The sequence below is a fragment of the Barbus barbus genome (assembly GCF_936440315.1).
Source record: "Barbus barbus genome assembly, chromosome: 48".
Lineage (NCBI taxonomy): Eukaryota > Metazoa > Chordata > Actinopteri > Cypriniformes > Cyprinidae > Barbus > Barbus barbus.
Window position 1 is genome coordinate 10828252 of NC_136726.1, and position 144179 is coordinate 10972430.

Consider the following 144179-nt stretch of genomic DNA (forward strand, 5'->3'; position numbering starts at 1 on the left):
CATTCTATTTATTTTTGCAGTATTTTCTATTTCATATTTTATTCTATTGAGTTATTTTATGCTGTTCTGTTCTATCCTATTTTATTCTGTTGTGGTGAGTTGAATTCCATTATGGGTTCTCATCTATTTTGTTTAGTTTTTTTCTGTTTAATGTTGAGTTCTACTGTTTTATTCAATTTCTGTTCTTTTATGGTGTGTTAAGTTCTATTTTATTGTGTTGAGTTGTTTTATTTTGTTCTGATCTTTTGTAGTAAGTTGAATTCCATTCTGTGCTCTGTTTGAATTTCAATTCTATCTTGTCCTATTCTGCTGAGTTGTGTGGTGTTGTATTCTGCTCTTCGGTGATGTGTTAAGTTCTATTCTATTTTGAGTTGTGTTCTATTGTATTTTGTTCTTCTGTGGAGAGCTGAATTTTATTCTGCGTTCTATTCTGTTTAGTTCTTCTGTGGTGTGTTGAGCTCTATTTTATTCTGTTGTGTTCTGTTATTTTATGTTCTATTCTATACTGTTGTATTATATCATATCTGAATCTGCTGAGTTGTGTTATGTTAAATTTTTCTATTATGTTGTGCTTTGTTTTTTGTTCTATCGTATTCTGTTCAATCCTATTTTGTTCTGTTCCTTATAGCAAATCACTGGGCATTGGTGCTCCACTTAATGTGTGGTAGATTATAAAGATTATAAATATTCATATGAATTGTCCTGACGGGCCTGTTTCAAGTATTTTAAGCTTTCAACAAAGTCATTTTCATAATTTATCATTTTAACAAGAACTTTGAGTGGATAAAAATAGGTTGCTTTGTGACAGTACCTCATCATTTAGTCATTCTAGTGGGTGGGGAACAACACAGGAGATCTGAAAGAGATGGATGGTGGTGGAGACTGTGTGAGTGCAGCCCATTTAACTGTCAGAAAGGTACAAAGCAGAGGAGATCATGAACACACAAGAATTTAACCTCCCAATGCCCCAAACCGTCCCATTTGTATCATGTTCACATTACACCAAGGGTGTTTTTTTTAGACATACATCTTTCCAGTACAAAAATCAGTACTAAAATCCTTGCTATTACAATATGCAAGTTAAGTAATTTGTGTAATCTCAGACACAACATCCTTGCCTTAATCTGTAATTATCCAGGTCTCAGGCACCTGGTAATATTGGTCCCACACTAATGCAGGTACTGCAGATGTAGCACTAGCACCCACCTAAAACTGCAGAAAGTCACTGTGTACATTACAGATGGTTCAAACTGTCACAATTAAAATGTTAAATGTTTAATTAAAACTCTCTCTGGTTAGAAAATGTGCTGTCTGTCATTCTATTACATAACTGACAATGGGATTAAGAAGCAGTAATACTAGTTACAATTCTAAAAAGAAAATCATTTATTACGTTTTACTAAATTATTATGTAATAAACTCTATGCATAAATAATTAAATACTTTATAAAATATTTAAATAAAATTAATTATCTTAAACGCCTCGACAATACTCATGAGCCCTTTGTCTCATATCAGTTCTTTGTGGAATGTATGAAACAGCACATTTGTGCCTGCATATGCACCAGAGACAGCTGAACCTCAAGTAAAAGCAAATGGATCTAAATTTAGCACAACAAAGAACCTTATCTCCCAATGTCTGAAGATACGAATGTATAGGGGATGTGTTAAACAGAGTATAGGGAAAATATCTACTGTTTGACAAGAATTCTGGCTGCTGCAGATGTAGATTAAAAGTAGGGTCAGCCTTGAGCTCAGGGTGTTTAAATATAACCTCTGCATATAGAGACAGGAGGATACACTTACAGACACAAGCTGTCCAAGGATGTTTTCAGTATTGTCTATTGTCCACTAGATGGAGATAGTGGTTGTCTTACTCATAGAAACATCAACAGAAGAGGGAAAAGAGTGTTATATCAAATACTATAGAAATAAATGTTGGGGCTCATTTTGTGTCTTTAAAAATTAATAAAATAAAAGAAAAGAAAATTTTACCACAGAATGCAAATCTTGCAGACAATTATTATATATTATTATTTAAATAATAATAATAATATTATATTTAATTTCCGTATCAACCCATTAACATCCCTCTGTTTCCTTTTTTTTTTAAAGAATTTACTTTTACATTTTTTTTATATTAATTTACCTATACATTTTTTCAGGTCCAACAACAATATTATTATGTTATTAATAGTCATTTAATAATTGAATTTAGTAATAGAATTTAATTTAAATTATTAATCATTTAAATATTTAACATTTTTAAGTGAAAAGGGTGACAGCAAATCTTTAGGTAGTTATCTCTCAAAATTAAATCAGGTAAAACATGGTGTGCTAGATGACTATATTATTACATGAATGCATCAAAGAGATTGAAATTAAAAATACATTATGTAATATTCATGTTAACAGCAGATGCTTTAAAGCTGTAATTCAGATCAATGTGTGATATGATATGATAAAGCAAACCCATACCTATAAGGTGTCCATTCCAGCCAGATGTATTTTAAGAGCTTAGCTTTTTGTATGTCACTTGTCAAGGGTTTCCTTGAGATGTGCCCTTTGACATGGAGAACATACTGTACCAGAGGATGGAAATGGAGGTATGACCTTCAAAAAGTTTTACACTAGTTTGCACACTGAAGAGTAAATATGTGTAGTGAATTTAATGACTGATTAATTATGACAAACATTATTTGGATATATATGCAAAGCGTCAGATGATCTGACCTTTCCTACTCTGTGGAAATGGCATACAGAATAGGCAACAAATCAAACAAGCAGCTCCTCTATCATGGGCATCAAAGTTTCAGCTGTAGGCCTTGAGCTATTATTAGTACTCCAGATGACTGTAATGGCTGGTATTTATGAAATGACATGAAGGAGTGGTGAGGGTGTTGGGTAAAGTCATGTAGGCCTACTGTAAACAGTGAAGGGTGAAATAGTATAGTAAAATACTTAAATTAGCAATGAAAATCAAATAGAATGACAAATTGAAATATTACATGGAAATCAAGAAAATGTTTGTAACGCGTTTTTTGTTTATTAAATCCCAAAGTGAAACGATGACAGTATCAAGTTCCTATTACTATAAACTAAGGTTAAAAAAAACGTTCGCGCCAAGTGAAATAGTCCCCACAATATGTCATAAATATATCAATATTATCAATATATCATAGTATTAATATTATTAATGTAATACTTTGCACTCAATTCAAAATACTGAACTATACAGACCTGTCGGAGGAACACGCTGAGCTGTGGGAAGTAGTGCCGGTCAGTTCAGACTGGATAAGTTCAGACGGTGGCGGAGGAAGAGATCAGAGGTTCCTGCAGGCGTTCATCTTCTGAGGTAGGAGGCACTGAATTCAACAGATCATTTAAACAGGGCAGATCAAAATAGATACCTATTACGAACTGAAAGCACGCTTTAGATGTTTGGAGACCTTTTTGCTAATAAAATAAACGTATATTTGGACCTTAAAAATGATAAGGAATACATATTTTTTTGTCCACGTAATTAAAAAAAGTCAACCTGCCATTTTCTGGTGAAAACTGGAGCTGAAAGTAATTAATAATTTACATATTAATTCATTGACTTAAATCAGTTTGGTTAAAACTTTAACATATTTTGGTGTTTATTGACATGATATTTATAATTATTATTATATTTATACACTATGTTTTATTACTTTGACAAGTAGTTTTTTTACCCTGAGATCACAGTTTGCTGGAATGTGTGTGTGCAGTCATGCATTTAAACACACTCTTCCTTTCTGGCTCAGACATTGCTGCCACTGGCTCTCATTTACTCTTTTGAACCACCTTAAACCATATGATAGCTTTGTGCAAGCATCTGAATGAAATTTAAGTCATTATTCTGTGAATATCTTGCTTTGTTCAACCTTGTGAAAAGGAACTGTGCTTAATTGCATATGTATAGCACTTGTAGTGTACTAAAAGTAAAATTATATTAAAATGTACTTGCAGATAATATAAAATGAATGAAAAGGCCACTTAAGTGTACTAAATGATATAGCACTTTCATGACTGTTTCTAAACACAAGTAGACTTAGAAAAAATACTTTGCAATAATGTCATTAATTTTAGCTTTGCGTTAAAGTACTTTTTAATCATTTTATTGTGCTTTAAAGAGGTAAACTAATTTTAATTCATTGACTAACATACTAAACACCTGTAATACTTGATTTGAACTTTAGTGTGTTATTTGATTTTATATTTAAAGTTAAGTTATATTAAATATACTTAAGTGCAACTTTATCTTTACAAATGTGTAATTACAAAATGTGTTCGAATTTATTACATACAAGATTTAATAGAAATGAAATTATATGTAAGTTTACAATAATTGCTTGTCAGTATATTCAGCAGTTCACTTTAACCATATTTCAAATGCAAAATAAATTGCTTAAGCGGGTCTAAAAAGCACTAAGTTAAATCACTTGCATTTAATATACATTTAAACTATAATACATTTTCATTTAATTGTAATTAACATGCATTTAAGTGTCGAAAACATTACATTAATTTTGCACTTAAGTAGATTCTTTTAAAGTATTTTGTTTCCATAATAAATGCTCTTTAAAAGTATGGCAAAGTGTATTTCTTTTTCACAAGGGCAGTCTTGTATGAAATTATGGAGTAAAATCTTTGATATCCTGTCCTTTTGCGTACAGAAAAGAAAGTCAAAGGTGCTTTGTCCATATTTCTTCCAGGACTTTTCTAGCAGTCGCAGACACAGCTCCAGCCATGTCTCAGACGAAGACTACGGGCTCTGCCTTCATTCAGACACAGCAGATGCATGCTGCTATGGCAGAAACCTTCCTGGAGCACCTGTGTCTGCTGGACATCGACTCTGAGCCTACAGTGTCTCGCAACACAGGCATCGTCTGCACGCTCGGTCAGTGAACTACGTAAGGAACTTAAAGGAATAGTTCACCCAAAAATGAAAATTTGCTGAACATTTACTCATCGTTAGACCAAGATGTAAATGAGTTTGTTTCTTCATTGTAAAAGATTTATAGAAATTAGCATAACATCACTTGCTCACCAATGGATCCTCTGCAGTGAATGGGTGCCGTCAGAATGAGAGTCCAAACAGCTGATAAATACATACACAGCAATCTACAAGTAATCCACACGACTCCAGTCCATCAGTTAATGTCTTGTAAAGTGACAAACTGTGTTTATAAATAACAAATGAACTTTAAACCTTCGCTTTTGTTAAAAAAAATGAGTCCATAATCCATAATAATACTTCCTCCAGTAAAAAAGGCTCCTATTACATCAAAATCCAACGACATATTGCTTGATCTGTGCATATTTCTCTGCTGATTTCAGGCTTTTTCACTGAAGAAAGCATTATTATAAATAGAGGGCTCATATTTCAACTGGAAGCAACAGTTTGAAGTTAAAAACGTCTTGATGGATTCGTTTATTAAAAACAATTTATCAGTTCACAAGACATTTACTGATGGACTGGAGTTGTGTGAATTACTTGTGAATTGTTGTGATGTTTTATCAGCTTTATGGACTCTCATTCTGACGGCACCCATTCACTGCAGAGGATCCACTGGTGAGCAAGGCATTTCTCCATATCTGTTCCAATGAAGAAACAAACTCAAATACATCTTGGATGGCCTGAGGGTGAGTACATTTTCAGCAAATTTTCATTTTTGGGTGAATTATTCCTTTAATGCAAATTGTGCCTCAAAATGTTTTCAATATTGTGTTTTATCTTAATCCAGGACCTGCCTCCCGATCTGTGGAGACCCTGAAGGAGATGATCAAGTCCGGCATGAACGTTGCACGTATGAACTTCTCCCATGGAACTCACGAGGTACATGATCGCCTCCCTTATTATGGAATATTTTCCGTTAGCCTCCACTGAAATGATCCAGACATGTATTGTTATATCATCAAGCAGTCTAAAAATCTTGTAATAAAAGTTGTTCAAAAAGCCTTCATCCTCTTAGCCAGCCTTGACTTTCGTACAATCGCAGATCCTCCATTATTGTGGCATTTCTCTCGTGCCTCTTCAAATGTCAGAAGTTGTAAGCTGATCTTGTTAGCCGCTCTGATCTGTCTGGTCGATATGTTGAGTAGAGTCATCTTGGGCTGAGGCAGAGGGTGAGTTTAGACTGCGCTGACCTCTCCCCTTTAAAAGTCATGGCTTTTTACCTTTTTTTGCATGGCACCATTGCCACAGATTACTGCAGCATACGATCATGAAGTGAGGCAGTAGATATTTGTGGCTGGGGGATTGAGAAGGTCAATAGCTAATGTTCGTCTTTAATAAAGTTGCTTCTAGTATATGACGAGTAAATATTAGCACAGAGTTCATTGAGAGTTCTAGTGAGCATTACTAAGCATCTTCATGTGGTAACTTCTTTTAAAAACCATTTTAAAAATAGAAAATTTAAATATTAAATATTCGTAAAAAAAAGTAAAATCAATACTATACAATTTATTAAATTAAAAACATGAAAAACTCATTTTGGTTCCGGTATTTTTTGGATTTTATGGATTTATTTATTTATCTGTTTAGTTTAGTGAAACGTAATTTAAAAACTTACAAATAATTTACTATATGTCTGTGTGTGTTTAAATCTTTTATTTTATTTTCTCCTTATTTACATAAAAAATATGCCATTTACAGTTTGCACATTGCGAGGTATTTATTAAAAGTTCATGGAATTCTTAATCTTGTTAGTTTAACAAAACTTAATTTATCTATTCTACTATCTATTTCTACTTCAATATAAAATAAATTAATATTTTAATATTTTAATTTTAATTAATAATATATACTATACATGCTATAACTTGCATATATTTTAACGTTTATTTACATTAAAATATTTCTTTATTTTATCATTATATTTATCATCTTAATAATTATTAAATGTTAATACTTACATTAATATAAGTTTTTATTTTAACATTTGTTGATACTAATATCATACTTGGACCTGGAATCACTGTAAATTTACCATATTTAACCTGAGATTTCATTTTTTTATTTAATATTTATCCATTTGTATCTGAAATTCATAATCATTCACAATACAACACTATCCTTTTGTATCATTTCACTCTAAATTGTATTTGTTACTTATGAATTTTAAATAATTTTTTATTTTTAATATAGCATTGTTATATTATTGACACTTATACATGTTGTGATATGGTTGTGAAGTGACTGTCTTGTTATTTGCTTACACACAGTCTGTAATCAGAGAGACGACAACCAAAATCATATTAATTCACTGAAACTAACAGTTTGAGATCAGAAGCAGTCAAATGTTTCTGTGGGTCACTGGAAACATAACCTGTCTCTCCCTGATTCTATATATACACCTCTGTCTCTGCCTCGAGCCTGCAATTGAGCTCACAGGACAGAGACACTGAGCTGTAGACTTTACAGCAAAAAAGACATGTTCGCTTTGCTCTTTTTATTTTGTAACATCATGTTCAGTAGAGTTTTACAGGTCTCAGAGCTCATGCTGCCAATCGATAAAACTTCCTTCTGAGAACAAGAATCAGCGTACAAGCAGAACAAAGAAGAACAAATTGTCTAAAAAGAGTTTTTAATGTTTCTAAAGGACAAAAATGGTGCCATATATAAATGACATGATGAAGTTGGGTTGCTTGGAGATATCAGAGCCAATATAATATATTATGTGACCCTGGACCACAAAACCAGTCTTAAGTAGCACAGATATATTTGTAGCAATAGACAACAATACATTGAATGGGTCAAAATTATCGATTTTTTGTTTATGCCAAAAATCATTAGGATATTAAGTCAAGATCAAGTTCCATGAAGATGTTTTGTAAATTTCCTACCATAAATACATAAAAACTTCATTTTTGATTAGTAATATGCATTGCTAAGAACTTCATTTGGACAACTTTAAAGGCGATTTTCTCAATATTTTGATTTTTTTTACACCCTCAGATTCCAGATTTTCAAATAGTTGTATCTAGACAAATATTGTCCTATTCAAACAAACCATACATCAATGGAAAGCTTATTTATTCGGCTATAAGGTGATGTATAAATCACAATTTAAGGAAAAATCGACCCTTATGGCTAGTTTTGTTATAAGACATAATATAATATAATATAATATAATATAATGGAAGCTTGGTTGTCTGCTTGTATATATTACAATTCTGAAATTATATTTCACATCTCATAATTAAGACTTTATATCTTGCATTTCTTAGCAATATATAGAAAAATATTATTTGATCCCCTGCTGATTTTGATCAATCAGCAAGATTTCTGGCTCCCTGGTGTCTTTTATACATTTAAGGAGCTGATATTAGGAGCACTCTCTTAAAGGGATAACTCCTAATCTCAGCTTGTTACCTGTATAAAATACACCTGTCAATCAAATTCCAAACTCTCCACCATGGCCAAGACCAAAGAGCTGTCCAAGGATGTCAGGGACAAGATTGTAGACCCACACAAGGCTGGAATGGGCTACAAGACCATCGCCAAGCAGCTTGGTGGGAAGGTGACAACAGTTGGTGCGATTATTCGCAAATGGAAGAAGCACAAAATTACTATCAATCTCCCTCGGACTGGGGCTCCATGCAGGATCTCACCTCGTGGAGTTTCAATGATCATGAGAACGGTGAGGAATCAGCCCAGAACTACACGGGAGGATCTTGTCAATGATCTCAAGGCAGCTGGGACCATAGTCATCAAGAAAACAATTGGTAACACACTACGCCGTGAAGGACTGAAATCCTGCAGTGCCCGCAAGGTCCCCCTACTCAAGAAAGCACATGTACAGGTCCATCTGAAGTTTGCCAAAGATTCAGAGGAAAACTGGGTGAAAGTGTTGTGGTCAGATGAGACCAAAATCCAGCTCTTTGGCATCAACTCAACTCGCTGTGTTTGGAGGAGGAGGAATGCTGCCTATGACCCCAAGAACACCATCCCCACGTCAAGCATGGAGGTGAAAACAATATGCTTTGGGGGTGTATTTCTGCTAAAGGGACAGGACAACTGCATCGCATCAAAGGGACGATGGACGGGGCCATGTACCGTCAGGGCCAGGGCATTTAAAATGGGTCGTGGATGGGTATTCCAGCATGACAATGACCCAAAACACACAGCCAAGGCAACAAAGGAGTGGCTCAAGAAGAAGCACATTAAGGTCCTGGAGTGGCCTAGCCAGTCTCCAGACCTTAATCCCATAGAAAATCCATGGAGGGAGCTGAAGGTTCGAGTTGCCAAACGTCAGCCTCCAATCCTTAATGACTTGGAGAGGATCTGCAAAGAGGAGTGGGACAAAATCCCTCCTGAGATGTGTGCAAACCTGGTGGCCAACTACAAGAAACGTTTTTGTTATTCTGTCTCTCACTGTTCAAATAAACCTACCATTAAAATTATAGACTGATCATTTCTTTATCACTTGGCAGTATGTCACTTCACAAAAGACAAAAAATAGCAGAATAATATTTTCTATATTTGATATATCATCAGTTGCTAAATTAAAATCTGCGTTCGCTGCCTGGCGCTGAGCCAGATACAGACGCGTTTTTCCAGCACTGCGCATTATAACCAATCAGACACGATGCTGTTGAGCTTATGAACGCAATGACCAATCAGAGGCGTTCAGATGAGTCATCGCTAAAATGCCGGTGTTGTCTTCACTTGCTCGCTGACAGGCGAATTCTTTCGTTAGAAATAACAAAGTGCAGATGTGTGTATGAATCTGTAAGTAAGATATTCATTTCATAATGCAAACAGCTTCAGTGATTTTAATGGGAGTTTTTGAGAGTGCTTGAAATCTAGACTGCCAGTGAAAATGTTATTTGATAAAGTAAATGTTCTTTGCTCTCTTTCTGTACAATGAAAGTGTTATGATAAGCAGCCTAACTTACAATGTTTTTAATATTCACATTAAATATAAAGTCAGTCGTATTAAAAGTATGTTATAGCATGACACCCATATCTGTTACTTAAGTAAACAGACAGGTTTTTATGCATAGTTAATAGACTACATAATTAGGCTACTTTGACCATAATAATCTATAAAGGTGAGAATCGAGATATTTCATTATATAGTTAATGTGTTTGGGAATGTTTTGAATGAAAAGGAGAAAAATAAATAAAACATAAGTGCTATTGTGGTTGCAGTGTGTCACATGACAACCCCCCACCCCACTTGTGCCCCCTCAAAAATAATGAGTGCATGATGCCCCTGGTCATCATGCAAAGAATCAGCGCAAAGGATCATGGGGGCCCGAAGTGTCCATCAGTTGTACCCTTCGAAATCCTTCATTCTGAAGGGCCCTTTGTAGTGGCTAATTCTGAGCACTTCGGTTTGGAACGACCCTTCAATATGGCGGCCCTTCGGTGCCCTTTGGAGGCCGATATATCCCGTTTGGAATGCACCGACAATGTCTTCGTAACACTGACCTTTTTTTCTAAATCTGAGAGGAGTTGAAATAAAAAGTTGGAATTACCTTTTTAACTTTTTATTCCATACCAGAGACAGAATTGCAAGATTAAATCTCAGAATTGCAAGATATAATACATAATATAATTAGTCATAAGTCGACTGTAGTATCTGTCAATCGATTTAAAAAAATAACTAATTACATATTTTTTATGGCTGACTGATACCAGTACTACTACTGATGTCTATAGGAAATTATTATTTTTTTCCCAATATTTAAAAATTAACTATAGCCAATCAACATTACAGTGTAATTGAGAGCTATCGATTTTAACATTTATTAGACTTTAAAAAATAACTTTAATTTTAGTGAACTAATACAATCTTCACATAAACCCATTATAATAAATGTCATATTTATTGTGTCCTTCAGCAAGTAGGAAATATACAGAAATTGAATCAAATTAAATATAGATGAATCCTTAAAGCTACAAAAGTGATTGATTTCCTCTTTTTTTTGTTCTTTGATTAACAGACATCACAGCAGCTGGTTATTAGGTTATTTGGCTGCTATTACTTTAAGAGCTGCCGCTGCTGATCGTGATGCTCATCTGACTCGCATGCTCATAGGCTGCATCCGAAAACTTAGGCAGCTGACTTGCTGCCTCGATGCCTTATGAGGCAATGACTTTGCAGGCAGCGTTTCTGCACGAAGGCACCTCACGAAACGGACGGGCTTCTGAGGCAGCATAGCGGTTTAATGATCTACAACAAAATAGAATGAGTTTTGCTGATAACTAAACAAATATTGAATTACTATAATACTAATTTCTCACTAGAAATAACATCAAAAGTGCAAAAAGTTAATCAGAAATATACATTTACACACAAACTGACAACCAAACACAACTTTCAGATGCCATCTTTATTTTTAGGTCAACCTTCACAGAATGGAACGCACAGGATTGTGGGATATCAAAGGCAGCGAAGGATACATCTATGCTGCCTTCAAAAATCAATCAGATGAAGGTATCTCATAAGCTAACTTTGGATTCGGACGTGATTTTTCAGTTTTCGGATGCAGCCATAGTTTCATTTGCGTTTTATTATGACATGATACAGGCGACAGACAGAGCACACCGCCGTATTTGTACGTGCAATTAAAGAGCATGCGCTACGAGCACAGTATAACGACTGACAGGACAGGAAGATTAGTTTTTACTGACATATGGCCTGACAACATCTCTTTTGACCGCAGTTCACTGATGCTCTACTGAAGCGCCTCGTCATCTATACCGTTTTCCACACTCGTTTGACTCGCGCCTGGCGCTGAGGCAAAGTGTAGCATGTCTGAAAAGTCTCCTGTTTGATGTGGTTGTAAAGATGCTCTGCATTTAAATAAATGCAATTCTTGTCAAGAAAAAAGAGACAGAAGCAGCAGTTGTGATTGGGGTGGCCAACCCTAGCCCCACCCCTGCGTTAACTGCATTAGATATTTTTAACGCCGTTAAACTGGAAAAATTCATCGCCTGTGTTAACGCGCTAATTTCACTTATCAGTATTGGCCACTGTTTATTTACTTCTTTTTCATACTTCTTTTCCTTATTTGTACTTTTAGATGACATTTTCTGTCATCTTATGCTCACTTATAGTAAATATTTAAAATATTTGACACTCATTTTTACTGTAAATAACCTTTTTAATGCAGTACCATGCTGACACCATCAAGAATGTTCGTGAAGCCATTGAGAGTTTTGGAGCTGGTAGCATTGAGTACCGCCCAGTGGCCATTGCTCTGGATACCAAAGGCCCTGAGATCAGGACTGGACTTATTAAAGGCGTAAGTATAGCGGCTCATTTTTTGATGTTCTTCTCAATATTTGAAACTCTTGTTTCAGACCTCATCTATGTATGTGGTTTCTTCAGAGTGGCACTGAGGAGGTCAAGCTTGTCAAGGGTAACATGATCAAGCTTACTCTAGATGACAGCTTAATGGACAATTGCGATGACAAGGTTCTGTGGCTGGACTACAAGAACATCACAAAGGTGGTGCAGCAGGGCAGCCATGTTTACGTAGACGACGGTCTTATTTCACTCAAAGTTAAGGAAATTGGTGAGTTCCAAGTTCAAGTTCAGTGAATCTCTCCTATCATAACCACATAGTATTTTCAAGCCTTTGAAACATCACATCAGGACTGTGTTGTTTTAACGTTGTTGAATGTTCCAGGTTCTGATTTCCTAAACTGCGAGATTGAGAATGGAGGCATGTTGGGCAGCAAGAAAGGCGTGAACCTGCCCGGGGCCAAAGTTGACTTGCCCGCAGTGTCTGAGAAGGACATTCAGGACCTTCAGTTTGGTGTGGAGCAGGGCGTTGACATGGTTTTTGCCTCCTTTATCCGCAAAGCTGATGACGTGCATGCTGTCAGGAAGGTGCTCGGAGAGAAAGGCAAAGACATCAAGATCATCAGCAAGCTGGAGAACCACGAGGGTGTGCGCAAGTGAGTGATAATATAATACTTGTTAATATAAATAAAGTGATTATATAATAATAATCATTATTACATTTCATACGATTTTTTATTATATATATAAAAAAACTATATTGAAATATATAAATTAAAAATTAATAAAAAAATATTTTCAATGTAGAAATATCCTTTCAAAAGTTTAGGGTCAGTAAGATTTTTTTCAGCAAGAATGCATTCAATTGTCATTCAAAAGTGACAAAGACATTTATAATGTTACAAAAGATTTATATGTAAAATAAATTCTGTTCTTCTGAACTTTCTATTCAAAGAATCCTAAAAGAAAATATATCACAGAGTTTCCACAAAAATATTAAGTTGAAACAACTGTTTTCGGAAGATAATAAGAAATGTTTCTTGTGTACCAAATTTCAAAAGGATCATGTGACACTGAAGAATGGAGTAATGACTGTTGAAATTTCAATGTAAACATTTAAAAATTGAACAGTTATTTTAAATAGTAATAATGTCACAATATTACAGTTTTTACTGTATTTTTGATCAAATAAATGCAGCATTGGATAGCATAAGAGACTTCTTTAAAAAACATGAAAAATGTGTGCCTGTGTATGTATAAGTATAATGCAACATAATATATTGTATGTGCACAGTATATTAATTGGAATTTATTTCAAAGTGGGCATTCCTTACTGTGTGTTTGTAGATTGAGTTTGTTGCTCTGATTACTTCTTTATTTGCATTTCTTTATTTCTTTATTTGTGTAGGTTTGATGAGATCCTGGAGGCTAGCGATGGTATCATGGTTGCCCGTGGAGATCTGGGTATTGAGATCCCAACTGAGAAGGTGTTCCTGGCTCAGAAGATGATGATTGGTCGCTGTAACAGAATTGGCAAACCAATCATCTGCGCTACACAGGTTAGGACAGACACCATGCAGAAGCGAGTGAGCCGGCTCAGTTCAGCCAGCAAAATCTGACTGTCTCTTTGACTGACAGATGCTGGAGAGCATGATCAAGAAGCCCCGCCCCACCCGTGCCGAGAGCAGCGACGTGGCCAATGCCGTGCTCGATGGCGCCGACTGTATTATGCTGAGCGGGGAGACCGCAAAGGGTGAATACCCTCTAGAGTCTGTGCGCACGCAGCACCAGGTACTGTACCATCAAGAGCGCCACCTTCTGGCTTTACCTGACCAGAGCCTGATAAGTGTACTAATGCTAATATGTTAATAATACACTGTAAATGTATCTTGCTAAACTGAACATTCATGTAATCTCACCCTAAACCTCTTAACTCCAAAAGCAAATCTAGCAAAACTAAACACTATCTAAATGCTAATGCTGTAGCTGTAACTGTACTGTCTACATGTGCAATTAACTGTAACCCTTGTGAAAAAGTATACTTTAGCATACATTTATTATGAAAATAATACACTTTATATATACTCAATAATTAATAATATACAGATTTGAAGAAGTTTAGCATTACATCTCTTGCTCACCAATGGATCCTCTGCACCAATGGGTGCCGTCAGAATGAGAGTCCAAACAGCTGATAAAAACGTCACAAAAATCCACAAGTAATCCACATGACTCCAGTGAATTAAAGTCTTGAAAACTGAAAAGTTGTCCAAATCCATCAAATGCATTTTTTTATTTCAAACCGTTGCTTTTGGTTAAAAGAGTCCTCTATTCATAACATTACTTTCTCCAGTGAAAAGTCATCTCGTCTGAATCAGGAGAGAAATATGCACAGATCAAGCGTTGTTTGCAAGTGAAAATATTCCAAAACAGTCTTAAGCAAATATCTGTTAATTTTGATGCGAGAGGATGACAGGGGATGGACATTTTCACTGGAGGAAGCGCGATTATGAAATATGGACTAGTATTTTGGCCAGAAACAATGGTTTAAATTAAAATGCCTTTTCTTTTCTTTTTTTTTTCTTTTTTTTTTTTTTTACTAACATGCAGCTTTTAACTTTACGAAACATTAATTGATGGACTGGAGTCATGTGAATTACTTGTGGATTATTGTGATGTTTATATCAGCTGTTTGGACTCTCATTCTAACGGCACCCATTCACTGCAGAGGTGAGCAAGTGATGCTAAATTTCTCAAACGGTTCCAATGAAGAACTAAAACTCATCTACATCTTGGATGGCCTGAGGGTGAGTAAATTTTCATTCATTTTAAACGATTCCTTTAAGTTCAATTATTTTTTTACAAGGGTATGTTAGCCTTGCAAGTTCTGTGCTTTAACGTGCTTGTTTCTGTGCCATTTAGTTAAGATTGCCTGTTGGGCTGGTGTTGTGATGATTTCTCACATGCTTTTGAGGAAATGCAGCACTACTTCTCTCACTACCAAAGGTTTCTTATCTAATTTATCAGCAAAGGTTTTTTATCATTGTCAAACTGAATAGAACTCCATCAAAATAAGTGCTCTGGTGGTACCAGGATACCAGTGATGGTTTCACATGGTAATAATGTGATTTATACAATGGCAATAAAATAATAAGGTTTTTGTCTCCTCATTTGTGTCATTTCTTCACGTTGTATTAGATCGCCCGTGAAGCCGAGGCCGCTATGTTCCACAGGCAGTTATTTGAAGAGCTTCGCCGTACCACCCATCTGACCCGTGACCCCACTGAGTCCGTGGCCATTGGTGCAGTGGAAGCTTCCTTCAAGTGCTGTGCCAGTGCCATCATTGTGCTCACCAAGACTGGCAGGTCAGAGATGCTCTCAATAACCCTAAAGGCTTACAGTGGCATTTACACAAACATACACACACACACGGTTCTAATATTAGGTACAGTGACCTCTACTCCGTGTCGTGCACATGACATTGTAAAACATATGCATGCATTGTAAGATGCACAAATTCTTATGCCAGTTTAGAATATATTTAACTCTTAATTTTATAATTTGTGTTGAGTTCTTTTACTCGCTGTCTCTCGTTTACTCACATATATTATCCGTTTTGCCATTTGGCTGATCGAAATGCATCTCATTGCGCCCGAGCGAGACAGTCTGACCTTTGCAGGCCTGAACCTTGACATTTCATAGGCTAATTTAAACTCCTTATTCACTTGTCCAACAGTAGGTTGCAGAGGCAAAAGTGCACCCTCACTGGGGCTTGTATTCAGGAGTGTGTTTTTCCGGCTGACTCCAACCAGAGCAGATACAATTTCATACCCATCATTTGCATTTTATCTGTTCAAAAATGAAAATTGTTTTGCAAATCCTTTTTTTTTTATTGATCTTAGGAAATATTCTAATATTTTGAGATACTGGATTTTTTACTCATGAGCTGTAAGCTCTAATAATCAAAATTAGAGAAACTTTTGAAATGTTTTACTTTACATGTAATGAATCTAGAATATATGAATGTTTCACTTTTTGAAATAAGTTACAAAAAAAGAACTTTCATGATATTCAGTTTTTTTTAGATGCACCTGTGTGTGTGTGTGTGTATGTATGTGTATGTGTATGTATATATAAATATAAATGTATATATATTTGTTTATACATTCTTTATGAAAACAAAAGTCATGTTTTACTAGCAATCAAAATATTAATATAAGGATATTAATAATAATAATAATAATAATAATTATTATTATAATCAACAGTTATTATTGTGGTTGTTTTTAAATATATAGTTTATAATGTGTTACATATTAAACTATTAAAATACATGCTTCATGAAATCAATAAAACATGTTTTAGCTAGCTAAAATGTTTTTTACATGCTTTGTGAAAATAAAACTGTCATGTTTTACTAGCAGTGGAGATATTAATATAACATTAATTATAATATTTTTATGAATAACAACAACAACAATTATAATAATTATTATTACCTAATAATATTTTCTAACAATAATAATAATAATTATGAATGTGGTTGCTTTTAAATATATATTTTTTATATGTATATATATATTTATAAATATATTGTCACGCACCAGCTGCTACAGTGTGTGAACGAGGAGACGAAGGAGCGCTGAGACGTGGGAGATTCACATTCACAGTCTTTATTTGACAAGATAGCCAGGAACACACATGTAGAGCGGGGTGAAGACAATTCAATACTGGACAGGAAACACAGGGCAGAACACACTATAAATGCTGAACATAACATAAATTAACTGATAATCAAACTAAACGAGGACAGGAAACAGGAAGGACTAAATATGGGCATGTGGGGAACAAAACACAAGACACAGCAAACACAAGCCTGACATGTATATTGTTACATATTAAACTATTAAAATACATGCTGCATGAAAACAAAACAGTCATGTTCTATTAGCAATGAAAATTCTAGGTAACATTAGTGCCATCTTATCCATTACTAATTATAATGATTAATATTAATATTAATAATCAATTAACTATTATCATTAATATTATTTCTATAATAATGAATTACTAATATTTTGTCGACCTATAATAATTCTGTCTTAATTTTTTGTGTCACCCTGTCTTTGTCTCCTCAGGTCTGCCCAGCTGCTGTCCAGATACAGGCCACGTGCTCCTATCATGGCCGTGACCCGTAACGGCCAGGCAGCCCGGCAGCTGCACCTGTATCGCGGCGTCATCCCCATCCTCTACACCAAACCTGCTAATGATGTATGGGCTGAGGATGTGGATCTACGTGTCAGCTTCACCCTGGAGATTGGTAATGAAACATCCAGAGAAATGTAGCACTTCATTTGGTGTGACACTAACAGATGCACATTGATTTAGTTAAAGTCATTTACAGAGCAGCTTACCTTTTAAAAGGATGCTGGTGGCTGCTACAGGAAGCCACTTGATCACTTTACTTGGTCAATTTAAAAAAAAAAAAGTCAGTAGCCAATAATCAGTAGTTTACATATCAGTAGTCGCGCACACTTATAATAAACATAAAGTTGGTTTGGACGCTAATACAGTTGTCTTTATAGTTATAATTTTTGGTGTAAACAGGCCTTAAAGGATTATTCACTCCAAGAACAATAATTACAACTATAACTATAAAGTTTTAAGAATAATTCTAATTCTAAATAAATAGTGAAGTCCACATCACGACTATAACGATAACGACAGAGGGATGATATCATTGGAATCACTTCGAGAATGATTTTATCCAGGTGATAAAACTTTGACAGCCAATCAGAATCCACTAACTTTACAACATAACTGCAGCATGCGATAATATAGTTATCGTTATTGTTATCTGTTTAGTTATCATTCTTGATGTGAAGAGCCTTAATGCCATTGCACACTGAGTGCGAAATTTTCATCCGACCTCACGTTGTGTCAATCATGTTTACACACTGCCTCCAAAACTTTCATCCGTCATAAAAAAATTCTGATTGGGTTCTCAGGATTGGATGGACCCAGTGTTTCCTTTTTTTTTTTTTTTTTTACTCTTTTTAAGAAGCGAGAGGACAACAAAATCATCCTCACTGCTTGAAGACACCATTTAGTACTGTTTTACGAGTTTTTCTGCAACGTATTAATTAATGCATTGGACTCGGTGTGGAAAGTTTCTGTGCGTGACAAATTTTTAGGATTACGAATATGAAAAAAACCGCATACAAAAATTTCAGTCTTTTGAAAGCTTTTGAAGCTTTAGCTTTAAAGGTGCTAGGACTAAAAGCTAACGTGTGTTTTAAAAGTCACAAACTGTAATTTAACATCAAGTTAAAGGTAGGGTAGGTGATTTCGGAGAGGCTAGCAATAGTAAGCTATAGGGATGTAACGATTAACCGTGAGCCGGTTGAAAATCGATTCAAATATGTGACGATTCAAATCGGTTGAGATTCTAAACAAATCGCGATTCAATTAGGGGTAGGAGTTTATATGAATGTATGTCTGATGGGAACATACTGTCTTTAGAAAAGTTTAGATGGTATTTTTTCTTTTCATCTTGCCTCTGTATAATGCATGTTGAAGTTATTGCAGTGCAGTGCAGTGCAGCACTGCTTTGTCTACAGCGGAAACCAAGGAAACGCTTTAAGTGCCACCTGCTGGCAGAGAGTGAATCTGCGTCTCATTCAACTCGTCTGCTGTTTCTGTTTTATACAGATATTTTTTATGTATAGTTTCACAAAACTGAAGTCAAACCATTCTGTTTTTGCTTCAAATTTCGAAATTATACAGTCTAATTTAGATATAAATAGTAATAGTTACATCCCTAGTAAGCTAGCTTTGAAAGCATAAGATCTCACCCTGCTTGCAAATCACTCTCCAAAGCCTCTCCTCATACCGAGGGCTATGATTGGACAAATATTTTATGGTCCTATGCCTTCCACAGACAATTTAAATACATATAAATACATTTAGACCACTTAACGTAGTGATTGCTATCGGGATGTGAAGAGACCTTCAACCAGCATAACAAAAAATGTTTTTGAACCAAATCACCTACCCTGCTTTTAATGTAAACGTGGGTTTAGATGTGATCAAGACTGTTTGATAATCATATATCAGGCACTAAAACCATTCAGCTTTGTACTTGAGTTCTTCTTTAAATCCTCCATTTTAATTTTCAGGCAAAACCCGGAAGTACTTCAAGTCTGGTGACGTTATCATCGTTGTCACAGGCTGGCGTCCAGGATCTGGCTACACCAACACCATGCGCATTGTTGTGGTGCCTTGAGCTCAACCTCATGAACTGTACCCCACACCCCTAACCCCCAGTATGTTTTCACATGCAAACATTTTGTCAGCTGTTCAGCCTCCAATGAAGATATTCAAGTCCCAAAAATAGACCTGCAGTGTCGGTCACTTGCTTAAACTCCCATCAATCCCTTTTCATCCCACAGGAAAATTATTTTCATCAGCACTGTACTGTATGTGACCTTTTTGTATCCTGAGATATTATGGAATTCCATTATTTTTCCCTGTACGTTTTAATCTTTGTTGTTTTTCTTGTTGAAAACGATTAAACAGCATATCGTTTTGTTCACCGTTTGTTTTCATATATTGTCAAATGCAAATATAACTATATTAAAAATACAGAATCTCTATAATTAGGTCTGTCCAATGTCATTGCTCCGTTTAAACTTATAAATAACTCCTGATGCTAAATAATTTTAGAAAAAAATATACTGAATGTATTCTACGTGCTTAGCATTACACACATTTAATGGCTTGAATTAGAAAGCTATGATTTGCCTTCGAGGTCTGTAGTCCATTAGCGGTTATATTAAAACCCTTGAGAGCTAAAGATAATTTAATAAGTTGAGGTTTTAAACAGACCGCTAGGGGTCAGTGTGTAATTGGACATCCAAGCACTGCATTGCACGTTATTAAAAACCAAAAGTCAAACGTTCATAATTTATTCATTTTATTTATTTAATTCATTTGGATAGCGAAAAGACGCATTGAAAATACCCTGAATATTCCTCCGGGAGAAGGGTAGCTACTAAGAGAAAATGGGAAAAAAACTAAACAAAAAACAGCACGGACCTAAATAAAAACTTATCATCTTATGTGCAGGAGCCGGTCGGATGTAGCAAGTCCTGATGCGCAATTAAAATTCATAACATACTGGGTAACTTTCCAAAGTTTCACAAGGGCCAACAATAAGGGGGAAATCAGGTTTCATTCCAGTCTAGGGATCCATTTGGCATTAATATAACGGGATCACGCTGTAATTAGCAGGGCTTGCAGTCTGGGTGTACCTTGGCTGCATTGTCAGAGTGGCAGGGATCAGCTGGTCAATTTGTATGCAAATAGGGTGAGGCTTAGCCAGGCTTTGATTCGCCAGCAGGGCTCGCTGACATCAAGCCGCTATGAGTGGAATTCTTACGAAGCACCAGCTTCAGTGCGGAGACAAAGTATAATAAACATCATTTCAGCCTTTGGTGTTCATAAGACATCTCTGCTTGGTTCCACCACACGGAGGAGAATACCTCTCTGGTGAGCGAAACATACAGATTAGATGCTCTCTGTTTCGCGATGATACTGATAGGGGTTAAACAGTGCAGTTTAGTGGGGGATGGAGAGCAGGACAGTGATCCACTACTGTCTCAGGGAAGTGAACGATGCTATCACAGTTCCCCACTGGAGCTACGCTGGAATCAAGGCTCAATAAATGGGAGAACTGAGTGCATTGGATTTTCAAGGACGCGACCTTGTGATTCTCTCCTGTGACAGTGTTACTGAAGCCATGTGCTCGAGATGATGTACGAATTCTAGAAATGCAAATTAGGGCTGACAAACGATTTTAACATTTTGATACAGTCACAATAATTACGTTTAATTTATTCATATGAATTGTAATGACATAATTAAAATATATCAATATTCACCTTACTTTTAAATGCAGAAGTAAGCAATTTCCTGAGGGGTAAATAAGTGGGAGAATACCTAACATAAAATTATTTGTGCTGCAAATCAATATGTTTATTACAGCCTAATGGTAGTAAATTATATAATACAATAACAATTATATGATTTTACATTAAAGCAACAGTTCATCCAAAATGAAAATTTGCTGAAAATTTACTCAGGCCATCCTTGATATAGATTAGTTAGTCTTCGTAGGAACAGATTTTGAGAAATTTAGCATTACATCACTTGCTCACCAATGGAGTGAATGGGTGCCGTCCAAGCATCTGATAAAAACATCACAATAATCCACACGACTTCAGTTCATCAGTTAATGTCTTGTGAAGTGAAATGCTTCATCTCTAAAAAGGCGTTTTCAAATTCAAATATATCCTCTATCCGTAATATTCTCCAGCTCTAAAGAGTTAAGATGCCTTGATGGATTTTTTTTTTTTTTTTACAAACACAAGATGGTTGGACTGGAATCATCATTTGTGAAATACTGAATTGGTTTTATCAGCTGTTTGGACATAATTTTGACGGCACCCATTAACTGCAGAGGATCCATTGGTGAGAAAGTGATGTAATGCTAAATTTCTCCAAATCTCCATCTTGGATGGCTTATGGGTGAGTTCATTTTTAGCCCATTTTCATTTTTGGATAGTGTTTGTTGTATTTAATATCAGTAAAAATAAAATAAAATAATGTGGTAACAACACTAATAGAAATCTAATAAAATATGCCTCCTGGTCAGAGAGAAATAAATGACATAACACAAACTTAACAAAGAAAAACAACAAAATTTAATCTTTTACATTTATCGATTAACATAGTTCAAATGAAATATAATATAGCTATACTCATGAATATTCATACATACATGATTATTCAGTATTCATGATGAACATTATATTCTGTAATATTTTGAATCTGTAGCATGTTAGTCATATTACAATTGCTACCATAATTATCATCATTATAATCATGATACAGTAAAACACTGACCAAATATGGCAAGTCTGGTCATCTTCCAACTCAAAATAAGCAAATAATAATTGATGGCAGTTGTTCATATTCCATGTGAAAATATTGCACTAATATGTCTATGAGTTCTGAAGAGGACATATTCCAGGACTTTGGTTAGGATGGAAGAACAATTTTCCCTTTTTTTCTTTTTGATGAACTGAAAGTGCACAGTAGACTGATGCATAATGACATAACTTGTCCATCGTGAATATGCCATATATGGCTTAACTATTTTGCCATACAGTGACCATAAATTCTGTTTTGGATTATTACAGTTCTCAAACACCAAAAAGGAATGTGCATCCTTTATGAACACATAGGCCACCAATACTTTTCTGTAATTATATTGATGGGGTTAAAAATGCTACTGTATAACAATCATTAAGGATACCCCACTTTGGTTATGATAAATAATAAATGCACAGTAAAACACACATACAAACACACTCAGACCTGAAAAAGAGAAATGTTACAGTGTAATGTATTGTGTGCTCTGTAATACTAACAAAAAGCTCTTTGATGCTTTGATATTTAACTCATTAATATTCAACATCACGTATAACACTCTCATTTGCATTTTGCCTTGCAATTTATCTGACTTCAACGCAGGGAATGATGTTAACTTGGAAAAAATCAGGGTCTGAAAATGAAAATAATGATATGATAATCAAATGCATATTGCAAGAATGGAAGAGAATTGAGAGTGGAATGACCGAGTGATGCATAATGACAGTATCTGCAGACTGATGATGACAGTATATAGTTTAAATTATGAATATATATTAACAAAACAAACACATACACAATAAATAGATATATACATAGACATGTAATATAAAATAATCTAAATTATACAATATATAATAACCTGGGATAAAGCAGGCAATTTTCATGATCCACCTGTGTAAGCTTTGCTCAAAAGGAAGGACACTTAGAAAAATAATATTCCTCCTTTTCCCACCAGCCACATATGGCATATCATAGCATGTGCTAGGCTAACTATTGTGTTAGCAGAGTTGTTTTTATTATTTGAGTCTGCTGTACCTCCTCTGAAATACATTTTAAATTGTTAAAAATGTTTAATTTCACAGATATGAAATATAATACATACTGACCAAAACATGTATTGCACAACCAGAAAGCATATATAACCTCATGCAAATTGTGGGGTATAGGCTTACTGCATTATACAAAATGTGCATTTGAACAGATGCAAAACAGAAATGAAACATACAAACCCAAATTCAAATGTGATTTTGTAATTACAGGTTTTAACTCATAAGCTTTGGTAACTGCAGTGGGCTTTTTTATAACTGCGTCATATTAGTAGTGTCGTTGCCATTGTCACAATCACCCAGTATTTTTTGTCAATTTACAGTTCAACCTCTGTGCACGTACAAAAACCAAGCGTACAGTTTTATTGCTTAAGTACTGCACAAGTTAACATACAAATCACATACAAAATGATTGCAAAACATTCTTAATATTCTCGGTTCTGTTGTGGAAGTGAGGGTGTCATTCCCTGGTGTCCAGACACTAAGGCAGTATAGTTACAAAAAGGAAAGGCCATAGATACTGAGCAGTACCTCTTTTTCAGCAAGGAGGTATTGTATGGGGTCAAGGTCTAACGGAAAGATCATACTAGGTCTAGATAATTGGGATGTTCAGGGCTAGGTTTGATTGTGCATGTGTGAATGTGTCTGTGCACTTGTGTGTATATAGTATCTGTGCCACCTGCCCAGAGAGACCGGTTCGGCGTGTTCTTTCACAGTGACAGATGATGTCCGACTGATGAAGTGCGACGAATGTAGCTTTGCTTCCCTGACACAGCATAATTCCTTCCTTTAAAAAGAGCACACTATTATAACATGACAATAGCAATCGCTCGCGCACACACACACACACACACACACACACACACACACACAATCACAAACATACGTATGTCCTTTAGAATTATTACTTTGAAGTAACTTTTTTGTTTTTTTGTTTGTTTTTTGGAAGTCATAATTTGCATATCCCTATACAGTCTTATCATCAGACAATAATATTGCAAAAATTACTGACAGAACTTGGAAGACAAATTAAAGTCACACCTTCATTCTTCTGTCAGTTTTGTTAGTCCATTCCTTCTTTTGGCATTACAAATACGGAAGTCATTGGAACGATAGAAATCCAAGTCGGTGAACATACACCCTCCTTCTCTGGTGAGAAATGTCAGTGTCTTTGACGTATTAAAAAACGTTGCTCACTCATCGTAGGAGGGTGCAATCCATTCTCACAAGTTCGATGGGAATTTGGGGTGCAAGCTTGGAGTCCCAGGGGTGGACCTGTCACTAGATCCATGGGCTGGTGACCCACCTGAGGACCCAGTCTGAGTTATGGACAACTTGGAAGTTTGTCTTGATAGGACAAAGTGACCGGGTATTGAGCTAAATGGTTTCATAAGGGGAGGGGGTGATGGGAGCGGTGAGTAACCTGAAGCAGATCCTCTGTGATGGGATAAGTCCGGTGGTTGTGGGCCTCTTCCAACCGGCCTGGATTTTTCAGGTTGTCCTGGGGTGGGGAGAGACATGGAAATGGTGCTTAAGTCTTGGAAAGGTAGGTCAACTAGAGATCCGCCCCTTTCTCTTGGTTGAGGTGGCGGTGGGAAGAGTGTCTGAGTGGTTAGGAGTGAGCTTTGGGATCCAGAGATGCTAGCAGGCTGGCTGTACACGGACATTCTCATCTTCTCCACTGTAGGACTCTGGCATGTTGGGCTCCAGGCTGAAGGTGTGCCACATGGAGATGCATTTCCAGACCCATACTGTGCAAGGGAAGCAAGAGCAGATGGTTCTTGGGAAAGCTGGGAAAGAACATCGGACTGTAAACCAATCTGAGCGTGTTGGGACAGGACACTTGTTGGACTCGGGACTTGTTCAATTATGCTCCTGGGGCGGACAGGGGACTCTGTTATAGGAGACTGAGAGGCTGTCCTTGCAACTTTATTCAAATCTTGAATTGGTTTTATTTGTTGAGGATTTGGCTGAGCTGAATGCAGTTGGGTCAGGATTGGACTTACTGAATGCGCAATCAAAGGAGTAAGGGTGGATGCAGGGGGAACTGCAAGCTGGACAGCCTCTCCTCCAATTGCTCCTTGTTGGAAGAACCCAGGAAGAGATGCAGCAATGCCGGGGAAAGAGGCCTGAGGAAGTTGTGGTTGAGAATGAAGCTGGGCAATACTGAAGTCTTTGGACCCATGGGAAGCAAGGGGTCTATGAGGGTAGAAGGAAGACTCTGTGATGTTGGAGGTGGTGGTGGTGACTGTTGTTGTGATGGTGGATGGTAGAGAGCTGGAGGACGGTGGCGGTGGTGTGGAGGTAGATGATCTCTCGGTCCTGAGTGTGTCCAGAATTGGGGTCTCCATACAAGAGCCGAACTGCAAGCTGGTTGAGGAGGAGCCACCAAATGCAGCAGCACTCGAAAGTGCAGTTGGGAACCTTTTTACATATCCTGGTTGGTCTTTTAGAGAGCCAAGCAGCGGGACAGGGGGTCGGAAGAGGGTATGAGGCAAATGGGGGTGGCGAGTTAGGGCAATGGCGACTGAAGTGGTGGCTGCCGCAGCTTGTAGAGGAGCCTGAATAAGAGGTGCCCAGATGACGGGGGTGTAGGAAGATGGAGTTGGTGCTGGGTGAGGAGCTGGAGGAGGTGTCTGCATGAGGTGGGCACAATGAGCCATATCCCTGTCATGCTGTACAATCTGCTGGATGATCTCATTTTCTTGGTAGTTCAGAACTCCGGAATTGAGATCCCGTTGGACCTTGTGCTGGAGTACAGAGTTCTGTTTTCCTGTGAGGACATAAAAGGGAGACAGAAATGCATGGATAATAAATTCAATGTATTTTTATTTAAGCTTTAAACATGTCAATATGTAAGGCAGGGAAAATTTATGTTTATTTGATTTTAAATGATGCTAGTACACAAATATTATTTAAATTATTAAAATATTAACATTACATGCCTTATCAACATTAAAATCAAAGCTGACAAAATTTACTGTCTTATTGTGAACTCTATATGTTATTGAGAACTACATACAGTGGGGAAAAAATTATTTGATCCCCTGCTGATTTTGTACGTTTACCCCAAATTATCAGTCTATAATTCTAATGGTAGATTTATTTGAACAGTGAGAGACAGAATAACAACCACAAAAAAATCCAGAAAAATACATTTTAAAAAGTTATAAATTGATTTGCATTTTAATGAGTGAAATAAGTATTTGATCCCCTATCAATCAGCAAGATATCTGGCTCCCAGGTGTCTTTTATACAGGTAATGAGCTGAGATTAGGAGCACTCTCTTAAAGGGAGTGCTCCTAATCTCAATTTTTTACCTGTATATAATACACCTGTCCACAGAAGCAATCAATCAGATTCCAAACTCTCCATCATGGCCAAGACCAAAGAGCTGTCCAAGGATGTCAGGGACAAGATTGTAGACCTACACAAGGCTGGAATGGTCAGTTGGTGCGTTTATTTGCAAAGGGAAGAAACACAAAATAACTGTCAATCTCCCTCGGACTGGGGCTCCATGCAAGATCTCACCTCGTGGAGTTTCAGTGATCATGAGAACGGTGAGGAATCAGCCCAGAACTACACGGGAGGATCTTGTCAATGATCTCAAGGCAGCTGGGACCATAGTCACCAAGAAAACAATTGGTAACACACTACGCTGTGAAGGACTAAAATCCGCAATGTCCCCCTGCTCAAGAAAGCACATGTACAGGCCCGTCTGAAGTTTGCCAAAGATTCAGAGGAGAACTGGGTGAAAGTGTTGTGGTCAGATGAGACCAAAATCCAGCTCTTTGACATCAACTCAACTCGCCGTGTTTGGAGGAGGAATGCTGCCTATGACCCCAAGAACATCATCCCCACCATCAAACATGGAGGTGGAAACATTGTGCTTTGGGAGTGTTTTTCTGCTAAGGGGACAGGACAACTGCATCGCATCAAAGGGACGATGGACGGGGCCATGTATCGTCAGGGCCAGGGCACTGAAGCTAGCCAGGGCATTGAAAATGGGTCGTGGATGGGTATTTCAGCATGACAATGACCCAAAACACACGGCCAAGGCAACAAAGGAGTGGCTCAAGAAGAAGCACATTAAGGTCCTGGAGTGGCCTAGCCAGTCTCCAGACCTTAATCCCATAGAAAATCCGTGGAGGGAGCTGAAGGTTCGAGTTGCCAAACATTAGCCTCAAAACCTTAATGACTTGGAGAGGATCTGCAAAGAGGAGTGGGACAAAATCCCTCCTGAGATGTGTGCAAACCTGGTGGCCAACTACAAGAAATGTCTGACCTCTGTGATTGCCAAAAAGGGTTTTGCCACCAAGTGCTAAGTCAAGTTTTGCGAAAAGGTCAAATACTTATTTCATACTTATTAAATACTTAATAATACTTATTAAATACTCATTAAAATGCAAATCAATTTATAACTTTTTGACCTGAAATGCATTTTTCTGGATTTTTTGTTGTTATTCTGTCTCTCACTGTTAAAATAAACCTACCATTAAAATTATAGACTGATCATTTCTTTGTCAGTGGGCAAAATCATCAGGGGATCAAATTTTTTTTTTTTTCGCCTTTTGACTTTCCTTTTCCATGGACATTTACTCACCCTGGCAGTGAATGGTGGTCAAGATTTTGAAGTAAAATAATGTGCGGCCATCCATCAGAAAAAGTGCTCCACATGGCTACTTCTAATTCATGACTGCTGTTTTGTTTTGCTCTCTCCTCTTCGTGTTCGTCTCACCGGAGCTACGCTACGCTTATGTCATCTGGTGAGATCACTCTATGACAGTTAGCGGAAGGTAGATATTATGGTTTATAAAGTGTTAAATATGGATATTTTTCTTACAAAAATGCATCGATTTGCTTCAGAAGGCCTTTATTAACCCCTCGGAGCTGTGTGGATCACTTCTTATGATGGATTGATGCACTTTTTTGAGCTTCAAAATCTCGACCTCCATTCACTGCCATTATAAAGCTTGGAAGAGCCAGGATATTTTTTAATATAACTCTGATTGTATTGTCTGAAAGAAGAAAGTCATATACACCTAGGATGGCTTGAGGGCGAGTAAATCATGGGGTAATTTACATTTTTTCACAAGGGTTGTTTGATTAAAGTTAACCAACAGAAAATGTTCTCATTAAATATACTGTTTCAATTATAATACATCACATTATGAGAGTAAAAAGAGTTGCAAACTGCAATTCATGTTGATTTCAAAATGAAAAAATTACAATAAAAGCAAGGGACAAGATGCGACCACTTAAACTTAAACTCTCCACTCTTCAAGGACATCTCAGAGCAGCTGTGAAAAACATGAGCCTATTGAACTGACAGCTCTCACCTATGCGGTCAAGCCGATCGAGGGCTACGGTCTCAAAGGCACGCCGCATCATGGGGTACTCCTCCAACACCTCGTTGAAATGGTCCACAGAGAGCGAGTACAGGCGACAGTATGTGTCTGCTCTCACGCTGGCTGTTCTTCTGCCTCGAGTCAGCAAACAGATCTCTGTGGACGTTTTACAACATGAACAAATTGAAAGCCACATGGGAAGAACATGTATCCTACTCTTCTTGTAAGAGCAACCATGCGGAAAGAACATGTACAATTTTACAAGTTTATATATGTACGTTTATGTATATAAATAATAGAATGAAGCGTAAATAAATGAATGTATGAATGGGTATACCCTAGTATCCAGCCCCTCACTGAGCATTAAAAACATAAATGTTTAAATTTAGAGCACTCCAGCACTATTAATATGTGCATAAATTCACAATAGTGGGAACCATGAATTAAATATACTTGCTGTAAATGCAGTGACTCAGACTTTATATACTTTGAGGTTGCTTTTTTTGAATGGTCTTTTTTAATCTGTGCCCAGAGCATTAAAATACCATTTTGACAGATTAGAGTTGTACTCAGCCATCATCTGTCCAGTCAGATCACAGAGTAAAAGCTCTATCTCAAATGCAGAGGACATTTCTAAGCGACAGACAAGCAGGAGGTCTGAGGAGAGGACACAGGGAATTGTCAACACTAATGTGGTAATTGGGTGTTCCCAGACAGTATCGCAACTTCGCACCTAAGAAATACAGTTTTACTGTTTTCCCAAAAGTTCACTGACTAGTTCATACCATTTTTAAAAGCTAAAGAAGTGAATTTGCATGATTCTATGTTCAACTTTATGGAAATTGTACAGTTAAAGCTGCTAAGCATTCTTTGACAACTCCCACAAAGCTTCACCACTGAATTGCATAAAACTAGATCACAGTTTTTTCTTGTTTTAAGCATAAATCTAATAATGTCTTATAACAGGCAATGACACATTAATAAACCTAATTCAAAATATATTCTGATCGATTTGAACTGATTTGAATTCTGATTGGATAACACATGTAGCATGTGTTTAGGTTCATTTTGGCAGTCAGACTGTCACAGAAACAAAGTTTTACTGCTCAAGACAGCTATTTCATTGATCGGTTAAGTAGTAAGAACATTTATTTAAAGGGATAGTTCACCCAAAAATGAAAATTCTGCCATTAATTATTCACCCTCATGTTGTTCCAAACCCGTAAGACCTTCGTTCATCTTCAGAACACAAATTAAGATATTTTTCATGAAATTTGAGGGCTTTCTGACCTTCCATAGACAGCAACGCAACTGATATGTTCAAGGCTCAGAAAGGTTGTAAGGACATTGTTAAAATCCTTCTTACTACCTAACTGATCAATGAAATAGCCATCTTAAACAGTAGAACTTTGGTTGTGTGACAGTCTTTAAGTCTTTCCAATTAGAAGATATTTTTCATGCTTGCATGTGTGCAGATGATATTAATGATGGGTACTGAAAAATAAGAATACTATAGAGATTAATAAGTTGCTTTTGGACCTTCAAGAACCTCAAAGATAAAGTGGTGTTGTTTGGGAAAGACAGAGGGGTAGAGGAGGCTGTAGAGATTATTCTCATTCTCTTTTTCTCTCTGTCTAGTCGTCATGGCCAGAGTCATAAAGAACATGCTGCCAAGAACCACTCCATCAGAGCACATACACTCACTAGCACACATCCTGAGGTGGAAAGGGGGAGAAGGGTGGTGTGAGGGTCAGGGAAGGTGGAGAAATACAAATAAAGAATCAATGACGTGGTGCATAAAAATGCACCATGTCAACATGGTTTTGAACACATTACCACAGTAATACCAATGTTTTTTTACTTTATTATGAGGCTTTCCATTGCTATTCTTTCATATACCATTAAATATAAATCTCATTCATATTTCATGGTGTTTAAAAGCATAGCAATCATATAGTGCCATGAGATATCTGCTGTGATTTCCTTCTTAACTGATTATTTGATTATTTGACTGCCAACATTTTTACACATACAAAATTCTTTAAGATTAATTGAATACATAGTAATTGGAATAACTGAATTAAAAATGCAAATAAATAAATTGTATACACTACCGTTCAAAAGTTTTGGTTCGGTAAGATTTTTGAAATGTTTTTGAAAGTAGTCTCTTATGCTCACCAAGCCTGCATTTACTTGATAACAATACAGCAAAAACTGTAATATTGTGAAATATTATTAAAATTAAACATTTTAACTATAATTTAAAATGTATTTTATTCCTGTAATGGCAAAGCTGAAATTTCAGCATCATTACTCCAGTTTTCACATGATCCTTCAGAAATCGGTCTGATGTATTGATTAGTAGCTCAAGATTTTTTTTGTTGTTGTTTATCAATGCTGAAGACAGTTTTGCTGCTCAATATTTTTGTGGAAACTGTGAAATGTTTTTTCAAGATTCTCTGAGAAGAGCAAGAATAGCATTTATTTGAAATATAAATGACTGTCTTTGCTGTACATTTTGATCAATGTAATGCATTCTTGCTTCTTTAAAAATAAATCAAATTTTGAATGGCATTATATTAAATTTTGTGCACTGTTTCACATTCTATTTTTTTAAATAGGAAAATAGTGGACAGTACACAGCATATACTTTGCAGTGTGTACTAGTATTGTATTCTCAACTTAACCAGATAGACAAGAGAAAGAACAGATGACATATGGGGACTGGGTGGGCTCAGTCCTAGGCCAGAATCCAGCCTGCTCCTCCTTTCTGCACTTTCACACAGGGTTTATAGGAAAAGAGATTATGAGCGGCTTGTTGAACATGTAATGACCTCAAATGAGCCTGGGCAGAAGGAAAGTTTTTTTTTTTTGGAAAATATGATGACATTTTTTTTCTTGACTAAATCTGCAGCTCACTGATAGCACAAACTACTTAGTTGTGATCCCAGAACCGCACAGGAGACAGTAATAGTGTTTATAATGGCACAGAACGCCAGGAAAGAGGCTAGCTTGCATTCGGAGACCAGGTGGTGTATCATTTATTTCAAAATATTTGCATTACCCTCATTTTCTTCAGAAAATAGAGCGTGTTGATTTGTTTGGTAGACTCACTATTTGCATGCAAGGTAAACTATAATGTGAATAAATTTTATTTTTTGTCATTTAAAAGGCATTTAATAATGGACAACATATAAATGATGCCTTCATAAATGCCAAAATTAAAAACAGAAAATGTACAAGACAAAAAAAAAAGTAAATCTATGTGGATTCGTACAATGGTAATGAGAAAACTGCAGTGAACAGCCTCTGATGACAAGGCTCAACTCAAACTGTTATCTTCCCCTCCTTCCTCAATCTTGTGAAGGAAATTAATTTCATGAATGGTTAACTTATGCTGGGTGAGGAATTTCCCCAGGCTCCGAAAGCGTGGCCATTCACTGATTTGGTTCCCTGGGAGAACCAGCCGATAACACTGAAGAACATGGTGGTACCAGCCTGAACATTAAGCACATGAAACCTCTCTAATAAAAACACAAACTTATTTGCTGCAACTTAAATGCCAATTCATCTGCATTAGCTTCTAAAAGATCTGCCTTAAAGAATAAAAAAAAGAATGAAATGAAAGTTGCATCAAACCATCCAATCCGTCAATATCAGTGTTTTCGTACCTCCAAAGTAAGACCCATCCGAGATCTTTGTCTCTTTGCTACCCTTCGTCAGAACAGTTAGTACACCGTGTTGTATGAAATACATCTTCTTGCCGACGGTCCCCTCTCTGATAATGTAATCTCCTGGTTGGAACACCTCGAAACGTAACTTGGTGAGCATGGAGGTCACAAAGTTGGGATCCGCGTTGGCGAACAATGGCATGGTAGCCACAAGCTTTCGACAGTTAAAACTGATGATTTCCTGTAAATGAAGAATATCAACATACTGTAAGTGGATAGAACTGTTCAGTACTAGAATACAAGCTACGCATTGAAAGTATACACTAACTGGCTTATATGTTACTACTAACCTCTCTGAGTGGTTCGTTCAGTTCTCCCAGAATGCTCTCCTCGTCGAACATCTTCCCCTGATAGCGATGCTCATAGTAATCATGAATCCTCTGCCGCATGTCTGCGGGAAGTTTATGGAACGACATGTACTGCTCCACCTGCTTGTACTGTACAAATGACATATACACTAAATTATCAACCTGAATATTACATATTTATCTACATGTTAAGCAACAATAGTCAAAAAAAATTGAGAGGAATGTGGACAGAAATGCTAATGAGATTTCTATAACCATTTGAAACCATTTTTTAAAAACCCTAGTGGGATCAAATATGAAACCGAATAACATCAAGAAGATAGATAGATGGATGGATGGATAGATGGATAGATGGATAGATGGATAGATAAATCAAACAAACAAAAAGAGAAATTCCAGTTTATCCTGTTCTTAGATTATCCAGTAGAGTTTTAGGATTATTGCCAAATCAAAGATTGGTTCCAAACAAGTTTACCAAATAAGACAGGTTTATTTCATTTAGTCTGACTTATTGTCATTTGATTTGGTTCAAAATAAGTCAGACTAGCTTAAATAAGCCAGGCTTATTTGGTAAACTTTTTACCAAACAAAACACAACAAAATCAAACAAAACATACACACACATAAAAACAAAAAATAAAGCAAAGCAAAGAAAGAAAAAAAAGTGTTCATCACAAAATGAACAATGAAATTAAATGAACCTTTCTAACATCATAATTTGCATGTGCACAATGGTACGAGTATGGTAATTATTCATTATCATAGTTTATTTCAAAGTACTGTGAAACAAAACAAAACAAATCAGCATAGAAAGCACAACAAAAATCAAAAGAAAAAACAAACAAAAAACCCCCAACAAAATCAAACAAAACATACACAAATACCAAAACACAAAGCAAAGCAAAAATAAAAAATTAGCTAGTTTCCAACTAAAGAATTTTGATCATTATCACATTATTTTTTACGGCACCTTTCTAACATATTAATCATTTGCATATGCACAATGGTACGAGTATGGTAATTATTAATTATCGTAGTATATGTCAAAGTACTGTGATATTATATGATATATGATACCATCACCTTACAATGGAACTACACTTTCCAATATTTTTGTACTTGGAACAAAGAAGCTCTTAGTAATCAATTGACTTTTTTAAAGTCTTGTAATGTATGATTTTATGATTAGGTGGGAATAGGCTTTAAACCGTCTGTAGACAATGAGGTGGTCACAGCTACCAATAAATAAATACTGACTAAATCTCCAGCAAAACAATAGCTCGGTCAGTGTAACTGTCCGGCTTCATATTTACAGCAGCCAGGCTCCATTTGCAAAGCTCGGCAGTATTTTCACATCAGCGGCCATCTCCCCATTTATCATTGTCTTTCTGTTTGTCCCGCTCTCCAAGCCTGTCTCTTTCACTTCAAGGAAGGACGTACAGTATTGATAGGGTTTATTTTACCCACGATCCCCTTGTAGTGTCTCTTTGTTATTTCATTTGTGTCTCCGAAACCGGCAGAGAGCATCTGCGGCACTGCGGCTCGGCGATGTTACGCCTCTGCTGTCCTTTCTAATAAACTTTGTTCTGTCACTAGCCATTTTGCTGTCTCTCTCCATGAATTCCTGTCTCGGCTGTCGACAGTAGCCGGTTCCAATGTGCCCTTCACCACATGCTAATGTTCCTGCCATGTCAGCTGTGAACATCTCCTCGGTCTCTCCGAGTGGCTCTTCTATTATCATATTCAAGGTCAGGGGACAAAGCCAGCAAGAAGAGTTCAAACAACAGGAAAAAATGTCACGCTATACAGTTAGGTTTCAACTGCGAATCCCGGCGAGGGTGTGAAGTCGCTCGCCGAAATGCCAGCATAAGGCGAGCATGCTTCATGGTGTCGGGGAAAAAAGTGTGTCATTGGAATTCGTCCTTTTTCTGGAAATGGATGCTGGTAATCGCATTGACACTGAGGAGAGTGGTGTGGAAGCCCAAATACAGCAGGTAATGAAATCGGCAGCTAACTTAACAGGACAAATTGACAACTTCAGACATTTTTATCCCTGCTGAACTCTCCCTAAACGAATCTTCCTCTCTCTCTCCTTGTGTTTGTGTCTTCAAAACCCTCTCGAACAGATGTGGAGAGGAACTGTAAATCATGTACTGTGAAACCATAATCAAAAGCGTTGGCCTTCATGCATTCAGCTTTCGAGAAAACAAAACACTCGCTCCAAACACCGCAGAGGAAAGAGGAGGAAACCTCACATCAATACGCGCTTCTGTATGAACAATGCAAGTTGCCTCGACAACCGCAGTCGGGCTGAATTGACTTGAATCTTTGAATACAGCAGAGGTCAAAGCACTTGTATTTTCTTCTCATAGAAAATGACAACAGTTCAATTACCACTCCAGCACACTTACAGACACGATAAAACCGCGTATCGTTCACCGCAGAGGTCAGAGACCTCCAGGACTCACGAACCGCTCAAAACTCACAAACCCTCGTCGTTTTCCATTTTTCTCTCCGCTCGTCTGTTTGCGACCCTGGTTTTTCTATTTTTAAACAGGACTTCAAAGGCGTTCTCGGATCTCGGAGTGAAGAAATTTCGTCTGCTGGGAAATCTTTACAATGCTCAATAAAGTGGGAAACGGCAGCTGCCCACCCTCATTAAAATGATCTTTGCCTTAATTGCTGGCTTGCCAATAAAGATAGTATTTTTGTTTTTTTTTACATTTACGCATTTAGCAGATACTTTTATCCAAAGCGACTTACATTGCATTCAAGCTACAGTTTTTACATTTTATCAGCTCTTGCTTTCCCTGGGAATCGAACCCATGACCTCTTGGCGTTGCTAGCGCCATGCTCTACTATTTGTGCTACAGGAAAGGTTTTTCCTTTTGCATATATTTTCTACAACTATAAAAGGAATATAGAAGACAGTTGTAACATTTTAACTACTACTATCCTACCTCATCATTTAGTTTAATAAACAGTTATATGTTTGAAACTTAAATGCACCATCAATACAATATAATATAATATAATATAATATACACTACCTTTTAAACGTTTGGGGTTAGTAAGATATTTTTTAAAATTAATTTATAATTTTATTAAGCAAGGTTCATTATATTATAATATTTAAATATTTATATTTCAGATAAATGCTGTTCTTCTGAACTTTCTATTCATCAAGAAGTCCTGAAAAAAAAAAAGATTATGGTTTCCACAAAAAAATTAGGCAAAACAAAAAGTTTTAACATTGATAATAATAAGAAATGATTAAAATGATGATTTCTGAAGGATCATGAGACACTGAAGACTGGATTAATGGGTTCTGTAAATTTCAAATGTCAATCACAGGAGTAAATTATATTTTAAAACATAGAAATCAGTTACTTTAAATTGCTATAATTTCACAATATTACTGTTTTAACTATTTTTGATCAGAAATACTTAAATACATAAAAATATTAGCAGCCCCAATTATACTTTATATATGACATTATACTACTTTTATATGTAAATATGTGCACATATACAAATGAAAAAATATATAATTAATATTCATGTAGCCTATTACAATTTATTTAATTGGATATTATTTAGCAATAAATTATTTAACAACATTAACAACATATAATATTACATAGGCTATATTATGTTCTTTTTCTTTTTTTAATAATTATATATATATATTTTTCATTTTTATATTTTTACTTCATAACTATGAACTAGTAATTATAAATACTGTTACAATGGTCCCTGACTTCAGAGCCATGATAAAATGGTAGCTTCCAGTAAAAGCATTAGCAACTTTTAACCATCAAATAAGATAGATATGAAATGGGTTCCAAATGCATTAACATCCCAAAATAAATCCTCAAATAATATTCCTCAATTTTTGATGATAAAAACACAAATTTAACTGAGCAGAGTATGTATCATCATTAGCTTAATTATGAGTGAAGAAATTGCCCCAAGCTCCCTTTCATTAGATTATTCTGTAATAAAACAATTATTTTTACATCACAATGCATGCGAATATCCACACTTTAGCCTCTCAGACCCAGCTGATTTCATCATCTCCTCTTTTTTTCACTAACCTTCTCTTGGTACTGTCTGCGTGAGGAGTCCAGTGACTGAATGAGGGCGGTGGCATGGCCCACAAACATGGCATAGCAGGTTGCACCCACGATCATGCTGAGGATGGTTAGCCACACATCCGTCATGCCCACAGGAGGGTACATGCCATACCCGATACACAGCATGTGGCTCATGGCCTTAAACAGGGCGTAAGAGTACTGCTGACCCCATGTGTCATTCTGTGAGGACAGAGAGAAAGGGAGGGATGCACAGAATGAGAAAGCGGGGAAGAGATAAAGAGAAAAAAAAGAACCCAAATTAAAGCATGAATATAATTACAAAGCATGAAAGACGGCAATTGTGATAGAGAGCAAAAGAAATAGGAGAGACGATGAAAGAGGGACAAAACGTGTTGTGAAGGAACAAAGGTACGGACCAATGAGAACGAGAGGAGAGAAAATAGCATTGCGAATGACAGAATGTGAGAGAAAGAGCACGAGAGAGTGTTAGACTGGAAAAAAAGTGACAGTGTTTCTATATATTTCTGACAGGACTCAGAAGGAGCCGGAGTAAAGGCCAGAGAGAGAGAGAGAGAAAGGGAAATATCAAGTCCTTTAGCAGGAGGGTCATTACGAACGCTGCATGTGCTTTCTTGATATGAAAAGATGGAGGACAGCAGAAGGTACTGTTTTACAAATGCTAATGAAGCATAGTCATGGACAGTGTTCGTTTTTTAGCAAAATGAGTCACTCAGCCTGCCACTTTTGGGCCAAATACTTATCATGCAGGTCCAGAATATGATGCAGCTGGCCTAATTTCAATCAAAAATATTACTTTTACCAATATCAGTTCAATATGGTTGCCAGTTTTCAGCCTCAGAGTAAAGAACCTAAAAGTAATTACGACTTGATATCTCACTATTTCGACGTTGTTTATAGTAATTGACATTTTTTTTGTAATTATAACCTTGTTTGTCATAATTCTGACTTTATATATTACAATGTGGCTTTCTGTCTCACAATTTGACTATTTTTCATAATTACAACACAATTTCTTGTAATCACAAATTTGTTTCTCGTAATTTCGAATTTGTTTCTTGTAATTTCAACTTTATATTTCACAATGCAGCTTTATACTGTGACAAGTCACTTTATATCTCAAAGCTGCAACTTTACTTTTAATTTACGACTTTGTATTGCCCAGTTGTGACTTTATATTTCATAATATGACTTTTTATCTTGCAGTTGTAACTCATGTTTCTCATAACTATAACTTTTGTTTCTGTAAATGCAACTTTGTTTCTCATAATTGTGCCTTAATATTTCGCAATGTAACCCTATATTGCATAATCTGACTTTTTATCTGATAACTGCCACTTAATTTCTCATATCTCTGACTTCATATGTCTTTTTATCTTGCAATTTGACTTTATATTTCGCAACTGTATCGTCTGACTTTGTAACTTATAATACTTTATGTATCAAAATTTGACTTTATATCTCAAAATTACATATATTTCTTTTAACTCTGACTTTATATCTCCCAATTGTGATTCTATACTTTACAATGTGGCTTGCTATTGTAACTTTGTTAATTGTAATTGTAACTTTTGTTTCTTGTATTTGCAACTCTATATTTCACGGTGTGGTTTCATATGGCATAATCTGATTTTATATGTCATAAACTGGCTTTTTATCTTGCAGTGTGACTTTATATATTGCAATTTGACTTAACATTTCAAAACTGCAACTATTTCCTTTAACTCTGACTTTATTTCTCTTAATTGTAATTCTCATAACTGCAACTTTATATTTTTTCAACGTGGTTTATATCACAAAATCTGACATCACATAATTGCCACTTCATGGTGTCATTATTGTGATTCATATCTTGCAATTGGACTTTTATATTTTACAGTTGTGACTATTTCTTTTCATTGCAACTTTATATCTAAATGTAACTTTTTATCTTGCCATTGTGCCTTTGTTTCTTGCAATTGTGACTCAAAATGTGACTTTAATTCTTACTGTAAACTTAATCTCATAACTTTTTTTTAACTCCGAGGTGGAAACAGCCTTCTATAATTCAAAATGTTCCATCTGGGTCATTTATTCTGTTTTATATTTGCAGGTTTTTTTTTTTTTTTTTAGAATAACCTGAAAATATGGATGTTGGGATTAATAAATCATTGGGAGCTGAGCCAATGGAAAATAAAGAGAAAACAGACATAGATCGGCCCCTCAAACTTACCACCATTTTGTTTTTGGCCACCCAGCAGTCTGAAGGGAAATCCTGAAGCATGGGCACCAGAAACTGCAAGCATCCGTCCCAGTGGCACAACAACAGCATCATTCCAATGAGATTCACAATGCGCACCATGGCACTAGCCAGGTCATAGGTCATGTGAAAAATCTAAAAGGAAAAGAGGTCAGAGATGTGAACTAGAATATGCCGCATTGGGTCACAATTAAGATTTAATCCTCACTCGGTTCTAGGCCACATTGTCCTTAAGATGTTTTTTAGTAGCACAACGCTGGGCTTGTGGAGTATTACATAAGGTACTGTATCTCTTCTGCTAATGTCACTAATAGTTCCTAGGAGATCAGTGGGAGGCCAAACGAGAGGCTGATGTTACCCACAATCCATAACGGCACCGATGCACCACCCCTAATGTACAAAAAGGCGGCGTTCCCAAATAGCAGTAATTAAAGTGCGGAATCCAATAGATTTCCGTTAACTCGCAAGGTTGAGGGATCGAAGCAATTAAAGGGTCATGGTGCACGCTTTTAACTTTGCCATGGACAAACAATGGTTAGGTTGAGTAACACATTGCTGCCTGTAATCATGGCTAATTGCTGCTTGATTTAGAAGCTGCTATTCTTTGGCAGAGCTAAAATTAAATCCACGTGATGGCAAAGCAGTCGTTGAGTTTCAGATACGACTGTGAAGTTAATGTGACCTTCTGTCTATAATTGCTGACCGTGATTTTAACAAGTAGGATGTGTTCTTGGATCAGCTCCATTGTTGGTCCTAGAACAGCCTCACTGTTATCTGTTACCAATAATTTCCCTATGATTTTAGAGGTAATTAAAAGAACAGTCCATCCAAAATAAATTTCTGCCAACGTGTGCATTTATTTTAGGTTGTTTCAAACCTAAAGGTGCCACATTGTCTTTTATGTTCACCGGTAAAAACTGCAATATTGTGAAATATTATTCAAATTTAAAATAACTCTTTCTATTTTAATACATTTTAAAAAGTAATTTATTCCTGTGATTGCAAAGCATCATTACTCCAGTCTTCAGTGTCGCATGATCCTTCAGAAATCATTCTATTAAGTAGATTTGCTGCTTAAGAAACATTAATATTATCAATTTTGAAAATGTTTTTTGCTGTTTAACCGTGATTCATTTTTTCAGGATTCTTTGATTAACAGAAAGTTCAAAAGAACAGCATTTCTTTGAAATAGAAATCTTCTGTAACATTCTAAATGTCTTTGCATAATTTACATAATACATACTTGCTGAATAAAAACATTAATTCCTTTCAAGAAAAAAAAAACTTTTGAACATTAGTGTATATAATTAAATAAGCAGTTTTTTCTTACTTCTATGGTACTTTTATATTTTTTGTCATTTTTGACTACAACAGCCCAAATCCCCATTCCTCAGCAATCTCTGAAACAACACAAGGGTGAGTAAACGATGGCAGAATTTTTATTTTAAATCTGGTTTATATTACGGTTTGTGGTTATGAGGAATGAGTATATTTGTTTGACAGAAATATTGCTTCAGGACCACCAAAAGAAACCATGGGCTGCTCCCTTATTGGTACGGGAATATCAAACAAGGTTCATATCACAGTTCATTTCCTTTTCAACATTCACAAGCCAACAAAAAACTGTTTTATATATTTGTGATAGATTTATACCAATCTAAGAGTCTATAGAGGTGCATCTTACCTCCTCCCATTGGTGGATGTATCTAATGAGTCTGGACAATCTCAGCAGCCGAAGGAGACTGAGTATTTTAGTGAAACGCACAATCCTCAACGCTCGTGCTGTCTTGTAGAAGTCCGAGTCGATGCGTGTCTCTACAATGAGGAAGATGTAATCCACAGGGATGGAGGAGATGAAATCCACGGCGAACCAGCTCCGAAGATACTTCACCTTGATCTGCTGAGGGTCCAGGATGATTTCTGTGCTGTCTTCTTTGACGATCCCTGTGCGGAAGTTCAGCACCAGGTCAACCAGGAAGAATGTGTCAGAGACCACGTTAAAGACTATCCAGGCGGGGGTGTGTTCATCTTTAAAGAAGGTGATGCCTACGGGGATGATAATCAGGTTGCCCACCATCAACAGGAGCATGATCAAGTCCCAGTAGAACCTGGACGACATAAAATGGACAAAGTGTTTATTTAATGCCTTTGGACCAGAGGAGTCTGCACGACCTTTGAAACCATTAACCAATAAAGGCATTTAAAGATTATAAATTACAATTAAGTGCTTTTTCTTAAAATTCTGTATTGCAGAGACCCATGTACAGAAACATTTTTAGCTGAAAAATGGACCCTACAAGTTAGAAAACTGGATAATACATTTATTTATAGATATAATAGTAGTAAATAATGAATATCAATAATAACTGATAATAGTAATAAATGCTATAAATATAAAAAATGTAATATAATATAATTATTATCATTATTAATTAACATTATTAAATACATAATTAACATTACACATTTTTATTTTATAAAAACCATAGTAAATAATAAAAAAAATTTTAAATTAATTATTTACCATATTATGTCTTGTTTTTAACTAAAACAAAGACTATTTCAAATCACTTTCAGTAATTGAGATAAAGCTGAAATAAAATAAAATATAAAAATTAGAAACTTAAAATATAACAATTAAAAACAAATGAAATGTTGGTTTTGACTGACTAAAAAAAGTTCAAGTACTAAAATTACTCAAATTTAAACTTAAAAATAAATGAAAACTAAATATATATATATATGTGTGTGTGTGTGTGTGTGTGTGAGAGAATGAAACAATGACAAATGTACGTAAAAAAATGACTAAAACTTAAACTGAAGATTTAAAATTTCAAAATATTACAAAATGGTATTATAGAACATAAATAATACTTAATAAATAAAACATACTTTGTATACTTGACAGAAATATAAAATTAACATTATTATACTTCCTGAAACACCTTTTAAATCTATTTGTGTATAGGTTAAAAAAGAAACAATAGCATATTTAAGACCAACCAGTTCTGTAGCTAACCTAATGCGCTAGCAACACCAAGGTCACGGGTTCAATCCCCAGGAATATAATTGATAACATACATGCCTTGCAAGCAGTTAGTAGCTTTGGATAAATGCATCTGCCAAATGCATGTAATCTTCTGCCATCATTTCCTCAAAATAAGTATTATGATGTCCGTAATCAGAAACACTAATCTAAAAAGCGCACTCAGGATTTCTTGAGAACGCTTCATGAGCTCAGTCCCTGACTGACGCTGGAAATGGCTGGCTGTCTGGTTGGGCTATTACTTCTCGTTTATGGATGAGTTCCCTGTTTGGTAATTGGATGTGTCGTACGTATGTAAATGAAAGGGGCTGGAAGACATCCAGGAGACCTCTGGCAAGACCGCCATTTCATCAATAAAAGATCTGCTGTGTGAAACGTTTACACAAAAACAAGCTGCCATAATTGCTGAACGCAGCATTACTTATCCCATTGGCCCTGACATACCAAAATGAGCCTTTTTTTGGTTGTGCGAACCATTCAATAATGCTACTAATATTTCATGCTGCTTTACAGTATTTGCCTGGCTCTTTTCCCCACATGCTAATTCTTTTTGTACACCAAAAACTGAAGTTGTAGATTAGCCTTCTTCATTTATACTGTGGTAGAGAGCTGGTTGGTTACTAGATTCCAGTCCTTTGCTGCGGAGTTGTAATCGATCACACAGAGGGTTGATAAACCGTTCAGCTCGGTATGGATTGAAAAGAGAGAACGAGGCTCTCAGCATTTCAGAGTTGTCCGGTGGGATTAAATGTTGTTTGATACCACGGACTAGAAAAAAAACACTCAGTTCGATTTTAGGCCCTTTTTTTTGTATAAATAGGTCACTGTGTTTTCTTCACTAACAAATTGCTTCTGAAATGACTGCAGAAATAATAAAAAGCAGATTAACCATGATCTCGCACAGTATTGGATCATGACTGAAGGTTACTGTTATCTGCAGTCATATTAGCATAAACAACCATAAACATATGAAAAGAACTGGGCCATTCCATGTCAAATCAACCAGAGGTCCTCAGAGGCTAAAAAGTTTAATTTTGATATTTTGTTTCTGGTCAAAGAAATACATAAATGAAAAATAAAGCCATAATATTAAATGGCTTTGCACTAGAATCCAAGAATCTAATTTAAGAAGTAAAATCTCATAGGATATTGAGATACAGTATCTTTAATGCTTCTTAAGTTACAGGCATGCAAACTTTGGTAAAAGACTATTTATGGCACTCAAACATCTGTTCCTTGCAATTGTTTTAATAGAGAGAAACATTCCTAGTTTAAACAATATTTGTTCATCAGACATTCCTCTTTAAAATTAAAAAGACATCACTGTAAGCAAAGTGACCCACATTTGTGACCCTGGACCACAAAACCAGTCTAAAGTCACTGGGGTATATTTGTAACAATAGCCAAAAATACATGGTAAGGGTCAAAGTTATTGATTTTTTTTATGCCAAAAATCATTAGGACATTAAGTAAAGATCATGTTCCATGAAGATATTTAGTAAATTTCATACTGTAAATATATCAAAACTTAATTTAAATTTTTGATTAGTAATATGCATTGCTAAGAACTTCATTTGGACATCTTTAAAGGCGATTTTTGACCAATGAATTTGTGAAAAATGTAATTTACTCAACCAGCCAGATTGAAATCCCCACATCTCTGTTAAACCATATGGAAGTCGTGGCCTAATGGTTAGAGAGTCGGACTCGTAATCCAAAGGTTGCGGGTTTGAGTCTCGGGCCGGCAGGGATTGTAGGTGGGGGGGAGTGAATGTCCAGCGCTCTCTCCACCCTCAATACCACGACTGAGGTGCCCTTGAGCAAGGCACCGAACCCCCAACTGCTCCCCGGGCGCCGCAGCATAAATGGCTGCCCACTGCTCCGGGTGTGTGTTCACGGTGTGTGTGTGTTCACTGCTGTGTGTGTGTGCACGTTGGATGGGTTAAATGCAGAGCACAAATTCTGAGTATGGGTCACCATACTTGGCAGTATGTAAAAAAATTAATTAAAAAATAAAATATAGGGCTTTAAAAATGAAGAGACCAAATGATAAATTTGTTAAGAACCAGTTTCTAAAAGAATATTGACATACCTTAAATACTTTTATTTAGTTAAAACACACAAACTCTGGGAAAAAACTGCCACCACTGGCATATAAAGCAACCAGTATTGTGTCAACTGATTTTACTAACAGACCTGCCAATCTCTGTGTAAAAATACAATAATGATGCTGCCATGGTCTTTCTAAAGTAATTTTTACCCCTCTGCAATTTGGCTTCAAACCTCAGGTGAAAATGGCTATTTGACCATTTCTACAAAATTGCCACAATTACTGTATTATTATTAATTAATACAAAATAGTAAATATTCCTCAATGGCATTTTAAAATGTTGGTTTTCATCACTATTTATGTCTGTCTAGCTTCTGAATACGAACAAATTTAAAAATCTGAGCCAGGGAAGTTTCTGAAATTCGGTTAATTTGACAGAATGACCCAGTAACGTGTTTACAGTCAACTATGTGTCTGTTAAAACCAAAAAAGTGGGCAAAATATTACTGACTGAATATTAACTTTGACTAATTAAATTCTCAAAATGATAATGTCCCTCTCCAAAACCACCTTCAACTGACCAGAAACTAGCATCATATTATCTTAACATACCAGCTAATTTAAAATAAATGAAAGATGAGCCTTATGATATGTCCCACTCAAATTTACTGTAATACATCAGGAATAGAATCCAAATAATGCTAATATTATATTATATCTGCTTCTTTTCTGGCAAGTTAATGCTGTAATCACATATATGTTAAATACCTACTTTTAAATGTAATATAAAATCTGGGTTTAACCAAATGGAAAAATACTAATTCTGCATTGCAGGGCTCTATTTTACATTGCTTGAAATGAGCTTTGGAGGAGATTAAACAAGAACAAACCATCTATAGGAAGTGTCACTAAATCTGCCAGATTATTTCCAGACAGTTTTCAGATTATAAAGGATTTTCCATTGACATTTACCCTTGGACAGATGCTCCAGTGGTCAAAGCAGGCAAAAGAATAAGTTTTACAGCAACATGTGCTGAACTGTTTGTACCATACTCTTATGCAAGGACTAAAAGCGGCACACTGATACCAAGAGAGGTAAATAAATGTAGTGAACAATGAATTCTTTCAATAAATAATTTTATATATATAAAATAAATAAAGCAATAAATATAATAATCAGTGCAGAAAATGAATGAAAAAAACAACAAAACCAATTATTTAGTAATCTAATCATATCACATCACATCACAGCATTTTCTTGGTCCACTTAATCTCCGGATTATATTATAGCCTGTAAGATTCCATCATATCTATATTACTGTCTATACTGTAAATGCAATATGGATATGCAACTGTCAACTCACGCTGTTACTAGATCAGAAATTGTATTGCGAATATCCAATGTCTATCACATCAACCATAGTATCACTGTAACCACATCATAGACCTTATTCTCTTCTCAATTCACATGTGTAAACAAATGATATATCATAAGAACATACACTAGAAACCACAAGAGGCATTATTCAATATCATTTGCAATATAAAATGGACACCAGTGGGTAAGAACTTGAGAAAGCTTGGAAAAGTGAAGATAGTTCTGCTAAAAAGGTATTTGGTTTGTGTGTTAGTTGTGATTCCCCTTCATTTTGAAGTTGTGTGGATCTTTAACGGCTCTATTTAGGCTAAAAATCAACTAACAGACGAGAGCCACTGTTAAATGACAGCAGTGGGAACACATTTCATCCAAACAAAAGCCTTTGCAATAATCAGCTTTCTGTTACAATCTGCCAAAAATACACTCTCTATTCTCCTTCTCTATCTGTTGCTGCTTAGCATATTATGAGTCCTAATTGTCTTTCCCAAGCCACATCCCTCCAATTGTGATGATCTCTCAGTGGAATCTGTGTCAACTCTACTCACCAGATCTAGCCATCATCCGAACGCTCTGCACCACAGCTCAACCAGTCACTCTGGCCGCTGGAGTCCCCTGCAGAAAGCTAATGTGTTGGGTACATAATAATAGGTTTATGCAAGAGTATTGCCATGATTCACTTGGGTGACTGTCATGCCGCCGTCATGCAAAAAAAAACAAACAAAAAAACTGAATTCATATAGCCTTAAGGCTCTTTCTTTAACTATTGTCACTTTTGGCCTTTTTGAGTTTCCCTTGAGAAAGGGAACTCAACCAAGATCTACAACTATAGAGATGAAAGAAACAGGGCCCTCTGCTGCATTTCAAAAATATCACCGTATGACCACAAACTCTCAAACATCCGCATTATCATGCACACAACGCTATTATGAACCAATCAAATGGGTTTTCATAAAAAAATTTTAACATTACAGCCTGATTGTAAAACTGAGGAAGAACATTTAAAACATCTTCATCACTTTTACTAGAACTACTCAGAAAAAAAAAAACTAGCACACAGTTGAAAGAAGGGATCTCCAACCCTTCTCCTGGAGAGCTACTGTCCTGCAGACTTCAGTTCCAACCCTGCTGCAACACACCTGCCTGTAATTATCAAGTAGCCCTGAACACCTTGATTAGCTGGTTCAGGTATGTTTGATTGGGGTTGGAGCTGAAATCTTCAGGATGGTAGCTCTCCAGGAGCAGGGTTGGAGACCGCTGTGTGTGTGGACTGTGGATGTGTGTGTACTGGAGAAAAGACAGAATAGTGTTGCCTGTGTGAAAACAGCGCATTTTTGTATTTACCGGTCAAATCGTTCCAGTGATTTACAGCAATTTACTGGTATTACTGTGTGAAAGGGGGTCGTAATATACGCGTAAATACACAAGTAGGTGAAATATGTTCAGAAAAAACAAACAATGTGAAGTGTTGCACACAAAAATCGTAATCCTGAACGCTGTGCGTTTTTGTATTTTTTGCTGTTTTGTACTTGTGTATTGCGTTCCTAGTGTGGAGAATCTAATGATGTAATACATTTCTCCGCGACTCGACCAGTCACAATTCAGATTTTTATGAAGGGCAAAAGCAATTTATTTATAATATTATGAAGAAATATTTAAAACAAATCCCAGTAAATAGGTGACTTTCTGGTGTATTTGTGTCTGTATGTTATTGTATGAATGCATATTTGCGTGTGTTGGCTGACATTTTAGTAATATGTTAGAGTTATATTTATTTTAGTATAACTATCAGATTTCTTTGTTTTTTCTCTCTTCTAAATGATAGGTTCACATATCTTTTATGTAACTCTTATGAAAACTGTTGTAAGATACTGTTTTTTATTAATAAAAAAGTCAGATTTTACATTGATACGCTTTTAAACTGTAACAACAAAATGGATCAAAAAAATCATAAACCATAAACACCATTCTCCTGATATTCAGAATAATATGTGATATCATTATTTTTAATAATTTGCAACTTGTATCTGAGAACATCTGCTATTAAGTTTCATGATCCTTCAAAAGTTGTTATAAAATGTCTATAAAAAGCCTTAAAAAATAAATTAAAACACAACATATGTTAGTTTGACTAAAACCTAACCAGTGCATAACGTTGAAGAAACACAAAGTATTGTTTGAGCAAATCACAGAAATTCACATCCATTGAAGTATTACGTTTAGTCTATAATTTAATAAACAGGCTGAAATGTTTGCTTGCGTGACTCCACTGCTCTAAATGACGGAAATGTTTAGCTCTGTGAGAGAGCACTGCTTTCATTTTCAGCTGAAGCTAATGAAGAGATGATGAGATGCACCATATTGTTTAGCAGAAAATTGTTTCCTACTCTTTCCAAATGCGCTGCAGAACAGAGCTGCTCTGTGGTGATTCATTAAAAAAGCACGTCTCTTTGCTTCCCTTATTCCAGAACCCCTTGAACACTGATGCTAACCTTCCACCCCCCTCTCAACAGCCTCCATCCACATTCTGACACTCTCTTCTCGTTTTCTGCATCAACCAGGTGATGCTATCAGCAAATGGACGTCCCTACATCACCCATCCCCTTCCCTAACAATGCTGAGGGGAGGAAGGTCAGAGAGCACGGGGAGAGAGGGATGAAGCAAGTGCAAGAGGAAGGAGACAAGGGCAAATGTGAAAATGACACCTGAAAATGCCAGACGACTAAGGACGGTAACTCTTGTGACAGGTGAAACTTTACAAATCACCTGCTGCTGTGGTCATTTGGTACTCAACAGGTCTAGATGCTTCCTGAAATAACATCTTATATATATAGTCACAAAACTGAAGTTTGAGTTAACAGATGCTTTTTGGATGGTTTTGCCAGTACATATTAAAGGGAAATATTCTAAGAAAATCTGTAAAAAAAAAGAAAAAAAAAAGCGTCCAATGTACTGTGTTAGTATGAATATAAGTTCCCGTATTAATCTTTTTCTATAGGTGTTTTACTCATATTTTGAATCACATATTGATTTGTCCTGTATATTAGGGGTAAATGAAATACAACAGATAATGTGCTGGCAGATTTACCAGTACCTTTTCCATTTTTCTACACTGTAAAAATGATTTTCAAATCAAAAATATTATTGGAGTATAAAAAACACTATTTTACTCTTTCTACTTGAACATTTTCATGTTTTATTCACTGCCTTTTCTTTGTAATTAATTGTGATTTACTAGAAATTTCTGAGTGAAAATTGTTTCTACACCATTTTTTTCAAGTCACTGTAAAAAAAAACAAAAAACTATTTTCACTAAGAAATAGCTAGTAAATTTAACAAATAATTCAACAGAATTGACAAGTGACACTGTTATAATGTTAAAATTACTAGAAGAAAGACTGAAATTGTATTTTTTTTGTGTAAAACAATCTGCGGTAAAAAAAAAACTAAAGAGTAGTTCAAACAAGCAAACAAACAAAACAAAAAAGAACATTGTCATCATTTACTCATCTTTATGTCATTTCAAACCTGTATGACTTCATTTTATATGTGGAACAACAACAACAAAAAAGATCTTTTGAAAATATATTTGGTTGTTTTTTGGCCAAATATAATGGAAGTCAATGGGGCCCAAACAAAACACAAAAATGGTTTCGTTTGGACACCATTGATTTTCACTGAATGGACTAAAGCAGTTATTTAAAATATCTTCTTCTGTGAAGAAAGAAAGTCATGCAGGTGACCTGAGTAAATGTTGACAGAATTTTCATTTCTGGTGTTGATTCAACATTGTCCTCCTTTGCACTATATGACCCTGATCGTACATCTTATTTCGACTGATATCCAAAACAATGTGCCAATCACTCATTAGAAGCACCAAGTCCTGACTGTGCGAAGGCCATGTGGTCCATTTGGTCCCCCTCCAACTCGGACCAGAGTGCCATTAAATAAATTGTGTTGTCGTAATCCTCTCTGATGTTTGCTCCCAATAATGCCCGTCGTCATTTTAACCCATTTTGATCACCCTACTTCCCAGCCTATGCAGCAACGGACAGCTCTGTTTGAGTGAAAACATGAGAACAATGGCTAAATATGATTGTGTGACTTATTGTGTGACTATGCAGTAAAGCGAGAGATTACGCTTGACTTTAGTGGCTGGTGCAGTGAAAGTTTCACGCAATGAATGCAAAACAATCACAGAAACTCCTAGACTGCTGACGTTGGTGACACTGTTTGCCCTTGCAATATGTGGATGGTATCAATGTCATTCAAACAGGAAAGAGGTGATATGACCAGGTGAGGTTAGGGAATGCAACAGCACAGGCCTGATTTTAATATCCTCAGCAAGCTCAAGGACACAGAAAAAAAAAACGTTTTTAAAAACAAAAGCATGAAAAGACTGGGCTGTATTTAATCTGCTCAGGCATGTGAGCAAAGCACAGAATCATTTATTTTTGGAGAGCTCCTTACTGGAGGCCTGATGGCAGTGGGAACATTTGCATAGCCGATAATTAGACATGAGATTACCTGAAGTCACTGTATGGGTGAATGATCCAAAAGCCTGCAGATTTGACCCGTTCCTGCTCGCGCTCCACCGCCTTCTCGCTCCCGAACATTCGAAGCGAGAACTTGTTGACCCCCGGTTGAAGCATCGCGCCAAACTGCCTGTGCATAAAGCCCGCCTGGTACAGCCGCTCATCGTCAGGCATGATTTGATCGATACCTTCCAACTTTACGAAACTCGACTGTTCTTCAGAGGGCGCCTGTTGTGCCCCGTCGCCGCAGTCGCCCTGCGCGCCCTGGCTCTCTTCAGGTGCGGGTTGCTCCAAGGGACCGTCGTCCTCGGGGCTCGCATCCCCGATGAGGCACCTCTGCTCCGCCAGATCCGCGTCTGGAGCATGCCGACTGGTGATGGAAGAGAGGCTGCCTCTGAATCTCCGGCAGTCGCCGTTAACGTTGGTTCTGAAGGGTCTCCCCAAATCGGTCTCCGCGTCTCCGCTCTTGGCCTCGCTGACACCTTTAGAGCTCCCCGTGGAGGAGGGTGAGGGAAGATGCTTCATCTTGACACTTTTCCTCCGAGTGTCCTTGTCGCTGTCTTCGCAGTCTCGAGTCATAGCACCCTTGTGTCCAAACTGATGTGGCAAGCTATAGAGCCGTTTGCGCATGGAAGAATGCACCCTATCCATTGTGATCGACCACCTTAACGGAACAAATGACAGTCAGTATCATCTGAGAGGAGACGCGGGCAGGAAAATAGGTCGTCAAAAATATGAATGCACAAATATGCATCCCGCTGCATCTGTAATACTAGACACCGAGCGCGCGCACTGGATGCGTGAAGACGGAGGGACGTGTCTGAATGAGAAACAATTTGACGCGCATCTCAATGACAAATCATTGCACCCTCCTTTCTAAACTACTCTTCAAACAAAACCTACGAAGCCCCCGGCCATTGACACATCAGTAATCCAATGTGCAAAAGATGTCCAGAACAGTTGTGGTAACATGCGTGGGGATGGATAATCTATTACGTTGCCATAGAAGCGCAGACAGCAAATAAGCACGCACCACCTAACCCGTCTGTTAGGGGTGTAGCAAAAAACATGACATGACATTACCTGTCTTCAACAAATGATTTGTCCAATAATAACATAAACATCCCTGAATGGTAAAGGTAGCGTTTTTATGTCATTCGTTCTATTACGTCATGATGCCTTATGGAAAAGAATTGGTATTATTCCATAACAGCTGGGTAATGTTTATCAGTTGGCTTGATGTGGATCAGACTACAACAGTTCGCCGCTGGAACGCTGTTTAGAATCAGTAAAGCGACTTTATTGTGGATTATTCACAAAACACAATAAACTAATACAATAAACTTTTAATGATAGGCTAATTAAAATTATTTCTTTTAGTTGAAGGTTATCTGGGACGCCAGAAATTGGGGGCGCGCGAGATTTGAAACGAAATACCCGGTTCAGAAATGTTAGCCTTTCTGAAGGTCAATGATTAATTCGCACACTGCTTCTTAGTACACTAATTTATTATTCGGTTACATTTTAATGTATAATGTAATTATACATTTAATACTGAGTAATTTTAATTGACTACATGCACTTACTATATGGTTAGGGTTTGTCTTAGGGGTTACTTGCATGTAATTATGTGTTATTAATTATTATTAAATATGGGATATTAATAATTAAGTGTTATTATAACAGTAAGTATATGTAAGATGCATAACACCTTAAAAGAACGTGTTACCCATTATTCATATCCAGGTAATTAGTTTGGTGGAGTTTTACATGAGATAATATTAGGCCAGATGTTGTATGGCTGACAGACAACCATGCCCACCATGGTTTGGTGCTGGTCTAGCTGGTGAACCGGTAGTTAGTGAAGCTGGTTGGACCAAGATAGTGTTTCTAGCTATTCTAATGAAGAGGTCTAGTGGGGACAACTGCTATGATGGTCTTTTCAGTAGAGATGGGTCTTGTTTTTTGTTTTGTTTTTTATATTTATGCCATGTTTTTATGTTGTGTAATCAGGTTCACCACAAAATGTGACAATTTTTCAGAGTAATAAAATGATGTGAAATATTCAAGCCATTCAGTTCGAATATACCCATGTTATGGCATGTTTGATTTTCAAAAACCACACAGCCTTATTTTAATACAACTGTGCTTCATCTAATGTCATGGTTTTTACTGTGTGGTCTGGATACAACATAACATGTCAGATGGTGAAGTCAGGGCACCAAGTGATCTGATGAAACTAGATACTGAGAGAATAATGGCACTATAATCTGTAAGCGCCTGGACAAAGACAGCTTTCTGCCTTTTGAGCAGAAAATGCATTGTGACAAACACTGCCTTTCCAGGAATCATCCATCCCTATGGCTATGGAGGAGAAACGACTGTGAGATTATTCTGTGTGGATGTGATTTTTGTGAGTGTGTGCATGAAAACATCATCTTTCCTTCTGTTGTATGGTTACGACCTTAAAAATTCTTTTTTATAGTAATGTGCTATATAAACCACATTAATGCAATAAAATGCATATTTACACCATGCTTTAAATGAAACAGCTTATAATGAGTGTAGATGAGAATACTTATGTAAATGTCTCATCCAAATAGTGTTGCACAGATCTTTTTTGGTGCAATGTCTATAAATGAAAACTGAGAGGGTGGGGGAGTAGAAACAAACGTCCAGAGACATTAAACGTTAGGAGGGTCTGAAGTTTCAGCCTTGGTCAGCAATGCCCCCCTCTGGTGCACAGACATATTTCTTTTAGGACTGCAGCATTACAGTGCCAACCCTATGATAGGAGGATTTTTAACCTTTAAAACACCCCCACAAAGATGTTAATACTGAAGCAGATGGTATGTACTTTTTTTAAAAACAATGCAATATTGTGTAAGTTGCACAAGGCGTGGATATGTTTAGCTTTTAATGTTTTGTAAGTGTCCTTGTTTGCTATTATATGATTGTTTCCAAATGCACATTGATTAATTACCGATAAGACAATTTATGTAAATTCATATTAAAGGAATTGTTTGCCAAAAAATAAAAATTTGCGTGATTTTTAATCACCCTCAGGCCATCCAAGATAGTTGAGTTTTTTTTTTTTTATCAGAACAGATTTGGATAAATTTAGCATTACATCACTTGCTCACCAATGGATCCTCTGCAGTGAATGGGTGCCGTCAGAATGAGAGTCCAAACAGCTGATAAATACATCACAATAATCCACAAGTAATCCATAAGACTCCAGTCTTGTGAACTGAAAAGCTGCATGTTTGTATGAAATAAATCCATCTATAAGGCATTTTAACATTAAACCAACACTTGGTCCATAACCCATAATAACACTTCAGAAGTGAAAAAATTCATCCCCTGTTGTCCACTGACATTATTTGTATAGAACTGTTTTGGACTGTCGTCGCTTGCAAACGGTGCTTGATTTGTGCATATTTCTCTCCTGATTCATACAAAACATCTTTTTGACTGGAAAAAGCAATATTATGGATAGAAGACTCTTTTTTTAAGTTTGAAGTTAAAAACATCTTAACGATGAATTTGTTTCAAACATGCAGCTTTTCACTTCACAAGATATGAATTGATCGATTGGAGTATTGTGGATTATTGTGATGTTTTTATCAGCTGTCTGGACTCTCATTCTGACGGCACCCATTCACTGCAGAGGATCCATTGGTGAGCAATGCTAAATTTCTGCAGATCTTTTCTGATGAAGAATAAAACTCATCTACATCTTCGGCGCCCTGAAGGTGAGTAAATATTTAGCAATTTTTAAAAAAATAAACAATGCCTCATGTTATAAAAAAGGACAACACATTTGACTTTGGATATTTTAATTGTTAAAAATGACGTATATGCCTTAGTCAATTGAGATAATATTAATTTCTCTTCACATTCTGAATTGATAGACCCTTTATATGTGTAAGGAACTCATGCAGTGATGTTTTAAACCATGTGGATTGTTTTTCATGGCTTGAACAGTGCACTTTGCTAACATATAATATTAAAGCTTAATTATACACAACCAAAAGCTTACATTAAAAAAAGGTTTGTTCTACTGTATGTATAGATATTGCATAGAATAAAAGCCATGCTGTATACTATGCATACATAAAAAGCATCAGCCATGTAGACTTCGAGACAGATAAGATACATAAGTATAAAATGAAGTCACTCGTTTGCAAGAATATTTGAAGAGATAAGTGCATCAGTATGAAGAACATTCAGGTAACTATAGATAAGATTCAAGTGATTTCATACATCAATGTACAATACATGTACAAATTAAACATGGTAGGACATTTCGCAAAGCCCTTAATTGATTGATAGAATCATATGCCACCTTACCATACAGTAATATGATAATCTGTACAAAAACTGTCATACCAGAATCATCGTAGCATATTTGCGATAAGTTAGAGGCTTGCTTGAACAGAATTCATTCATAAATACACAAACAAAACAAAAAAAAAGCCTGTATCAAACAGTAATTATCTTGCATGCAATTATTATTTTTGTACTTTTGCCTGACATGGAAAAAGTTGACTTGAATAAAAGAGATTCTAAAGAAAAAGCAACACAATCATGCAAGAAAATGTTCAGAATCAGGTTCTGTTCTGTTCACTCGTCCTCTTCACACCAGATTTATAAGGCATGCCTCGGGTGCTCATTTCTTCCCGTCTTCCATTTAACTCCTCCAACTTTGATTTGATTACCAATGCGCTCAACCGTTCATGTGGTCATGATGTGAATGTCTTAATCTGTAAACAGCAAACAGCAGTGACAAAAGTGGGTTAATAATTTGGCTTTTGCAGTTTCAGAAGAGTAACTGATATGTGCTAGTTTATACAAATTAGCATCGCTTCCTGTCTCTAGCTCCTTGAAATTCATTATACGGCTTTCTGGAATACTTGATTCTGAATTGCGGCATTCTGCATACAGATATTTCCTAATATTCATCATTGTCCATGGCAACTTTGTGTCTCAGTCAGTCAAGGTACTTCAAATGCATAAGTCAAAAAAAAAATTATATTCTGTTCCAAAACATTTACACACTTTCTGTAAGCACTGTTTCTTGTTGTATGTTCAACTGATATGAATATTCACAGTCTAACCGGATACTCACCTTGTGATGATGAAATCAATTTGTATTTCTCTGACGTAGGTTTTTATCTTTGTGGTTGTTGGTGGAATTCGATTTCCTTGAAGGTGAGATCAATGAGTCAGTGTGAGTGTCAATCCACAAATCCAGCATTTTACACTTGCCCATATATAATTACATTTCCTTCATTCATTGTTTCTTTATACTCTATGCATTCTGTGTAAATTACACATCCACTGGCTTCAGTTATTTAGGACAACTGCATCATATTAAGACATATTTAAATGTAAATCTGATACTTACATTGGCCCAGCTGGTTCGTCATCTTAGGCAGAATGGGAAGCAAAACAACAACAATTTTAGTCGGAGGCTGTAATGGTTCCAACTGGCACAATATTTACATTATTGAATAAATGCCGTAAACTGATTGCATTAAGTAGCTAAAAACAACTCAATGCCATATTGTCTTTCAATATTTAAGATATTGTTGTGCAGTAGAATAACACAGAACAAAGACTTCGAGCCATCAGCTTTGGCGTGAGTAATTAAAAGGCTTGCAGTTTATAACAGAACAAGAACAGAGAAGAACTACAAACATGCAGCCCACGGAGCGAAAAACTACATATATATATGCGTCCTATGTTAAATATCACATGACTTATATATAGCTATACAAGTACATGTACACACATTTTCAGCCTTTAAAAAAAAAAAAATACAAACTGAAAGGAGAAAAAATAAATAAAAGGTAAAATCTCATCATGCTCATGCCAACATGATTGCATCTGAACAGACTCCAGTGAAGAAATTCAGAAATGAAGGTCATTTAAAGGTTAAACAGCAACAAAACAGACAGCATCCCAGTAATTAAGGCAAAATAAAATCCCATTTCAGCCTAAATCACACAAGTCTTATATACACACTAAAGTACAGGAGAACAGTGAATATGGGCAATGCTGTTAGGTTCAATCAAGCTGCATGCAGGTCTTTCACTTACCACAGTGTTTTAGGTTGTGCCATTCAGAGAGAAAAAAACGTGTTAACGTTGTTAATTCTTAATAGCTTATTGATATTAACCACTAAGAGTGTAATTTAATGGTAAAATAATGGTGCAGTGATTCAAGTAGGCCAACTATAAACGCCTGTACTAAATGTATGGATGAACCAAACGAAGCTGAACCTGAATTTATACACCCGACATTGTATTTTTACATATACTTCTGCACACACGAACAATGTACAATACTGAACATATTTTAATCAGACAAAACGCATTTAAACTCGTCGTTTCTATTTATGACGATGAAATCAATACCGAGGAAAACCACTAGCTGGCGATGCTGGACAGACAACATCCTTTTTAACGTTTAGCTCAAGACGTTAACCGTTTGTTAAACCAGTTCTTGTGGAAATATTGATTGGTGACGATTAAATGTAAGAAATAGCACACATAATTGAATCCCAAAGCGAACATTATTGCTTTAAATAGTCTTTAAACATAAAGTGCTGGTTTTATATATAGTGAGGGCTAAAGTGAATTTACTGGCATGCAGGAATACATTGTCCAGGACTGACAGGGTCTCGTTTTCCCTCGCAATGCATTGTAAGTGGCGTGGGACTACACCTCCACACACATCAATAATTCACTGCCCACTACCTACCCATACACCACAGAGTCACATTTCTCTGGAATATCAGATTAGAGTCCAGATGACCTAACGCAGGTGCCCTACAGGAAAAGAGCAACGAGTGTGTGTGTGTGTGTGTGTGTTTGGACTAGATGGCCTCAGACTGAATTATTAAATAAGAGACCAGGTCAGGATCAGATAACAGAGTGTATGGTTTTCCAATAAATGAGTCGAAGGACTTGTGACGCAGTGGGAGAAAACTAAGTGCTGTATAAGATGTATAGGACAATTATTTTAGGTCTAATATAATATTACATGCACTACTGTTCAAAAGTTGGGGATTGTTAGGATGTTTTTTATACAGTCACTTATGCTCACCAAGACAGTGTTTAATATATAAAAAAATACAATAAAAACTGCAATATTGTGAAATTTTTATTGCAAATATATTTAAAAATGTAATTTATTCCCATTACAACAAAGTTACATTTTCAGCAGCCATTACTCTATGATTTGGTGCTTAAGAAACATTTATTATTATTATTATCAATGTGGAAAACAATTGTGCTGCTTTATATTTTTTCAATATTTTGTTCAGGATTATTTGATGAATAGAAAGTTCAATGGTAAACTATTCATTTCAAAGAGAATTCTTTTGTAACATTATGTCTGTCAATTTTCATCAAGTTAATGCATCTTTGCTGAATAAAAGTATTTCTTACGAGAAAAACAATCTTACTGACTTTTGAACAGTAGTCTATGTATATCTTCAGTGGCATCCTTTTTTTGAATACAAATAATACAGAAATGCACTGTTTCTTAGTCAATATCAATTTAAAGTGAAATTCCTATAGTAAGAAAATCAGTTGTAGATACTTTTGATGGCCCTCTAAATAAATAACACTCATTTTAATTTTTTAGAATATTACGTACACAAACTGTGCTTAGGACAGTCATGTTTCTTGGACTGGCAAGGAGTACCTACCCATAATGCTATTTACATAAAAAAACTAAACAAACAATTCTCCTAAATCTCTTCCAATACCAATCTCTTCTCTATGTTTGTAAAATAAATATCAGCCTAACATCAATAGTCTATATTGAAACTGTAACCCACCCTTTTAAACTCACCGTCAGGAACATCATCAGGCTTCTTGCGCTTCTCGTAGATGACGATGATCAGCACCAGGATGATGATCTCGGCGAGGACCCCCAGCAGGGGCCACAGGGGGGCCAGGCGGCTCCTGACACGCAGAACTGATGGCATGGAGTTGGAGCCGATGATGTTGGTGGCGTTGCACTCGTACTCTCCGGGGTCGGAGGTTATGTCTAGGTTGATGATGGACAGCTCGGTGTAGCCATCCTTGCTGCTGATGAAGAAGCGGCCAGAGGAGTTGTCAATTTCCTGGGTGATTGATGAAGTGGAAGGAAAACCGGTGACAGACAAGGACGAGAGGTGAAAGACGGGAAGAAAAGCCACTGATTATACGCTTAAATAGTATTTCTCATTAAAAAATATTCACTTTTTATTAAATGATAAATGCTTGAAGGTAGCTCAAGTAACAGAAACTAAAAGGGACAGTTAAAGACCTTTTTGCGTACCTGTATATATATATATTTTTTTGTTTTATAATGTAAATGTAAGAATAAATTTGATATTGTTATTAGTGCTTGTAAATGATTAATCGCGATTAATCGCACCCAAAATAAAAGTTTTTGTTTACATAATATATGTATGTGTGCTGTGTATTTTTATTATGTATATATATATATATATATATATATATATAAATACACACACATGCATGTATATATTTCAGAAAAATATGCTGATTATATATTAAATATATTTATTTATAATATAAATTATATGAATATAAATATAGACATGTAAATATTTTCTAAATATATACTGTATATGTGTGTATTTATATATAAATAATAAATATACACAGAACACACACATATATTATGCAAACAAAAACCTTTAATTTGTATGTGATTAATCGCGATTAATCGTTTGACAGCACTAATTATTATTAATATTTCAAGATGAACACTTACTGGACTTAAGCAACTTAGGTTTACTTGATTATCCATACATATATTTTTAGAAAAATCATGTTAAGTTGTGAGGTATTATTGGGAGATACAAATTAACAACTGATATTTATAGGATATTTTAGTCTGTTAAAATCTCATTGATTACATTACAAGCCATCAAAATTTCATCTTACCTTTTGCCCATATAAATATCAGCAACAAAATTGCATATTTTTTGCTTCGTTTTTTTTTTTTTTCATTTTGAAGTTTGAGCACTCATTATATCATTCTATATGAGCCATAAAAGCTTGATGTATGAAGCAAACTTTTTAAAAACATTTTATCTAAAGGTTCAAAAACATGGGGATTTTAGAACTTTTACTTCATATGCTTTGTAGGGTTAAAACAACTTGAGGCTAAGGAGATGAATTTTCATTTTTGAGTCGAACTGTCCCTTTAAAATGACCAAACAGAAGATTCAAGATTCACTCATGTGTCAAAATGACCATACCATACTGCCGCCTTTATCAAGTTTGTGCCAGCTCCACATGGGATAAGGATAACCCATGGATTTGCAGTAGAGGACAGCTTTTTCACCCTCATTCTTATTCTCGCTGCGCTTGTGCCCCGTGATGTCTGGTGTTGCTATGAGCGGAGAGCAGAAGGAGAGAGAGACCTTCACTATAAGAACAGATTTCATTGCGTAAACCTTATTAAGCACCCTGATCTTCAATCACTACATGGACGTTTTTTCTTGTGTCATTTGCAAAGTCATGTTTGTGTGGTAAATACAGCTTAAAACTAGTGGCGGATCAGGAAATATTAAGAAAATATACCATGATTGCCCCAGCGCATGGGAATAAACCAAGAACTTAAGTCCACAGCGATTTGATGTGCTGCCACACAAGCCGATTTGGATGAAAATGCTAAGAGCAGTGAAAACAATGACATTTTCTCCTTCACATTTATTTATTTGGTTGACCTTTTTTCCCAAAGAGATTTACAGTGCATTCAAGTTCAAATTTATCCCTGAAATAGGTGAAATGAGTGTGAAGTGTTGGTTCAAGATCTCATTTAATTTAATGTTATTTAAACAGATCAAAAAGCATTCTAATAAGCATATAATAAATGGTAGACAAAAAAAATCTATACTATATTTTTGTAGATAAAGTGCACAAATAAAAATCAGTCTGTGCATCCCTAAATAAGACTCTTTTATAGTTAAATAAAATATTATTTGATATTGAGACAATATTTTAAAAGCATGGGGTCATTAAGATTTTTGTTTAATACTTATTCAGCAAGGACACACTAATTGGATAAAAAGTGACAGTAAAGACATTTATAATGTTAAAAAAAGGTTTATATTTTAAATAAATGCTGTTCGTTTTGAACTGTCAACTTTTTACAGAAATATTAACATTTATAATAATATGATGATGATAATACCAAATCATATTATTAAAATAATTTCTTTATTTATCTAAATTAAAACAGAAATGGTTATTTGAAATTGTAATAATATTCACAATAATACTTTTTTAAACAAATAAATGTAGCCTTGGTGAGTCAAAAACATTAACAAATTTTACTGACCCTAAACCTTGATAAGATAAGAATATACTTGCTGTTGTCACTAACATATTAAATCTATATGGTAATATCTTAAAGGAACATGTGTCCCTGGACCACAAAACCAGTCTTAAGTCGCTGGGGTATATTTGTAGCAATAGCCAAAAATACATTGCATGGGTCAAAATTTTCTTTTACGCCAAAAATCATTTGGATATTAAGCAAAGATCATGTTCTATGAAGATATTTTGTAAGTTTCTTACCGTAAATATATCAAAACTTCATTTTTGATTAGTAATATGCATTGATAAGAACTTCATTTGGACAACTTTAAAGGTGATCTTTTTTGCCCACTCAGATTCCAGATATTCAAATAGTTGTATCTCAGCCAAATATTGTCAGATCCTAACAATATATCATCAATGGAAAGCTTATCTATTCAGCTTTCAGATTATGTATAAATCTCAATTTTGAAAAACTTGACACTTAAGACTGGTTTTGTGGTCCAGGGTCACATATATGTCTATGCTATGTAAAATATATATACATTGAATATATGGGGCCATAATGAGATTCACAGTAAAATCTCTAAGGCTTAGTCAGTGAAACCACCAGAGTATACTGAGGCATTAGCATCAAAAGAAGGCATATTATTCATGATATGCCAAATACCCCCACAAATATGTAAAACATCCACATGTAAATCATCTTCACATTTTGTGATTCAAGAGTCAAATAATGAATCACGACAGGAGATTTTTAAAGGTTAATTCAGTCTAAATGACACCAAATACTTCAGTTAAGAGATAGGAAAAGCAAGAGAAAAAGAGACAGATTTACATTCCCACCCCCTCAGACATGCAGGCCACCATCTGGTGCTTGTGAGCTGACCGCAGGATAACCAGAAAGAGGTGACCAGGACACGCTTAAACCGCATGGCACTTTACCAGCTGATGATCTCTAACACACAAACCAAACAGCCTGGGAGCTTTAAATGCCATTATTAAACACATGATCACAAGGATATCTGGGCTTCCTGACATTTTAATATACACCCATTGATTGTCAGTACAAACAAAACAAAAATGTATATACATAATATATTGAGACCTATAATTCAGGATTCAGAAATAAGTCAAAAGTTTGATGAAAACGTTTTATTTAAAAATGTAAAATAAAAATAAAAAATTCTTTAAAAAAGGTACTACTGCTGTATTGTTGTTTCATGATCACAGATACATACATTTTAAATGGAATATATTACACACACACACACACACACACACACACACGTGACCCTGGACGCTAAATAAATAAGCTTTCCATTGATGTATGGTTTGTTAGGACAATATTTGGCTGAGATACAACTATTTGAATATCAAGAATCTGAGGGTGCAAAAAATTCAAAATATTAAGAAAATTGCCTTTAAAGTTGTCCAAATTAATTTCTTAGCAATGCATATTACTAATCAAAAATTAAGTTTTGATATATTTACAGTAGGAATATATATATATATATATATATGTATGTATTAGTGCTGTCAAACGATTAATCGCATCCAAAATAACAAAATAAGTTTTTGTTTACATAATATATGTGTGTACCGTGTATATTTATTATGTATATATAAATACACACACATGCATGGACAAATTTGAATATTCATGATTTACATTTATATTTTCAGCGAAAATATTTAGATTTGCAAATGTATTCAGACCTATAATTGTATAATCAGATTTACATATTATTCAGGATTCAGAAATATATATTTAAGTCAAAAGTTTGATAAAAACTTTTTATTGAAAATACTACTACTACTGTATTGTTGTTGTTTTTATTGTTATCCAATTATTGCGATTTAATTACTAATTATTGATTGATTATTGATATGATGATGATTATTCAAATATTGCTAATCAATCATGACAACTCTCGGAAGATTTTAGCATGGTTATCACAATGTTAATGTATTTGGTCTTGGCGGAATAGATCTGCTATGCTGCTGCTGAATTGCTGCTGCTGTTGGTTATTGGCATGAACCAATCAGCTTGTGCCAAGTCGTTTAATGCTGTGAATATCATCAGTTACGTTAATACCCATCAGCCTGCTCCATCTAGAGTTTTATGACTGAACTATACTTTTATATAATTATATACTAATTATTAATATTGCAAACAATTTATTCACATTCATCTTGTACTGCCTGGTGAACAAAACCTGGATGTCTTTCACACTCAACTAACCAAGCTCACATTCATGCTGTCATGGCCTTTGTGAGCGTCCAAGCGCCGCTCTGACTCAGCATGTGTTATGTGGAAGAGATGGAAAGACAAGCTGACCCCATTGACAGGTTCAAAATATCAACACTTATCCAAACCAACTGAAAATCAGACTCCAGTGAACATTCAATTCCTATACTTTTTTAGATTACCTTTTGAGAAACGTGGGTATTTTGAGGGCATCTTACCTTTTACCTCAATAGTGGCATTTGCTGCGGGGGCCGAATCGAACGTGTACACACACATATACTCGCCCGAATCCTCTGGCCTTGGTTTATTAAGTCTGTATAATAGATAAAACACATTACACGTATTAAGTGAAGGTAACAGCTATTCTTTGAAGTACCTTGGCATAATATAAACCGATTCAGAATAACACACCCACAGGTAAAGAGAAATCTAATGCAGGTTAAATGTTAGCAGTACTAGTGTGCCTAGTCTGATTAGATTAGGAGTCAGGCAGAGAGATTAGCAACACGTGTTGGTAAAGACAGAGCCCTCGCTCAGGATTTAGAGCAATGCGAAGCAGAGCGGCATCAACAAACACTCAGCCAGAGCCTGAGAGTCACTGAGACAATACATTTACAAAACAAAGGCCTCAGGTGATGCAAATGATAAGAAGCCTATATTGGCATATTCTGATCTGATAGTATCATAGAATGATATTAAGGGCAATGTTTTTGCAATACAATTTACAATAGTCATTAGTAATTAATTAATCTATTATTAAATATATGTATGCTGTCTGTTGAGTTACAAACTGTCAGTATATATGCACATTTACATATGTAAATATGTATATTATAAATATATAACCATACATTTATAAGTATATTTATAGCCAATATACAAAATTATTACTAGTAGGGCTAAAACTAACACATTTTGCTAATTGATTAATATGTCAATTAATTTCCATATACTATACACTATGAACAAAAATGGTTTAAAATATCAAGTGCATGATATGGAAGTCTGGTCATATGAAAAAAGATGTTTACAATATTACAAAACAATTTATGTACTAAAATATAATGTGGCACCATTTAGTTGAACTTAAATCTCATTTGAATAATAAGTAAAATAAATATGACTATGAATGAACAAGTAAAATAAATTATGACATTGAAATGAATGAGTGAAAATGATAATGTGCACACACACACACACACACACACACACACACACATAACAGCACCTACTTGTATTCTGTGTTTTTGTCATTGCCCCTTGTGTCAAGGATCTCCTCCCCGTTCTTCATCCAGAAGCTCTCATGGTGTTTACTTTGGGAAGCTGTAAGGTTGCACTGAAGCGTGATTGGTGGGCTGTGGTAACCCATGGGTAGAATCATGTGATCCGTTGACTCAATTGATGGTTCTGGAAATACAGATGCGTCGGTCAAGGCCAGATAAATATTACATCACACTGACTGAAGGTGACAGGGAACACAAACACACGCACACACAAAAATATGTGTGTGTGTGTGTGTGTAAAAATTTCATTTGCTATATCCAGTGGGGTCCAAAAGCTTGAGACCACAAAAGGTCTTTAGAGTCTTTTAGGATTTAGAATTCTTCACATTTTAAAATAAAGAAACATTATAATATAAAATGTATAATAAACATCTAAGATTCTGCACACAAACACAAACCAAATACTAAATACCGAAACGTAAAGTCCATTATTATTATAGTCTCTCAGATACACTATTATAGTTTTTGTTAATGTTTTGAATGTTTTATTTTCATATTTTGGTTTCTCTTTCATTTTAGTTGATGTTTTAGTCATTTTGTTGTTTATTTGTAATTTACATTAGTTTTATTAGCTTTTATTCTATTTTTATCCATTAGTTTTAGTTAATTTAGCTTATTTATTTAAGTATTTAAAGTTAAACTAAAGGAAAATGAAAAAATGTTGCTTCGGAAACTACAGTAGCTAAAATAATATTTTTGTTGTATTTTATTTTATTTCAATTAACGTTTATTTTATTTCAGGTAACTAACATGTTTTTTTTTTATGATTTTAGTGATAGTATCCCTGCTTCAGTTCATCATTTCACATAAAACATTGTTATATTATGATTATATAATTTATACTGAATTCTATAAGGCAGCATCGTGATCTCACACTTCTGGACTCCACAGTATATCATATATGATACAGTCCTATTAGATAGGAATTGCCTACGGACACTGAAAAACATATATCGGCTGACCACTAACTACTGTACCTTACCAGATCCATGGATTCCTCGGAACAGAAACTGTAATACTGTCATGGTAAAACCCTGAAATATCTCAATAAGGAGGACAAGGACATTTTCCACTCAATAAGGGCTTTTTGACTACAAAAATAGGTCACTGCCTGTATATGTAGCTGCTACAAGGGCAAGAGTAATCTAATAGGATGGTGCTCTGACCATTTTATACTCCGGTTATAGACTAAAACAAAAGGAGGAGGAAAAGGGAAGATCCACTACAGCAAACGCTGGCCACAGCACAACACTAAATGGAGGTAAAATCAAGGGGGCGGATGGTTTATTTTGGCTACACCACTAGGCGGGGACAATTTAACTCACTCTGCAACACGGTAACTGTTGCCTGGGCTCGTATCCAGGTAGTGGATGGATTCTGGCGCAAATCGTTACGCCGTGGGTCGTTACTAGCCCTGCACTCATAAATCCCAGAATCCTCGATGGTCACGCGAGTGATGGCTAACACGCTTACACCATTGATGCCGTACGCCGTGTTGATGGACACGCGTTGCCTGCGTGCTCCATCCCACAACTGGAAGAAGCTGTCGGCTCTGTTCACCTCCGCATACCACCACTGGATCTCAGGTGTGGGCTTCCCCACAACGTCACAGTACAGCTCAAACGTGTCGCCCGTCAGCTTAGTCTCAGAGAGGGGCGACTTCACAAACCCCGCTGAGGGGCGGCACAGAAGCGGGAAGACAGGGAAACATGACAAATAAAGACATGGGAGGAAAAAAAAAGGACAGTGGGAGGGCAGTGGGTGGAAAAAAGAAAACATAAAAGATTAGGCTCAAATCACAAACCAAAAATGAAACAAGAAATGAATAATTGCACAGCTGATGAATGAGAAAATGAAAAAGTGCATTTACATTAAGTACACTGATCAATTTTATTTCTGATTTTGTTTTTAGTATGTTTGATTCCATACTGATTTTGTTAGTGATATTATGTGCATATGCATCACTCATAATTTAGTTAAAAGAAAATCTTGCACAAACGTGTTATTTATTCACTTGTGTATATTTAGAGGAAATTAAATGAGGTCAGGGGCCTCATCATAACTGCAGTAATGTAAAAACTCTGATATGACCTATATTTTATCATGTTTTTTTCCAACTTGAAGCACTGATTTTAAAATTCTGTCCAACACTGAAAAGCCAATAAGTAATTTTAATTTATGGCTAACAATTAAAACATGGTTTAATGTTGTGTATTATTTTGTCTAAAATAAAATATATATTGCACAGTATTGTTCAAAAGTTTGAACTCACCAAAGCTGTATTTATTTATTCAAAAATACAGTAAAACAGTAATAATGTGAAATAGTATTACAATTGTAAATCATTTTTTTTATATTTTAATATTTTATAAATTGCAATTTATTCCTGTAAAGAAAAGCTAAATTTTCAGCATCATTAATCATTACTCCAGTCTTCAGTGTCACGTGATCCTTCAGAAATCATTCTAATATGGAACATTATTATTATTATTTATGTTGAAAACAGTTGTGTTGGGTAATATTTTTTATAGAAACTAATGGCTTTTTTTCAGGATTCTTTGACGACTAGAAAGTTCAAGTGAACAACATTTATTTGAAAAGTTACTTTTGAATAATTAAAACACATTATTGCAGAATATATATAATAAAAATAACTAAAATAATTCATGAATCATAAATTGAGCATATACTGTGTACAATTAAATGTACAATAAAAACTATTTAATTTGTCACACTGGAAATGGAAGATCAGGTAAAACACATTGCATTGTGGGAAATAATTTTGTACTTCACATTTTAGCAAGTTTAATACTTCATCTGGATATTCAATGCACACACAAAATTTGTATACTGTGCACAGTATACATACTACATATATATGCAGTATGCAGACTAGTATGTCAGTCTGCTATTCCGAGCATTACTGGTTTGAAGATAATGCAATTGATTCTACAGAAAGACACAAAGTGCACAGCCTTGAACGGTGCAGTCAATATAGCACTCTGAGCACCTCTCTCTCTATTCATGTGTGGGTGTGCTTATAAACAGGTGGTTTCCATAGAAGCATACAACAGCAGTTGAGCAGGTAGGCCTTTAAGAAGAGGGAGGGCTGCCCACCACACTGCATGCATGTCTGCCGCCCCCTCATTAACCGCTGTGCTGATTGCATTCACAGATATGAAGCTAAGTGTCAACAGTCATATAGTGTTGTGTGCATTTCACCATATAGCAACATAGGAAGAAAACTTGAGCAGAGACTGAATGAAGGGAGCGATCAATCAACAGTGCTTTCTAATAAAAAAAGAAAAGAAAAAAAAGTGTTTTGAAATGAAGAACAAAAGATACACAATGCATTATGGCACATATAAAATATGTCAAAAGCAAAACTAATAAAAATGGAAGCATAAAGATATAAGCATAAATAAATTCTGAAAGGAAAGCCATGATATTTGAACAACAGCCACTGACAGGTGTTTTGTTAAATGAAATTGTATGCACTCAGAGCATTATGATATATATTTTAATGTTCTATTTGCATTTCTATTTTTATCTATCCTTGTTTTAATGTTGACACTTGCACCATATATTTTGTATATCACTAATAACCTTTAAAAGTAACAAATCTAACAATACAAAACAAATGTGAATACTATGCTAATCGTTTATTTAGTTTAATGTATTATGGGATCAGTCAGTCAGATTTGAAATGGGGGTTTGTGCTAGTAGGAAGAACAGACAAAAGATCAATAGCACAAATAAAAAAATTCATACAAAATGTTTCCTTTGAGGTTATGTTACATAAATATGCAAAGACGATTTTTAATGGTGGCACTGTATTCTCATGTTATTCAGAGCATACACACATATCGCCTTCTGCTGGTTATTCTGACAATGAATGTGATGATAAAACAATCATATAAGGGCATAATGATACATGATTTAAATCTAAACCGACTTTCTACTCAATGGGTGATACAACTTATCAAATGCTGCATTCATAAAAACAATAATAGAAGCATGTTTTCTTTTGACCCGTTGATTGCAAAAAAGGCTTGCAGTAATTAGGAGGTGTAACTAAATGAGGAGCTCCTGTTCCACATCCCTGTGTGCATGAATGGAAACTAACATGGGGGCAGTCGTGGCCTAATGGATAGAGAGTTGGACTTGTAACCCGAAGGTCGTGGGTTCGAGTCTCAGGTCCGGCAACCGCGACTGAGGTGAGACTTGAGCAAGGCACCGAACCCCTCAACTGCTCCCCGGGCGCCGCATTGATGGCTGCCCGCTGCATTGATGGGTTAAATGCAGAGAACGTCCCTTTCCCCCTTCCCCTGGGGAAGTCGTGGCCTAATGGTTAGAGAGTCGGACTCGTAATCGAAAGGTTGCGAGTTCGAGCCCCCGGCCGGCAGGAATTGTAGGTGGGGGGAGGGAATGTCCAGCGCTCTCTCCACCCTCAATACCATGACTGAGGTGCCCTTGAGCAAGGCACCGAACCCCCAATTGCTCCCCGGGCGCTGCAGCATGGCTGCCCACTGCTCCGGGTGTGTGTTCACGGTGTGTGTGTGTGTGTGTGGATTTGTTCACTACTCACTGCTGTGTGTGTGCACTTGGATGGGTTAAACGCAGAGCACCAATTTCGAGTATGGGTCACCATACAATACGTCACGACTTTACTTTACTTTACTTTATGTGTGACCTTCAAAACCAAGCTTCCGGCAGATTCTTTAAAGTCAATGCATATCGCATTTCATTTACGTAATCTGATGCATTCAGGTGAAAAGGGAACGATACAATTTTTTTTTTAAAAGGGTAAACATTGACATTAAAGTATAAATAAATGATTACTTAAAAGTAGGGATGTACAGATATTTATATTCTATAAGTTCTATAATATTTTGTAAAAATAAAGATAAAATAAAAGTCTAAAAACTCAAATCAAGCGTTTGAAAATGCTGCAAGTGAAATTAGGCATAACAACTTTATACAATATGAAAATGTCTTCATTTTTTTAAGATTTGCTAAAAAATTGCATTTAACAGAGTTCTTATTTTTCAATATTATTTTATAATATTATTTTAAATTATGCATTACAATTTGTTATATATTTTACTTAAGTACTATTTTAATTATTAGTATCAAATGTTTTTACCTTTACTTTAAGTGAGCATCAGATGACAGAAAAGATATTGACTTATACTGATACTGATAAATTAAAAAAAACTCAAATATTGATCAACTTTATGATAGCAATATACAGTGTGTCCCTTCTTGAAAGGTGTCTCTTTCAATCTAAGTGCATTCTAAGCTTGAATTAATGGACCTAATGGAACTAATGGACATGTAGTTACTGTTATATGTGGACAGGGCTTGTATGCTATTGCATATAGTCGCTTGCTAAAGATAGAAGCAAAAACCTTGTTAGCCAAAAGGCAGCAAGCGCTGTTGTGCTCTTATGCTTGTAACCAAACACAGCTATGCCAAAATGATCAAATGTGTCTGCCTGTGAGCTCATGCATTTGTACGCAAGAGATAAAAAGCATGCGAGTGAGATGAAAGGAAAAGTGTTAGGTTTGATCTTTATATGAGCGTATGGCCCCTCACAAACAGACGATGGTCAAAACAGTGGGTTATGACCCAAAAATGGACCCCAGATCTATTCTGAGAAGGTCGCTGACAGCAACAATGATAAATGCAAATTATAAATAACAACTAACAATATACTCATGTATAGGATAGTAAAACAAATAGGCTAATCTTCTTCAATTTAAAGTTATAAAGACACTTCCCATATCTTTAGTTGTTGACATCCAAGGCCATGCATCCAAACAATACAGGCACAAATATTCCCCAGTCCCTTGTTAGAAGCTAGTCAAATCAGGCAAAAATTATGCAAGGTGAAAGAAAATATGATCCAGACTACGTTAAAGGAATAGTTCACGCAAAAATGAAAATTTGCTGAAAACTAACTCTTTGGCCATCCAAGAAGTAGATGAATTAGTTTTTTCATCTGAAAAGATTCAAAGAAATTTAGCACTATATCACATGCTCACTAATTGATCCTCTGCAGTGAATGGATGCCGTCAGAATGAGAGTCCAAACAGCTGATAAAAACATCACAATAGTGCTGCAGACATGATGTCAAAACGGGTTTTTCAATTTACGAGATGCAAAACATTCACACATCAATAAGTCATGTTTACCACAGACCTAATTTCACTCAAACCCCATTATAAAAACCCATAGGAAAATCTCAAGGGAACCATGGCGAAGTAGTCTTCCGGGGTTTGCTGTCACGGCTGCAGCCCTCTAAGTAATCCTCAAGACTCTAGTAGTCCATCAATTTATGTCTTGTGAAGCAAAAAGCTGGGTGTTTGTAATAAACAAATCCATCATTAAAATGTTTTTAACAAACACTTTGCTTTTGTTGCTTTTAAAGGGATAGTTCACCCAAAAATGAAAATTGTGTCATTAATTACTCAGCCTCATGTCATTTCAAACCCCTAAGACCTTCATTTATCTTCAGAACACAAATTCAGACATTATTGATGAAATCCGGGAGCTTTCTGCTCCTGCATAGACAGCAAGGGTACCACAATAAAGGCACAGAAACGTAGTAAGTAAAATATCTTAATTTGTGTTCTGAAGATGAACAAAGGATTTACAGGTTTGGACCGACATGAGGCTGAGTAATTAATGACAGATTTTTCATTTTTGGGTGAATCCCTTAAAAATCTCATTCTGATGGCACCCATTCACTGCAAAGGATCCATAGGTGAGAAAGTGATGTAATGCTACATTTCTCCAAATCTATTCCGATAAAAAAAACAAAACTGATCTAGACCTTGAACAGCCTTTTTGGTTAACTTTTTCTTTAAATACAGATGTACTTGCATATTTTTGGGCCTATTTTATTACAGAAATACTTTTTATGATGTGATGGATCACAAAAACGTGAGTCCTGGAGCAAAACCAGTTGAGAACCACCAAATCCAATCAATGGGTCACCTTGAATCAGGTGTTTAATACAAACTACAATTTATATCAACTACTTTTTCAGTTTAATTAACTCATTTTTCCTACAGGTCCTGTGATAATCCATCAGATTTAGCCTAATAATAAGGAACTCATTAGTCAAAAGGCAGTAATTCATAACCGGTTACGGCCAGGCTCGTGTGTTACCGCTCATTAACTGAGCGCGTTCAGGACGTCATAATGCGCCGCGGTGCTCTTCTGTTAAGACTTTAACGGGTCCGCGCGCACGGGGAGGACATTAACGCCATGCATACCGCTGCTGCATCGGCTCTATAAATAGAAACATGCAGCAGAACGGACTGCTGCTATTTACGGCGCTGCAGAGGACCGGTGCTCAAAGCGGGTACCTGCCTCTATCTGAAGATGTGCGCAAACGGATCGCTCTGCGTCGGAGGAACAAACGGGAGAATTCCTTACTCACTATCCGCATGCAAATCAAGCACAAGTGCCAAAACACACAATTAATTCTGCATTCAGAACGGATCAAGCAGCCGATGACCCACCGAAACACATCCAAATGATTCTCCAAAAAGGGAATCTTCTATAAAAGAGCCACAAATAGACGCTCCCAGTGGAACAAGTCACTAAATATTAAAATGTAACCTAATTGTGAGCATAAACGGCGAGCCGCTTTTAAGAAATAAACTGCTCTTTTAAAGCGGAATTGCAATGCGTTTAGACTTTTAAACCAAGAAGGACACATTTATCTAAATATTTAATAGGCTATAGGCTACTTAAATGTCACCCTTCACAGTATTTCCGAAAGCAATGCTGAGGATTGGTAAGAGTTTATCCCGTGAAGTCGAGGCAAATCACCTGCACACGCCGCAACCATTCCCTCACATTCTGCGATGAAGCCGTTCTTTAAACGCAACACATTTTTAAAGTCCTTACCGTTCTGAGCGAAGCCCGAATGCAGCATCAGGACTCCGAATAATATCACCAGCGCACTCCCCGCGTAAGACATTTTCTAGGTCGTCCGGCTACCTGGATATGTGTGGAGGGATGCGGAGGAGCGGGAGGAGAAGAGGGCTGTCGAGGAGGATGTGAGTGAGAGGGAGCTGCTACAATGACGAGGCGACCCCGCTGGAGATAGAAGAGGGTCAAGCAAAAAGCCCGTGGCCTAGCAATAGCGAGCCGCTAGTATCCGGTTTAAAACGAGGCTTGTGAAGACGGTGGCGCTGTCCTCTTAAATTCCCGCGATAGCAGACCTGTCCTGCCTATATCCCAGAAAGACGGACACAGTCCTCAGGTGATTATCATATTCCTTTATATGGAGGTCTTTAGGGGCTTCGTGGACTTTAGTTTATTGGTCATATTGTTCATTGTCATTAATTTTAATTTTAATGCTGAATTTGCTCAATTGGTAAGAAATTTGTTGAAAATGTAATAAAAAAATAAAAAAATTAAAAATGTATCAGAAAACAAGAGACTGGGAATGGCATCTTGTCCATATTACGAATTAAACATGTAATTTCAACCATATTTTGCAGAAAATGTACATTTTATGTAATATATAATATATGTTTGGTTGCATTTAAACAGTTCACAAGTTTTAACTGTAGTTGTATTTTGAATGCAGTAAAATTGAATTCACTATATGAAGTAGTTCGATGAATAGCCTAATGACATGTATTGACATGAACTGTATTTTACAGACAACAATGTTGACACCATGAAATAGTGTGGCGCATCTGATGCATGAGATGAAGAAGTTTTAAAATGTTCAAAAACCACATACTGATGGGATATTGCTCTAAACTGAGTTTCATAACAGCCTTGGTGCACTAAACCTTCTTTTAGGAAAACATGAATTTAATTATTTCTGTATAGGCTACTTGCTCTATAGGGAACCTGGCACAAACAGTTTCTTATAACAGTAAGTTCATTCATTCATTCATTCATTTAAGCAACACATTAAACGCTAGCCATATGTGCCAACAATGCCATTCCCTGCCAAAACAAACACTTTAATCTGAAGTTCTCAGGATGACAGTCTACTGCCATCTACAGCATTGTTATAGAAAAAAGTGTGTTTGGTAAATGTAAGACCTTGTAAAGGTGATTTTTTTTATTTAATTATACATTTGAATGTTTATAATGTGTTTTTGGAGCAATTATTACCGATTTTGGAGAAAGTATTTTGTTAATAAAACTTATAAAAAATATAAATAAATCTCTCTCATTGGACTCTACTTTGCAATGCTTTGCACTTGTACCCTACTGAGTGGGCAAACATGGCACTTCATGTCATGCGCAAGCTGTTCACACTGACTCCGACCAGAATAGATGCTAACTGTGATATCTCAGTATACATAAACATCACGTTTTGCCAGTTTATATATGGATGCATGAAAACTGTTTCCAAAAAATGACACAGTCCATTCAGGCGATGGTAAACAAGTGTTGGAAACATCTTCTGTTAGAAATGCCCATATATACCAAGAAAGTTTCAACTCCTGCATTCTGTAGCCTATAGGACTGAATCTGTCTGGTACATTCTTCTCTTTTTCATTTCTCGTCTGTCTCGTCTGTCAGAGGAAATTTGCATGTAAGTAGAAAGGCAAGTTGTGTTCCAGAGGAAACTGCACTATTGCAAATAAAGTTTTGAGTATATCCTTTAATGCAGTCTATATAGAATTGTGCATTTTAGGGATTGTCAAAATGAATTTATTTAAACTCTTTAACTTCAGTAGTACTGTACTGTGTGTGATAAAAATATAATATCTAGAGGATATATGAACAATAAAACAAAAAAGAAGTTCAGTGAGACTGATGGAGCTTGCGATGTCTGATAATGCCTCTGGTTTATTTCGTTGCTAATTAAAACAGCAGTGTGTCATTTCCATCATTTGCACTCTCAAAATATGAGCACATGTCCTCCAGAAAGGTTGAGCAATGGAAGCATGCTCGTTTCATTTTTTTCAATGACTCATAACCACCCAAAACATAGTTTGACAAAATAATAGTTTATATAGTAATAGTTTAATAATGTTTTATTTATTTATTTAAATACAGTGCTTACAAGGTCTTAATTTTCTGTATGCTTAATGGGCAGGCTGTACAAACATAAAGATTAAAACTTTGTTTTTAGATAAAATTCAGCCTTAGGCATGTAGATAAGCTTTAAAAATAGCCTTTAACATATTTTTGTCCTTATAAAAATGATGCTCAGAAGATTTAAGTATGAGCATCTGCTGTGCTTTACACCAGAAGATATAAATCAAGTGCAACAGTAACAACTACAAAAATGTAAACCAACTACAGTTTATTTCACTGTTTTTCCACTCATATTGTTGTGCACATTTTCTTTTAAATTTGTGATGAAGTAAATTCTCTACGAAAACAAGAGAGAGCACAAATAAAAGGATTCATTTTAAGAAGAGCTTTATATATGTTTCACGTGTTATTTTAAAACTTTCCAGGGAAACATTATATTCTCAGTCAAAAATGAAAATAGAAACATTGGTAATGGAATTAATTCCTGGGATTCTGGCCAAATATTCAATCACTCAGCTTTAATTTTCTTCTTAAATACTACTTTAAAACACAGAAATTTTATGATAGAATAAATCATGAAACAAAACAAAACAAATATCATCAGCAGAGTCAAAATAACATCTATAGAGTGGTACTCAATCCAGGACATTCTGAAAGACTGTGTTCGTAAATGAGGAGCTCCTCTATTTCTCATGACAAACTCAATCCAGAACACGGCACGATCAAGAGGTTTTATTGGCTGGTCGTGGTGCAGCTTGGACAGTCTCTTCATGTTCTCCTTGTAAGATGAGTTATACAGCACTTCCTCCAGTACTTGTAGAAACATTGTCCTGTTCAATTCTGCAATATCCACAAGTTTAGCTGTGCCTCTAACTTTCATTCTAGACAGATTGTCAGGTTGATCAAATATTATAGGTAGACCCAAAATGGGCACCCCATGATAGATGGCCTCTTGGATGCTATTAGTGCCTCCATGTGTTAAAAACACTTTAGTGTGAGGATGTCCAAGCAGGTCATTCTGAGGTAACCAGTCAACAAGTAATGTATTATCACCCATATTGACAGGTCGAGGTCCGGTGTGTCTCCAAATGATTTTTTGGGGCAATCTGGCAAAAGCGGCAGCAATTTCCTCTGTGATATCTTGTGGAAGATGGCTAAAAAGAGTCCCTAGGGACATGACAATGAGTCCATGATCTCCTGAGCTCTGCACAAACTCCTCAAGATCAACCGGAAGCGGCTTGGCGGGTTTACACTGGAAGCCCCCCATATAGACGATATTGGGCATTGTGGGTCGTGGAAACTCAAAGGTAAAGTCATTTCTCATGAGCCAGATGTCTGCATCCCGAAGGATGGATTCGTAATTAATTTCAGATCCAAAGTATTTATTGCAGAAGGACTGGTAGTGTGAGGTGATAAATCTGGTTTTGTGATAAACTGAAAATATGTATCCCATTACGTTCTGTACACGTTGAGCAAACGTCATCTTATCTGTCAGCTCTAGTCCTGGCACAGGAACAAACGATAGTGGTGAAGGAGCTATTTCGTAATGTGCCTCTCCATGCATCGTCCAACGGACATTTAGCACAAGAGGGAGACCAAGACGGCGTGCTAGGAAAACTCCACCTCCAAAAGCCGGATCTGTCAGAACCAGATCATATGTTGCTGTCTGGAGTGAAGCCATTAAGTCTTTATTTTCAAAGATTTTCCCCATTAAGACAAGTTGATTGCGATGCATCTCTTCAAATACCGTTCCAACCTCTGAGGCCAGTGAGAGGTGGGTCCAAAAGGACAGTTTCTCTCTTCTGATGACCAGGATATGTTTTGTAAATGCATCAAACAGCTCCTTTTCAATGCCACCGCTATTATAAACAGTGATCGAGGTATAGAAAGGAGACTCCTCCTTGACATACCAGCTGTTAGAGGCTCGAAGCACGGTCACGTTGTGACCCCTTGTATGTAATTCCTCAATCAGGACCTTCATGTTCACCCAGTGACTTCCATCCAATGGATACACCAACACTTTACCTCCAAACACTTGAGATAATATGCTCAAGAATGCTAACAAAGCAGCAGGAAAGTAATGCATCTTTTTTAACCTTTGATGAAAGAAAGTTGATTACAATACATTATTATTCAGTTTCACAAAACACACCAACACTTAATAACTGTTTACACAAAACGAAGGCAATCTGCTTCACTCACCACACAAAGTTTATTAGCTGGCGATGAAAATCCAAGTATGCGGCCGACCAGGGAAAATACTGACTGCATTAAAATGGTGTGAAACAAGCCCAGCCCTGCTAATATGTGCGAAACACTGGGAGTGTACAAGGCAAAGCTGAGACCAATGACACTTCCTCTGTGCACACAAAACTTGTCTAAGCTTGTACATGCTGTTGTTTATGAGAAGTGCATAGATTTAGAAGCCATGACTATCATTTCTTCTTTGAGACGTGATGGACATCTTAAAAAGGACAATTTACTGTAAAGCATACACTGTTGGACATTATTAACACACAAATGAAACTAGTGAGAATATGAAAAATGTGATTTAAACATCTTAATAATCCCAATAATGTGCCCATAGTTGTAGAGACATTCATATGTTTAGTCTGATTGCGTCACGAATCACAAAATGTGACTTAAAACTGATTTATCCTCTTTGAAATTAAATTTATTTTCGTGCTGTATTTCATTCCAATGCTAGATAGCGATTAGGAGTAGCATAGGCCTCTAATTTGAGTCCAGTCTGTTATGACAGGCTGTTCCTCATGTATTCATTTCAACTTTGCAAATTCATTATAAAAAGTAGAAGAAAAAAACGACAATTAATTAATTTTTTAATTAATTTAATTTAGGGCGATTCAGGGCCTGCCCTTGCAGGACCGATTATGTGCTTCACTGCAGCGCAGCACAAGGCTGACAATGCACAACACAATTAGTTTTTAAAGTTATGTTGTGAATAACATTAAGAGTATTGACAAATATATATATGTATATATATATATATATATATATATACATAATTTTGACAGCTTTCAAAACTCTTTAGGGAGTTTTTGTCTACTTTTTCTTTTTTTTTCAGAAAAATATGCTTCCTCAGCTGAACAATCTGTATGTTACAACAGTAGCCTACATGGAACACACTGTACTTCACATTCTCACAGACTTTTTTCATTCCCATCTAAATGTAAATATGTATTAAAGAATACAAAACTAAACAAATTACAATGAACGACTACACCCACCGCCCCCCCCCCCCACACACACACCCTAATCTCTATAGTCTAATTCACCCTGTTTGATTAGATGTTTTTTTGTTGCATTTTTAAAAACTGTAATTCTTTTTTCAGTTTATTACATTTCTTAGTGCATTCATTTACATTATATCCCACAGACACAATTGTTTGTTTCTTTATTTTCCTCCACCACACACATAAAACACTTTACAAATTAAACATTGTAACCAAAGATTAGTACATATTTAGCTAGATGTAGTCCATTTTCATAAAACAATAACAATTACAAATGAAAAGCAAAATATTAAAAAAACTATTATATTTATGCTTCATAATAGATTATACAGTCAAGGAAATGTTTATAAAACAAAAATCAACAATATCTGATAACTCATTTTTAGCTTTGTTTTTATAAAATCCCATGTACCAAATCAGCTTTATGATAAAGGTAATGCTAACTGACATTAACAACACAATTGCTAACAGGGACGAAATATAATTCCTGGGATTCTGGTCAAATATTCAATCACTCAGCTTTAATTTTCTTCTTAAATACTACTTTAAAACACAGAAATTTTATGATAGAGTAAATCATGAAACAAAACAAAACAAATATCATCAGCAGAGTCAAAATAACATCTATAGAGTGGTACTCAATCCAGGACATTCTGAAAGACTGTGTTCGTAAATGAGGAGCTCCTCTATTTCTCATGACAAACTCAATCCAGAAGACGGCACGATCAAGAGGTTTGATTGGCTGGTCGTGGTGCAGCTTGGACAGTCTCTGCATGTTCTCCTTGTAAGATGGGTTATTCAAAACCTCCTTTAATGCCTCAAGAAACATTATCCTGTCCAAAGTTGCAATATCTACAATTTTTGCTGTTCCTTTTGCTTGCATCCTGGAGAGATTGTCAGGTTGGTCAAAAGCTAAAGGAAGGCCCACAATAGGAACTCCATGGTAGATGGCTTCCTGAACTCCATTGGTGCCTCCATGTGCTACAAACAGTTTAGTTTGAGGATGTCCAAGCAAGTCATTCTGTGGGAGCCAGTTCACAATCAGAGTATTGTTGCCAAGATTGGCAGGTCGTGGCCCTGTGTGTCTCCAAATAACCTTTTGAGGCAGTTGGGCAAAAGCTGCAGCAATCTCATCATTGATTTCACTCAGAAGCTGACCAAAAATTGTTCCTAAAGACATGATGACAACTCCATGATCTCCTGAGCTCTGCACAAACTTCTCAAGTTCATCTGGAAGTGGCTTAGCTGGTTTGCACTGAAACCCGCCCATGTAGACAACATTTGGCATTGTGGGTCGTGGAAACTCAAAAGTGAAATCATTTCTCATGAGCCAGATATCTGCATTCTGGAGGAGGGAGAAGAAATCAACATTGGGCCCAAAATACTTCTGGGAAAACTCTTGGTAAGGAGAACCAAAGTACTTGGAATGCTTATAAAAAAACACCATACATGTCAACACATTTCTTACTCTCTGACTGAATGTCATCTTGTCAGTTAGCTGTAACCCTGTAACAGGTATATATGAGAGAGGAGATGGAGCTACAACAAAGTGACCTTCACCGTACATGGTCCAGCGAACATTAAACACAAGAGGGAGGCCAAGACGGTGCGCCAGTAACACTCCAGCTCCAAAAGCAGGATCCGTAAGAACAATATCATGTGTTGCATCTTTTAATGAATTCATTAAGATCTCATTTTCAAACATTGTAGCTGTCATATTGCATATTTGCTGTTGAATTTCTCTAAATCTGCTATAAAACTCTTCAGCAAGTGTCATTTCATTCCAAAACGATCTTCCTTGTCTCTGGATCTGGAGTAAACGGGGGAGAAAGTTCACTATAAAGTCATCGTCATGCTTTCCAGTGTCTACAGTAATAGAAGTGTAGAGAGGAGACTGTTCCTCAATGTACCAGCTTCTAGAACCTCGAACCACTGTGATATTGTGACCTTTTGAATGTAACTCCACAATAAGGACCTTCATATTGATCCAGTGGCTTCCATCCGCAGGGACAACCAGAACTTTCCCAGCGTTACATCCTGACAGAGCAGATAACAGGATGAACAAACCAAGAAGGGTAGAGTAATGCATTTTCATTCACAACCTTCAATAAGAAAGAATATAACCTGAATTAATATGGCATAGAGTTAATAATATTTCACAAAATACAATGATAAAGAGAAATTTCCATTCGTTTCTAAAAACATGATGGAATTACACATTCAGACTGTAATATTTCAGTTACAGTTCTTAGACCGTTGTATAATTGGATCGCCTCGGTCTTTTGTATGCGCACAACAACAATGCCATTTGTATCATGATTAATGTTGGATGAAGCCAATTTAAGATTACAGTACAATCAACAATGATATTATTTAGGTTTCTTATTGCAACTTTGCAGAAATCAGACTGGTACAATTTCTGTTTAAAGACTATTTAAATAGACTGAGGACAGACTTAATCGGCATGTAAACAGTTTGTGACTCGATCATGAAGTCAATATTGAAGTTCATCAAGCAAGGGCAAACTTTCTTAGCCTTTGCATTATCACTTCAGTTATAAATAATTACCTCTACAGAGGCTACCAACCATAAATGCAGTTCCAAACAGTCATTACAAAATTCAGTCAATTCATGAAAATTTGCTGTGAATCATAATTTTAATTTCACTGAAAAGATGTTTTACAAATCCAGCAAGAATATTTTTATCAATTAACTCCCACAATAGTAATTTCTATCATGCACGTTTAACTTTCTTTTTGAATAAAACTCTAAAAAGATATCGAATCACATGTACAAACAAAAATACAAATATAAAAAGTGCTGCCGTTAAAGTCAAAATAACATCTATAGAGTGGTACTCAATCCAAGACATTCTGAAAGACTGTGTTCGTAAATGAGGAGCTCCTCTATTCCTCATGACATACTCGATCCAGAAGATGGCACGATCAAGAGGTTTCATTGGCTGGTCATGGTGCAGCTTGGACAGTCTCTGCATGTTCTCCTTGTAAGATGGGTTATTCAAAACCTCCTTTAATGCCTCAAGAAACACAGTCCTGTCCAAAGTTGCAATATCTACAATTTTTGCTGTTCCCTTCGCTTCCATTCTGAAGAGATTGTCAGGCTGATCAAAAACTAAAGGTACACCCAATATCTGCACTCCATGGTAGATGGCTTCCTGAACTCCATTGGTTCCTCCATGTGCTACAAATGCTTTAATCTGAGGATGTCCAAGCAGGTCATTCTGGGGGAGCCAGTCTACAAGTAAAGTGTTGTTACCAAGGGTCGTAGGTCGAGGACCTGTATATCTCCAAATTACTTTTTGAGGAAGCTGAGCAAAAGCTGCTGCTATGTCGTCAGTGACATCTTGTGGAAGCTGAGCAATAAGGGTGCCTAAAGACATGAGGATGACTCCATGCTTCCCTGAGCTTTGCACAAATGTTTCAAGATCAGCTGGAAGTGGCTTGGCGGGTTTACACTGGAAGCCGCCCATATATATGATATTGGGCATTGTGGGTCGTGGAAACTCAAAGGTAAAGTCATTTCTCATGAGCCAGATGTCTGCATCCTGGAAAAGGGAGAAATAATTAACACTGGGGCCAAAATGCTTGAGACAGAAAGGAGTATAGATGGCGTCAGCGATGACTACAATCTGGAGCCGGTTGAATAAGTAAGCCAAAATATTTTTGACACGTTGGAGAAATGACATTTTGTCTTTTAACTCTGCTCCTGGGACAGGGACATAAGATAGAGGGGAAGGAGCAATTGCGAAATGTCCCTCCCCGTTTATGGTCCACCGAACGTTGAAAACCAGAGGAATATTAAACTTGTAAACTAGAATTGCACCACCTCCAGCAGCTGGGTCTGCTAGCACCACATCATACTTAGAATCTTGGATTGATTTCATAATTTCTTTGTCCTCTAGCATTTTGTCCATCATGTGCATCATATCTTCATGCATGCTTCTAAACTTCACCATGATTTCGTACTCCAGCTGAAGGCGGTTCCAAATGGAAGACCGCTTTCTTTTAATCTTCAAGAGATGGCCAATCATTGAGGCAAAAAACTCCTCATCAAATCCTCCTGCGTTTGGTATAGTGATAGAATTGTAGAAGGGAGATTCCTCCTTGATATACCAACTGTTGGAGGCTCTAATCACTGTCACTTTGTGACCTCTGCTATGCAGTTCCTCGATCAGGACCTTCATGTTGACCCAGTGACTTCCATCTAGTGGAAACACCAGCACTTTACCGCCGTCTGTTCCAGATAATATGCATAACATCGACAACAAACCAAGAGGAGCTGAACGGAGCATCTTCGTACACAACCTTTAAAAACAAAAAAAAAAGCTGTCAGTGGATGGTTAGTGAAGAATTAAAGGGGTCATGAACTGGGATATCAACATTCCCTTGATCCTTTGACATATAAGTAGTGCATTTAGTACATTTTACTAAAATAACATCTGGTAAGTTTCAGAACGCAAAGCTTTCTTGTTAATCTAAAAACAGTTTATATTGAAGCTAATCTGCCAAAATGACAGGTTGTGGAATGTGCCACTAAACTCCAACTCTGCAGAAGAAGATCAACGCCTGCTTCTACATTGCTGCCTGTTTAGCTCCGACTCACGCACGTTGTGTAAATAACGAGAGGCAAATGTGCAGGTCTAAGAAGAAACCAAACGATAAAGATGCTTCGAAAACAAAAAGATGTGCCATTCCAAGTTGTGGAAAAACAGTCTTTGCATTGTAATTGATTTTAATTTCTTCTGAACGCTGCATTAAGAAAGAGTGGATGCAGGATTTTCAGAAAGACTGAAACTAAAAGACGATGCTGTGCCGACTATATGGGATCCGACAGTTATGTCGCAACACAAGTGTGAGTAACTGTTTTTATTTTGTGGTCACTATTGCTTTGTCTGTTATTATAGATAATTTGGTATGTATTGAGTATTTATGCGTTTTTAACCTAAATCACAGCAGCGTCCATCCAATCATAGATTGGATGATTGGATGTTAACCAATCATAGCAGTGGGCGTTTACTTCCAAGTCTACAATCCTTAACGCTTATTCAAACAGAGCAATCTGATGATGGGGTGTCAAAAAAGAACAGAAAATAGCCTATTACTTCTAAATTATGCTTTTTGATGTAAAAATCTTAATAGCATTATAAGTGGACCTCAGAGAATGAAAAATATAATAACTAGAGTCCCATATATCCAAATATATTATTTCATATATGTGACCCTGGACCACAAAACCAGTCTTAATTCGCACGGGTATATTTGTAGCAAAATCCAAAAATACATTGTATGGGTCAAAATAATAAATTTTTCTTTTATGCCAAAAATCATTAGGATATTAAGTAAACATCATGTTCCATTAATATATTTAGTAAATTTCTCACTGTAAATATATCAAAACTTAATTTTTGATTAGTAATATGCATTGCTAAGAACTTCATTTGGACAACTTTAAAGGCGATTTTCTCAATATTTAGATTTTTTTTGCACCCTCAGATTCCAGATTTTCAAATGCATCTTGGCCAAATATTGTCCTATCCTAACAAACCATACATCAATGGAAAGCTTATTTATTCAGCTTTCAGATGATGTATAAATCTCAATTTCGAAAAATTTACACTTAAGACTGGTTTTGTGGTCCAGGGTCACATATCACATTATATCTTCCAATATATTCTCATATGTTTTTGTTTCATAAGGGTATTTAAGTAAGAAGGCAGCAAATGTTGTATGTTGCATTTCTCTCTGAAAATCTGAGTAAAATGGGTCATTCCAGACATTGTCCAAAAGAATAGCGTACTTTGATTGAAAAGATGGGGGAAAAGATATAAAGAAGTGCAGAAAATGATAGGCTGCTCAGCTAAAATAATATCAAATGCTTTAAAATGGCAACCAAAACCAGAAAGATGTGGAAGAAAATGGAAAACTACCATTCGAATGGATCGAGGAATAGCCAAAATGGCAAAGACTCAGCCAACGATGAGCTCCAGGGTGATCAAAGAAAGTCTAAAGTTACCTGTGAGTACTGTAAGACGCCTACTGTTAGCAGACGCCTGTGTGAAGCCAAGGTATCGACAAGAAGCCCCTGCAAAGTCCATTGTTGAAAAAATTAAGAGGTTACAATTTGACAAAGAACACATTGACTGGACTAAAGAGAAATGGTGCAATATTTTGTGGACTGATGAAGCAAGATTGCTCTTTTTGGGTCTAGGGGCCGCAGACAGTTTGTCAGACGACCCCCAAACACTGAATTCAAGCCACAGTACACTGTGAACACAGTGAAGCATGGTGACGCAAGCATCATGATATGGGGATGTATGTTTCTCATACTACGTGTTGGGCCAATTTATTGCATACCAGGGATCATGGATCAGTTTGAGTACTTTACAATACTTAAAGAGGTTATGTTGTCTTATGCCAAAGAGGAAATGCCCTTGAAATGGGTGTTTCAACAAGACAACAACCCCAAACACACCAGTAAGCAAGCAGCAGCAATTTTTTTGAACAGCCCAATATTCCGTTTTCTTCACTTTCTGCTCATTTTTTCTTCATGTTTGGATTTAGAATAGAATGTGCAAATGTTCCCAATGCATTTGTGTGTATTGAAGAAAAAGATATTATAAGGACTTTGAGTTTTACTCGCTTTTTTAAACACACTGCTATTATTTTGAACACAACTGTATATTTGTCTAGTAGGTACTGAATATTTCACTTAGAAAACAAAGTGAAATATACAGTTCTGCTTGTATCTGGTTTATTTGCTGTACCAAGTGCCTTAAACTAAATGTTGCTTATTTTACAATGACTTGATTTAATTGTTCCTTGTTAAGCACTCATGGCATCAACCCTGTACCTTGTAAAAACAACTTAATTTACAGCAACACTTCATTTGCAAAGCAGGTTAATGTACATATGTGTGGCCCAGGCCAAAATGTTTTCAGGAAAAAGTAAAATGTTCTCACCTTGCACGTGAATTGGCTTTCTATTTGTTTAGTAGTGTTACATAGCTTCCTAAATATGTCAAAGTTAAGCAACACCTCACTACACATGCTGCAACATCTGTAAAAAAAAAAGCTCACAGTACATGCTAAAACAATACCTTGCAATGTGTACATTCACCTCTCAAAGTAAAAACACATTCGTTTGACATTTTCTGAAATGAACAACACATGTAATTTGGTTTTGAACACCGTTTTAATGAGCTAAAAGAAAAATGACAAAAAAATGTAACCCTAATAGCTGGATACATAGGTTAATACACATTGTACAATCTGGAGAAGTTCTGGAAAGTTGAATTATATATTGATAATATTTCAAACCTTACCTCAGAATTCACCTCGGCACAGTGTGGCATCCAAAACCTTTACCGCATTTATCATGCAATGTTTACGAGCTTTTCAAGTGCATTTAGGTGAAAGGCTCCTTTAAATGAATGAGCACAGCAAAAGCCTATCAGGTTTCTTTAGGCAGGGTAGTTCAATAATGCCAGGGTAATAGTGCTCAAAGATCTTTGGACCCTGTTTTGAAACTATGATTTTCTATATCCATTATGAGGGAATTATAGAAATGTCTTATATTTTACTTTTAAATAAATTAAAAAAGGAGATTTTTTTGATTTTGTATTACACATGCTAGATGTCAACCTGATAACTAAGATTAAATGTCCAGCTTTGTAAAGACTGAAGACTCCCACCATTAAGAGCATTCCAGGGGAGAAGTGAACTAAACAGGTTATTGAGTCAGTTATGCAACAGTCAGAAAGAATGAAAGGAAACCTGAGCTAAGACACAATGTACAAAGTACTATGCTTATATAGACCTAGCAGTGTTAGTAGATCACCATGTGGACAAACTGATACTATACTAAACAGTCACTCAATGCCTGTCCAAACATGGTCAAAAAGTTCATTAGTGCCTATAAAACACTCAATTTTAAGACGCAGTGTTCTATTTGGCTTGTAAAAGAATATTGTGTAACATCAATGTCATGTGCTGTAAATGCACATGGTCTTATTTTAGTTAAAACAAAACCTCCACACAAGGACTTGAACTCTGTTAAGGTTTCCATGACATTGTTGACCCAGTTTTGCAATAAACAAATAAATAAAATACTACCAATCCTCATCTACATATATTAAATTAATTTTGTACAGCTACCCATTCTCATTTATCTTTGTACTACTACATTTTAATACTGAGCTGTACAGTAAATGGATGCATTCATTTGCCAGTCATGGATTTGAGCACTAGTGTCTACAGTTCAATGCCAATGACTTTAGTTTAAGCATCAGTTACACTTACAATGACCATAAGCAAATATTAATTATTATTTTTATTAAAAATAGTTTGTATTGTACTGCAACTTATAATAGGCCTAGAGCATGCAAACGTTTGGTCTCATTGTTAATTGGAGAAAGAACTGCAAGCAGACAAAAATGGCAAACAGCTACCCCAAGTGGTAAAGAAGAATTATAATTCATGTAATCTTCCATTTTGACAAACTTTAAACTATGATTAACATTAAGGAAGTTGCAACTTGCATTTTCATCTATAGCTCAAAATTTTTCATTTTCTTTTTCATTTATAGCTCAAAATACTACAAACATACCTGGCATCCTATGATGTAAAAAACGTGCCAACAGCAGTATAGTGCCATAAACAGATATACACTGAAGGCTGGATCATTTTTAAAGTCATCAAGAGTGTTAAAATGATCAGTTACTAGTTGCGGGCATTTGTAACTCTTATATTCTCAAATATGTGCACACATCAAATATCACAGCTGAATAACTTAGTATCACAATTCTCATTAACAGTAGTAATTCTTGTAGCTGTCAGGGATGTGTTTTAAAGCAAAAGTATGACTTTTACTTACTCTAAATTACACCCTTATTACTAAAATAAACATCAGCTGACAAGTCAAGAAAAGCCTTAAGCCAGACACTTTGGTGACGATGTTAATTACATATTTTAAAAGAGTGATCTGTGATCATTTCATAATGTGTTGTAACAAGTCCCAATCCCACAGTCATGATGAAATCTTGTGTGGTAAACTACCAGCCACAGCCATTCATGTTAACGTTTACCCAGAAAACTAGAGACAGAATGGATACATTTTACATTAAACAGCATAACTTTAGACACAGAAAATACATTTTAAACGTCAAAATTCTATTCAAAAATAAGCAACTTCAGCACTTTTTCAAGTTTGTATTTACAGGGTTCCTACACATTTTCCATTTCAAAATTCGATACTTTTCTAGACTCAAATTTCCAAAACTCTTTAGATTTTCAGACCATTTTTAACATAAATGGTTCATAGAACACTATTTTCATACTTGGTGCATAATACAGTCACCTGTACACAAGAAACGTTTTTGTGCCTTCGAGAAACTATGCACATGGGAATTTTGTGCGTGTTTGCGTATTACAATTTCTATTTTTTTGGCTTTTCTTATGGTAGTACCACTAAAATCAAGGCCTAATGTCCAATTTAACACATCCTCTGTGGCGGCACAGAAATCATGACACAAAATGGGCTGATGGCATAAAATTTGCCAAGTTCAATGGTTTATAAAAAAGATGGGTTTTGTAAAAAAGCGTTTCAGATTTGGCTTTTGTTAGGGCAGTATGCCATATTTCAAGGCCTTAGGATACTCTGTGGTGCCCAAGAAACCACAACACGAAATGGGCTGATGGCACAATAGCTGTGTGCATTGTCCTATATGCTAAGTTTAATGGATTCTCATGTGCACATAACTGTATATTTTTATTTTTTTTGCAAAGGTATTTGAGGCTATGTAATACGGTGCTAAGAATATTGTGAAAAAGTGCATTGTCGTATTTTGACTGACTTCTTGCACAATAAATTTATTCTCATTAGATTCTTAATTTTCTATTATTATATATATATATATATATATATATATATATATATATATATATATATATATATATATATATATATATATATAAAAACTAAATGGGGGCAAAAGTCTGAAAACACATACTTTTCCATACTCTGCTTTCTTTTTTTCATACATTTCCAGACCTGGAAAATACTTCAATCAAATTCCATACTTTTCCAAACCCCATAGGAACTCTGTATTTACATCCATTTATTCCTAATCTTGGATTTCCTAATGTTTTCTTAAAGGGATAGTTCACCCAAAAATACAAATTCTGTCATTAATCATCCTCGTGTTGTTCCAAACCCATAAGACCTTAGTTCATCTTTGGAACACAAATGAAGGTATTTTTGATGAAATCCAAGAGCTTTCTGGCCCTGCATAGACAGCAACGCAACTGTTCAAGACCCAGAAAGGTAGTAAAGACATCATTAAAATAGTCCATGTGACATCAGTGGTTTAACCGTAATGTTATGAAGCTATGAGAATACTTGAGTGCAAAGAAAACAAAAACAATTTCAACTTTATTCATCAATTTCTTCTCTTCCCTGTTAGACTTTAACAGTACCACGGCGCATGCTTTGTTTGCAAGCGGAAGAATGCACATGCATACGTAGTGGTACTGTCGTGAACGTGCATTGAAAACTGACACGGAAGAGAAGAAATTGTTAAAGTCATTATTTCTCACCAAAAATGTCTTCATTTGTGTTCCGAAGATGAACAAAGGTCGTACAGGTTTGGAACGACATAAGGACAGAATTTTTATTTCTGGGTGAACTACTAACCCTTTAATGAAAATTTTAATTATTGAATGCAGATACCCCAACAAGCTCCTCGTAAAATTCTTTATTCATAAACTTGATGCAAGTTTACAAATATACTGTACATGGTCAAAATTTTCTTGTAATGGAAAAACCTAAAAAAAAAAAAAAAAAAAAACCCAGAAAGCATTCCAAAAGTGAGAGCTTCAAGAACCATTCCAAGAGATGGCACCAGAGACGAGTTCTGCTATTGGTTATGGTGAGGTTCACGTTCAGTGTGGAAAAAAAAAATCATTACTGTTCGGACAAACAGAAGAAAGACACATCAGTTACAGAAACCTTGGTCAGTGCGGACAAGCCCAGGTGTACTTCTTGAGATGAATAAACCTTTGAGGAAACACCATTTAGAGGTCTGCTTTTTCAAATCTCACCAATGAAAACCCAAGACCAAGCACATCTCTGAAACAAGACAGCAGCAATATCTTGCTAAGCAGATACTTAAAGTTATTCAAGACATTCCTGCTGCAGTGGCTCTCTTGAATTACATTTGCATGTGACTGGAGTAAAAGATTACATTTGAATCCATGTTAAAAAATATACATATCCAAGAGCCTGCCTGTTACGGGATGAAGTTCAAACTCAGGACTGATCCAAGAGGCACAATCACAACATTCTGTGCAAATACTAAACCCAAATGTCCCAAAATATTTACAACTGACAGCTGAAGTCAGAGGGGTGAGAAACAACAATAAAAACATAAGTTACGTTTGACTAAGCACTTAATTTTAGTAAACAAGTAAAATCTGATACATTTTTATAGCCAGGATTATCTAAATCACCATTGGCCTTTAACACTTCTTATGATGAAACCAAGCTCCATCATAAAATACTAAATAACGACCACGGGAAGCCGTTAAAATCCTTTTCTTTGCTTTCAGGAACTGCAGAAGGTTCTTAAAGTGGATAGGTAGAGCAAACGGACCAAAAAAGGTTTTCAAACAGAATGGATTTTCCTGAGTTTTCAATGAAAAATGTGAGACGCCTTCACATGCATGAGTCTTTCGACAGTCACTTTTTATAATACACTGCAAAACAAAGACCAAAAAAAAGCAGGGAGGTATGGTGTATTTTGACAAGCTCTCTTTCGCCATGAACATTGAGGCATCGACCATTCTTAAGACTTTATACTGGACGTTCAGATCCAAGAGGTAAAATAAACAACGCCTTGAGTATTGTCCATCAGGCATGGAAAGAAACAGTGCTCTTTTAGTGTTGTGCTATGACAAAAGTATTATTTGCACTCTTTTAATCCATCAATGCTCACAAAATGAAACTGACAGCAAACTGCTGATCATGAGAGGTCCATTAGTAATGTAAACCTCAAATGTCTCAATCTGTAACAGCTGTTTTTTTTAATGGAGCAGAAATTATGAAAATTACAATTAAGGGTGGAAACAAAAATGGAAAAAAAAAAAAGTTATGTTCATATCACTTATATAAATACAATTTTTAAGATATTACCCCCATTATTTTGAGAAACATCAACCTTTTCCCCATTTCGAGTCCCTAAGTCCTCATGTGAGAACAGCTCGGATAATTCCCCCACTTCACATTAACACCACATTTAAGACACCTCAAATCCATTTACAAGTATACAAGTGGAGCTCTGTTCAACTATGGAGCGACGGCAAGTTCCGCTTCGCTTTTTCAAAGCCAAAGCTCGCATTTGTCCATTATTGGTCAGATCTGCCACATGCTAAAAGCGAGCGTAAGGAAACTGAGTGGGATTCATCCTTAGTTGGAAAAACGAGATCTGGGGCTAGTCGTATAAGTGCCCCTTCATCTCGTCTTCGCCGTTATCATTAACATAAGGGTTGCTTAGGAAGCTTACACGTATAATTGTGGCAAGTAACGATTCTTTGACGACATCGGCATTAAATGTACCAGTACATGTTAACTGTACATGAATGCATGAAGGGGAAAAAAAATCTCTATAGACACAAGAGCAGTGGCACATTGTCTTCACATTGTCTCTAGTTGCATCCATATCCTGTTTTAAGTTCAGTAAACCACCATTTAAAGTCCATGGCCATTAGAACATCCTTTAAAAGCAGACAGAGAGGATCAGATCCAGCATCTTCATTGAGCATCTCCATCTATGTAATAATCCTGAACAGAGCCATGCTCCAATAAAAGTGAGGAAGCAACAAAAAGAAAAAATCTTTCTCTGATCACACCATTTCGAAACGCCATGTTAGATGCCTTATTAGTACCAAGGCTCTGAATGTCCCATCAGTATAGAAGACAATAGATGAGAGAGAGAGAAAGAGAGCATGAGAAACAGACAGCAATCCAGACATCACGGGATCTGGTCAAAGAGTCCAGCCTTGCAGAAGATAAAGGACGATGCAAATTTCTGAGCATTCCAGACAGCGAGAGGGCAAACGTTTCCCGATGGCTTCCACTTACACGAGGGGGCATCATACTCAAGATGAAGAGGTGAAAACATTAGTAAAATAAAGCAAAGATTTGACCAGATATCCCATGTTTGCAGTGTGCAAGCAGATCAATGCTTTTCCTAGCCATCTTCTTTAGGAGGTGTGTACCAGCCTAGAGGAAAAACATGAGAAAAAAACTTCTGAGAAGAGTTCAAAGAGCATCAATTCTGCATCTCGTTTTACGGTTTCTCCACCTACCGTTCTTTTCATGAATCTGAACCAATGATTTATATGACTGTTGTGCTCTGGCAAGATTGTATTGATTCTGCACAAAACAAAAGGGGAAGGGTCAACATTTCTGCAGGCAAATCATTTTTGTTTTTGATCACGAGGTCGAACAAACCTTATTTGCTCCGAACTGCACTCTGGCTTTCCCTTTGACTAAGGTGGCGTTGATTTGCATGATGACTGACTCTATTGAGTAGGCACTGCTCCAGCCCTATGAGATAAAATTTATTTCATTGTTTCGGATTTCTTTATTTTAATGTGCAAACTTGAGAAAATTCAAAGAGAATTCAAACCTGTTTTGTAAGTAGCTCCATACACAAGGCTCCTCCTCCAAGAACATAGCTAGATAAGAAAAGAAAAAAAAACATTTAGTAGGATAAAGCAAATTAACATCTAATGGTCTTTCAAAAATATATGGGGTATTAAACAGAATGCTAAATAATAAATGAAATGTAGGCAAATTAAGTTAGCATTACACAATCTCTGAAAAAAAAAAAAAATTAAGACCGCATTATTCACAATACATCCATTTATGTTATTCTCTGGGGAAAAAAATATAATCATCCTTCAAATATAGTAAAATCTTTACTTTTACCTTTTACAAACATAGAAAAGTTAGTCTGACTTATTTACTAGGAAAAAATTCTCATGCTCACCCTCCAGACAGGACAGGAGACACAACCCGTACAAAGGGAGGATCAAAAGGAAAGTTATCCTGCCATCAGCAAGCAAGAAAACAGAAATTCAGTTGCATAAACTTTTTTCAATCAGTATTATTGTACAACAAAGAAAAAAAAAAACTAACTTTATAAGAGAAATTGAGAAGAATATAGTCCATGCCCTCTTTTTCCTTCAAAACCTGCAAGTCGCTGTGTAACGGACTGTCTGGGTCAACCCTTAAAAAATAGGAGAATGATTTTAAAGATCGGAACACTAAACTATCATCAGCCCACATGGTTTTTCATGTTATGCAACCATACTTACGTCCTTAACTTGACATGCCACTCATACAGGCTATCATTGACTAATTCCACTGAATAGATACCTAGAACAAAGAGAATGGTAAACAAACAGATCAGACAGATCTGGAACAAGATAAAACTAATGGAAACTAAGAAATGTGTTCCAAAACAGTTTTAGGCATCACATGCACACTCCTGTCACAAAAGGTAGGCAAATTAAGGCCCTGATATACTTCAAGTGAAACCAATGAACCAACTGGTGTGATGTCATTTCCAACAAAATCAGGCCAACCAAAGTTTGTATGGAGTTCAAAACCGAAGCTGGTAAATGCCTTCAAACTACCACTGGTTCATGACAACAACCTAAAGCCTTGTTTATACGTTCACCTGGCTCCGTATCGCGAGCCTTCGCTGACTGCGCACACACCTCCCCAAACAGACGAGGCGTTTATACTTGTCTCGTTCGCTGTTATACTATTCTTTGAAATGACAGAGGACAAAACCATCGGTAATCAGCGTGAGAAGCAGCAATTTGCCGGTACAAGACTCAAAATTTGACGTCTCGCATGAACGATGCATGAGATGAAGCAATATCTTTATGAACAAAATCTTAAGCTTTTGGGTTTATTTTGCATCAAACACAAGACAACTTTAAGCAAATGGTGTTAAAGTCGCACATCTTCGGAAGCAGAGCCGTGCGCAAAGTGCACACTCAACGCACATGATCACCCACTCCACGATGACATCATTTTCGCCCCAACGTTAGGGCTGGGCGATTTGGCAAAAAAATTATCTAGATTTTTTTTTCACAACATTTGACCGATTTTCGATTTTTTATGATTTTAAAAAGTAACTTTCAAGTAACTTTTTCTTTAGTACCCTCTAGTTAAAGGAGATTCTATTCCAAGCGCACCACACATGAAGTTGTCAACATTCAAATGTTAAACAAATCACTTGTTAAATACCTTTGCAGAAAAGATGCATGAACTACATATTGTACAAACGTGTCTTATACATACTGTCATGGCCAAAAATAGCGGCACCCTTGGTAAATATGATCAAAGGCGGCTGTGAAAATTTATCTGCATTGTTAATCCTTTTGATATTTAAAAAAAAAATAATTCACAATCTAACCTTTCATTGGATAAGAATTTAAAATGGGGGGAAATATCATTATGAAATAAATGTTTTTTCTCAAATACACGTTGGACACAATTATTGGCACCCCTAGAAATTCTTATGAGTAAAATATCTCTGAAGTAGAGTCCCATTCATATTCACAATTTTGAGCACTCCAGGGTGATTATGAACATGAAATTATCCAGTCATAGCTTCCTGTTATATACAGGAATAGCTATACAGAAATATAAATAGGAGGGAAAACAAAGCCCAAATTCCCTTAATCATCCATCACAATGAGAAAAACCAAAAAATATATTTCTGATGTGCAGCAAAAGATAAGACATGTGTCTATATTGTCCTAATGCACGGTGAGGAGGAGAGTTTGAGTGGCTAAAGACTCTTCAAGGACCACAGCTGGAGAATTGCAGTAAATAGTTGAGTCTCGGGGTCAGAAATCCTTTAAAAAAAAAATTGTCAAAATGATTTCTAAAATAAAATCGTGGCAAAACCTTAACTTCAAATTAATTGATAAAACTGGAAAAATCGCCCATGCCTACCACACGCACCTTTACGGACGCGGCGAGTATAAAAAAGGCTTCATAGGTAGGTGTGCTCTGGGGTTGAGTCAGTTGAGGTCAAATGAGAGTAAAAACGTGAACACTCTAGACTAGGGGTGTTCATTTTAACCGGTTAACCGACTGTACAGAATTTTGACCGATTATTGCAACCAGTTAAACAGTTTAAAATGTCATTTATTATTTTAATTTTTTTTCCAGTAGGCCTAATTTATCAAAATATTTTAAAAGGTTTGCTGCATGGTTAAAATACACTACGCGTATTAAAAAAAATAGCATTTTTAGAGAAAAATAAATAAGTCGCATTTTATTATTCCATTTAGAAATATTCCTAATGCCGACGCGAAATGTTACAAACATTATAATAAACACTGTAAACAAAGCTAGGCTATTTTAGTTCCCCTCATTCCACAACAAATCCTTTCAATTTAACAGTATTTAGAACAAGAATTAAAAATATAAGAAGCTATAGCCTATAAACGACAAGGCAAAACAAATTAATTTAGGCTAAAACGAAACTAAAACCAAAACCAAAGTTGGGTCTATCATTCGAAAAAATCTAATATTTCCATAGTTGCTTAACGGCACAGATTGTCCTACATATTTAAACTGAGCAGTGTGTTTTCTTCCATATGTTTGACTGACTGTATTTTATTATGATAATGAACAGGCTTCATTATTGTCAAGGTAGCAAAGCTAAACTGTGCGCGCGCATGTGGCGCCAGCGCAATCATTTGAATTTTTTCCTTCCAACAGTGGAAGCAACTACTCCATTTAGTCAAAGATAATCGGAATTGTAAAAGATTTGCTTTTATTTGTGTACATTCACAATACAAACAAATCTTTGTGCATTTGTAAAATAGGCCTAAAGTAAAATAGGATGCTACTGTCTGACGTTTCCTTTCGCGCAGCACAAAAATGAATCGAAACTCACCATTCTAGGCTACATGTTGCACAGTTTTTTTCTTTCGTTTTCTTAATTTCTTATTTAAGTAAAGATATATTTCTCGTATAGGCTTATTTATGTTTTATATATTTAGCCTATATATTCTCCGCTCGCAGAAGCGCTGCAGGTGTGTAATGTGATATGATATGACAATGTGAATCCTCGTGTTCTGTTGTTTGCTGCTTTTTGCGCATGTATAATTAATCCCCGGAAAACAAATGTTATAGTAGCCTATTTTTAACGGGTCACAGACACTTATCCTTTCTAATTTAAAATAATCTTGTCGGTTAACAGTTAATAATCGGTTAACGAGCGTCGGCTGTTGGTTAGGAGAAATAATCGAAATGAACACTACTCTAAACGTCAGCATTATAGTACAGTTGTAATTGAAAGTGACACTGTTTTTTCCATGTTTAATACTGAGCTGTATTGGACAAAAACTAGCCAAAGGAACTGCCATAACAGTGAAGATGCTCCTTAAAAGGCAGCAGCCTATGTAGGCAGCTCATTAGGCTTGGAACAAACATATGGAAAAGTCAATGCTGGAATTTAACTAAAATTACCTGTCTTATAACTCTGTGATCTATAGATCTCCCTGAGTTCCTTCATGAGGCGGTCAGAGGCCTGAACTGAACCGGACACCGCACCCTATGAGACCAACAATGAAGCATTAAGGGAACATATACAGCAATGCAAGGAACAATTTTTTAAATTATTCTTCAGTGGATAAATTACAGACTTCACAAATAGAGAAGAGCTGACCCTATTTGCAAATAAAAATGTGCTTTATTGCATTGTATTACACATCATAAAGTGATGACATCACTATACTGCATCAATAAAACAAATATTGCTCCACCCAACCCCAAAGTTGTATAAAAAGTTACCTTACCGAATGGACACTTACGTTCAAGTGGTCCTGCCTCTGGTTCTTGCGGATTTTCTCCAGAATGGCCAGATTCTCTTTCTCGATGCCATCATCCTCTGACTTTTTCCCATCGACCGGTTCCTCCTCTTTCATATCATAGTGGTCTAGATCTTCAATATCCTGCTGCCACAGCAACAAACAAAAGAAAGTGTTAGGTATCAACTAGTCTTTTCTTCATAACTTGAGTCATGAGGAACCCATCGCATCCCCTAAAGCTTAATACCTCTGCCATTTCCTCTTCCTCCTCTTCTTCTGATGTCACTTCATCTGTTGTTCCATGCTGGGAAGTAGAGGAACAAAAAGCTTGCATCAGCTCACACCAGGAACAGGAAAAGAAAGGAGTGTAATAAGACTATGTAGGTCTGTGCTGATTTGGGTACCTTCTTGTCTTGACTGATGGGTCCAGCAGGAAGTGGCTGATCCAGCATCTCCACATCAGGATGCTGGGGCAGGTTATAGAGTCGGCATAAATCACAGATCAGCTTTTTCAGCTGCTGTAGGAGCTGCATAAGAAGGAAAAGAGGTGACAAATGGCAAGCCATTAAAACCATTAAGCTACTATCATACATCGGGTTGCATATAAAATAATGTGAGAATGTGTGTTCAGAAAAAAAAGGTCACACTTCCAAAAAAATCCGAATTGGCCAAGAAAACTGCAATCGGTGCATCTCTATATCTTATACCATTTATAATAAAAGTTTTTTTAAATAAAAATGTCACATGTACAAATGTATACACATTTTGATCATTATTAATAATCCAAATTATTTTTTTTTATATGTTTTGCATTTTAATGCTATCATTTAAATTTATCTTCCCAAATCAAAATGGTGTAGTAAATAAAAAGTTGCAAGTTTAATGTATTTTTTAATTAAATTAATGGATATTGACAAAGATGTTAATAATTTCTGATTATTTCCCTTGGCATTGTAATCAAAATGATCAATTCTGACTACAGGATATACAATACCATTCAAAAGTTTGGGCTCAGTAAGATTTTTTGTTTGTTTGTTTTTAAAGAAGATTCATTCTCACCAAGTCTGACAAACAGTAAAAACAATAATATTGTTAAATATTATTTTTAATATATTTTAAAATGTAATAACTTATTCCTGTGATGGTAAAGCTGAATTTTCAGCATCGTTACTTTAGTCATAAATGTCACAAGATCCTTCAGAAATCATTCTCATATGCTGATTTGCTGCTCAAGAAACATATTCTATTACTATTATCAATGACAAAAACAACTGTGCTGCTTCAGATGAAAATATAGATTCAGATTAAAATAGATTCTTTGAAACAATGTAAAAGTATTTACTGTGACTTGATCGATTTAATTCATCTTTACTGAACATAAGTGCTAAGTTTTTCAATAAAATATATCTTACTGACCCCAAACTTTTAAACTTGTGTACAGTAAAATATTTATTTTGTGTTTTATTTTGACAATCACATGTCATTACAATTTCAGAGAGAGTTAACACCTCCTTACCAAAGTATTGCCTTTTCTGACATCCTCTAGTCGTTCAAGGACTTCAGTCAGACTTGGGTCATCGGAATCAACGAACCATATTGGTGGGGTTAAGGGGTAAGACTCCTATGAAAGTATCAAGAGTTACAATGTCAGCATCTTCAGAACTGTGTCGAAACCCTTTGTCCTTCCACAAGGTTACTAAAGTCTGAGCGGATCCGTTGAGCTACTTGATTGAGAAGCAGCCACATTATAAGTTGCCAAATCAATTAATCAAACTCTGCAGGTTCTCTCTTCTAATGAAAACCCAGAAGAGACCATGGTAGATCTGTGCAGTGCTGTTTATTTCAGAGAAGTGCATGACAGAGCTGAGGAGGTTCCATGTAATATCATGTGAACATTATGTTCCCATCCACTAGTTAGAAATCTCCTCCCATCACTGAGTCTCCCGTTGAGGGAGAACCAAAATGATGGCGATGTGATTTGCTTCTGCTTGTCAGGACCACATACTGACCTTACAGCACCTCAAACATCAAGACAGAAGCTCAGCAAACTAACTGGCCTAAACAACAACAAAACTGCAGCGGCGTCGTTTTGCAGTGTGCTTTTATAGACACTGTACTCCTTCATAATGTAGTACAGTTAATATACACTTTATATACATGCACAATTTGTCCATTAAAAGCTGTGAAAATGCAGGAATTGCTCAAATATGAAGTTTGAAAATGTGCTAATATCACCTATATAACACGTTACGATAGCAGCTATAAATTAAGCTAATAGTTACTTAGCAACAAATCACGATAGATTGTTTTAGATCTACGCATTTCTTAAGAGGCCTCGCGAAATGAAGAACTTCGGCAAAACAGCTAATCGTTGCCAAATTAGCTAGCCAACACAATAACTAGCTGTTTACACCAATACAATGTTTTGTTATGCTATAAATATTCCAAAATAGCATCTCAAACTCGGCTTGGCAAGACCAAAAAACATTTTACATTTGGTCCGAAACGTCGTTTAGCTAGCTTGAAGTATCCGTTTAGCTAAATTAGCACACAAGCTAATTACCTGCCAACTAATTTAACAGCAAAATCCCACCGACACGGAATAAAACAACCCCTTTATGCTTTATTTAAACTTATATTTGATATGACCGAGCAAACCTGAATATTATCAAGCGAGTTTGTTTAGCTAATAAAGTTAAAGCGACAGCAAACGCAGTTAACTTTGTTAGCTAATCCACTAACGTTAACGTTAGCAGGCTAAATGTAGCTCGTACTAGCATTGCATACTAGTTTAGCTGTGATTTTGACATCTATCCGAGGATATAAGCGATCCTGATCATACATGGTTTATTCGCATTATGATGGCTTTATTCGAGTCAAAGGGGTTGTGGCTGGTGTTGTTTCACTCGGCCTTGTCTTGTTCGCCTGTAAGCTACACACGGATGATGAATCTTACCGTGATGTTGCAGTGAATAATCAGCAGCTTTTCTCCCGTCACATTAAACTGGCAGCTCAGTTCATCGGGCTTCCAGTCGATTATTCTGAATCGCTCATGGTTTGGATCAAAAATTGACTCAAGGAACTTTAATTCGGCTTTCAGCCCCGACACCGACATCTTCCACTCATCTCATCAGCAGCCAGGCCGCGGGGGGAAGGGATGAACACACTACTGCGAGCGCGCAGCTGATCCAGAGAGAGAGAGAGTGCGTGCGCAGCGAAGGCTGGAGGAGAAAAACAACAACGAGGGGGTGTATAGAGAGAGAGAGAGAGAGAGAGAGAGAGAGAGAGAGAGAGAGAGAGAGAGAGAGAGAGCACTGAAAGCAGACGAGAAAACAACGCCCGCCAAAGAATAATGTGTGAGGGGCCAAGAGTGATCGGTATCTACATGGGAAGCTGTTGGTTTTGTTTCATATGCGTCATCTTTTTCTGGCCGACCATCATGAATAATAATAATAATAGTAATAATAATAAATTAAAAACTATTATAATTATCCTTATTATTTATTATTTTTCAGGTTAGTCGACTAGAAATAATTTATATATTACCCCTAAAAAAATAAGATCTTAATGAGTGTTAATAATAACCATTAGTAATAATAGTAATATCTAAAAAATATCTTAATATCATTAATATTTTTTTTCATGGAAGTCGACCAGAAGTAATGTTAACCAACAGTATCACATATGATCACCCCTTGCAGTATCTAGCATATAACATAATAATACAATTAATAAGTGTTCTCTAATAAGTGTTAATAATTACGGTTTTAATAACTGATGAAGATATAAATAATAATAATAATATATCTAAGTGTGTGTGTGTGTGTGTGCATACAGTGCCCTCCAAAAGTACTGGAACAGTAAAGACAAAATTAAAGGCAAAATTGAGTCAAGACATTTACAAATATGATTAAAAGATGAATATGAGACAAAACTACAGAAGTCGCATTTTATTATTGGGTGATTCAACACAGATGTTTTACCAGCTAAGAAGTTCAGCACTTTTAGAGTTTCATCCCTCTATCTGATGTTACTATTTGTCTCCATCTAGCGGCAAATATTTCTACAGAACTGTACAATTATGCAGTTTCATTAAACTTTATTACAAGCGCCTGTATAAAACTTGAATCGAGCGTTATGAACTAGTAAATGCCACAGAGAGCGCTGTTAGGGACATTTAGGGGGTTTGGGGAGTTAAGTGCTCTTATAGATGATTCTCCTGATTTGCCATTTTAGTATAGGTGTGTGTGTGTGTGTGTGTGTGTGTGTGAGAGAGAGAGAGAGAGAGAGAGAGAGATGTGATATGGATTGATACATGGATGAGCTTTGGAAGCCGCACTTCCACTTTTTTTCTCTCTTTATGTGACTTTTAGTGGGCGGGAGTAATTTATATGTCTCTATATGTCAATGCCCGTTTTATATTCAAAGGGCTGCATACTCTGACAGCAAGTCATTCACAGCAACAAAGCAAGTTTGTACAGGAACGTCAGCGCGTGTCAAAACTGTCCGAACATGAAATATCTTCCGCTTCTTCTTCTGCTCCTCATCCTCCAGAACCACAAGATCAATATGGGCAGGATTGAGAGGAACCAGGATTGTGCTTGGAGTTGTTCTGAGGTTTGTCAGTTTTTTAAATTAATCTTTTTATTTTTTTGTAGTCTAAATATAATTTGGAATTTGGAATGTTTTGTTTGTTTTGTAACAGATTAATTTCGTAAGGTCTTTTCTCTTTCTCTTTTTTAAACTTGCTATTACCTTGACATTACTTGAGTAAAACGTTGTTGCAGTCATAATTTAATTATTAAAAGTTTAACAATAATATGCTGGTTATATGTAGATTGCCAGAAGTGAAACATTTAACTTGTAAAAGATAAATGAAATTAAATGAAGTTTGCCTGCTGACAATTGCATTTATCAATATTTAACCTAATTAAGCCAGTGCTTATTTATATGAGAGCTATTTCTGTGTTATGTTGGAAAAGTGGCTACTGGCATGGTTTAATGTATGAGTCATAAAAATATGATATCATCTGTAACAATGAAACCCAGCCAGTTATGTGATGTATTAAAAATACCTTGTCTCAGTCTTACAGAAGCAGACATACAAATAACCTGCTCTAACTGATCTAGGTCATCGATATTGACAAAATTTGACCAATCTTTTTTGCATGCTGTTGATTATTGTAATTAGATATGATACTCTAAACTTACATCATATGCCTGCCCTAGCCTTGTTATGTATTGCTCCAACCAGGAACTTCCTAAAGAGTGAGTGGGAAACCCCTTGTTCTACTGTCCTTACAGTACAGTCACATTTCCTGTTAAATGATAAAGCAGTTCTGGACCGTGCCTAAATAGGAAAGTAATTTAAACTATCTTGACTCAGCTTAGTGCTTTAAATAATATTCCTTTTGATCTCTACAAACAGGGTCTACAGTGTAAACCCAGAGCTTACTGTGAGTATCTACTCATCTGACTGTCTGTGTTTATGTTTATCTATGCAGTAATTTATGGTCCTCATATATATATTTTTTATATGTTATAGCTCCACTGTCAGCATTTCACTGCAGGAATCAGCCTGTTAGCAGCACCGTGTTCAATAATGTGATGTTGTCTACTGTGTTGGCATGTGAAGGGAGGAAATGTTCACTCCAGCTTAAAATCGCAACATCAGTAAATGCTACTGGTGTGTATTATTCTGGTCACATTGCATGAATGAAACGTTTTTGATGTGGTATATGTTTTAAATGTTATACATTTACACAATTTATTAATAAATATAATAAATGGTTTCATATTTCTGTTAGATACCTCTCATTTTTGGATAATATTTGTATTTGTATTGAGTGTTTGCACTGTGACAACTTACCCCACTATGTTCAAAGTGTTTTCAGTGAACTGAATCTTTTTGCCTGGTGCAGTACTCCTGAAAAACATCAACAACCACTGTTAGATTGCTTTATAACTTTCGTAGATCTACTGAGTCATTCCTACGTCACTGCATTTAAACAAATACTCCGGTAACTCATTGACAAAACATTGCCTTCTTAGTACAACTACATCTTTCTAAAACCAAACCTTTCACAACAATAAGATATTAATTAAATACTGTATAATCTGAAAGGTCTAACATTAACTAAACACAATGTGCCTTAGTAATTACTATCTTATTGATTTAACCTGAAATGCTAACTGAAGGAGAAACTCCAAAATGACGTCACCACTTTGCACCACCCACAAAATAAACGTGTTTCGGTTCTCCTAAAGTTTGGACCTGTTTTCCAGGTGATATTCGTGGAGTTTCAGTATGTGCCGATTCTGCAGGGATGATAGGACATTGCCAGATTTACACCTTTGGCCATGTTGGCAAAGGAAAAGCCACAGGAAAACAGGTACAGTATAAACATATGATGCTTACCTGATGGTTACCACTGAGAATTTTAGCAATGACGCAAATCTGTCACAGTACCACAGAAACTATAATCTCCTACCTTGTATGACATTGTCAGATATTAAATACTCTGTTTCGGCTTCTAGGTTGATGTAAAGTTTAAATGTGTTCCTGTTAGACCTGGGCAGTTTGTGTTCGTGACTCTCAAAACCATTCCCAACTACTGTAAGGCCACGTGGACACAAAGACACCTTGTTCCTGGTATCAGCGTTGTGTTTATCAGCAGTCTATATATAACGCTTATACACAGTGTAGTCACACATGATACGAATAACATTAACAGCTATTGCCCTTTTATTTTTTAATGCCAGAATGCAGTCATGAAGGTATCAGAGATGAAATTGCAGAGTGCATCAGTAAGTTTCATTATCATGTCACAACATTGATAGTTAGATAGACAGTATGTGAAGCTGTAACTGTACTGTAACTTTGTTGTAGCTGGGAAGTTGGCATACACTGTAGATAAAGCCTGGAATGCGTTAACAGTGAAAGTGACTGATGCTCCAGAGGACACAGACTACAACCTCAGGCTCTGTCATAAACATAATATCATCTGTGCCGGGGAAGGGGCTCATAGAAAGGTAAACACAGTGAGCTCACTTTCCCTTGCAATTCCTAGAAGACTTTGCATCGTTTCATTTTACCCTTGTGTTTTACACGTGTTTCAGATAAAACCACAAAATCTACAGAGTAGTGTAACGCTTCATTATTCCAAACCATTACCCTGTTTGTGCATTGAGGTATGAAAACTTTATTTGACAGAAAATTAAGGTTTGAACATGCAGTCTGACAGGTAGAGAAGGAAGTGTTGATTTCCACCGTCTTTTATTTCAGGGTTGGCCTGCTAGAGTAGATGCAAGGAGAATTCAAGTGTGTCCATTCAAAAACAGTAAGTAAAATTGACTTTGTTCAAAACAGAGGTCCTAGATGTTATCAGTTTCTCAGTTTACACTGCAAAAATGCTTTGTGAGGCAAACTAGCATTTTAAAACAAGTGGCAACATCTGAGGTAATATTCAGACTCGCCTCAAAACCTTTCACCAACCGCTACATTGATGGGAATTTTTTTTTCTTGCATTGGCTTGCTTATTTGCATTTGGTTGTATTGTAGCTGTATCAGATTTATTTTTGTACTAGTTAGCACTTGTTTGAATTAGTAAAAGGAGTATCTGTTTCCTGTTAGATAGCATTCCAAATCATTAGCTTGCCGGTGGTCTCAAACAGGAAGCTATGCAAAGCATTTAAATCAGTAATTCGCCATCAGTTACCCTAATGTTGTTTCCAGACCTACAGCAATTTCTTTATTTTATGGAACACAAAAGAAGATTTTTTGAAGAATGTTTCACCTGTTCATTTTTGGTCAAACCATCCCTTTAAATCACTAGTGATAAATTAGTAATATTATAAATTGGCATTTTAAAGCTCAGAATTTACTTTAAAATACTTGCATTGTTCTCTGTAACAGATTTAGAAGAACTGTGGTCTGGGATAACTTATGACTTCAATAAGGAAGAGTTGATATGGGAGCCAAAGTGTCCAGTCAAAGTGTCAGTTTCTCTGTGCCATGCTGATGGAGGGAAAAGCTGTCAAGACATTGGAAATGTTTTCCATTCAGAGGGACAAAAAGTATGTTCTGTTCACTCTAATCCTTTGTTCCTTTTTATTACATGTGGAGTAATAGCTGCTGATTGTTAGGAACCGTCATATAATTTTTTGCTGTTTTTACCTCAGGTGATATTCTCTTCCGTGGATCCACACCCAACGCTTTGCACGAAGGTTGAATGTTGTTTTTTTTGCATATTTGCTTTCACCCAAAAATTAACATTTTGTCATTTTTTACTCACCCTCATGAGCTTCCAAGCCATTTGACTTTTATTCTTCTATGGAACACAAAAGGAGAAATGTAGTAGAATGTCCATAGCTGCTCTATTCTATGCAATGAAAGTGAATAACGACTGGAACTGTCACATTACAAAAATGTCACATTAAAAAAAAAAAACACTAAAAGCACCACAGAAGTAGTCCATATGACTCATGCACTATATTTACATTGTTTTGAACTATATTTAGAGGACTATACGTCCTTTTTTTCTGTCAGGGATTTCTAAATTGCTTAAAATGTCCGGATTTTGGCTTTTTTTACTGTTGACATGATCTCTACAGTCCTCATACATTATATGTACGTGTTTTGCATTGTTTTGACCAGAACGGATGTAGCCTTTTTGCGTGCCATGATTGTGTCCAATGCCTGTGTGCTATTGGTTAAACTATACTTTTCAGTCATTCCCTTCAGCAAATAGGAAAACCAAGGCAAAACCCAAACATTTTAGGGAATTTAGAAATCCTGGCCAGGACATGTTTGGGAAAAAGACGATTTATAGTCACCCTACTATATTACAAGTCATAAACTATTAAAATGATTAAATAATAACCTTATCGATAGTTACAAGCTACAAGAATTATTTACCATTTAAAATTATGGTATGTTCTTTAAAAACTATCAAATGACTTCTGGTGACTTGAAGTTTACCACATGAGTTGTTTAAATATGAAGTCGGAATTTTGGGTGAACTGCTCCTTTAAACGAATGATGTCATTGACAGAAAATAGCTTTTTGGGTTGGGTTGGAACTCATTGTAATTTCTTTTTTTGTAGTTTACCACTGAAGTGGGGACATGGATAAAGTGTCCTTTTGCCAACGGAAATTTCTCAGGTATATAAGCACAATACCTTTCACAGATGTTTATGTTACACACTGTATGATGCTAAATGTCCTTTTATCTGACAAGTCTGGACAGCAAAGATTATATCAAAAGATGGTCAGCAATGGGCAGAGATTTCAACATGGGTCAAAGCCAGCTTCTCCGTTTCTGTCTGTGAGATGAATCCCTCCTCTCACTGTAAACGAATTGAGGGAAACGAGTTCCAAAACCTTTCTGTGGTAAGGAACCTTGAGCAGGATAATCTGCCTGTAGGATCAGTTATAATAACTTCAGAGCAAATGTACATGATGTCATATGGATGTTTTTTTCACAGTTTTCTCGGTTCACTCCTATTTATCTTAGTAAATTATGCCTTGACGCCTCCACTGAAGGCAATTCCCTTGTCAAAGTAAAACTTTTCACCTGGTTTGTACCCGATGACATGAGAAGGAAAAGGGTCTGTTCTAAGGAAAACTCAAAGCAAAGAAGCGGTCTTTGTTTAAGCTTGTTTGATGTCATGCCAGGTCTTATTTGTTTTCTAGGACAAAATGAAGCACACATTTTTCAACTTGTCTAAAAGTGCGTGCGAAGTGTGCATCTGCATCCAGGTATGGCAACAAAGGAAAGCGACGGTAACAGTGCTGTCAAATCTTGTCAGATTTTTGTCAGTGGTAATTATTGATGTGGATGGTCTTGTATTTTCATGTTTGTAGGTCCAAAGGGTAGATGTGCGCTTTTCGGTCCCTGTACTTCAATGCGACTTGCAGTGTTGTAAGTACATATGTAAAGGTGATAAGATCAAGTGTTGCAGAAGCTACTTTTGAAACTGTAGCTTGCTAAGTGACAAGCTACATCTACTCATAATTTCAAGTAATTCAGCTAATCTACAGCTAAACTTGTTTTAGAAATAAGTTGTTAATGTATCTACAGTACAGTACGCTAAGCCAGTAGCTACATTGTGGGCACAATAAACTAGTGTCACATTAATGAAAAGTTAGTAAGTTAGTGCCGTAGTATGTTAGTGATACAGCTACAGCTACTCTAACTTTCAAGCATTTCAACTACAGTCATGCTAATATGTAGCTAGTATAAGCTACTAAAAAGTATAAAAATTGTGGCTACAAAACAATGAAAATAGAACAATATCTGTAGTATAGCAACTACAAAACCAACACTATTTTGATAAATGTAAATGTAAAAGTTTGCTTCCATGATACAGCCACAGCAAAAAAAAAAAAAAAATTAAACTTAATCTTTTAAAAAACTTAGTTGTGACACTACAGCTACTCTTTTCAAGTAGTTCTACAGACAAGCTAATATTTTAAAAATAGTTTCATGCTGCTAAACTAGCTACAAATATATATATATATATATATATATATATATATATATATATATATATATGTAGAGTTATGTCAATAATACAATGCAATGAAAATTTAGCAATGTAGCATTAGTAGCGCTGCTACAGCTACAGCTACTCATACATTGAAGTAGTTCAACTCCAGTCTAATCTTTTAAATCTTTTACAGATAAAACAATTTACATGTAGCTACAATACAAAGCTACTAAAAAAGTATTTAACTACATTATAAATCTGTAACCACAGTACAATGTGATGAAAAGGTTTGCAATGTACCATTCTGTAGTGTAGCTTATTACAGTAAAAGCAACACTATTTTGAAAACAACTAAACTAGCATCATGCTAATGAAAATGTAGCTGGTTTAGTAGGATCGCTTATACAACATCTACTCATACTTTCATTGTGGAAACGATACAATGCCATGAAAAACATAACAATGTTGCGTTTTGCACTGTAGATAGAACTGTAAAAGTGACACTTTTTGGAAAACAGCTAAACTAGTGTCATGCTAATGAAAATGATGTTAAGTATTGTCTGTGATGCAGTTACAGCTACTCACAAACAACCAACTCAAGGTATTCAGGCTAATCTTTGAAAAAATAGTTGGATTTCGCTACATTACAAGCTACTAATGTAGCTATGTACATTATTAGTAGTAGTAGCCCTTTATTGACACTAGTCAATATTAAAGGGATAGTTCGCTCCAAAAATGAAAATTACAAATGCATCGATTTGCTTAAGAGGGCTTTATTTACCCAGAGACGTTTGGAGTTCATTTTATGATGGATGGACGCACTCTTTTGGACCTAAAAATCTCAACCACCATTCACTGCCATTATAGATCTAGGAAGAGCCAGGATATTTTTTAATATAACTCTGATTGTATTTGTCTGAAAGAAGAAAGTCGTATACACCTAGGATGACTTGAGGGTGGGTAAATCATGGGGTAATTTACATTTTTGAGTGAACTATCCCTTTAAGTTGTGGCCATACCAATGCATAGAAAAATGTAGCAATGTAACATTTTTCTAAAAATGCTATTAAAAATGCCAATCCAGCATTTTGTAGTTAAGCTTGTAAAAGCGTAAATTTTTGGAAAACCGCGCTAGTGTCACACTAATGAAAAGTTAGTGGCCTCTCCTGTGATACAGCTACTCATAATTTGAAGTACTTCAGCTACATTCAAGCCAAACTTTTTTTTAACTACTTTGTACTTAGATAACTACATTGTGGAAAATACGATTGAATAAATACTTGCAATGTAGTGTTTTGTAGTGTAGCCTCTTACTGGAAAAGCTACACTATTTTGAAAAGAGCTAAACTAATGTCAAACATAATGTTAGTTATGCCACTTTTGATGCCACTTTTGTTGTTTAATCACACAGCAAATTGGTGCCATGACCCAGAGAGAAGTTTGGAAATTGAGAAGATTTTATTGCCTGCTGTCATTTTTCTGACCGTGATCCTGGCAGCTGTCTTGTTTGGTAGAATGACAATGAAAGGTAAACTGACAGCGGTTTGACACACCTGTTGCCACTGGCTAAAAGGAAACAGCGAGATTGTTGTTGGTACCAGTAAACATTGTGTTTGAGATTAAAGAGATTATATATATCTACTTTACAAAACATTAATTCCTGATTTAACATCCTCTTTCCACTGAAAATAAGAGTTATAATTAAAAGCAAATTATAGATGGTAGTTTTATGAACAGAAGTTTTCAACACAAGTCAAATAATAGTCGACATTCCAGTTCCAAACCTGCATATAAGCTTTAGAATTGAATCGGGTGTGGACGTGTTGTGAAAAAAAGATGAAAAGCTCTGATATACAAGTTGTTAGACTTTTGCCAATTGCTACTGGCAGTTTTTCCTGGAAAATATCTGCTGGGTGTTTTTATTTTTATTTTTTTCTTGCTTCTTAGATGGGGACAAGAAGAAAACACCATGGACGAAACTCACATGTCTGAGGATGGTATGCAAACCAGTAAGAAATAATAGGTGTATAATAGAGTCCCCAGCATGCTATGATTACAATCACTGTTGCTCATGATTCATGGTGTTTCTGACATGATCGGACATGAGCCCCCAAAACACACATGCACACTATTTACTGTACATATAGAGTAGCCTATGAATTTATTTTACTTTAGATACATGTAAACCTAGTTTGATTACTTTTATAGCTAACAAATGTCTCAAGTTCAATTTACAAATGAATACACTTACAATTTCAAAGTAAAATTGCAAGTGTATATCAGTAGGCACATCAAGCATATCATTTCCTTTAGTTTACATTTTTTCATCTTTTTGCATTTTTACTTTTACAACTGCATCGGAACATGCTAAAAACAACTTAGAACACCTTAGCAACCTATTACAATGACCTATTACATTGTCCACCCACAACATCCAGCATCAAATCAATGAGTTTTGCATGGACAAACATGACTCACTTTTTCAATAGAAAACATAATAGATCTAGTTATAGATATAATCTCTCTTGATATGAATTGGCCTTTTGTGGTTATTTTAACAAATAAATTATGTCTTACGTTCCTTTTAACAGAATCAGTGACATGCCTTTTCAGCAAGAGGATGCAGATTGTAGGACAGTTCTTAATAAACTTTTTTTTTTTTTTTTTACTGTAAGACTGAAGCTTAACATAAAACTTGTTTATGTCTTTTTTTGATGCACACATGAAAGTTGTAACATCATACACAATTTTTTTTCATGCATAATGCAACAGCTGCTTTTACGAGTTTATAACAAGCAATGTATTAACATGCCCAATTTGAAGCATTTGTTTGTAAAACTTTTGTATGTAAGTCAATATAAGACTGAATTTATGTGACACAATTTGTTTTTGTCACCTATGAGTTACTTCATTTGTACAGCAGAGGGCAGTGTCGCCAACTCATGTTGATAACTTTTTGCCTCTCATGTTGATATTTCTCTCACGCAAGGCTTGAAACTAGGTCACAAATGGGTGGTCAGCTTACAGACACTTGTGTAACCCCAATGTGTTGGTTCACTGCCATAGAGACATTTGCAGCTGCACATGTTCCTGTGTCGCCTGTGCCTGTCGTCATGATATTCAATGACACACTTTTCTCTGATGCTGCGGATGCAGAGATACTGTATGACATTCCTGGATGGTGCAGCTGTGTGCCGATGGGAGGGGCTGGGTGGAATCGACTCTGGGGTTTGCTGATGAAAACATTCCTGAAGGATAGAGTAAAGCCCAAACAATAGAGCTCAATCATAGATATTAGGACAAAAACAGTTTTGGGGAGATGCCACCATTGTCCATCTTAGTCTGTGATTTTATTGTGTTTTAATGATTATCAACTGAATAATTTTTTTTGGATCATACTCAGAGTTCACAGTGTTCACTTGAAAATAAAGGGGGTTTCGCAGTGATGCCACAGAAGAACCATTTCTGGCTCCTTAACCTTTCAATTAACAGTTCTTAAAATCAATTTGTGAAGAACATTTTAATAATCTAAAGAACCTTTTGTAGAATGGAAAATTTCCATGGATGTTAAAGGTTCTTCATGGAACCGTTGATGCCAGTAAAGAAACTTTATTTTTAAGAGTGTGAGTGTGTGTGTGTGTGTGTGGCATGTGGGTGCTAGTGCTAGGGAGTTTTTGACTCTGGTAAACACTGTAAAACAAAGCCATGTGAAAATTGTTGGCCTCAATGACCTCATCGCTGCCTCCAGACTCCACCTGCTGTCTGTGAGTCTTCAGCTGGGAGTGAAGCATTCCCCTTTGATATTTTCCATACGACCCAGATTACTACCTTTTCTGTACCTCCCTGACAGAATGTTCGACTGGTTGCGCTTTGTCTCCAAAACGTTTTTAGGATAAAGGGATTAAAGCACTGAAAAAGAAACAGAGACAAAAGCATTTGCTGAGTTGTCGTATGTTTAGCTACTTCCACTTAGCTGCCAGTGACTGCATGTGACCTTTTTAGTTGGGGTCAATAGCCACCCTGTCCTCTAACCTTTTGGACTGGTCAGTTTTATTACCACGGTCTCATACCATCTGTCGGTGTTTGAACCCATAAATCCCGATAGGGAGAGCTTCTCATCTCAGAATATGCTTATTTCACTAGTAGCTAGTATTCAAAAAACAGTATTTCCGAAATTGCATGCTGTCTGAGTAGGTACTACATCTGATGAGGAACTTTTAAAAAAGTATATTCTTTAGTTTGAATGTGTTTAGTATGAATGAAATTCAGATGTTCTTCATCCCTCTATGCTGTTTGTGTCATGTGACTTACAGCGTCATTTACAACTCCTCTTCTATGGCCTCGTGGGACTTAGGAAACTCGAAGGAAGTAGTAGGCCTTGGTCATCAGGGTACTTCTTGCATTGTTTTATGAACTCTACTCATTTCACATAGGCTACTGTTTTTCTGCTTTCACATAGGCTACTGTTTTTCTGCTTTGTAGTAGGGCAGAATGCATATTAGGACACATGATAGGATATATGAACAAGTAGTAGATATTCATGAAATAGCAGGTGCAACTAGAGAACACTTTGCTATTCCATGAGTGATTTTTAAAAGATCATGCAAGCCTGATAAATATAATTTTCTTGATATTTATGACATAATTTATCATTTCTAATCAGACATTGCATAGAGAAATCATGAAAATTTGACTCAGCCAATGGAATAGCTTTGGATGTACAGGTTTTCTGAATCAAAATTCGAATGAACCAACTGCTTCACAAAACTATTCAACGTTGCGAAGCCTCGAACATATATATGCAAATTAATTATCTGCCAGCAGGAGGCGCTATTGGAGCAGGAGAGAGCGAGGTTTCCTCGGTAACACTGTACACAAACAGAGCTCTGCTCACAAACACTGCTTTATCAGACATTATATACAAGATGAAATGAAAATGAAATCCAAAATTTTCTGAAAATAGTTGGTTTCCTTCAGAAATACAGTGATATAAAAACACCCGCACCGGGTTTTGATTTTGAAACGTGCAGTGCTCAACCAAGCTTTCTCACCATTCAAATTTCCGTAGGCGGGATTTATTTTAATGATATTCTAATGGGCCACTTTGTGATGTCACAAATACAGGAAAACAACTTTGTAGTCCAAACGAGCCGTTCGTTGTAGTTCTTCAAAAGGGATTTTTTAAAAACTAAATATCTCCCTTTGGAGTGGAATTTGAGATTTGTAACTTTGTAGATCTTTTTATGCCCGAACATACACACTACACACTGACTAAAATTCAAAAAGTGAAAACGTATAATAGGACCCCTTTAAAAATCCAATTATTTCTGTATCCACACCCTCATTGTGTGTGCATGTTCTAATCTGTGTACGGGATGAATTTAGATTCAGTTATTAACACTCCATCTTTGCAGCCATTTAGACCTGCATAACTATCGAATATTAAATCACTGTAAATCTGGGCAACGTGAGCACTTTTAATGAGTAAATGAGACCTTGTCTGTGATTTACTATTTTTTATTTATTTATTAAAGACTATAATAACTACTAAAAATAAAAAAATCAGTAGGCCTAATATAGTACAGTGATTCCTGGTTCTTTTTGAAGGATTGAGCCACAAAACCAGTTATTTAATTTGTGTATATAGCCAATATATAAAAGTAGAAATAAAAATGTTGCAGAGAAAATTAACATTTATTTCTTAAATACGCACTAAAGCACATTAATAATATTTAATGTAGGTCAGATTTAATAACAGCTGTTTTAGTAAACAAAAACATTTAAAATAGGCCTATATGCAAAAAAATAAATAAAAATAGTTTCAGCAAGGTGTTTTTTCCCATTATCCACACGTAAAACCCCAGTTCACGCTGATGGACTAGTTGGTATTATAGTCTTATTTGTCACTGCAGTTGTTCTTTAAAATAAAACCATTTGCTGGTTTGTCCTACTGATGGGCATAAAATATTTTTTAAAAATCACTCAAAAGTCAAAAATTGCTTTCAATGTTTAACCTTGTATAATTTAACCCCTCTGGTCTATGCTATTTATTTGTTTGTTTTTATTTTATTTTATTTTTAATTATTTTTTTATTTATTTACTTATTCATAAACTTTCTATCTTGTACTATTGTTTTGTATTGTGTCCTCTATTGTTTTTGATGATGTTGTGGTTATATGATTGTTATGAAGTGTTTTGGCATTAATAAAAAATAAATAAATAAATAAACGTATGACGCAGCGAAGCATGGTTGACGTGACCAAAGCTCTGGACGTGACTAACGTGGTTCACGTGGTTCACATACATGCTCCAAAGCACTGATTCTAAACAAAAGATTGATTAAGTGAATCGTGATGCAAGCAGTGTTTTTAACACGGCCATCACTCCAGACAAGTAAGTTAAGTCGTTCATTGAATTTAGCAATTAATAATCTGAGCACATTTACACCAGACGCGATGAGCATCGCGACCCATTTAATGTTAATCGCTACGGCGCGTCTCTTTGTTGCATATATTGAGTGATATTGACCTTTTGTTTGCTAATGTAAATATTTGTGTTTGTGTCTAACTGTATACACTTATATGTGAATGATACCCTTACGAAAATTAACCCTGGCTTTATTGTAGTAAAAGTGTAGGCTAGTAACCTTTTTTTGGCATCTTGATTACTATTGTTAGTATAACCACAGTTTTATTACAAATACTATGGTTAGTGTAGCAAGAACCAAAAATGTTCCAAAAAAACACATTTTTGTAAGGCAAATTCAAGGCTTTTGGTGAGTACAGACTAAACTAGGCGTGGCTCCAGAATTAAATCACTGAGGGAGCTTCTTAAAATAGTGAGGGTGCTCTAACTTTAGACCACTGAGCAACAGTCCAGTTCTTTTTGTCTTTAGCCCAGGTAAGATGCTTCTGACATTGTTTCTGTTTCAGAAGTGGCTTGGTAGCCCTTTTCCTGAAGATGTCTGAGCGTGGTGACTCTTGATGCACTGACTCCAGCTTCAGTCCACTCCTTGTGAAGCTCTCACAAGTGTCTGAATCAGCTTTGCTTGACAGTATTCTCAAGCTTGCGGTCATCCCTGTTGCTTGTGTACATTTTCTTACCCAAATTCTTCCTTCCAGTCAACTTTACATTTAATATGCTTTGATACAGCACTTCTTGAACAGCCACACCTTTCAGTAATGACCCTCTGTGACTTACCCTCTTTGTGGAGGGCGTCAATGATTGTTTTCTGGACCATTGCCAAGTCAACTGTGTTCCACATTATTGTGGTTTCAAAGAACAAGAGATACCCATAATTTATACTGTAGAGATGGTCATTTATTGAAACTCAAATGTAAATATTCTAATATTTGGAGATTCATTAGCTGTAAGCTCTAATCATCAAAATTAAAACAAAAAACTTTTGAGGTGTTTTACTTTACATGTAAAGAATCTAAAATATATGAAAATTTCACTTTTTGAAATATGCTTTTTCACCATATTCTAATGTTCTGAGATGCACCTGTATTAGTGGCGTCCGTTGGTATGGTGCGAAGAGTGCTCCGTTTATAATCACAAAAAATCTGTCACTCATCTTAAGTTCATCGCAATCTCACAAAGATACATTATAATCATTGAAGTTCTTTAGGCTATTTACATCACATCTACACTTTGATATGATTGGTGCTGAACACAATACCTGAAGAAAATTCCAGCGATTTGAGCGGTGGATTCTACTGTAACTTAAACACCTCTGATTCAAGAAATCAATAGATATGTCTGTGATTAGCTACATTGCTCAACGCTACAAAAATGCATTGAAATAGATCTCCAAAGCGCAAACCATAATGCACTGGTTTGCCAAATCTGCAATGAAATGCCATTAATGCAGCTTTAACTGAAGGTGCTATTGATTTCATTTGAGGGTTCTAGCACCCCAGTAGAACTAGGCCTGGAATTAACTATTATGACGTCAGGCATCATCAGCTATTTTCATTGGTTTCAGACAAAACCACTTTCATACTGCTGTAGATGTGGGAAATGAAACCATTTAAAATATTTAGGACGTGGTATTCCTGTCTATGGCATATTTGTCTTCACACAGCCTCACACAGTTAATGAGTCCAGTGTTGCTATTTGAAGTTTTTGGAACAGAGACTTTTTAGCTTCATCTAAACAGCACAGAATAGCATCATGGAACTCTGGGAAACAGAGAGTAAGGAACATAGCCCATAAATTCATGGTCCGGTGCTTCCAAGGACATCATAATGGTCCATTGGGCACAAACCCCTGTGGGGGTGGTAGTGGGGTCAGGCTTGCATTCAGCACCCTGGGACCATCCATAATGAATCTTCCTCTACATGGAGCCCAGCCAGCTCGCTAAAGTACAAACCAGTACACCAAGACCCTTGTCTAATGGTGATAATGGTCTGCTGGCACTGGGCATGGAATCCGTTGCGGACACAACCGTACTTACAATAACATTGCCTCGCAGAGATGGTCTAGTAAAATAGACACAAAGTGTTAGGTGGAGTCAACTTAACCTTTAGGACTGTATGTGCATACTAACAATGGAGCTGTTTGTGCTGGTGCAAGTGGTCCATGTCCAACATGACATTTTACAGCTGTTCTGTTTAAATGAATGGTTAAATGCTTGCTTAGATTCTCAGCATTATGGCAATATGCTTTAACACTGTTGCAATAAATTATATCTTAATCGCATGTAACAGCAATTTGTTATTTTAAACCTCACTGTATATCTGTGCTCAGCATGTCAGGGATCCAGAATATAAAATAAAAAGCATGTAGAAGCCAAATGACTTTTTTTAACTGACTGAATGGCTGCACCCAAAATCTCATACTACTTTACTATATAGTAGACAAAAAAACAGTATGTGAAAAGAGTATAAATTCAAAGTGTTTGTAAAGCAGTAGGCGAAAAGTACCGGTGAGATTCTATAGTGCCCAGCTAAAGGACAGTTTACTGTGCCACAAGAGAGGATTTATGAATGTCAATGAAACAATGCAACTGATGCTGTCACATGACAATGACAACATGGCGGATTATAGTCATACAACATACATTCGTACTATATAAAACACACTTTCAAAAGTAGCTACTTATAAGCCAAACATAGCTTCTCACTTTAGCTTGGTTTAAAAAAAAACTTTTTTAGTTTATTGACTATAAAGATTGAAGTTGTATAAGTTACGTTGTTGTTCAGCTATATTTTATGTCACTGTAGTGATTGAGTTTGTGTTTTGACGGAATTTGTACAATGATTACTTCTCAAATCTTATTGGTTAAGTGTTTCAAATTCGCTGATGTAACAGTTTGTCATTGCTGGGTCTTTCGTACCCTGATGGTTGGTGTGTCTCTTTTTACAGGCTACATCCACACGCCAGTACATTGCGGTAAGTGTTCAACCAGTGTAGTGATGTCCGAAATCACAGTGGACATTATCAAGTTACTCATTCAATCCCACAATCCCTAGTTGACTTTGAGCGTTGCACCGAATGAATTCCATTGTCTCGTCAGAAGTTGGCATCTCACTTGTTTTTATTCACTCATTAAGTAGACTATATTAGTGGAAAAGTGAATAAGGGAGTAGGATGTGATTTTGCCTTTGAATCATTTATTCATTATTCATTAGTGAACAAAGTAGACGTTTCCCAATTCATGTACTTATGCACTATGCGTTGCCATTTGTTGTACGACTGGTGTTCACAAATTCCAAAAAAAAAAAGTGCACTTCAAATACTTACAAGGTTCAGTAAATACATAAGTGCATATTCAAGAATCAAGATTTTTTTTATTTGTCACATACACAATTATACAGGGTATAACCAGCAGTGAAATGTAGGTAAAGCAGTGAAATGTAGGTGTAGGTAAATGTAGGTATTGCATAGTATGTCATTTGGGATACTACTTGTGACTATTTTGAGTCATTGAATAATTAATAAAAAAAGAGCTGATTTTGTCGCATTTAGTCAGTCTGGAGCCCTGGATAAGATTGGCTCATGGGCAGCAGTAATGTATCAACAACAAGCATCAGCCACATCAACTTGAACACATCAAAACAGCCCCTGTGCATTCGGGTCGCGTATACACACAGGTTCATTAGGATTATTAAGACGCTGCTTGTCAGTACATGATAGTACTTCTCCACCAGTGATCATACATTCCAGGAAATTGCATCCCTAGACAAAGGTTATTTCCTAGAAACAGAGTGTTCCTCACAAGCTCTTTGAATTACAGTCCCTAGAGGGGGTTTTGGTGGTAGTTGATGTCCCTAAACAATTTAATTGTTCCTGGACTTGAGACAACTGTTTTGTACTTCACTCCATTTTGTAATTAGTTTTGTTACATGTTTAATTACATTCTTCAGTGGTGTCTCCAAGCCATAGGAGAATATGTAATAATGCAGTTGTCAAATTGGCTATGGTTTCTTTAAAAAAAAAAAATCGTAACCGACACGCCAATGAAAACATTACAAAGATTTTTGTAGGACAAAAACATTGTTTCTGACAAAACAATGCTTCTTCGGCGTCTGCATATCTTGACCCAGTGTTATCTGGCTGTGATTTATGTTCCCGCATATGTTAAACTCGGTGTTAACCAATTCTCTTAACCAAACCCACCGTGCCACATGCATAAATAGATCAGTAAACGATCAGTGATGAATGACTCCAAAGCATATGGAAATAGATTTGAAATAAATACACTTCCCCGCCCCCCACTGACCACATTCAAACTCACTTCTCAGATATTCATGAGTCCGACACCACTTCATTGTCTGGCCATTCTGAGATTCCGTCTCAATTCTGGACAAAGAGGACAATGGACACCTGTTACCAGTCTATGAGCATAACAGAGACATCATCCGTCTGGGTAGAAAAGTGTTACATACACTTTTAAGCATAAAAATTCTTTATTGACATCTTTGGTTCCAGAAAGAATTTTTAACATCCATGGAATCTTTCCATTCCACAAGAGGTTCTTTAAAGAGGAAAAAAGATCTTTCAATCTTTAAAATGTTCTTCAAAATGTTGTTTTAAGAATTGTTCACGGAAAGATTCCATGGAGAACCAAAAATGGTTCTTCTGTGGCATCACTGCGAAAACTCTTATTTTTAAGAATATGCTCATATTTCATGGTTTCTGTGAGTTCATCTGTCCAGCCGTGTAGATTTTTCCATGCACTTTCCAAGTGCCTTCTGTTTGTTTGTAGAGGGCCTGTGGACACACTCATTACCCCACCACACAATGTCCTTGGAAGGCCCCTGTAGAGTTCTTAGAAGGGGGTCTGAACAGATGGTCCCTGCCGAACCCCCCACATCGGACACTCTCTTCACACTGCATCACTGTCACTTAAGTCAGTTGCATGGCTTTGAGGGGGAAGAAATGAAGATATCTAAAATTAATTAGATTAAAGAACCAGGTTAAGAATTCATACAGTGGAATGTCATTAAAAGTAACAAATATCCGCCTATGAAATTGACAAAATACCCCTTTATATGTTACATTGATTTAATCATTTATATTTAAATTATATTATAGTTCAATATTTCATTAATTCAGAGTATAATGATACTAAATTAAATTACTCTCTATCATTCAAAAGTTGGGTCACCATACTTGGGTACACTTCACTTCATATACACACACACACATACATACACACACTGTATGTATGTGTATATATATATATGTATGTGTGTGTATATAATAAATGTATATTTTTAGAATTAATTTCACAAAAAAGAAGAACCTTACAGACTCCAAACTTTAGAACAGTATTTGATACATTTATCATACAGGATATGTGAAACTGTACCACTTAATTGTATTTGGTATTTTGGTGTTTACAAAGCAAAATTTTAATATTTTTTACAAATTCACTAAATAATAAAAAGACAGATAGCACTTTTCCCAAATCTGTATTCCATGTTTGTGTGAATCTTTTAATCAATCCTTTTTGCTTCTTTCTTACATGTAAGCCCTACTCCTTGCCCTGGAGTATTGACACCTAGTTGGGGTAATTAGTGAGCAACAGGGATGAGGGGGGATTGACAGCCCCACATTCACTCCTACAGCTTAATTATCTCACAGGAGAGAAGCCTGATGTCCCCAGCCACTTCCACCCCCCTCAAAACACATGGAAATCCACACACATGCATTTATGCAATCGTACACTCTTAAAAGGCCACATTACACTCATGCTGTGTTATTGCACACCTATGACATCATAACGCCATAACAGTGTTACAGGGAAATAAGGCTTCTGCACACAGTCATAATGATGTAAGGCCTGATTAATGGCAGTGCCCCATATGTCTTTGGAATAATCATCATTACATCAGCATGGGATATCATGTTTCCAGCAGGGTCAGATCTGCTTATGCAATAAGGCCACAGATTTAGATCACAAAACAATGATGTGTTCCCCTGAGCAGCTTCTTACATCACTATATTCTTACAAAAACTGGCACATTTCATATTTTGACCAAAAAGCCTATTTTAGGGCAATTTGTTTGCAATAGATTTTGTAGATTTTTTTTAATGCAGCATAAAGAGAGACAGACACACAAAAATAGGTAATTTTATTTTTATTTTGATATTTATTAAAAAAATAAGGGAAATATTATTAATGTAATATTTAAATATATTTTAAAATATATATAATTTATACAACAGAAATTGTAATTATTTAAATAAATATAATTTAAAATAAGATGAAGAAAAATATATGAATCTATCCTTTATTATATGATTCTAGATTCTAGATATGAATCTGCTGTGGCTCAGACTGATCTGCCGATATTCTAAAAATTAATTAAAATGTTTATTGTGAAATATGACCCATTTCTTTATTGGATTCAAAGAAATTCATAAAATCAAAATTTCAATAATGACACCTGCAAATTATGAAACATTTGAAAGAACGTGCTTCAACTGAAAAAGTTTGACCTTTCATAAAAATGTAGTGAGAATGCATGTATACTTTTTCTCATATGTATTGTCGAATATTTTTTTGAATGCCCCATCTCTGCAACATATTTTGGGCTTTTCATATTACATGTCAAATTCAGCTATGATAGAAAAAAACAAGGTCAAGATCTGAACACCCAGTCTTCCTCGAGTAGCATTAAATTACTGAATAACACTGAACAAATATTTATGTAAAATCACACACTTATCTACATTTACAACGTTTCCAACAAACCACACTGTTATCAAATTCTTTCCACTGAAAACTGCAAGATGAGAGGAAACTGATAATGTGGGAAAACATAGCGATTCGAGAAGGATTCCTCACCGTTGGGCTCATATGTGGTCTGTCAAAAGTAAATATTTACCTCTGATATCTAAGAAGGACTCATGCCAGGATAAACTGACCTTGTTTCTGAACAATATGGATGTCACTGGACTCATTCCCTTCATTACGTGTAAAGATACATAATGTACTGTTTTATAACGCAATGCAGATTAATTGCAATGCTGGGACATTCCATTAATTACATTTCCATGAAAGTACCATGGTATTACCATGTTTTAGGCATAACACATTGTGTTCCAAAAGGCCTTGACCATTGAAAATCTGGTAATGCGTTTGAGTCATTTGCAGTGGTTTTCTTTTGGCAGTAAGAAGGCGATCTGTGCTGGTATGTGTTTGAGAACGTCCTAATCCGTCTCGTTTCTGGAGTCAGAACATGGTGCACCGGAGTATGTTCCATTTAGTTTCTATAGCAACCCCAAAAACTATCAGCTATGAGTAAGCGGCTGTCGGATTTGTAAACAGCTTCTTTTGTTCCTTAAGAGTCTGTATCATCTTCATCATCATCATCATTACAAAAGGCAGGTGTGGCAATGGTAATCATTTTTGATTGCAGTATGTCAACAAAACCTCTGGCACATATACACTTGTTCTCTCCAGCTGGGCATGTTAGAATGAGAAAATGTTCTCCCCGTGTTCTCTGTCACGGCTAAAGCGTGCAGTGATTGATTTCATGTAATTCATTGCATCTTTACACTGAAATACTGATTCTCTAAGGATATGCAATGATTGCATATTATGCAGTGAAAGATTTTATTGTTTATTTTAAATATTGATTGGACGTTTAAAGTGAATACATTTTAATGTGATGTGTGTGTGCGTCAAAATACATATTTATTATTACTTGAATACATATTAACTTTATTTAAAACATTTCAAGAAAGTTCAACTTATTTCAAACAATTACATTTATTTTAAAAAAGGGGGAATGTTAAATATTTATATATTCTATATTACACTGAGGAATTGTATTATTAATACAAAGGATTATTTTTTTTCTTTTACATATGTTTTAACCTGTATTTTGAATTACGTATTGCCTTTTTGGAATTTTGTGTGTTTTTTTTTTTTTTTTTTTTTAAGTTTTTATGTATTTTTTCTTACATAAAACACTTTAAACTCAAATCGACGATATGATGATAGAATCTGTACAAATCTGCCGTGGCTGATTTGCCAGAGGTGCCCTGATCCTTTCACTGTGGTTAAGACTTAGTTTAAAGCATACATTAGTGTCCAGATGAGAGCCCAGCTGTTCGTGACTCACTGCTGTCTGCCTTTCAGGGGCATTTCACTGAACCTATGTATATGAACACGCTTCCCTGCAGCTAGCTAAAAGAGCCCTGTATAATTTACAGAGCTTGTGAAGTCATATCTGTTGCCGCTGGCAGTGGGTGGGCATCCATGTCAGGCCATCTCTATACTTGGTCAGCTGTTGAGCTCGATTGGTCTGTTTGTCTGTGAGGCAGAGATAGGCCAATCTTGCCCTTTTTAGGGCCGAGAGGGGATCCGTGACCCCAGATTATATCTAAATGTCACACAACCTGCAGCAGAGCTCTTTGAGAGAATGTCCAGGCATGATTACTCAGTTGCTTGTTATGCTCGAGAGAAAAAAAGAAAAGAAATGATGATACGAGACAGAATGATGGATGGAGACTGGCTTTGTTCCCTTACAAAGTGAGCTGCTTTACTGTCTACTGTCTGTATAGGTAACTGCCTTATAAACTAGCATGCTAACTGAAATTGGACCTCATAAGTGACACTTTTTTTAGGTACCAACTCAACAACTACATTGCAATGCAGACTGTAACTTGCTGCTAGCATGTTGCTAAGCTAACAATTTGATCAAAGTCCCTTCAAGTTACACTCCGTCGCCATCTTGCTAACATCCACAGGTTGTTGTTTTCTAAGCTCCACGTGTTTCAAATCAGACATAAAATCTGACAACAACTGCATCATAAACAAGCTAAAAATCAGTATTTTTCAAGCTAGCCTAGCTTATGTGTAGTGAAAGTGCAAACACTGCAAGCAAAATGGACGTATACTTTGGGCTAAATGCTCTTCAGCCAAAAGTCAAACAACTGCATATGCAAGGGAGACTAGAACTGATTTCAGATTTTTTTGAGTTTAATGAATTTTTTTTTAAATTAAAATAATATCAAAATAAAACACTTTGGGAATGTCTGCATTATGTGTATCTAAAAAAAGAATGTGAATTTGTGCATTTTAAAGAATTTGAAAGACAAAGGCCTTCCAAAGACATACAGTTGTAACACGGTTAAATAGTGATCATTCAAATAAAAATTAAAATGTTCATGTGATGTTGGAACTCTTCTTAAACCTGAAATGATTTTTGTAAATCCAGTGTTCAAATGCTGTGTTGCCACATGAATAATGACTGATCTTTGTGTGAATGTCCACAAAACTGAAAGACTTTCTGAATGTATATAAGTGGTAGGCTATTTTAGAAAGAAACAAAGGATGAAAAAGAGGAATTACGGAGAATCAATGAGGCATGAATAATTTATTGCTAATGAGTGAATAATATGTAATCATAAAATCAATAAAGTAACTAGTCTGATTACAAGTATTTTTACATAATAATATACTAAATAATAAACTTTATTTATAACACACTTTATATTTAAACAAAATATAAATTGCGTTGTAAATAAAATGTATTATTATTTATCTAATTACAAGTATTTAATTTTGGAATCTGACTACGTAATTCAGATTACATGTAATCAGTTACAACCCAGCTCTGCTGATGCTGAATGAAAAAATAAAATATAAAAATAAAGTCTAATTCAAAATACTAACAAAAAAATTTATAGTATCAATGATACTTAAATAACACTGGCCCATCTCCTGTCTTTTGCTGTCTCCGACGCAATACTCTGAGCATAAAATACATATTAATTCAATACATGTGTGACTTTTAGATACAATACATCAACAAGGGTTAACCTTTCGATTTTACATTTTTAACGATGGATTTCCTTATAGGTGGATTTCACCCACAGCATGTGAAAGAGGCATTCCTCGCCGTGCAGCGTGGGAACAACCTGGACCATCCATCCGGAATTCCGACGGAGCATTGTCACACCAGAGCCAGCTGTTGCTATGGAGACCGCCTCAAGTGCTCTAGCGCGTGTCCCTTTTTAGAAATGAGTTCTGAGGTGGGACGTGCCTCATGAGAGCCAAACGGTAGCTATCGCTGTGCGTTAATAGTGTTCACTGCTCTTTGAAGCGCTGAATTAATGAGGTTGCACAACATTTTCCCAAACCACCTGCTGGACGGTCAGATGTGCGTGAGGTTGACTGTTCACCTATGGTATAACAGCAGTCACTTTAGCTTAAATGTCACTATAGGAAATCGGCATACCAGAATTCTAGGGATGCGGGCAAAGGTTGACAGCTGGCTTAAATAACAGAACCAACCATGAGAATAAGAGCGCTGGCAGCACCTTTAAACACACAAGCAAGCGTATACATTCAGATGCGTGCACACACATAACATCTAGTCTTGCACAGTGTCAGTGGTTCACAAGTGCTTTGCCCCCTCCGCGCATCTGCTTTGAAGACCGGGAACACTGTGTACCCAACTTGTGCACTGGCATCAGGGCAAATGAAGCTCCAGCTTGAGGATATCGCATGCATTCACACAGCACAGATCTGACTGCAGCAAATGAGTGTTTTATCAGACTCCATGCAGACTCAATACATGCTTTTCTATGGATCACATGATTACATATTAGTTACACAATAGCAATAATTGATTCATTATTTTTTGATTCTCCCTAATTCTTTTTCTTCTTTTAATTTTTCCTTTCTAAAATAGCCTACCACTTATATACATTCAGAACGTCTTCCAGTTTTGTGTATATTCAAACAGAGATCAGTCATTTGTCAGGTGGCTACACAGCATTTGACCACTGGATTTACAAAAATCAATTCAGTGTTTAAATATTGCATCAGCTACTGATGAACACATTCATTTTTATTTGAATTTTAAAATTTCAAACATGTTCATGTTGTTGATAACAAATGGAATATATTTTCTTATTCTTTGTATTTTTATATCAATATGGTACAAGTTTATTCTATTTAAATCAATGCGGTTGTTAGGGTGTTCTAAATAGTTGCCAGGGCACTGCTATGCGGTTGTTAGGGTGTTATGTATAGTTGTCAAAAGTAATCTAAATGGAGCCTAAAAGTAGTCTGATTATATTACCTAAAATGTGTAATGTAATGTATTACGTTACTAACTACAATTTTTGTCATGTAATCTGGAATCAGTAATGGATAACAATTTGCAAGTAATCTACCCAGCTCTGGCAATGCAATATGCAATGTAACAATCTATATTCTTAAACAATTGCAGAGACTGCAAATACGCTACCCATACTGTAGGTTACTACTGGTGCTCATGTGCTTACATTGAAAAGGTGTTGTAGGGGATTTCCAGGGCATATGCGGTTTCTAGGGTGTTTCTGGGGATTTGCAGTTGCTAAGGTGTTCTGGATGGTTGCTAGGATATTGGTTGCTTGGGTGTTCTGAGTGACTGCCAGTTCTGAGTGACTACACTTACCCAGGTGATCGAAGTGGCTTTCCTGGTGTTGCTTTGTATTTGCTAGGGTGTTCTGATTTGTTGCCAGGGCATCGCTATGCGATTGATCTATTTGGTTGCCAGGGCAATCATTTGCAGTTGTTAAAGTGTTCTGGATGGTTGTTAGTATGTGACTATGCAATTGTTAGGGTGTTCTAAATAGTTGTCAGGGCGTTGCTATGCGGTTGTTAGGGTGTTCTGAATAGTTGCTAGAGCATTGCTATGTGGTGGTTAGGGTTTTCCAAACAGTTGCCAGGGCATTGGTATGCAGTTGTTAGGGTGTTCTGAATAGTTGTAAGTGCATTGCTATGCGGTTATTAGGGTGTTATGAATAGTTGCCAGGGCATTGCTATGCCATTGTTCCAAATAGTTATCAGGTCATTGCTATGTGGTTGTTAGGGTGTTGTTAGTGGCGGGCCAGGCATTGCTTTGATGTTCTGATTTGCTGCCATGCCAAGTCATTAATATGCAGGACAGTTTTGAGTATGCATTCTGAATGCGACAGAATGAAGGCATTATGTACAGGTGTGCACCCGTTCTAATGGGTCTACGTGCCCACAGACAACAACATGACACATCAGATCTTGTCAGCTGTCTCTCCACATCCCATTCCACCTTTATTCTACCCGACATTTCATTCCAACACATGAAAGACTGTCAAGCACATTTTCTCTAACCTGCTAATTGTAGCAACTTCTGATACAATGTCAGACAGCTCGACTCGCTCTCTCGCTGGTCATCCAGACCGCGAGACAGGCCATCCCACATCTGAATGAAATTTGATTCTAATTCGATGAAGTCTGTAAAGTAATTACATTAAGCAAGTGGGTGCCCAGCAGGGTTAGATTCATTAGCTATGTTAGCACTAGGCCCGTGCCAAAGCTGCAGTCTGGCTTTATGTATGAGCTGGCCTGTGCGACTGTTTATTTTCCATGGCCGTGTGGTTTGCAATGGAACTTATCTTTCAGTTTTAGCCCATGCACATGGACGAGCATGAATTTTCCAGGGCAAAAACGAAGGCGTTCACGAGAGTCAACATTCATTGTATGAGCGTGCACACTGAGGCTTTTGTCCGCTGACTGGAAAACGCTAAAGTTTTCCTTGAGATGGATAGACAAGCCTGAATTACTCCATGCAAGTGTGAATACATGTGGGTGAGTCAGAGCTGGACGGACAGGGGAAACGGGGACGTAATAGAGATTTTGTTGTTCACTAGGACCCAGATTGTTCTGGACCTTTGAGGCTAAGAAAACAGTTTGTGTTTCTTGAAGAAAAGAAGCCCTGTTCATGCACAGAGTCTCTGTGTTTCTGCGCTTTTCCACTGCAACTGTGGTTTCTGAAAGAAGACAGAGGGGGAGAGGGAGAGAGTAAATAAGAAGGTGATGCAAGTACAAACTACACTTGGATAATATTCAAAGGAGATGCACAACGATGTGGATAACAAAGCACAAAAAAGGTTATTAACTGCCATTATTGTGATACAGTGGTGCTTATAAGTTTGCAAACCCTTTGCAGAATCTGTACAATAATGAGTAAATTAATACGTTCATAAAAAAAATCTAAATACAGTAAATAAAAATCAATATGGTTTTAGATTTATTTTTTATATTTTTATGACATTTATCTATAATTCATGCTCCCTATTATTTATATATATATATATATATATATATATATATATATATAATTGTTTTTTTTTTTTTAAACATTTATATTATTATTTTTTATATATTTGTATTATTTATAAATACACAGCATATATAGTACACATAAATATATGTAGAAAGAAAAGAGAGAATTCATACACACACACACACACACACACACACACATATATATATATATATTTACATACATTTTTATAATTATAATTTTATATATTACATAATTATACATATATATTACATATTCCATATATATTCTAAATATAATGCATAATAATAATTGTATAGGGTACATAATTATACACACACACACATATATATATTTACATTAAAATTAATTTATTTAAAATGAAAAAGATAAATTATATGTTTGAAACCAAGATAAAAATATAATTAAAGGCAAAACAAACATTTGTGTAACTGGGCATTTTAGTAAAAACTTTATAGTTACTGATTCTTCCTTGTGACAACAAGTGCCTAAATCTCAAAAATAGCTGTAAAATAGCTTCATCATCAATGTATTAAATAAAACAAATGTCATTTTTATGACCCCTCATATTTTAAAAACATAAATCAATGAAAATTATAATAATGAATAAACCATTTGCAAATTCTACAAGGTGCATATGAAAATAAGAGCAAAAGTTTATATGGACAATATTCAGACAGATATATCAGAATATTAGAGCAACCGAAATCTTAAGCATGCTTGCCATAAGCAAACCAAACTGTCTTCTTCAGTTCTGCTGCTTCTGTGAAATAATAATTGAAACAATGCATTTAAAAAAATAAAAAATAAAGGCATATATAAAAACTAGACCAAAGTGAAAATTCCATGTGTTTCCAGCAGGGCGCTCTAGTCTCTGTTGTGTGCATGTCTGTGTGAACGTGTAGTTTGAGAGAAAGGCGTGGCTGCCTGTGCAGGTCAGTGGGTTCGTTGTGGTGATGGGGAATGCAGCCCCGGCAGCGCCACACAGACGCTCTGTTAACTCACACCACGGCCCCATCACACACACAGACAGACAGACTCGCAGACACAAAACTGAGGGTTGCACTCTTCCTCCACCATTCGCAAGTCTGCAGACATCCCACTGAGCCCTGAAGGACAGGGGACAAGAAAGACAAAGAGAGACCAGAGGTCATATATCTCCACTACGCCCATTTAAATTAGAATGATATTTAAAGAGTGAGACACAGAGCAAGACGCATATTGATTTCAGTCATGTATATTTAACATCTTACTCAACATAATCTCATAATGTTTAACTAGGAATAAATTATCTCAGAGATAAACTTGGATAGACAGTGACCCACATTTAGGGTATGTGTGTCAGATGAAAAAAAAAAAAAACCCTGGACATTTATTTATATATATTAACATATTACACACACACATATATATATAAACCAGAAAAACAAAAAATCAGATTATATATATATATATATATATATATATATATATATATATATAAAATATCAGACAATATTAGATTTTTTTGTCTCAGATTTGTCTCTATAAATATATGCAACTTTTTTGAAGGTCCTTTCTGAAGGCATGTATATGCCTTCTATTTTAACCTTTTATAATTGCCTGAAAATTCCCTTTGTTTCACATCCTGTTTGTTTTGACTAAATTCATTGTTTACCAAAAATAAATAAATTAGTTTATTAATTAAAAGTACAATACAGGGCATGTTTTGCTATGACTGGAGTAGCATCACTTAAACCCGAGTTGTTGCCAGTTTTGCAGTAGGCCTAGTAGGCAGCAGGAAGCAAAGCGTGACTGTCTGACTGTAGTAAGAGAGCGTGACTACATTTTGAAAAAGCCAGAGACAGAGGAGTGGTGTTCCTTTAAGAGTGCTGCAGTACGGCAGACAGGTGAATCGAGGCCACGCTGGCACTAGATGTTCCAGGGAGAATGAGAGCGAGAGAGAGAGAGAGAGAGAGATGTTACACCCCATCATTTTCAGACACAAGACTCAAACCACACTACTGCACTGAGAAAAGAGGGAAAAAAGGGACAGAGGACTGTAATTTTTCATTATTCATGCTCTCCACATTTTCAGAAGGGCCCCACTATAATTATGTTCCACTTATAATTTAAATAAGCCCTAAATAACCTCAGCTTTATTGATGATTTCAATGTAAATGCAAGCCTATGCAAAGGCTTTGGTATCTACGCCAACAATAGCAATGAAGTCTAACCTGCTCTGACAGACTGCCCTTCAAATGGTTGCTAGCATAGCAAACATTACACTAGCCTATATGAATAAACGTTAAGCATCAAAATGGCATTAAGTAATGTCCAATGAGCGCTGGACTCTTTCCATAGAACATCATTCATGTTTCAGTATAGAAATGTAAATAGGTGGAGCCTTAACTTAATTTAGCATTTAAACATGCAGTAACAGCTCTAAACGACCAAGATAGGATAATTTGACATTCACACCTGAAAATAAACCTCATTTATTTAAACACTGACTAACAATGTTGCCAATCTCTCTACAACAATACCTTGATTAGCAAACAATCTGTTGATTTAGCTTTTGAAATGTTAGTTAGCATATGGCAGTTATCATAGATCTACTTTCAATATTGTATCTGAGTAACAAAATTAAACTGAACAGATTGCTATAAAGTAAGGAATTCAGAGGATTTAGACACTATTGTCAGCCTTTAATCATTGTTTTATGCCATCGTTTTGGTCCATTTACACTGAAACGCAATCCTGGAGTTTTCAAACTAAAAGTTTTCAAAAGTAGGTCGAAAACACCGGAATAGTGTAAACGATTTTTTGACGATAAGTGTAGCAAAAGTTATGCGTTTTAAAACGAAAACGCACTACTGTAAACGGGTCAGTTACTGTAATGCATTTTCATATGCACCTTGTAGAATTTCCAAAATGTTTATTCACTATTATAATTTTCATTGATTTATGTTTTTAAAATATGACCTAAGTTTATTTCACAATTCTGACTTTTTTTCTCAAAATTCTAAGTTTAAATTTCACAATTCTGTTTTGTTTTTTTCCCCTCACATGCGGAATAAAAAATTAAAAAGATAATTGTGACTTCTCGTTTATCCTGTGGCAGAAATAAGCTTCCATAGATTATTCCTTTAACTTGTTTTATTAGTCAGTTTTCACCTTATATCAACCATAATTCTAAGCATTCAGACCTGCTTTGTGATAATTCAGAACTTGGTAAAACCCCAAATTTAGGACGTTACAGTTGTCATGTTGTCAATGTTGTCACATTTTGATGGAGAGCTCATTCTCCCAGCACAGTATCATGATTTCTTATTAAATGTGAGGGTTTGGGTTTAGCAGTTCCAGCAGCAATGCTGTATACAGTGGGAAGGGGTGGAATGTTTGGGTCTCAGTGTTCCACTCTGGCACGCGCCCTGTATATCCTTTGTGTTCTATGTTGTGAGATTCCACAAGCATTGTGTCATAGAGTTACATTAAGGCCAGGGATTGGCTTCATTCCTATGATTGAATGTTTTCCACCTGAATATTGAACTCGTGCGAATCCAGATGAGAGAAACTCTGTTGAAAAGAAAACTGGAACTGCATAAAGGCCGATGATTATTTAATCATTGATTTGCTTCCATTACAGACGTGTCACAGTTACAGTAAATGAGAAACTCTCTCTCTCTCTCTCTCTCTGTTGTTCAGTGTTCTCTCATACAAATGTGAATGCTCAATAGTTTTATTTACAGTTAAGGGGGATTCAACAGCTACAGTCCAAAAAGAAAAATCACAAATGAGATCTCTTTAATATCTCAGGTGGTTGATTGCCAACATGATCCCATTAGCATTCGCAGATATTCACACGTGATACAGTCTTCGGTGAGTAGAAAGTTCAAAAGAACAGCACTTAAATGGAAACAAGAAATCTTTAATGTTACTTTTCATCAATTTAATGCATCTATAAGGGATAGTTCACCCCAAAAAGTGTTGTGTCTCGTGAACATGCATCAACTAACACAGAAGAGAAGAAATTGTTGAATAAACACACAAAGTATTCTCGTATGTCCTTACTATGGACAATGTCCTCACTACCTTTCTGAGCCTTGATTGCATCAGTTGCGTTGCAATCTATGTCTATGGATGTCAGAAAGCACTCGGATTTCATCAAAAATATCTTAATTTGTGTTCCTGAGATGAACAAAGGTCATGCAGGTTTGGAACGACATGATTTTGGGGTGAACTATCATTGTAATGTTATTGAAAAAAACCTTTTTGACCTCAAACTTTTGAACAGTAGTGCACTTTGTGGGGGGTGGGTGGGGGGGTCAACAGGTACCATATTCAGCTTGAAGGAATCAATAACTTAACCAAGATACATATACTGCTCTTGATAGTAAAATGATAGTAAAATCTAAAACTATATTATTCATTTAAAAATGCAATATAAAGATTCATGACACTTCAATTGCTGTGCCCATTTAAATACTTTTACATTTTAAGTTCTTCCAATACGCATAGTGTACTTTTCAGGATATATCCAAAATGTAAACACTTAATACGAATGAAAACTAATGAGATCAGCCGATTCTTGTCGTAGACAGAATTATATCAAATGGAGTGCAAATGTATGTGTCTCCTACTTCCTATGCTTTTGATTTGAGTAAAAGACCACATTAATCTTAAATACGTCTACTTCAGAGTTTCAGAAGACACTCTGCGCTCAGATTTTATGGAGATACAGGAGTCCGTGATCAAAAGACACAGATTTTTAATAAACACTCAAAGGCTATTGTCAAAAGTTCCAACACCAAATTATATGAGCTATGCATTTTAACTCTATGTGCTTACTATGTCAACAGTTGCCACATTCATTTTTATTCTTCTCAGGAATTGCAAAAGAAACATCTCAGAAAGAGACGATACTTAAATGAAATCTTAACGCCTAAATATTAGGTCTCAAAACTACCTAACAGAGCTGTTAAGTCTCCTGAGCTTTGACTAATGAGCAACAAAATGTTTCTCTTGAAAGTGCAAATTATAAGTGACATTATCATCAAGTCAAAAGTAATTAGCTAGCAGCTGATGCAGCTTGACTTTAAGCACAGACGGAGTAATTCAATAGAGCCTCGCTTGAAGCTATGAAGATCGACTTTCAAAAGCCAAGTAAGACATCTCCCTTTGAACATTCTGACAGTCTTCTCTTCTTCATTGCCAATTTTGTAGCACATCAAACACACCAACCGCAGTATCTTAATGCAACATTTGTTTGAGCCATATGCATTTTCAGTTACCTCACATAGAGCCTATGAATAAAGCCTTTCTATGACGGAAAGGCAAACAGAACTGAACACTCTGCACATTGTTGTGAAGGGTGATTGCGAACAACACCGGTCTTGTCTGACGATACTCAAGACCGTGGAGAGCTTGATGGATGAGGGTTTTATTTCTAAACTCGACAGGACCTGTCAGTGTAAAACTGCTGCTTGTTCCTCTGTGGAGCTCGCCAGACATTTTGGCTCCAGGGAGGTGGCTTTGCGCCGGGCTCCCTTGGAGAGCCCAAAGATTTAAGAAAACACACCATGTGAAAAGGGCATTTTAAAATGGACCCCAACACCCACCATGTAAGTGAGTGAGGTCATTGTAGTTACCTCAGAGAAACCTTTGTTAGCGGCTGGATGGTGAGGAGAATTTCTGGAGCTCTGCCGGAGCTCTGGTCCCACTCGTCTTGTGGGAAACAAACCTCATTAAAACATCCTACAACATCAATTGTGCATTGTTTTGCAGCCGATCGGACTTGATATAGTTGATTTTGCTGACTTATCATAATTTATATCGCTGGCCAATATGATTAAAGTTGTTTACTTGGGAATCAATGTGTCAGATTGTCAATTAGCGGAATGTCTGCGAGCGAATGCCAGCGGTAAATGATTGCCGGTGATGTGCAAGGTTGCTTATTGGTACAATAACTCTCTGCCATCTCTCCGGCTTCTCCTCCCGCCCTTTCATCTGTTGCCTGTCTGGGTGAGAAAAATTCCTGGGTGATTGTTGAGGGGCCCACTGTGTTCACGAACAAAAGGCCTCCTCTCTCTCAGGGTGGCGGAGCGCTTGGTTTCCGGCATGAGGTCATTCTGTTGGAAAGAGAGCGAGAGGAAGAGATGTCATTCAGGACTTGAATCTGAGATTATGCTGGTTTCTTGGGATGGAGGGAGGATGAGCTGGGTTGGAGGGAGTTTGTGTGTGTCTACATGTCCCAGCCTGGCCTGGTTAGCATAGTGTTGGGAAAGCTCATTTGAATTTGCCAAGCTTCGAGCTACTCATAATTTAAAAAATAGCTACACAGTTGGCTATAATCTAATAAAGTGAATAGCTAACCACATTGATCCAATTTTGTTAATGAAACTGTGCAAAATGTTTTTAAAAAGTTATAAAAAAAAGTGTATAAAAATTATTTTATACACTTATAGTATTTATTAACTCTTTGTTTTATTCTAGCTTCAAGCATTCTTTTTTCATCAACACTTGAATGTAGGTAAGTTTCATTAAAAAAAGCAACATTTTGAGCAAACAGGTGAGAAAATTGCGTTTTTATCAAAGACTAAATCTGGATCATATTCATTACAATATTCAAAGCAAATATGCAGTAGATCGCTTCCATCAGCATCCCTAAACTTGCACAGTTCTTTACCACTTCCTGGATCAACATTTCATTCTATAACATTAGGCCGTTTTGATTTACATGCTTTTTGTTGTTTATGATCAAATTATTTTCCATATGCATCTGCTTACATATGAAATCGCTAATTTCTGTGTCTTCCTCGCCTGTGTTTTTGATCAGGAGATTCTGGTCTCCTTTCAGGATTACGTAATAGCGCCCCCTAGCGTATAACAGCGGAAACGTGGAAACCTGGAAAATTCCATGTTTGGTGGGGAAAGAGTTAATATTTAGAATTAGCTTTTTTATTTTCCGTTTTCATTTTATTTTTAGTTTGTTTTAGTAATATTTTAATAGTAATATTTTAGTAATAATTTAATATAAATAGTTTACAATTTTAGTACTTCAGTTTAAACTTGTTTCAGTAAGTTGCGATGGCAACATTATATTTTTGTTGATGTTTTTATCTAATATTTATATAAAATCTTTTCAGATGTACAAAATGCATACATTAACATTAATACAACAGTAATTAATACAAAAATACAACTAACTATGCTACACATAACACATCCTTTTTATGTAACTTAGAAACCACAGTCTAGCAACAGTACTGAAAGCGTGAAAGTGTGTTGTTTTTTTATAAAAAAAAGAATAATTTAAATAAAATGTAAATATTTTGTTTCTATGGCATTTTCAAAATATTTCTCTGTTTGATAGTAAATCAATGTTTTTTTTGGGAAACATTTTGGGAAACGTACCCCAGCTTGATTTAGCAACAGTTGGCTAAACCAATAGCATGAGTTTAGAGGCGGAGCTATCGTTTGGTAGATGGGTGGGGCTATCGGCCAATGGTAGATGGGTGGGGGGAAACCTGTTTGAAAACAGTTGATATTTTTGCATTTTCATTTGGTGAAATTATACACATCAGCTTTAACAAAATAAATTTTACACAGTAAAATAGAAAAAAAGAAATACATTTTAAAAAGTGATAAAACAGAGACACTATTCATTGATTAAAACAAATGACTTTCCACTTCAATCAGTTAATTGAAAATAAATCTAAAGAAATTAATTTGCTAAAACTAATAAAATTTAATTGAATTCAATTTTGGATCATTATCTCAGCTTACTCTATTTAATGTCAATTCTGTTATTTACTCTCACTCATGTTGTTCCAAACCTGTATAAGTTGTGTGGATCATAAAAGAAGATATTTTTCTATTTTTTTTGGTCCATAAAAATGGAAGTTTCCCAACATTCTTCAAAATATCATCTTTTGAGTACTGCATAATACAAGTTTGAAGGTGAGTAAATGATGACAGAATTTTCATTTCGGGGTGAACAGAATTTTAAAACATCCTGCAGCATGACAAAGCTTATTGGGAAAAACTCCACTTTTGAAATATGTGTTCTATTGAAAAAAATAGCAATGTAGCTACCTTTAGTAAGCCACAACTTCATTTGAACAAAAAGACAAACAATATGGTACGTTTTGAAACCCAGACTAGATAATACTTCCTCAGAGTGCTGAACATCTCCTGGTAAACCTATCAGTTTTCAGCACAAAAATAAAACTCCTGGGACTTTTCTCACAAAAGCTTCCCATCTGACTCAACAATATGCTCATTAAAATAAGCTCCGCTCCTGTATTCAACCATCAGTGCGAGTGTAGTAGGTCGATATGTACCCATAAAATCTGACTCGAGGATTGTCAATGGATTGTATGTCACTTCCTTATTGTCTGTCCCAAAGCTCTTAGCCCGTTTGATATGACAGGTTATTTAACCTTAATCCTCCTGCCTTGATCTATTGCCACACCACAGCATATGTGGAGCAGGCAGCAAAGCACAAATCCTCATACGGTCTGCTATCAGCGAATTGATGGCCTTGTCTAAGGGATACAGATCATTGTGCAGCGCTAGATGGGTGAGTGAGTTCACGGCACTCTGTCAGTGTCGCTCACAGCCCGGTGGTGCCAGGCTGAGTCAGAATGGCCTGTTCTCTTTCTCTGCACACTCAGAGCCAGCTGTGAAAGGCTGCTACTCAGTCCAGTGCTTCTTCACTGTCTCTTTACTATGTCTAGGGATGATAAACAAAGAACAAGTGAGTTAAAGTCATATTAGCCTAATGAACCAGACTGGTGAGGCTGAGTTTGAATGTGGTCTAGTCTTGTGGTGAAATATCCAGGCTTATGACCGAGTTCAGCTGGTTCAGCCAGCAAGGGGTTCTCCATGAACTATCTCCATTGTGTCCTTGAGCGGGACTCTTAACCCCAGGGTGCTCCAGAGGGACTGACCCAGCAATAAATCAAAGTCCTTCTAAAAGCCAGTCAGTCCACTCAGAGACAATCTTGGAAATAGCTTGCAGCCATTTCCAGTCATGCAAGTTCAGCAAAGATACATTTCAAAGACTTGTCAGCAAATCATCAGTATATCTGATCAAAATTATATCCTATCTGTCTGTCTGCCTGTCCCTTTGTTTGTCTGTCCGTCTGTCCCTTCGTCCATCTATCTGTCCCTTCGTCCATCTATCTATCTATCTATCTATCTATCTATCTATCTATCTATCTATCTATCTATCTATCTATCTATCTATCTATCTATCTATCTGTCTATCTGTCTATCTGTCTATCTGTCTATCTGTCTGTCTGTCTGTCCCTTCGTCTGTCTATCTATCTGTCTGTCTGTCTGTCTGTCTAGCGATCCGTCCCTTCGTCCATCTGTCGGTCTGTCTGTCTGTCTGTCTATCTGTCTGTCTGTTTAGCGATCCGTCCCTTCATCCATCTGTCTGTCTGTCTGTCTGTTTAGCGATCCGTCCCTTCGTCCATCTGTCTGTCTGTCTGTCTGTTTAGCCATCTGTCTGTCTGTCTGTTTAGCGATCCGTCCCTTCGTCCATCTGTCTGTTTAGCGATCCGTCCCTTCGTCCGTCTGTCTGTCTGTCTGTTTAGCGATCCGTCCCTTCGTCCGTCTGTCTGTCTGTCTGTTTAGCGATCCGTCCCTTCGTCCATCTGTCTGTCTGTCTGTCTGTTTAGCGATCCGTCCCTTCGTCCATCTGTCTGTCTGTCTGTCTGTTTAGCGATCCGTCCCTTCGTCCATCTGTCTGTCTGTCTGTCTGTTTAGCGATCCGTCCCTTCGTCCATCTGTCTGTCTGTCTGTCTGTTTAGCGATCCGTCCCTTCGTCCATCTGTCTGTCTGTCTGTCTGTTTAGCGATCCGTCCCTTCGTCCGTCTGTCTGTCTGTCTGTCTGTTTAGCGATCCGTCCCTTCGTCCGTCTGTCTGTCTGTCTGTCTGTTTAGCGATCCGTCCCTTCGTCCGTCTGTCTGTCTGTCTGTTTAGCGATCCGTCCCTTCGTCCGTCTGTCTGTCTGTCTGTTTAGCGATCCGTCCCTTCGTCCATCTGTCTGTCTGTCTGTCTGTTTAGCGATCCGTCCCTTCGTCCATCTGTCTGTCTGTCTGTCTGTTTAGCGATCCGTCCCTTCGTCCATCTGTCTGTCTGTCTGTCTGTTTAGCCATCTGTCTGTCTGTCTGTTTAGCGATCCGTCCCTTCGTCCGTCTGTCTGTCTGTCTGTTTAGCGATCCGTCCCTTCGTCCGTCTGTCTGTCTGTCTGTTTAGCGATCCGTCCCTTCGTCCATCTGTCTGTCTGTCTGTTTAGCGATCCGTCCCTTCGTCCATCTGTCTGTCTGTCTGTTTAGCGATCCGTCCCTTCGTCCATCTGTCTGTCTGTCTGTTTAGCGATCCGTCCCTTCGTCCATCTGTCTGTCTGTCTGTTTAGCGATCCGTCCCTTCGTCCATCTGTCTGTCTGTCTGTCTGTTTAGCGATCCGTCCCTTCGTCCATCTGTCTGTCTGTCTGTCTGTTTAGCGATCCGTCCCTTCGTCCATCTGTCTGTCTGTCTGTTTAGCGATCCGTCCGTCCGTCCATCCATCCATCTATCATCATCATAATCATCATCTGTGTCCTATCATAATTTTCATCATCATAATAATCATCTATCTATCTATCTATCTATCTATCTATCTATCTATCTATCTATCTATCTATCTATCTATCTATCTATCTATCTATCTATCTATCTATCTATCTATCTATCTATCATTTTTATGTATAAAGTGAGGAAAATCTTTCCAAAGATAAGAACACAACGTAACTAGACTTTCCTGTAGATGCATTTTTTTAACTTGATGACTGAGTCGTTTGTATGTGTGAAGTAGGTGAATAAAGAGCCTCTTTTCTGAATGAACTCCAAACCACAGAGTTGATAATGAACACCTTATGTATGTCAAAAGAAGCACTTGAATGAAGCCGCTTCCTGACCCTCCCCCTCCTTTCCCTTATGCAGCACATTCGTTTGCATTTAGAGCCATTCATGACAAATGGAGACCCTTGCACCCCCACCCATGTGTCCCATGACAGCTGAATGAGCAACTTTCTGGCAAAGGTAGAGAGAAGGCAAGCATAAAATCAGTTTAACACAGGATGTTGAAAATGGAGTCATCAGAAATCTTTACATATGTTTCAGAGCCAGACTTTTCAAATATAGAAAAATCCACCTTAAAAATAAAAATTACATTTAAAACTAGCTCAACATCTCTCCCAAAGTCAAGGTAAATAATGCTTGTGAAATGATTTTTTGTTTATTTGTGTGAATAGGCTTCATTAAAATGTAACTTTGCACATTTGATGTCGTTGCTATCACTCATTAGGTCAGTGTAATATCTCCAGTAAAAAAAAAAAAAGGAGGGCAATTGACACTGCCGGCTCAAATACCATCAAGCTGCTTTTGACCTCTGTTACCATGTGACTCAATCCGAGGAGTCAGAATAGGGTCAACCTGCGGTGAATTTTGGAGTAAGTGTAACAGAAGCTGTAATGACCATGTAACTGTGTGACCTGTTCCGCCCATGTCAGTGGCAATGGCTTTATTTAGTTTGACCCAATTCTCTACCTCCCCACTGCAGCAGTAGCCTTACTACACGCGAGCTAACATCATTTAAATACTCAGCAATAGTCACTATTTCCGATGTAAACAAACACTGAGAAAACACATTGCATTTAATCAGTATTGTGCATCAGACAAAACAATTTATACTAATTCTATAACATACACAACAGGCCTTTTCTAGCATTAACAATTGTGGAATCAGATTCATTGTTTGCCTTACAAATCTACATATTCAGCAGCTAAAATGGTCATTGTCCTGACAAATACAAGCTAGCCTGGACCAAGTGACCTCATCAAAACAGGGAGACTGACAAAACTGCCTGCTTCCCCCGAACTTCCTTTTATGAGGCATGGACCCTAAATCCCCCTTTACCGTCCAGCACCTCTTCCTGTTTTCCACACGCCTGCTGGGAGTTTGTTATTGTCATCTATCACAGCTGGGCTCTGGTTGTTGGACACGTTCCCTGAAAATACACACATCCAAACACATGACACTCTCCATGCATACAGTACAAAATAGGGCCTGAAACTCCTAAAAATGAGGGCATTCTTTCCTGTTGTGTGATTTTCCATTTCGCAACCCTGTTATAAAAATTTGGGCCTGGTGATTAACATAATACTAAAAAAGTAAAAAAACAATTTAATTAACCTCAAAATTAAACTTTGAATGGAAATGGAAACTAGATTTGACATTTCGCAAACCTGTTATAAAAATTCTGGACCTGGTGATTAACATAATACTAAAAAAAAAAAAAAAAACAATTTAATAAACTTCAAAATTAAACACATAAATTTTAGAACATGAAATAATAAAATAAATAAATAATACAACCAAAAATGGGTAATAGGGTTGCAAATAAAGTTGCGGTCACGTTTACCTTTTCTCTGCGAAATTTTGCAAGCAAAATCTGTTAATTTCAATAGGAATCTGCACAATCAGGAGTTTCACATGAGGGCGAAAAAGTGTACCATGCAGAATTTGCTGGTGTTGGAGTTTGTCATGCAAATTCGTGATTTTAAAGTGACTTCTGTGTGAGCTCTTGACAAATTTCCAGCACAATTACAATATAAATAAAATTAATTAATTAGCATGGAGAACTACTTCGCCTTCATGCGAAACTCCTGATTGTGGATTTTGCTTGCAAAATTTATTTAAAAAATCAGCTAATGTTCACAAATATTACTTTTTTAATATTTAAAATTAATTAAATCAGTTACTGCAATGAATTGAGTATAAATTCAATTAATTAAATATAAATAAATTAACATTTTGTCAATATAAATTACATTTCTATTCTACGATCTATTTGTACGTTTCATATCTTTTGGATATGGGATTTGTGTCTTTAAAAAAGTGCTGTATGCACTTCATTCATCTCTCTTAATGGCAGATGTTCATGTCTGGGAAAAGACAGAAATACAATGCTGATATTTCTGAACACTTCCTTCCCCATTAAGTGGCGACCCTGACAGATCCTCAAATAAATATTTGAAATAGTCGCATCTGGTTCTCTATCCAAAGGAAGGAGGTCAATGAGGACGTATCCCACTTGTTTTGACACGTCGCTCGTATGTGATGATGTCAGTAACATTTGACCCTGACCAATAGCCAGCATTTCCTGCAAGCCTCAAGGCATGTGTGTCCGTTCAGATCTGTCAGTGCACACATCCTGTGCACACATCACCCAATGAAGTGGTAGTCATTCAGCACTAATCTACCATTGTTAAAGTAAAAAGTCTGGATATTGTTTCCCCAAAACAAAACTGGTAAGCTCTGCTGTATGTTCAAACCATGTCATTAGAAGAAGAACAAGAAAGCTTGGCCATTTCATTATATCTTAAGTGGGACTTGAGCAGCAAAACAATAAACAAGCTTTATGTGATTCGCAAATAAGCTTAGCAATCAAATCAAGAGAATGAAAAGGACTTTGTTTACTCAGTTGGTTCATGTAAGCCAATCTTTCTGACCCTTAAAAGGCTTAATCCCTATATTCTAGTTTTCCACAGGCAACAATGCTCACTGATGCGAACAATAAAGGAAATCAAGTACAGTAGTAGGCCTACATACTTTGTTGCTGGAGGGGCTTATATTGAAATGCGACACTCATAAGAAGCAAAAGAGATGCAAAGGCATATTAATCTGCCATTATAATCCTCTACTTTGCTGTTAAAAAACAAATGCAGAAATATGTTTGTGGACATAACTGATAGTGATGCTTATACAACAAAGAATTTATAGAGAAGTCATCATGAATATATTACAATAAGAAATATTTATTCATCATTAATGAATGAATCCTAGCAAACCCTTGGTACAGCACTAGCAGCACAGTGACCATTTTCTCACATTTGCAAGTGTGAGAAAAGAAAAGAAAAAAGCCCAGCAGGAAACGTAAGCTACATGTAGGTCAGCGATATCGGATTTGCAAATTAATCGTTGAGTCTTTAATCTCTTTGGTATTTTGAATCTGTTCACAAAAAATTAACTTTGCAAATTGTAAATCACAAATCTGAGTCTATTTATACGATGCATTATGCATCTCCACAGAGTAATTCAAGAAGAGTTCCCACAAGTTAATACAAATTTAATTAGTCTGTGTTCACGGACATTTGCTGCCTTTTTTGGATCAAGAATTATGAAAGGTTATGAAATGCTACTGAAGATATGAGCGATAAGAAATTGTATTGTGATGAATTCTCCTGCCTTTTTGTGTATGTGTACTTTCAGCAGTTCCTGTATTTCTTTGTAAATTTAGAATAAAGTTTAGCACGAAATGTTTTGGTGAATCATGATTTGTTTGTGAAAGCATTCGTACACAGATTTCACACACAAATTTGTGTGCACACATGCTTAGTGAATGTGGCCCAGTCCTGGCAGAAAATTACCAGTACTTTATATTTTTATGACCATTTTCTTCAACTATTAAACACAATAAAGTACAATGCATAATTCAAAATACATAAAACATAAAAAAAAAAATCTATATGGAAAATTACTTTGTTTACAGTATTTTGATGGACTTTTTTAGAACGTAGTGTAGCCTATTAACAACTACAAAACACCATACATTTTTAAGTATGGTGATTTGATGGCTATCCACCTTATTTTGCAAAGCGGAAGCTGTTTTCTTTGAAGATGTGAGACTTCTGATTCATTAGCTGCTCTAGATAAATAACTAGAAAAATAACAAAGCGCAAGGAACAGGGAAATTATTTGTACTACAAACTGTGATGATTATCATAACAAATTAAAATAATATGATAAATACCAAGTTCAGTCATGAAACTCTTCTGTGCTGCTGACTGGTCGTCACCAGTTCTCCAGAAAATCTATTGCTGCTTTTTATAAAGCTCGACTTAATATTCTGATGAAGCTCAGTTATGTTTCTAGCCTTCCTCCTCCCCAGCACCACCTGTCTAGATCTGCTATTTTTATTGCACACTTTTGGGGTTCAGCAGAGCATGTCTTTGTACTTTGCTCTGCAGCATGTTTTCTTCTCTGTATTTCTTTTTGTAAAAAGATTTACATTTCTTTTTACATTTATATTTACATTTATATTGCTCATTATTAAAATGTGTGTTACAAACTATTAACTGAAAATCATGTCATACTGTTTGCAAAATCAAGCAGCATAACAAGCTAAAAATTACTGGAAGCGAATGACACCGGAAGCCTCGCAGAGTTACAAATAGCTGCACACGCTCTCACATTTAAAAAGAGGTGGATACACTGATTGTAAGAGCCTACATGTGGGTGCTCATTGAAGTGAGCGGTCAGGCCAAAACACATGCTTGACATATGCCTCTCATTACACACAACTAATTAAGCTGTTGTGGAATGCTTTTTATTTGCTCATCCCCAAATGTTTGAGGTCACAAGGTGGCCGAGTGCATGTGCTTTCAGTACACAAGGCTGCCAGACCGCTGCATACCATAGCTGAGCGGCTAAGCAAAAGCGTTAGCGCCACAAACATGTTTATCTAGAGCTTTTATTAGGGTGAAAGCAGCAATATTCCTATAAAAATCCAAACTATCATTACCCTCCTGACATGAATACACGTCAAGATACACTTGAATAGATTGAGACAGTCATGCTGTCTCACCCCGGGGCTCTTCTGGCCTGGCACAAATGGTGCTATATTGAGAGACCTCATGTGCTCTATGAGATATCTAGCTGCCACCTTTGGCACATAGTGGACAGATGCAGAGATAGATGCATACCCTTGAGAAAAGCCTGACCTCAGATGACTCCCTTCGGAGTTAACCTCCATCGACCATGTGAATGACTACATGCATTGTTTAGAGAGCCATTGTGGTCTGTCAGATGTTGTTTCTCTGTCTAAAACAAAAGGGTGAACTCACAGTAAATAAGTCTCATTTGTAAGTCTGCTTTGAATCAGCAATGATCAATAGGCTAGTTCTGAATCACCCGAGGTGAAGTGAAACTAAAACAAGATTGAAGTGACTTTAAACTTGGGAGGCAAATAGTTTACATTAGCGGAGGTCCTCACAATTGAGAGCAGCTTACAAGTGGTATCATTTTCTGATCGGACATAGGACATAATGTTTAAGGTGATAAAGTCGGAATGAAATAAATATTCACCCTAAATGCATGTTATTGATCTTATTGTGAACAATTAATTAATTCTTAATCAAAATGACGTTATCTTCTCGTGACAGACTTCTCCAATCATTGTTTCCACTTAAACTCCACCTCTTTCTTACAATCAACTACAAGCTTGCATTCAGAATTGCAAAGAAACAAGACTCCACCCTATATTTTTATTTTTCAATAATCTGTTTCCCTCAGACGTGGAAGCTTGTTTCTGCCATGGATAAAAAATAAAAAAGGTAATTATCTAACTTTTTTCCCCTCCCAAATTGCAAAGCTGAGAGGAGAATTGTATAAACTCACAGTTGAGAGAAAATGGCAGAACTGTGAGCCAAAATTTTATAATTACTTTCTTTTATTCCCTGGTAGATAAAAAAAAAAAAGTGAGATGAAAATTCAGAGGAAAAGAGTGAAACTGCAAGATGTAAACTAACATTTCAGAATCATCTTAGAATTGTGAGAAATAAACAGAGTTAAAGGTTTTATCTCACAATTCTGCATTTTTTTTCTCAGAAATGTTCATTTATTCTAAGATTGTATCACAATTTTGAGCAAGAATTTTTTTTTCTTTTTTTGGGAAAAGTCAGAATTGTGAGGAAAAATAATTCACAGGCTACCATATGGTGTAATACAGAAGAAAAGCTACTTCCGTTTCATTGCGACTTTGCATACAAATTTGAAAAAGAGAAAAGTAGAGAGTAGAAAATCAACAAGTGATTTAGCCTATTTCACACTTTTCATATAAGTAGGTCCATTTTTGGTGTGGCTTGGTTATCTTTAAATTTGGTTTTCCTCCACATGAAGCAACAATACAAGAAAAAAAGGCTTAACTTTTTAAGTGCTATTTTTTAAATTTAGTAAAAGTTACTGAAGTTTTATTTTGTAAATAATTCAAATCAGCAATATTCTATTGATCAAACCAATCCTGTACTTTTGGCATTGCCAAATGCTAATTTTAGATCAAGACAACAAGACTTTTATTTTGTACACACAGTAATAGTAAGATGTGCTAGAATGCTACAAATCACCAATAATAATAAGTCAAGAGTAATAATAAGGTTTAAGTTGTGACAGATTGTGCCAGTTGTATGTGTGACACTGCTCCAGTTGTACTGACATTTCATCCCATCGAGTTCCTAGCATGGTTTGGATGAGGCACAACAGGCTGGTGAAAATGTTTCTGTCCTGAGGTGACCCACATGATGTTATTTTCAGTCTAAATGTATTTAGCTCTTACCCGTGGAGCTCATTCTACTTGGCAGTATAATTTCATGCTCATTCTTCTATCCGTCCCAATAACTGAGGACCTCTGTGTCACTGCAGTTGATAAAAGGACTGCTGAATTTACCCAATATTGTTATGCCCTCCTTTGATGGTCACCATCCAATTTTTACAAATTATTGCACTAAATAGTCAGAGGAAAATACTTTTGCAAACTATGCAATGGTGCTTATGCAATGTAATTTAATCCTTTCAAAAGCCTTGCAGAGTCTTGAGTAACTCCACATTCTCCGTAATAATAATTGTCTAATTGAAAACAAACAGAAATTAATATTTTATTAGAACATCACATAAGGAAATGGTCTAAAAAGATTATAAGAATCGACTCCATGTGGTGTCAGTAAATAATTAAAAATGATATGAAATGCTACTTTGATCTGTCTTAAGTAAAGAACATTACTCTTAAAGAGCTCAAAGTTTCACGACTGTTGAATGAAAGTGTCACCTTGGGTAGTTTTAAGAGCATGACAAGCAAAATGATCTGACAAGCATCTGAATTCAGCCCTTTCAGTTTTGGCAACACAATCATGCTCTGAAAGAACTGTCCCTAAATGCATTTCAAGATGCAAGGTGCCTTTGTGCCAAATAACATTTCATAAACCTATCTAAACATGCCAAAATGAGATACAGCAATAATGCAAACTTGTGATATGAGATGACCACTGAAAACAAAGATATTACAAACAAAAAATCTATTCACAACAAGAGATGATGGAAACCGCTAACAGTTTTCTGGGCTAAAGCCATTTACACTAAATGTAACACAATTTTTCATCATTCTCTGAGAAAATGTTGTAGTTCTAATTCTAAATGCAACTCATCTAACAATAAAGATTTAAAGAGAAATTTAAATTTTGTTTTTGTTCATTTAGCCTCTTGTTGTGTCAAACCCATATAGCTGTCTTTCTTCTGTAAAACACAAAAGGAAATAATTTACTGAAAATCAGGGTGGGTGAATTTAATTAAATGGAAGCACATTGTGACTCATTTTAACATTTAATAAGGCACCCAAGAGTGTCAGCAAACATTTCCACCAAGCTAGCCCTATAATTTCCAAGAGAAATTTACCATGAGTCACGATTTTCCAAGTAAACTTTACCATGAGCTCGTATTGAATTCATCCAATTCATTTTGTGTTCTGGAAAAGAAAGAATGTCAGACAGGCTTGGAACAAGATAAAGGTGAGTAAATAATGACAGAATTTTTAACTTGCTTTAATGACAATACAAAATTCACCTGCTAAAAAATGGTACATTTCTTGGAATTGAAGATGAAAAGTAAACTGAAATCTATTTACGATTTAACAAATAAAATAAAAATATACATAACCCAAAAACGTATGTTATTGTTGCATTTTTATAAAACAAAAACAAATGCAATGCAGTGCATTTATTGTCAAATAAAATACAATAAAATAACACAAAATAATTTCAAAGCAATGTGACATTTTGCACTCTTTTGTGACTTTTTGTT

General features: G+C 36.2%; 8 protein-coding genes across 15 annotated transcripts; 2 read left to right on the top strand and 6 right to left on the bottom strand.

Moving 5' to 3' along the window:
• The first annotated feature begins 3266 nt into the window (after nucleotides 1–3266).
• On the top strand, nucleotides 3267–19954 carry LOC306866444 (pyruvate kinase PKM-like). The gene is made up of 11 exons (XM_079411663.1): nucleotides 3267–3355; nucleotides 4740–4924; nucleotides 5772–5863; nucleotides 12154–12285; nucleotides 12372–12558; nucleotides 12673–12943; nucleotides 13696–13846; nucleotides 13926–14078; nucleotides 15486–15652; nucleotides 17426–17607; nucleotides 19466–19954. The coding sequence occupies exons 2-11, from the start codon at nucleotides 4774–4776 to the stop codon at nucleotides 19570–19572; spliced, it is 1593 nt and encodes a 530-aa protein (XP_079267789.1). The 5' UTR covers nucleotides 3267–3355; nucleotides 4740–4773; the 3' UTR covers nucleotides 19573–19954.
• Nucleotides 19955–24552: 4598 nt separating this feature from the next.
• Nucleotides 24553–50727, bottom strand: LOC306866480 (potassium/sodium hyperpolarization-activated cyclic nucleotide-gated channel 4-like; the record flags this gene model as incomplete). Its single annotated transcript, XM_079411716.1, has 8 exons — nucleotides 24553–26102; nucleotides 28669–28833; nucleotides 32349–32589; nucleotides 32699–32845; nucleotides 36814–37032; nucleotides 39044–39205; nucleotides 40755–41178; nucleotides 50069–50727. 8 exons carry the CDS (start codon nucleotides 50725–50727, stop codon nucleotides 24553–24555), a joined length of 3567 nt encoding a protein of 1188 aa, XP_079267842.1.
• A 3174-nt stretch (nucleotides 50728–53901) lies between these two features.
• Nucleotides 53902–72190, bottom strand: LOC306866636 (neuroplastin-like). 2 transcript variants are annotated; one of them, XM_079411902.1, is made up of 9 exons: nucleotides 71886–72190; nucleotides 65288–65635; nucleotides 63912–64086; nucleotides 62898–62992; nucleotides 59366–59499; nucleotides 57943–58216; nucleotides 55487–55508; nucleotides 55208–55283; nucleotides 53902–54842 (listed from the first exon to the last, which is right to left on the bottom strand). In XM_079411902.1, the coding sequence occupies exons 1-8, from the start codon at nucleotides 71956–71958 to the stop codon at nucleotides 55223–55225; spliced, it is 1182 nt and encodes a 393-aa protein (XP_079268028.1). In that variant the 5' UTR covers nucleotides 71959–72190; the 3' UTR covers nucleotides 53902–54842; nucleotides 55208–55222. The 2 variants fall into 2 exon arrangements, with proteins under 2 accessions (XP_079268028.1, XP_079268029.1); XM_079411903.1 differs by lacking the exon at nucleotides 65288–65635 and having other exon boundaries at nucleotides 71886–72189.
• Nucleotides 72191–73768: 1578 nt separating this feature from the next.
• ugt5a5 (UDP glucuronosyltransferase 5 family, polypeptide A5) lies at nucleotides 73769–76290 on the bottom strand. The gene is made up of 2 exons (XM_079412591.1): nucleotides 76194–76290; nucleotides 73769–76087 (listed from the first exon to the last, which is right to left on the bottom strand). The coding sequence occupies exon 2, from the start codon at nucleotides 76075–76077 to the stop codon at nucleotides 74500–74502; it is 1578 nt and encodes a 525-aa protein (XP_079268717.1). The 5' UTR covers nucleotides 76078–76087; nucleotides 76194–76290; the 3' UTR covers nucleotides 73769–74499.
• Nucleotides 76291–77389: 1099 nt separating this feature from the next.
• Nucleotides 77390–79340, bottom strand: LOC306867085 (UDP-glucuronosyltransferase 2A3-like; the record flags this gene model as incomplete). The annotated part of the gene is made up of 1 exon (XM_079412587.1): nucleotides 77390–79340. The coding sequence occupies one exon, from the start codon at nucleotides 79338–79340 to the stop codon at nucleotides 77757–77759; it is 1584 nt and encodes a 527-aa protein (XP_079268713.1). The 3' UTR covers nucleotides 77390–77756.
• A 639-nt stretch (nucleotides 79341–79979) lies between these two features.
• On the bottom strand, nucleotides 79980–84688 carry ugt5a1 (UDP glucuronosyltransferase 5 family, polypeptide A1; the record flags this gene model as incomplete). Of its 3 annotated transcripts, XM_079412590.1 has the most annotated exons (3): nucleotides 84587–84625; nucleotides 83279–83347; nucleotides 79980–81570 (listed from the first exon to the last, which is right to left on the bottom strand). In XM_079412590.1, the coding sequence occupies exon 3, from the start codon at nucleotides 81555–81557 to the stop codon at nucleotides 79980–79982; it is 1578 nt and encodes a 525-aa protein (XP_079268716.1). In that variant the 5' UTR covers nucleotides 81558–81570; nucleotides 83279–83347; nucleotides 84587–84625. The 3 variants fall into 3 exon arrangements, with proteins under 3 accessions (XP_079268716.1, XP_079268715.1, XP_079268714.1); XM_079412589.1 differs by lacking the exon at nucleotides 83279–83347 and having other exon boundaries at nucleotides 84587–84688; XM_079412588.1 differs by having other exon boundaries at nucleotides 79980–83347; nucleotides 84225–84682.
• A 3308-nt stretch (nucleotides 84689–87996) lies between these two features.
• On the bottom strand, nucleotides 87997–98407 carry LOC306866729 (ubiquitin-conjugating enzyme E2 Q2-like). Of its 4 annotated transcripts, none has more exons than XM_079412032.1 (13): nucleotides 98122–98388; nucleotides 96682–96786; nucleotides 95570–95692; nucleotides 95413–95469; nucleotides 95169–95309; nucleotides 94825–94909; nucleotides 91641–91701; nucleotides 91462–91552; nucleotides 91313–91371; nucleotides 90950–90998; nucleotides 90772–90867; nucleotides 90627–90693; nucleotides 87997–90540 (listed from the first exon to the last, which is right to left on the bottom strand). In XM_079412032.1, exons 1-13 carry the CDS (start codon nucleotides 98278–98280, stop codon nucleotides 90509–90511), a joined length of 1125 nt encoding a protein of 374 aa, XP_079268158.1. In that variant the 5' UTR covers nucleotides 98281–98388; the 3' UTR covers nucleotides 87997–90508. The 4 variants fall into 4 exon arrangements, with proteins under 4 accessions (XP_079268158.1, XP_079268157.1, XP_079268155.1 ...); XM_079412031.1 differs by having other exon boundaries at nucleotides 95169–95312; nucleotides 98122–98378; XM_079412029.1 differs by having other exon boundaries at nucleotides 88000–90540; nucleotides 95154–95312; nucleotides 98122–98407.
• A 1027-nt stretch (nucleotides 98408–99434) lies between these two features.
• LOC306866370 (interleukin-17 receptor E-like protein) lies at nucleotides 99435–108532 on the top strand. Of its 2 annotated transcripts, XM_079411544.1 has the most exons (18): nucleotides 99435–99782; nucleotides 100594–100621; nucleotides 100711–100851; nucleotides 101451–101557; nucleotides 101703–101817; nucleotides 101928–101972; nucleotides 102055–102197; nucleotides 102285–102356; nucleotides 102451–102505; nucleotides 103081–103241; nucleotides 103347–103391; nucleotides 104271–104328; nucleotides 104405–104556; nucleotides 104860–104925; nucleotides 105031–105088; nucleotides 107068–107184; nucleotides 107604–107665; nucleotides 108248–108532. In XM_079411544.1, exons 1-18 carry the CDS (start codon nucleotides 99678–99680, stop codon nucleotides 108254–108256), a joined length of 1539 nt encoding a protein of 512 aa, XP_079267670.1. In that variant the 5' UTR covers nucleotides 99435–99677; the 3' UTR covers nucleotides 108257–108532. The 2 variants fall into 2 exon arrangements, with proteins under 2 accessions (XP_079267670.1, XP_079267669.1); XM_079411543.1 differs by lacking the exon at nucleotides 108248–108532 and having other exon boundaries at nucleotides 99476–99782; nucleotides 107604–107802.
• The last annotated feature ends 35647 nt before the right edge of the window (nucleotides 108533–144179 follow it).

Excerpts from the sequence above, each read along its gene's own strand:
- LOC306866444 (XM_079411663.1), top strand. The coding sequence starts at position 4,774 with ATGTCTCAGACGAAGACTACGGGCTCTGCCTTCATTCAGACACAGCAG. Across the intron at positions 4,925-5,771 it reads AGGCATCGTCTGCACGCTCG|GACCTGCCTCCCGATCTGTG; the intron begins GTCAGTGAACTA and ends ATCTTAATCCAG. Across the intron at positions 12,559-12,672 it reads ACTCAAAGTTAAGGAAATTG|GTTCTGATTTCCTAAACTGC; the intron begins GTGAGTTCCAAG and ends TGAATGTTCCAG.
- LOC306866636 (XM_079411902.1), bottom strand. The coding sequence starts at position 71,958 with ATGTCTTACGCGGGGAGTGCGCTGGTGATATTATTCGGAGTCCTGATG. Across the intron at positions 62,993-63,911 it reads GACAAAAACACAGAATACAA|ACTTAATAAACCAAGGCCAG; the intron begins GTAGGTGCTGTT and ends TCTATTATACAG. Across the intron at positions 58,217-59,365 it reads TTGATAAAGGCGGCAGTATG|GAAATTGACAACTCCTCTGG; the intron begins GTATGGTCATTT and ends TCAATCACCCAG.
- ugt5a5 (XM_079412591.1), bottom strand. The coding sequence starts at position 76,077 with ATGCATTACTTTCCTGCTGCTTTGTTAGCATTCTTGAGCATATTATCT.
- LOC306866729 (XM_079412029.1), bottom strand. The coding sequence starts at position 98,280 with ATGTCGGTGTCGGGGCTGAAAGCCGAATTAAAGTTCCTTGAGTCAATT. Across the intron at positions 95,313-95,412 it reads AGGAAGAGGAAATGGCAGAG|CAGGATATTGAAGATCTAGA; the intron begins GTATTAAGCTTT and ends TTGCTGTGGCAG. Across the intron at positions 90,868-90,949 it reads TGGAGCTACTTACAAAACAG|GGCTGGAGCAGTGCCTACTC; the intron begins GTTTGAATTCTC and ends TTTATCTCATAG.
- LOC306866370 (XM_079411543.1), top strand. The coding sequence starts at position 99,678 with ATGAAATATCTTCCGCTTCTTCTTCTGCTCCTCATCCTCCAGAACCAC. Across the intron at positions 100,852-101,450 it reads AACATCAGTAAATGCTACTG|GTGATATTCGTGGAGTTTCA; the intron begins GTGTGTATTATT and ends CCTGTTTTCCAG. Across the intron at positions 104,329-104,404 it reads TGCCAACGGAAATTTCTCAG|TCTGGACAGCAAAGATTATA; the intron begins GTATATAAGCAC and ends TTATCTGACAAG.